The following is a 144179-nucleotide window of genomic DNA, read 5'->3' as shown; positions in this document are numbered from 1 at the left end:
ATTTGAATATCGACCTTACTGAATTTATTCATGGGTATATCGACCTTACTAGTGAATATTATTGATGGCAATGTATTTGAATATCGACCTTACTAGTGAATATTATTGATGGCAATGTATTTGAATATCGACCTTACTAGTGAATATTATTGATGGCAATGTATTTGAATATCAACCTTACTAGTGAATATTATTGATGGCAATGTATTTGAATATCGACCTTACTAGTGAATATTATTGATGGCAATGTATTTGAATATCAACCTTACTAGTGAATATTATTGATGGCAATGTATTTGAATATCGACCTTACTAGTGAATATTATTGATGGCAATGTATTTGAATATCAACCTTACTAGTGAATATTATTGATGGCAATGTATTTGAATATCGACCTTACTAGTGAATTTATTCATGGGTAAGACTCGGAGAATTTGTCTAAAGCAGGAGTGATCGATCCCATTTAGAATATGGGCATCTGCTGCTTTCACAAGTCACTTCCAGCAATCGTGTAGTAGAACAAAGTGGATGGTTGCTTTGCGAATGTGTATTTTTGTCTTTGAGGGAACATCTATTTGCCTCATAAGCCTCTTCCTCAGTTGAGAAAAGCCTAATGATGTAGAGGATGTTCTACTCAAAATGTCTGAACTGCAACTACTGGGTATTTCAACTAGAGATTCTAGATGCTTGAACTCATCGACGACTTCTAGAAAAGTGTTTTTTTCAGCTCGCGGATGGATTTTACCAACTGGAATCCGTCCCTCTACCCCGAGTTGGTGAAACGTCAAGCCCCCAACCAACTACTAATATTAAAATCAGAGACGGGGAGTGATTTAATATCCAGGGGGGTGTTCCCGGGTCCTAAAGTTTATTGCGTAGAAACACATAGCGGGGATGTAAAGTAGGCGTGTAAAGGGGTGCCTACCCCCTTGTAAAGGGGTGACGACTTCTAGAAAAGTGTTTTTTTTTTTTTTTTTTTAGTTTCTTGATTTTCAGCCCGACCAACTTTATTGTGACTGCGACGCTCCACAGCATGGCTTGCGTGAAGTCCACCGGGTTCGTCAGCGGGACAAAATCGTTTGTATAGTCAAGGTCGCTAATTGAGAAATCAAGCCTGATCTTTACGCCTCTAGCAGAAAGCAAGGCGGGATCCATTGTTCAGTCAACGACAGAATTGAACTGTTTGAGAGATAGGATATATGTTTCACCCAAAATCGGTGTTTTAGAGGGATGGCCCACTAACTAGTACGCTGGCGTGGACATGATGATAGTATCCTGTAATGAGGCGTATCTGCGTCTGGATAATTGCATTGCGACAGAGTCTTCCCGCACAGCCCATATGCCATCTCGACTGATTGGGTCGAAAGCAGTTTTAAAATGGATGGAGATAGTTAATAATAATAATAATATAATACGAAAACAGACTTGCGCCTCTATCTACAAAAATTTAAATAATCAAATGCTTTTTCACTATAATGATTGTCAATCTTGTTCTTAAATACATTGACTGAATCCGAGTTGACAGTGTCTGATGGTAGCGCGTTCCACTCGGAGACAATGCGGTTGCTGAATGCCCATCTACCAACATCTCTTATAAAACGTTCTTCGGTTAGCTTAAACTCGTGACCTCTCAAGTTATTATTCTCGAATGTTATTATCTCTTCTGGAGGGATGTTGTCGTAGTATCTGTTGCGTATTTTATGTACTTCAATAAGATCTCCTCTCAAAACTCGGTATGAGAGACCTGTAATGAGGCGTATCTGCGTCTGGATAATTGCATTGCGACAGAGTCTTCCCGCACAGCCCATATGCCATCTCGACTGATTGGGTCGAAAGCAGTTTTAAATGGATGGAGATAGTTAATAATAATAATAATATAATGCGAAAACAGTCTTGCGCCTCTATCTACAAAAATTTAAATAATCAAATGCTTTTTCACTATAATGATTGTCAATCTTGTTCTTAAATACATTGACTGAATCCGAGTTGACAGTGTCTGATGGTAGCGCGTTCCACTCGCAGACAAGGCGGTTGCTGAATGCCCATCTACCAACATCTCTTATAAAACGTTCTTCGGTTAGCTTAAACTCGTGACCTCTCAAGTTATTATTCTCGAATGTTATTATCTCTTCTGGAGGGATGTTGTCGTAGTATCTGTTGCGTATTTTATGTACTTCAATAAGATCTCCTCTCAAAAATCGGTATGAGAGACCTGGGAGCGATAATTTTTTCAAAGGGTCTTGGTATAATAAGTCTCTAAGTGATGGAACGAATTTAGTAGCCCTCCTTTGGATTTTTTCTACTTCATTGCTTTCTTTTTGAAAAAATGATGTGGTTTTTGTATGGCTGTATTCGATCATTGGTCTCACTAACGATTTCAATAGTGTAGAAAACAGTGTTGAGTCAGTAAGAGACAAATTTCTTCGAATAATTCCCAAGACTTATGATGACTTAAAGATGATTGACTCGTAGTGTTCTGATTGTTTCATGGGGGGGGGATTGGGTTTTGTTGGGGTCTGCATAGCTGCTCGAAACCCAGCCTAGTTTATATGCCTGGTCAGGATTTTGACCAAGCTAAAAAATTGAAAAGAATCATAGTGGCAGCCCTGGCAGCGATGCTTATAATAGCTATTCCTGGGTATTTGTTGTATTTAGTTTTATCCTTTATATTATATAAATGGAGGAGGCACCGAGAACGGTTGAGAAATTGTATCGATACATAACAGTAGAAGGAGGGAGAAATTTTTAGACTGTGTGGAAAGCGGCTTAAATGCTACTGATTTAGTTTTGGAAATTTAATTGCTATAGAAATTTATATTTAGAGATTAATACTGTATGAAAAACAATAATTGTCTTATAATTTAACTTAAAAGAAACTTTTAACAGCTTTTATGTTCGGTGTTTTGGCTCTTTTGTCCTATTTAAGGACAATTCACTTATCCTTGGGTACTGTCACTTATCATTGGGTACTTTATCTTTGGGTATCCCTTATCCTTATCCTTGGGCATCCTTATCTTTGGGTATACTTATCCTTATCCTTGGGTACTTTCGCTTATCCTTGGGTATCACTTATCCTTGGATATCTTTGGGTATCCCTTATTCTTATCCTTGGGCATCCTTATCCTTGGGTATACTTATCCTTATCCTTGGGTATCACTTTATCCTTATCCTTATCCTTGGGTACTTTCACTTATCCTTGGGTATCTTTGGGTATCCCTTATCCTTATCCTTGGGCATCCTTATCCCTGGGTATACTTATCCTTATCCTTGGGTATCCTTATTCTTGGGTATACTTTCACTTATCCTTGGGTATCACTTATCCTTGGGTATCTTTGGGTATCCCTTATCCTTATCCTTGGGTATACTTATCCTTATCCTTGGGTATCACTTTATCCTTATCCTTATTCTTGGGTACTTTCACTTATCCTTGGGTATCACTTATGCTTGGGTATCTTTGGGTATCCCTTATCCTTATCCTTGGGCATCCTTATCCCTGGGTATACTTATCCTTATCCTTGGGTATCACTTATTCTTGGGTACTTTCACTTATCCTTGGGTATCACTTATCCTTGGGTATCTTTGGGTATCCCTTATCCTTATCCTTGGGCATCCTTATCCTTGGGTATACTTATCCTTATAATTCGGTATCACTTATCCTTGGGTACTGTCACTTATCCTTGGGTATCACTTATTCTTGGGTATCTTTGGGTATCCCTTATCCTTATCCTTGGGCATTCTTATCCTTGGGTATACTTATCCTTATCCTTGGGTACTTTCACTTATCCTTGGGTATCTTTGGGTTTCCCTTATCCTTATCCTTGGGCATCCTTATCCCTGGGTATACTTATCCTTATCCTTGGGTATCACTTATCCTTGGGTACTTTCACTTATCCTTGGGTATCACTTATCCTTGGGTATTTTTTGGGTATCCCTTATCCTTATCCTTGGGCATCCTTATCCTTGGGTATCACTTTATCCTTATTCTTATCCTTGGGTACTTTCACTTATCCTTGGGTATCTTTGGGTATCCCTTATCCTTATCCTTGGGTATCCTTAGGTATACTTATCCTTATCCTTGGGTATCACTTATACTTGGGTACTTTCACTTATCCTTGGGTATCACTTATCCTTGTGTATCTTTGGGTATCCCTTATCCTTGGGTATCACTTTATCCTTATCCTTAGGTACTTTCGCTTATCCTTGGGTATCACTTTATCCTTATCCTTGGGTATGCTTGGGTATCCCTTATCCTTATCCTTGGGTATACTTATCCTTATCCTTGGGTATCACTTTATCCTTATCTTTGGGTATCTTTGGGTATGCCTTATCCTTTTCCTTGGGTATCCTTATCCTTGGGTATACTTATTCTTATCCTTGGGTATCACTTTATCCTTATCCTTGGGTATCTTTGGGTATCCATTATTCTTATCCTTGGGTATCCTTATTCTTGGGTATCCTTATTCTTATCCTTGGGTATCACTTTATCCTTATCCTTGGGTACTTTCACTTATCTTAGGGTATCACTTATCCTTGGGTATCTTTGGGTATCCCTTATCCTTATCCTTGGGTACTTTCACTTATCCTTGGGTATCACTTATCCTTGGGTATCTTTGGGTATCCCTTATCCTTATCCTTGGGCATCCTTATCCTTGGGCATCCTTATCCTTGGGCATCCTTATCCTTGGGTATACTTATCCTTGGGCATCCTTATCCCTGGGTATACTTATCCTTATCCTTGGGTATCACTTATCCTTGGGTACTTTCACTTATCCTTGGGTATCACTTATCCTTGGGTATCTTTGGGTATCCCTTATCCTTATCCTTGGGCATCCTTATCCTTGGGTATACTTATCCTTATCCTTGGGTATCACTTTATCCTTATCCTTGGGTACTTTCACTTATCCTTGGGTATCACTTATCCTTGGGTATCTTTGGGTCTCCCTTATCCTTATCCTTGGGCATCCTTATCCTTGGGTACTTTCACTTATCCTTGGGTATCACTTATCCTTGGGTATCTTTGGGTATCCATTATCCTTATCCTTGGGCATCTTTATCCTTATCCTTGGGCATCCTTATCCCTGGGTATACTTATCCTTATCCTTGGGTATCACTTATCCTTGGGTATCACTTATCCTTGGGTACTTTCACTTATCCTTGGGTATCACTTATCCTTGGGTATCCCTTATCCTGATCCTTGGGCATCCTTATCCGTGGGTATACTTATCCTTATCCTTGGGTATCACTTTATCCTTATCCTTGGGTACTTTCACTTATCCTTGGGTATCACTTATCCTTGGGTATCTTTGGGTATCCCTTATCCTTATCCTTGGGCATCCTTATCCTTGGGTACTTTCACTTATCCTAGGGTATCACTTATCCTTGGGTATCTTTGGGTATCCCTTATCCTTATCCTTGGGCATCCTTATCCTTATCCTTGGGCATCCTTATCCTTGGGTATACTTATCCTTATCCTTGGGTATACTTATCCTTATCCTTGGGTATACTTATCCTTATCCTTGGGTATCACTTATCCTTGGGTATCTTTGGGTATCCCTTATTCTTATCCTTGGGCATCCTTATCCATGGGTATACTTATCCTTATCCTTGGGTACTGTCACTTATCCTTGGGTACTTTATCCTTCGGTATCACTTATCCTTATCCTTGGATATCTTTGGGTATCCCTTATCCTTATCCTTGGGCATCCTTATCCTTGGGTATACTTATCCTTTTCCTTGGTTATCACTTTATCCTTATCCTCGGGTTCTTTCCCTTATCTTAGGGTATCCCTTATGCTTGGATATCTTTGGGTATCCCTTATTCTTATCCTTGGGCATCCTTATCCCTGGGTATACTTATCCTTGGGTACTTTCACTTATCCTTGGGTATCCCTTATCATTGGATATCTTTGGGTATCCCTTATTCTTATCCTTGGGCATTCTTATCCTTGGGTATACTTATCCTTATCCTTGGGTATCACTTTATCCTTATCCTTATCCTTGGGTACTTTCACTTATCATTGGGTATCACTTATCCTTGGGTATCTTTGGGTTTCCCTTATCCTTATCCTTGGGCATCCTTATCCATGGGTATACTTATCCTTATCCTTGGGTATCACTTATCCTTGGGTATCTTTGGGTATCCCTTATCCTTATCCTTGGGCATCCTTATCCTTGGGTATCACTTTATCCTTATTCTTATCCTTGGGTACTTTCACTTATCCTTGGGTATCTTTGGGTATCCCTTATCCTTATCCTTGGGCATCCTTATACTTGGGTATACTTATCCTTATCCTTGGGTATCACTTATCCTTGGGTACTTTCACTTATCCTTGGGTATCACTTATCCTTGTGTATCTTTGGGTATCCCTTATCCTTATCCTTGGGCATCATTATCCTTGGGTATACTTATCCTTGGGTATCACTTTATCCTTATCCTTAGGTACTTTCGCTTATCCTTTGGTATCATTTATCCTTGGGTATCTTTGGGTATCGCTTATCCTTATCCTTGGGTATACTTATCCTTATCCTTGGGTATCACCTTATCCTTATCCTCGGGTACTTTCCCTTATCCTTGGGTATCACTTATCCTTGGGTATCCCTTATCCTTATCCTCGGGCATCCTTATCCTTGGGTATACTTATCCTTATCCTTGGGTATCACTTTATCCTTATCCTTGGGTACTTTCACTTATCCTTGGGTATCACTTATCCTTGGGTATCTTTGGGTATCCCTTATCCTTATCCTTGGGCATCCTTATCCTTGGGTATCACTTATCCTTGGGTATCTTTGGGTATCCCTTATCCTTATCCTTGGGCATCCTTATCCTTATCCTTGGGCATCCTTATCCTTGGGTTTACTTATCCTTGGGTATCACTTTATCCTTATCCTTGGGTACTTTCACTTATCCTTGGGTATCACTTATCCTTGGGTATCTTTGGGTATCCCTTATCCTTATCCTCGGGCATCCTTATCCTTGGGTATACTTATCCTTATCCTTCGGTATCACTTATCCTTGGGTACTTTCACTTATCCTTGGGTATCACTTATCCTTGGGTATCTTTGGGTATCCCTTATCCTTATCACTGGGCATTCTTATCCTTGGGTATACTTATCCTTATCCTTGGGTATCGCTTTATCCATATCCTTATCCTTGGGTACTTTCACTTATCCTTGGGTATCTCTTATCCTTGGGTATCTTTGGGTTTCCCTTATCCTTATCCTTGGGCATCCTTATCCCTGGGTATACTTATCCTTATCCTTGGGTATCACTTATCCTTGGGTATCTTTGGGTATCCCTTATCCTTATCCTTGGGCATCCTTATCCTTGGGTATCACTTTATCCTTATTCTTATCCTTGGGCACTTTCACTTATCCTTGGGTATCTTTGGGTATCACTTATCCTTATCCTTGGGCATCCTTATCCTTGGGTATACTTATCCTTATCCTTGGGTATCACTTATCCTTGGGTACTTTCACTTATCCTTGGGTATCACTTATCCTTGTGTATCTTTGGGTATCGCTTATCCTTATCCTTGGGCATCATTATCCTTGGGTATACTTATCCTTATCCTTGGGTATCACTTTATCCTTATCCTTAGGTACTTTCGCTTATCCTTGGGTATCACTTATCCTTGGGTATCTTTGGGTATCGCTTATCCTTATCCTTGGGTATACTTATCCTTATCCTTGGGTATCACCTTATCCTTATCCTCGGGTACTTTCCCTTATCCTTGGGTATCACTTATCCTTGGGTATCTTTGGGTATCCATTATTCTTATCCTTGGGTATCCTTATTCTTGGGTATACTTATTCTTATCCTTGGGTATCACTTTATCCTTATCCTTGGGTACTTTCACTTATCCTTGGGTATCACTTATCCTTGGGTATCTTTGGGTATCCCTTATCCTTATCCTTGGGCATCCTTATCCTTGGGCATCCTTATCCTTGGGTATACTTATCCTTATCCTTGGGCATCCTTATCCCTGGGTATACTTATCCTTATCCTTGGGTATACTTATCCTTGGGTACTTTCACTTATCCTTGGGTATCACTTATCCTTGGATATCTTTGGGTATCCCTTATTCTTATCCTTGGGCATCCTTATCCTTGGGTATACTTATCCTTATCCTTGGGTATCACTTTATCCTTATCCTTGGGTACTTTCACTTATCCTTGGGTATCACTTATCCTTGGGTATCTTTGGGTATCCCTTATCCTTATCCTTGGGCATCCTTATCCTTGGGTACTTTCACTTATCCTTGGGTATCACTTATCCTTGGGTATCTTTGGGTATCCCTTATCCTTATCCTTGGGCATCCTTATCCTTATCCTTGGGCATCCTTATCCCTGGGTATACTTATCCTTATCCTTGGGTATCACTTATCCTTGGGTATCACTTATCCTTGGGTACTTTCACTTATCCTTGGGTATCACTTATCCTTGGGTATCCCTTATCCTTATCCTTGGGCATCCTTATCCTTGGGTATACTTATCCTTATCCTTGGGTATCACTTTATCCTTATCCTTGGGTACTTTCACTTATCCTTGGGTATCACTTATCCTTGGGTATCTTTGGGTATCCCTTATCCTTATCCTTGGGCATCCTTATCCTTGGGTACTTTCACTTATCCTTGGGTATCACTTATCCTTGGGTATCTTTGGGTATCCCTTATCCTTATCCTTGGGCATCCTTATCCTTATCCTTGGGCATCCTTATCCTTGGGTATACTTATCCTTATCCTTGGGTATACTTATTCTTATCCTTGGGTATACTTATTCTTATCCTTGGGTATCACTTTATCCTTATCTTTGGGTATCTTTGGGTATGTCTTATTCTTATCCTTGGGTATCCTTATCCTTGGGTATACTTATCCTTATCCTTGGGTATCACTTATCCTTGGGTACTTTCACTTATCCTTCGGTATCACTTATCCTTATCCTTGGGTATCTTTGGGTATCCCTTATTCTTATCCTTGGGCATTCTTATCCTTGGGTATACTTATCCTTATCCTTGGGTATCACTTTATCCTTATCCTTGGGTACTTTCACTTATCCTTGGGTATCACTTATCCTTGGGTATCTTTGGGTATCCCTTATCCTTATCCTTGGGCATCCTTATCTATGGGTATACTTATCCTTATCCTTGGGTATACTTATCCTTATCCTTCGGTATCACTTATCCTTGGGTACTTTCACTTATCCTTGGGTATCACTTATCCTTGGGTATCTTTGGGTATCCCTTATCCTTATCCTTGGGCATTCTTATCCTTGGGTATACTTATCCTTATCCTTGGGTATCGCTTTATCCTTATCCTTGGGTACTTTCACTTATCCTTGGGTATCACTTATCCTTGGGTATCTTTGGGTTTCCCTTATCCTTATCCTTGGGCATCCTTATCCCTGGGTATACTTATCCTTATCCTTGGGTATCACTTATCCTTGGGTATCTTTGGGTATCCCTTATCCTTATCCTTGGGCATCCTTATCCTTGGGTATCACTTTATCCTTATTCTTATCCTTGGGTACTTTCACTTATCCTTGGGTATCTTTGGGTATCCCTTATCCTTATCCTTGGGCATCCTTATCCCTGGGTATACTTATCCTTATCCTTGGGTATCACTTATCCTTGGGTACTTTCACTTATCCTTGGGTATCACTTATCCTTGTGTATCTTTGGGTATCCCTTATCCTTATCCTTGGGCATCATTATCCTTGGGTATACTTATCCTTGTGTTTCACTTTATCCTTATCCTTAGGTACTTTCGCTTATCCTTGGGTATCACTTATCCTTGGGTATCTTTGGGTATCGCTTATCCTTATCCTTGGGTATACTTATCCTTATCCTTGGGTATCACCTTATCCTTATCCTCGGGTACTTTCCCTTATCCTTAGGTATCACTTATCTTTGGGTATCCCTTATCCTTATCCTTGGGCATCCTTATCCTTGGGTATACTTATCCTTATCCTTGGGTATCACTTTATCCTTATCCTTGGGTACTTTAACTTATCCTTGGGTATCACTTATCCTTGGGTATCTTTGGGTATCCCTTATCCTTATCCTTGGGCATCCTTATCCTTGGGTATCACTTATCCTTGGGTATCTTTGGGTATCCCTTATCCTTATCCTTGGGCATCCTTATCCTTATCCTTGGGCATCCTTATCCTTGGGTATACTTATCCTTATCCTTGGGTATCACTTTATCCTTATCCTTGGGTACTTTCACTTATCCTTGGGTATCACTTATCCTTGGGTATCTTCGGGTATCCCTTATCCTTATCCTTGGGCATCCTTATCCTTGGGTATACTTATCCTTATCCTTCGGTATCACTTATCCTTGGGTACTTTCACTTATCCTTGGGTATCACTTATCCTTGGGTATCTTTGGGTATCCCTTATCCTTATCCTTGGGCATTCTTATCCTTGGGTATACTTATCCTTATCCTTGGGTATCGCTTTATCCATATCCTTATCCTTGGGTACTTTCACTTATCCTTGGGTATCACTTATCCTTGGGTATCTTTGGGTTTCCCTTATCCTTATCCTTGGGCATCCTTATCCCTGGGTATACTTATCCTTATCCTTGGGTATCACTTATCCTTGGGTATCTTTGGGTATCCCTTATCCTTATCCTTGGGTATCCTTATCCTTGGGTATCACTTTATCCTTATTCTTATCCTTGGGTACTTTCACTTATCCTTGGGTATCTTTGGGTATCCCTTATCCTTATCCTTGGGCATCCTTATCCTTGGGTATACTTATCCTTATCCTTGGGTATAACTTATCCTTGGGTACTTTCACTTATCCTTGGGTATCACTTATCCTTGTGTATCTTTGGGTATCCCTTATCCTTATCCTTGGGCATCATTATCCTTGGGTATACTTATCCTTATCCTTGGGTATCACTTTATCCTTATCCTTAGGTACTTTCGCTTATCCTTGGGTATCATTTATCCTTGGGTATCTTTGGGTATCGCTTATCCTTATCCTTGGGTATACTTATCCTTATCCTTGGGTATCACCTTATCCTTATCCTCGGGTACTTTCCCTTATCCTTGGGTATCACTTTATCCTTATCCTTGGGTATCTTTGGGTATCCCTTATTCTTATCCTTGGGCATCCTTATCCTTGGGTATGCTTATCCTTATTCTTGGGTATCACTTTATCCTTATCCTTGGGTATCTTTCGCTTATCCTTGGGTATCACTTATCCTTGGGTATCTTTGGGTATCGCTTATCCTTATCCTTGGGTATACTTATCCTTATCCTTGGGTACTTTCACTTATCCTTGGGTATCACTTATCCTTGGGTATCTTTGGGTATCCCTTATACTTATCCTTGGGTATCCTTATCCTTGGGTATCCCTTATTCTTATCCTTGGGTATACTTATTCTTATCCTTGGGTATCACTTTATCCTTATCCTTGGGTATCTTTGGGTATCCCTTATCCTTATCCTTGGGCATCCTTATACCTGGGTATACTTATCCTTATCCTTGGGTATCACTTATCCTTGGGTACTTTCACTTATCCTTGGGTATCACTTATCCTTGGGTATCTTTGGGTATCCCTTATCCTTGGGCATCTTTATCCTTGGGTATACTGATCCTTATCCTTGGGTATCACTTTATCCTTATCCTTGGGTACTTTCACTTATCCTTGGGTATCACTTATCCTTGGGTATCTTTGGGTATCCCTTATCCTTATCCTTGGGTATACTTATCCTTATCCTTCGGTATCACTTATCCTTGGGTACTTTCACTTATCCTTGGGTATCACTTATCCTTGGGTATCTTTGGGTATCCCTTATCCTTATCCTTGGGCATTCTTATCCTTGGGTATACTTATCCTTATCCTTGGGTATCGCTTTATCCTTATCCTTATCCTTGGGTACTTTCACTTATCCTTGGGTATCACTTATCCTTGGGTATCTTTGGGTTTCCCTTATCCTTATCCTTGGGCATCCTTATCACTGGGTATACTTATCCTTATCCTTGGGTATCACTTATCCTTGGGTATCTTTGGGTATCCCTTATCCTTATCCTTGGGCATCCTTATCCTTGGGTATCACTTTATCCTTATTCTTATCCTTGGGTACTTTCACTTATCCTTGGGTATCTTTGGGTATCCCTTATCCTTATCCTTGGGCATCCTTATCCCTGGGTATACTTATCCTTATCCTTGGGTATCACTTATCCTTGGGTACTTTCACTTATCCTTGGGTATCACTTATCCTTGTGTATCTTTGGGTATCCCTTATCCTTATCCTTGGACATCATTATCCTTGGGTATACTTATCCTTATCCTTGGGTATCACTTTATCCTTATCCTTAGGTACTTTCGCTTATCCTTGGGTATCATTTATCCTTGGGTATCTTTGGGTATCGCTTATTCTTATACTTGGGTATACTTATTCTTATCCTTGGGTATCACTTTATCCCTTATCTTTGGGTATGTTTTGGTATCTATTATTCTTTTCCTTGGGTATCCTTATTCTTGGGTATGCTTATCTTTATTCTTGGGTATCACTTTATCCTTATCCTTGGGTACTTTCACTTATCCTTGGGTATCACTTATCCTTGGGTATCTTTGGGTATTCCTTATCCTTGGGCATCCTTATCCTTGGGTACTTTCACTTATCCTTGGGTATCACTTATCCTTGGGTATCTTTTGGTATACCTTATCCTTATCCTTGGGCATCCTTATCCTTATCCTTGGGCATCCTTATCCTTGGGTATACTTATCCTTATCCTTGGGTATCACTTTATCCTTATCCTTGGGTTCTTTCACTTATCCTTGGGTATCACTTTATCCTTATCCTTGGGTATCTTTGGGTATCCCTTATCCTTATCCTTGGGCATCCTTATCCTTGGGTATACTTATCCTTATCCTTGGGTATCACTTTATCTTTATCACTTATCCTTTGGTACTTTTACTTATCCTTGGGTATCACTTATCCTTGGGTATCTTTGGGTATCCCTTATCCTTATCCTTGGGCATCCTTATCCTTGGGTATACTTATCCTTATCCTTGGGTATCACTTTATCCTTATCCTTATCCTTGGGTAATTTCACTTATCCTTGGGTATCTTTGTGTATCCCTTATCCTTATCCTTGGGTTTACTTATCCTTATCTTTGGGTATCACTTTATCCTTATTCTTATCCTTGGGTACTTTCACTTATCCTTGGGTATCACTTATCCTTGGGTATCTTTGGGTATCCCTTATCCTTGGGCATCGTTATCCTTGGGTATACTTATCCTTATCCTTGGGTATCACTTTATCCTTATCCTTATCCTTGGGTACTTTCACTTATCCTTGGGTATCACTTTTCCTTGGGTATCTTTGGGTATACCATATCCTTGGGCATCCTTATCCTTATCCTTGGGTATCACTTTATCCTTATCCTTGGGTACTTTCACTTATCCTTGGGTATCACTTATCCTTGGGTATCTTTGGGTATCCCTTATCTTTATCCTTGGGCATCCTTATTCTTGGGTATACTTATTCTTATCCTTGGGTATCACTTTATCCTTATCACTTATCCTTGGGTACTTTCACTTATTCTTGGGTATCCCTTATCGTTGGATATCTTTGGGTATCCCTTATTCTTATCCTTGGGCATCCTTATACTTGGGTATACTTATCCTTATCCTTGGGTATCACTTTATCCTTATCACTTATCCTTGGGTATTTTCACTTATCCTTGGGTATCACTTATCCTTGGATATATTTGGGTATCCCTTATCCTTATCCTTGGGCATCCTTATCCTTGGGTATACTTATCCTTATCCTTGGTTATCACTTTATCCTTATCACTTATCCTTGGGTACTTTCACTTATCCTTGGGTATCGCTTATCCTTGGATATCTTTGGGTATCCCTTATCCTTATCCTTGGGCATCCTTATCCTTGGGTATTACTTTATCCTTATCACTTATCCTTGGGTACTTTCACTTATTCTTGGGTATCACTTATCGTTGGATATCTTTGGGTATCCCTTATCCTTATCCTTGGGTATCTTTGGGTATCACTTATCCTTATCCTTGGGTATCACTTTATCCTTATCACTTATCCTTGGGTATTTTCACTTATCCTTGGGTACTTTGCCAAACAATTTTGTGAATAATCGGGAGTTTATCGTATAACAAGCCAATAGAGGGTTGGCTTAAAATTCTGATGATAAATTCATCGCGGTTACACTACCTTAAAACGAAACTTTCAGTTACGTAACTACACAATTCAAAACAAAGTAATCAGCAACAATAAAATAATAGTAAGCTGAGCAGCGGCTTTTTCATTTTTCTAACCCTGATACCCAAGCATAATACCCAAAAGTCCACATTTTAGGTTTTTTTTCCTTACTTCAAGGAACGGTTCTAGGTGTTGAGTGCTCATATTTTAGCCTGGATTTTAAACAGCATGGGAGGGGATAATAAAAAATATGAGGACCTGGCCACAATATGGAAAGGGGAGCTAAGAACATGCTTTGTGCGAAAACAAGCTAAGTTCTGCTCGTTGTAGAACGTTCCTAACATAAGCTTTGGAATATCGGCTGAGCCCCGCAAGAATAATCTAAATTCTGACTCAGTACAAAAACGAGCCAAGCATGATTTGTGGCATTTCGATGGATCGGGGCAAAACGAGCCTAGCCCTGACTTGCCGTTATTCTGGTTCAACCTGGTTGAAATCAGAATAACGCGCATGGAATTTCGATCTTCATTATTGATGAACCAAAGTTGAAAAAAATTTGGAAGAATAGGAAGATAAGTCTGCGAACCTTAGAATATTGGAAGCTACAGTGGTGATAGAGGTCAAGTATGGTTCTGAAGCATTTGCGCTCCGAAAAACGGAGGACATTGGATTGTTTTGGATGCCCGACTGACTGACCGTATTTCAAACGGTAGGCTTTTCGAAAATTATGGTATAATCCCGCTTTCTAGGGCTATGATGAAAGGCAGGTTTGGGATGGCTAGGACACGTTCGGTGGAGAAGGATGACAGATTGCCAAAGATTGTCCTTTTTGGCAAACCGTCAAGGGTTAAACGAAAAGCAGGTCATTCTCGGTTGGGTTGGGAGGATGTCGTAAGGAAAGATCTAAGGGAAATGTGAATTTCCTGGGAGGGTGGAAAAGGGAGGCTTTGAATAAATTAGGATGGAGAAGGAGCATCGGTAGATGTGTTGGCCTCAGGCAGCTTAGAGTTGCGGTGAGTTGTCTGTAATGTGGGCCATTGGCCCCTCCATCGTTAACCTCAGTTACAATGGGAGTAATTATTATCTTTAGAAAGAGTATTGAGTAATATTAATCTCACTTAAAATGCTTTTTGTTAAAAAAAACTATCATAGATTTTGCCAGTGTTTATAACTTATAGTCTTAAAACATTGCCTTAGAAGACGCTGGTCTCCTTTGAAAAATGTCTGGTTATCGATATAAAAAACTATCTTAGAAGATAAATTTTTTTCCAAAAAGTGAAATTGAATCTGTTTTTTCATTAGTTTGTTTTTTTAAGCGTGTTTTTCAATCTTCACTTGCTATGGGGCTAAGAGGAGATTGTATACCTCTGGTCAATCCTTGGTTATCCATGTTACGGTTTGTTTTAAGCACAAGGTGGCCCAGCAGTAATGGATGTAGGAAAATCAAAAAAAATGGTCACACAGAAACAGTTCAGGGTAGCTATTCAAGTACAAAAACTAGTGTGAGATATTTAAACCGCATGTACTGGGAATCCGGGTGTATTTACGATTTTTGTTTGGGGAGAGGGGTTAAAAACTTAAAAAAAACGTATCAAATTTGTTTTTATGTGTATTTTGTTACGTTTTACGAGTCGGAAAATTTCGGGGGGGGGGGGGGTCAAACCCAGTGACCCTCCCCCCTGGATACAGCCTTGACTGAGAGTAAATGAAGCTGAAGAGGTGATTTTTGGTAATGAGAAGATTGACCAAAGGGATCGCTTCATTTACCTGAGTAGTATTAGTAGTGAAGATGGTGGGTGCATTGAAGATGTTAAAAGTAGAATAGCCCAGGCCCAGGGTGTTTCGCATTCAAGGCCGGACCCAAAGGGGATGTTAGGTGGGTTTGACCCCCCCCCCCCGAAATTTTTTTCTGACTCGTAAAAACGTAGCAAAAATGGATATAATCAAATTTTGTATGTGTTTTTTTAGTTTTTTTTTGTGTAAACCCCCCCTCCCACCGAATTTTTTTTTAGTAAAACCCCATCCGAAAAAAAATTCCTGGTACGGCCTTGTTCGCAGTTGAAAAATGTTTTGGAAAAATAGGAAGGCAAGTCTGCAAACCAAGAATAGAGTATTAGATGCTACAGTGATTACTGTGGTCGAAATTTTTTTTGAAGCATGGGCGCTTCTAAAGACGGAGGAGGATTTGTTAGTTGTTTTTCAGAGGAATTGTCTGTTGATTCTTTTGTGTACCCCTCTGATTGACCGTATTTCAAGCAGTAAGCAGTATGAAGAATGTGGTCCTATCCCGCCTTTTAGGGCTATAATGAGAGAAACGGCGAGATGACTAGGATACGTTCTATCGACGAGGGATAACAGATATCCAAATATTGTCCTTTTTGGGTAACCGTCTAAGGCCAAAGGGAAAGCAGGTTATCTCTGAACAGGGCTGGAAAGAAATGAGGAGTGTACGCAGCTGGGGTAGCTTCAGGTGCCTTTGTGCCGTAGTGAGTTGTTAGTAGCAGTAGTAGTAGCAGTAGCTATGCCTGATTATTAACGTAATTCTTACCTTCTATTAAAACTTTATCTAGAAATGTAATCGCAGGTCTTGAGGATTAAATGTTCACGTGGATGACTATGTCCTTTGTCCTGTATTAATTGACAACTTCTGACAATTATGGTTAGCTTCCCAATTATTTGCATTGTGTGGTTCTAAAAAAGGTTTCAATTAAAATAACGGTGAATCTTTTATTTGCTTGGTTGTTTTTTTGTTTTTTTTCGACGCAGCCGTTTGTCGCATCAACAAACATATGAAATTTGACGAATGACACAGGATGAGCCAAGTGTATAGGCTTTCTACCATGGAGATTATAAGGGTGCCAATACGTAATGGCACCATCATTTTCAAGGACGCGGAATTTCGTGATGATGTTATATAGATAGATAAAAAAAAGAACACGTAGATATGAGGAAGAGCTTTTAAATGAGCCACCAATTATTTTTGTCTGATGGCTTTTAGAGACTTAACAGCCTCCATTCTGATGTCAGCCTGCCAGGCCTTACAAAAAAAAGAAAGGTGACAAAAAAAAAGATTTGACGAAAAACACATCGCTGTTATCGATGCAAAAAAGAAATTTTAATTTATTTTCAAGACGAAAGGCTAAAAACCTCTAGCCAAGGGTTTTTGACCACGGTGATTCCGATGGTAACCTTTTCATTTCGATCCTCTGCCATTTGAGTGGTTTAAAACTTCTTTAAATTTCCACAAAATTTGGTTTTGCTATGAATCCTGTATAAAACTTATCAGTCATGGACCACTTATAGAAAAATTTTTTCTTTCTAGACAGGTTTTTTAACGTGTTTTCAAACTTTCAGATACTATGTGACGCCAGATATTATGTGACCCTACTATGTAGGTAATGTCCGCACAACTATGGAGTTGTGCGTGTCAGTTTTATTTCACAGCGTTCTATATACTATCTTGCATACAGTGGCGTCGTTTGGGGGTGGCAAGGGGGGCAATTGCCCCCCCCCCCCACCTCCCCAAAAAAAAATTTGAAAAAAAGCTTTTATATAGCCAGTCCCTTGACTCTCTGGATGTGGAACTTTTTTTCCAACTCAATAAAAATGCTGGAGCTACGCCCCTGCTTACATATTCACGGCCACTGGAATTGTTGGATCTCGAAACATAAAACTTTGAAAAATAACATTGGTTTGTTCACTGTATTTTTGCGGTTATATTTCATCAGTTTCATCAGTTTACAAGGCACAAGTCTATTTGGCTCCTGAATCTTCTTTGGTATTCAATTGTCCTTTTTTGGTTTTAATATGCATATTTTTTTGCAGGTATTGCCACCGTCGCGCTCCTATGGACGTGCTAGTAAAACACCACCGGGTACTGTGAATCTCGAACGCTCGTACCAAATTTGCAAGGCCGTAATTCAGAGCAGCCCCAATTGTCGGCAACTTGAAAACCAACTCAAACCGCCGTCCATTCCTAATAAAGAAGCAAGGATGAGAGCCGCGACTAGCTCGGAAAAAGCATCCAGTGTATTGATGGTAAACTCAGCCCAGAGACCTCTTGCACCTAGGTTGCCATCTATGAATGAGCATAATGTAAGGCCAACAGCAATTGTCATGCCAACACCGACTGTACAGCCGAAACTTGGAAGCGAACAAGTAATTATATTGTTATTAATAATCAATTCTTATAATTCTAATAACCAAGTTAGTACTGTAGATATATCGCAGTATATAAATAATAGACAGTATGATCGTTCCCTATCTCACCCATTATGAAAACCTGGACCGAGGTGCGAGTGCTCCGGAGAACGTAAAAACATAAGTAACATTAGATCTTATCCCGGGTAGACGAGTCAGATTTCTCTTGAACGCGAAGCTTGGCTTCAACGTTGGAACACTAAATTTTAAAGAAACTAATTTTAAATTAATATATTTCAATGCATATATGAAAATTTGTAATTACAAGTGCAATGTTATTACTAGATGCTTTTAAGAATTACAAGTAGGTTTCGAAGTCTCGAGTTGGTTTCAAAGGCATTTTGAGAAAGTTTCTGCCAAAATACGTGTTCCAGGGTAATTGGACCGCTGACACATACTAACATTAGTAACCGGGTTACTAATGTTAGTATGTGTCAGCGGTCCAATGTTACTAATGTTACTAATTACTAATGTTACTAATGTTAGTATGTGTCAGCGGTCCTTTCATTAGCGGGTTAAACCCGCTAATGAAAGAGTATATGGGAGGAGCTGTTTGTACGCACCGAGAATGAAGAGCCAGAAATCGTCTTCGGTCTCATTCTAAGTCACCCTAAAGTGATAATTATTGGTTGCAAACGACAAGACTTAGGGTGATATCTACATCTTAGGGTTATATCCTAAGTCGTCACCCTATAGATAAACATCAACAACAAGAAGAACAATAGCGAATTCTTTTCTCAAGACAGTGGAATTCTATATTTGAATGAATATTTTGACCGTGCCCCGTCCTCAACAAAACATGAAAATACAAAGGAAAAGAGACACAATAAAGTACGACTATTAAAACTAAAATCAAGAATTTTAAAACAGTCCCAGCGAACTTACTTCAGCAAAGTCCAACCAGGAATTTTAATTCAATTATTGAATTTTACTGTTGCTCTGCTGCGTTTTACTGTTGCGAAAAGAATTCCTGTTGCTCTTGTTGTTCTTGATGCTTATGCTGGAAAGGCTGGAAAGGCTGGAAAGGCTGGAAAATGCTGGAAAGGCAGTGTCCTCTTTGTCAGGGTCATTTACCTTTCATAGATTGCTTTCAAACATCCGCTATTTGACTGATTCGGCGGGAATATCAAGTCTTCCGGGTGTACTCTGTAAGAGATAATAACAAATACTTATCTGGGAACTTGTCAACTGAAGCGCCATAGGCAACTAGGCGAATAACAACATTAGTCACGTGTACTCCACTGTCAACATTGCTTATTTACAAACCCCTGAATGTGTATCACATTTTACAATTATTGTCCCTTATTGTTATCTGTATATAATTTTACTTTTTTTTCCATTTTTGAAAAAATAAATTTTTTATTTATATATGACTTCATTTATCCTGAGTTATCCTAGGTTACTCAGTTATCCTAGGTCATAGTTATTCCTGTTAGCAGGTATAACTTATCCGACAACTAATTCAGGCCGTTTTAAGTAATAACCCTTCTATACTTCTGCGTCATTTATTATCACGTATTTATGGTATAATTCATTTGTGCTCATAACCAGTATTAATTTTTTTTTCTGTCCCTGTCACGCCCTTAGGACAGCTTGCCTGTGCAAGTTCATGGGCAGGCTAGAAGATTTAGTTGAACGATTTTGTTCTACATGTATTATATATCTTGTTAAGTTTTATTCTTATTAATAAACTTACCTTGACTAACTAAAATAACTTGCCTCTCATTACAGGCAATCTAACGGTCTTATGTCAATTTTAAATTCTTGGTCAGCATGCCTAAGACTCTGGGCAGGCATACATTTCCAAAAACTAATAAACAAGTATGTGTCCAATAAAAGAGTCATCCATACTTCCGCCATTTACCCGTGCCCCAGCCATTTAAACATTTGCCTCTCAATTAATTGGACTATCTGTCTTGGCTTTTCTCTGTCTACAATTAGCCATTTCTTGATGCAACCTATGCAACCTGCAAAATACTTGATAACTTCAATTCAAAATCAACGGAATTAGTGTTGTTATTATTGCAATTCGTCAATCGGAACAGTACAGAGAATTTTAAACTTCGCATAAGAAAGTATACTTTCTCTTTTTTTCGCTTTTTGGTCTTTTTAACAGATCTAATCATTAAAATTATATTATTATGAAGAATGCTTTTGGTTAAACAAAAAAAATAAAGCTTTGTATTCGAGGGCTATTGCTATCCTCTGTTTCTAGATGACGGGCCTTTGTGTGGCGTCAAAAACGATTGATCAGTTCATTTGCACATTGACGAGGTAGGGAAAGTAAACCCCAATTAGGAAGACTCTAGTTAATTACCTTTTTTGACCTTTTTTGACGCTGTTCCCTTCTAGAGTGCTGGAGAAAAAAAATGCACATGAGAGTTTCAAGCTCTTTTTCGTAATTCAGGGAACTGTGTCTTCAATTATTATATTGTACCGTTAATATAAACATAAATAGTTTTTATCATCATTCAAATTTTAACTTTAATCTTCTAAATATTATTTTGGTTTTCATTTACCAAGGGGGCTGGAAGGGCGTGGTGCACAAGAGGGGAGGGGGTGTAAGCCTCGGGTGAATTGTACCCTTGTTATCCTTACCAGCCTTTCAACTCTAGAAATGACACCAAAAGTACTAATTTTAATTCAACGTGGCACTTAAAGGGGTTATTAAGACAAATTAACAAAAGGCACGTAGATATGATAAAGAGCTATGAAATGAACCATTAACTATCTCTATAAGATCATGTGCTTCCAGATTTCGTTTTACTTCCTTGCACTTCCAAAAACTATCAATCAAACTATTTCCTTCGTCAAAAAAGCTATCCTAAGGATTATTTGGATTTACTTGATTTAAGACGGATAATGAGGTACTGTAGATGCCTTTATAAGTGGTGCCAATTTGCAAAAGTCTAGGAGGATTTTCGTCTTTTAAATTTCTTCATTGAAAATGCCAACAGAAAGGTTAGTTTTAATGATTATGCCCCAAGAAAGATATTTTTCAAAATCTAAGAGGGGAACAGGCCCCCTCTTTTGGTTGCAAGATTTGGTCTTCTCGGTAGTAAGCTACTGGAATTTTTCTTCCTTGTCTGACTGTAGTTTTGTCGCTTCTCATTAGTTGACCCAAAGTGTAACTTAACCCGGTTTTTAAAAAGCTGGGGCTTTTTTTTCTCGAGAAATTAAGAATGATATAATTGTCTGGCGAAAATACACCATCACAATTAACCAGTAGAATGAATGCCCGCCTTTTAACTCAGTACTTGGTGTCAGTGATCACTTTTTTTTCTCTTTGATTAAATGGTAATGATGGCAAACCTTTTAAGACAGGTCCGCATTTTGGAACACTCTTTGAGGGCCTTTTTTGCTCAACAGATTGGCGGGACAATTTTTTTCAAAAAATAAGTAGTAATGAGGTTGGTTTGGGAAAATACGTCATAACAATTTACCGATGGAATAAAAGCGCACTTTTTAACACAGGTCGAGGTGACAGTAATCTCTTTTTTTCTCTTCGATGCAATGGCCTATGGCGGACTTTTTAAGATCAGCGCACTTTGAAATTTTGAAATGTCGAAGACAGTTTATTTTTCTCTTGTTCATCCTTATTTCCTTTATTGTACTTCAGTTTAGTCATCTACTTTTGTATCTGTTTGTAGACCATTTAAAATTTTACAAAATAAAGCACTTAAAATCCTTTTTAATATTAATCGCTCAGCTTCAGTAAGACATCTATACGAGTCTTCCGGTATATTTTCTGTAAATCTGATGTCTATTTCCCGTATTTGCCATGATTTAACTTTTGATCAACTCCCGTCAAAATTTTCTTTTTTTATGATAAATTCATTTTTCATCGGATTTAAGACTTCCATCTCTAAAACTCACTCATTTAAATTTTAGAATACAGCCTTTTTTTGCTCAACAGATTTTTTTTTTTTTATTATTATTATTATTATTTATACTTACGGAGTTGTATATTTTTTTCTATCAGTATTTGTTACTCAAGATGAACTCTTGTGTTTTAAGTTTACCATCAAAGCCATATGGTGAAAGAGCAGAAATTGAATATTTTGTCCAACTTCACTCTAGTCAAAAAAACTATATTATGCTAAACATAACAACAATAGAGAGAGGAGGGGAACACGCAAAGAGCCTAGTCAGTTCCAAAAGGCTTGTAGAGATTGCGCCAATTTGGAGAAAACGTCTCCAAAATTGAGGAACACAACAGAAACTGATGTATTATCAGAAGAAGTGAGTTATAGGAAATCAGAGGAGGTCATGTGGAGCTTATAAAACAAAATTCGCAAGCGAAAATGGGCAAACCAAAACCAAACGATAAACAACTACGAGCGTAGACAAATACCACAAAATGAAAACAAAAAAATAAGCAAAGTGGTAAAAAAAATTACAGTATGTAGACGGTGAGAGGCGCCATTTACCCCCCCCCCCCACCCCACCCGCAAAAAACATCGCTTAAGGAAAATACACCGCGAAACAAAAAGGGCAAGCGAAAATTCACAAAACATGTCATGAGCACTATTCAATGGAGGCTTCTCTTTTAAGGATTTTAGAGGATTTGGCGTTCAATCTGACATACAAGCCGGAATTCACATTGCCATGTCGCTTTATCATTTTTGCTTGACAATAATTGCTGATTATTGGCAGAACTTTGCATTATTCCTGTAGTTATTGCCGGAATTGAGTTGATAGATATTTTCTTCTTTAGTATTAATAAATCCTACAAGCCATAAGAAGTGCTGAATTCAGCTATTTCTATGCATTTTATTTATATTTCTGCAATTAGAGGGTAACTAGGGGGAGGGGATATATGATGATGTAACTGACTCTATTATTTAAATTTAATGTGTTGTTGAATAAATTTATATCTTTCTGTGAATCTATCTATCTATTCAACTGTCAAACCTCAACACATATTGCAAACTTTTTCTAAATATTTTCATCAAAACGACAAGAGGATAAAATTCCCTCCCTCCCCGATACCTCAGTATTTATCCCCAGGACCTCATGCTGAAAGTTAAAAAATTTTGGTTCAAAAATGTAATTTTTGAACCAGCACATTTTATAGCGTATTGGAAGTTCTTAATCTTTGTGTGTAAACTGCTCTTGGGATGAAGGAGGAGCGTGCATAACTGAACTGGCCTCGGGCGGCGTGGTGCTGCTTTGAGTTGTTAGTAGTAGTAGTAGTAATAATAGTAACTGCTCTTGATTTTACTTATATATGCTTACTTTTCGTATAAATCAGCCAAGGCAGCGTGCTATAACAGCAGAAGTTTCTATATCATCTTCACTGCCACAATCTGCCGCCACACCAGTCATTGTTGGCCCTGGTGGTGTTTTAGTCCAGCAAAGTCAAACCCCCATAGTCCTCTCTCTGCCACCTAGAAGTGAGTCTCAGCCTCAAATTACGTCTCAAGTAACTGTCGTCAATCAGTCCCCGAGGGATTTAGCACCAACGCCAGTCCAGCAACAACCAAGGCTATTGCAAGTAAGTTTATGTTATTAGCAAGCTTTCAACGGGGGGGGGGGGTCAAAGAGGCGCATAAAGCGTCCGTAAAAAGTTGAATAACTCCTTTTCAGTGACATTCAAATTGTGCAAATAAATGTAAAATATATAAATAAATGTGGTCTTTTTATAAAACTTGATTATGTCATTTGTATATATGTTTAAGTCTTATTATAATTTATTAAATGTCTTATTATACAATCTACATATTTTATAAATATTATATTTTATAAATATATTTTTTATTTTACTATATTTATTTATATTAAAATTTTTTTTATAAATTTATATACATATATATTTATAAGTTTATTGATTGCTAACGAGCCGCTTGTTTTTTTTTTGTACACAAGTCTGCTTTTTCATCTTAGAACTGGGGGTTTGAAGTCAATATTTCTTACGAAAGTTGAAATATTTACTGTAAAAATATGTTTATTTTCAAATTGTGATAGTTAAGATACAGTTTGGAAATGTCTTCTTGAAACGAATTCATAAAGCATGTAACTCATTTGTAAATTTCTGAAACTAATTTTCAATTTCTGGGTTAATTAGATATAGAAAATATTGTAAATAAAAACCTATTAACAAAGCTACATTAATTATGCTTTTAAATAAACAAAGCTAAACAGGAATTTTGTTTTTATTATTAATACTTTTTTTGTAACCTTCGGGTCTCCCTAATATTTAAAACATTTTCCACTGTAAAAAAAATTGTCAGTTCAAAATCTGGATTTTAAATATGCAGGTCTGCATAGAATCTAGCTCATGAAAAATGCTGTTCCATTACAATTGGGATAATTTATTATCCCATAATTAATTTATTTTATTATAATTTATAATAGGATAATTAATTAGGATATTATTAGGATATAGGATATTAATTAGGATATAGGATTATTAGGATATATAGGATATTAATTAGGATTAATTACGATATAGGATATTAATTAGGATATAGGATATTAAGGATAGGATAATTAATTTATTTATAATTGGGATAGTTTATTATCTAGATTGTGAATTTAACAACGGTGCTCAAAAGGAAAATCGCAATTTTGGATTTTGCGATTTCAAGAGTCAGGGTCATTGATTTCATGGGTCGGGGATTGGGGGTTTGTAAATTTCGATGATCCGCAGTCTACAGTTCTACAATCCAGTTTTATAAACCGTGTTTCTAACTTCTTTGTTTCATTGATAATCCTGAATTTTTTAACAATTTTGATCTATCTGTGGGAAATATTTCGAATCAGATATAAATGAATTCAGTTCCTTGTCATAAGTTTAAGTTCGTTTGGTTTTTTTTATTCTTTCTTTTTTGTTCTTTTTTTCTATTATTCTCAAGCCATATACTATGTCATGGCAATTGCAATTCACAAGCCTTATGAGGCATGTGAATTGGAGCACGCTCCCGCTTTACTTCATCCTGTTCGTGATATCTTTTTATTCCCTCCCTGTTTTTCCTATTTTGTTTTGCCGCAGCTGTATTGCAAAAAAGCACTAATTTTTGAATCTACGACAGGCATTATTGTTGTGATAAATAAGTCTGTTTCATGACTATTGTGACAATGATGAAAGGCTTTAAAGATTAAAGGCTTTAAATTTTCCCTAATATATTGAAATATAAATACTTAGGGAAATAATCTAATAAAAATGAAAAGAAACCCCTGTCATTGGAGACACTCATTTTTGACAGTTTCATTTAAAAGACTCTAAGAAACGCCATTACCTGTCATATAAACCCTAGTTTGATTTGAGAGGCCTTTAGATATGATGGAGAAGTTTTGCGATTGATTGTTAATTTATTCAGTTTATTAGCGCTTATTACCGTTTGTTATTATATTTATTTCAGTTTATTACCGTTTATTATTATATTTATTTCAGTTTATTAGCGTTTATTACCGTTTATTAGCGTTTATTACCGTTTCTTATTATATTTATTTTAGTTTATTAGCGTTTATTACCTTTTATTAGCGTTTATTACCGCTTATTAGCGTTTATTACCGTTTATTATTATATTTATTTCAGTTTATTAGCGTTTATTACGTTTATTTCAGTTTAATACCGTACCCTGATATCTATGACAGACCGACAAATTCTAATTATAAATCAGAGGGGATTTTAAAAAGAAGTAAAAAAAGTAGAAAATATTTAAAATTTTTGAATGAAAAATTGAAAATAATGCTTAATAATCGTATCTAATAAAGCTTCCATTATCTTTCGAAATGTTGTTTCATTTAGTTTTCTTAAATTTTTCTGGATTTTTTGATTTGCATTCTACTATTATTTAATTTTCTAAAAGAAACTGGCTAAAATGAGAATTTGTGGAACTGTGAGAATTTTTGGATTTTGTGCAAAGCGTGGATATTGGCGAATGACTCACTTTATGGTTGTTAGGTATTTGATTTTAATTCTTATAATTTTGTCTTTTATTGAATTTTATTTATCTTTTAATTTTTTTTGCTACTTTCTTCATTGGTTTAATTGGTTTTGTTGACTTTCTGCGTTTGTTTTTGGTTTTTTGTTCGGCAATTTCCTTATTATTTTGTTCGCGCTGAAGAGGCGGTTATTCTCTCGAAATATTCGCTTTGTATGTTTCTTCAGTATTTTCGTTTGGCCTATAAAAACCCCATTTTTGATCGTTTTTTTTTTCTTTATTTCTATGTGAAAAAAAAGGGTGCTACACTGGATTGCACATTCTAAACCGGCGCTGCCCTTCTGTTACTAGCCCTTGATTCAGGAAGTGCAATGGCGGGTTGGGGCCTGCCATCGTGAGTTTTCCCACACCCATTCTGTTTACATACCCTAAATTTCCCCTGGTAAATTTCCCCTAAATATCCAAATTTTAATTATTAGAATTAAAATTTGGAACTGGGTCGACCCTGACTGAGCTTATAAAGTCACGCCGCTGATTTCCACTGTGGATTAAACTTTTCTTCAACAAGTTAATATCTTTCAATTCAACTCAATCCAAACTTTTTATTTCCTCCGAATACGAAGAGTAAAACTAATAATAATAAAAAAGATAAATAAATAACCGATAATCAACAGGCCATAAAATTCTTTTAAACTATAAGTACGCTATAAGTACGTAAGTACTATAAGTACTATAAGTAAACTATAAGTACGCTATAACTATAAGACAAAAAGTACGCAAAGGCCTTCAATCAAGCTTACCACACAGATTAACACTTCATTCAATAAATATTAAATTAACACTTAAAATTAACACTTCATTCACTAATTAATAAAAAAAATAAATAAAATAAAATTAATTAAGCTTCGATGGCAGCTTTATATAAATTATGAGAAAAAACAGGTAATTTGGATAAAAACTTCTTTTGCTTTTTCTCCAAAACATCAACAGGGTTTTTTATTTTATATGTATTCATTAAAAAAGTAGTTGATTCAGATTTAGAAAAGCGGCAAAGGAACTTAGCAAAATAAAAAAAAAATGTGGTTTTTACATGCACAATATTACTAATTCTAAAAAACGGGAGAAGCGATGAAAAAACTAAAATCTGAGGCAAAGCGAATGTATTATATACCCGAGCCAGTGATTTCCGAGAAAGAAGATCGCTCATTTCAGTATAAATGAGCAACAAATAGAGCAAAATCTGTACCAAAAATGCGAAGCGCAACAAAATCTGTACCAAAAATGCGAAGCGCAACAAAATCTGTACCAAAATGCGAAGAGCAACAAAATCTGTACCACAACTAAGAGGCCTCTCCTACTGTGAACGATTGGAAAAGCTGTCAGTTTCTTATATCTCCTATCGACTCTTCCGAGGTGATCTTATTGAATGTTCAAAGCTATGTCACAAGTACTACCCTAACCAGATTGAACCAGAGGAAATACTCTTCTTCAACAAAAACAATCTGCTTTGAGGACTTTAAGCTAAAACACTTTCAATAAAGAAGTTGGAAGGTGGGCCCTCTCAAACCAAGTAGTCAAGGAATGGAACAACATCTCTCAAGAAGTGGTTATGGCTGACTCTACCAACTCTTTCAAGAGAGTATTGACAAGTTTTTTAGCGAAAGTAATTTTAATAAAGGCTAAAGTCTTCTATTGCAGTATATTATTATTATTGTATAAAACTACCCTATTACAGATCCAGACGTCAATGCCATCTACCAGTGAAGCTCAGTCTACCGATAAAGTAAATATAATTGTATTAAATTCCGTCCCACAAGCTGAGTCCAGTGTTGTTCAAATACTCGGTGCTCCCTCCGGCTCAACTTTGGTTCATGGAACTTCTGCACCTTTATTAATTCCTAACCAGACGCGACCTATGTTTACTTCTGCACCTCTGGTTGGGGTTATGCAAGATGGAGCCCTTAAAATTTTGCAGGTAAATCTCTTCTTTTCTTGAGTCTATAGCTACTGACATCACTATGTAATAAACTTTCCGGTTTGTGATACTGCTGTTTGTCCGGGGTTATCTTAGCGTTCTTCAGGTTGAGATTTGAAGTCGTTGCTAATTTTAGATATTCGAAAAAAATTAGGAAGACATGGGATTCAGTAACGTAGCATTTGCTACGTTACTAAACTACGTTACGTTGCTACGTACGCAACGGCTACGTGGTTCTATCGTCGTGATATTTTTTTTTGTACGCAGTTGCCCTCCCGTATGTTCTCTATCCTCCCCTTCTTTTTAAAGACAAATCTCCGATTTGTATTGAGTTCGCATTTTCTTTTTAACATATTGCAAATTTTTGCTTTTTTTCCTATTTTTTTTTTTTTTTAGTATCATTGAATTAGTTTCGACATTTTAAATTAAAGAGCCGTTCGAATTAGCTAAGATTAAGCTGGATATTTTTTACTATACATCTGAAAGTGTTCTCTATGCATAACCTTTTTTTCCAGAATATAAATACTTGGTGTTATTTTTTTACGTATTTATTCAGTTATATTTTTAATCCTATTGTAAATCGTTGCTCTGTTTCATTTGTTGAAGTATTTTTGCAATTTTATTTGTTTATTTTCCATGGTCCTTGATTCTTAGGAAAATAAACAAATCAAGTCATGCACATAGTTTCCACGTTATAAATATTGGTATCAATTATTTAAATGGCTCCCTTTTTTCTTTCTTCGTTCTTTCTTTCTTTTTTTCTTTTTTCTTTCTCATATTTACTGAAAATAATATTACTGACAAAAAAAGGCATCTCAGAGAACTGATTTTAAAACTTGAGTTTTCCGGGGCGTTTCTTAGGGCGTATCACCTAAAATGTTACAAAATTGTGATATAATCTGCATTTGATACCTCCCCCTCCCCCTAAAAATTATCTCCCTCCCCTCAAAATTACCCCCCCCCCCCCATAAAAAATTACCTCCCCCTCCCCATAAGAAAATTACCTCCCCCTCATCCTAAAAATTTGCATATTGGGTAATATTTTGCCCAATGCAACGTTTCGCCCAATTTGGGCAATATTGTCCCAATTTCGCCCAGGGTAATAGTTGAATTAAGTTTTGATTTCTCAGGTTGAGATTCGAAAGAAGGGCTATAATATAACGGGAGAACTATATAAAGGGGCAAGGTCTGGTGGTCTCTCCCCGACCCTCGCTAATTAATGCAGGATTGTCAAGCTTATTGTCACCTATGGCTCTTTTTTTTCTTCTTTCGTATCCCTAATCCCCAGAGAGTAAATTTCTCTCACCTATAAAAAAAAATCAGTTAATATTTTTTTTGATGAAAATCGGGATATATATATATATATATATATATATATATATATATATATATATATATATATATATATATATATATATATATATATATATATTTTTTTTTTTTTTTTTTTTTTTTTTTATACAGGAAAACGAAAAATACCGAATTCACGCATTCCAGTATATAAAAATGAACTACAAAAAAGTCACTTAAAAACTCAAGCTACCGGACGAAAAACATAGTTGAAGATCATTTTTAAACCAGTGGTGGTTCTGGGCTCTCTTGCGCCCAGGGCAAATTCATGATTAGCCTCCGCCCCCTCTTTCCTCTCACGAAACTTTTTAGAACATATTTTACCAAAATTTTTCTTTATTGATAAATTATTTTTTTTAGTTTATTATCTAAATTATTTAATTATTATTTTTTATTTTATTAGTTAATGATCTATTAATTGTTTCCATCTATTGATAAATTTCAAAATAACAAAATTATTATTTCCGTTAGATTATTCGTTCGAAATTTTGCGCCCCCTAAAACTTGGGTGCAAGGGGCAAATTCTCTCTGTACCTCCCTTAAAACCACCTCTGGGTAAACGAAGGCCGGTCATCCCCGAATGTGGTGGAAAGAGGTTATAACTTGGTATCACATTAAGTGATGATCTCTCGTTTGGAGATCACATCAGCCAGATCACAGCAAAGCCATCTGGTTTTCTAAAATTCTTTGCAAATCTAAGAAGGTTTCGAATGACAGAGCAACTCCTTCTTTCGTGCTATAAAACTTATGTAATGCCCGTAATGATGTACGGCTGTCCTGCCTGGCACCCGTCGCTTACAGAGAAGCACAGAGTCGAATTGGAAACACATCAGAAGAGAGCCTGCAAAATACTTCTTGGGCCGAATTATAAAAACTATGAACAAAGCCTTAGCCAACTCCTTAGCTCCCAAGCCAACTCCAAAGCCTTAGCTCTCAACCCTGGAGGAAAGGAGGCATGAAATACTGATGAAGTTTGGAGCTGACATCCTCAACACACCGAGATATCCTTCCTCCGTTTACTTCAGAGACCCACGCACACAAAACAAGGTTGGCAACTCTGAAAGAGTGAAAAAAAACTGCTGGAATGCCCGCCTACCCACTCGACGACAAGATATCTAAAATCGTTTGTCTACGTTTTAAACTACGTCAGATGTTATAACAATAGTGTCCTGAAGTAGAGGTGATGGTTCATCATTTGTGTTTTTCTTGGTGCTCTGTCTTTTTGTGTTTTTTTTATTTTTGTGCTTAAATTGACGATACCCATGTTATTGCAGTGTAATAAAGGGAACGAATAAAGATTATTATTATTATTATAAGAAAGGCTTTAAAAGAAACTGGAACTAATTGAAAGGGGTTAAAGAGTGAAGCTTTGAATAGATGGGGGGGGGGGGTTGAGCAGAAGCGTGCGTAGCTGCATTGCCTCTGGTCGTTTGATGCTCCAGTTAGCTGTTAGTAGTAATAATGGCAGTGTTTGTAAATCTAATTTAATGCAAATTCTTCATTGTACAGGTGAACACAAGTATTGGCACAGAGCAAGTTATAACACAGTCAAAGCAAGACTCTAATCAGGCTGTAATTTTGACTTCTCCAATGCATCAAACATCACAATTTATCATACAAAATACTTCACAGATGAACAACCAACCACTGATCATTAGGATGCAAGGGCCTCCAACTAGTCAACCAGTAAGTTTTCATAACTTACCCCTTTAACGCTTTAAATTTAGCCCTTTCAGCTTGCCCCATAACTAACCCCTCTTAACGATTAAGTCACTGTCGCTATAGCTACTAGTAAGTAAGATCAGTTGGGGCTGACCGTAAGACTGTAGTCAATGGACTTTTATTATTATTATAACTATTATTATTATTATTATTATATTTTTTATTATAGTTTTTTGATTACAGTCATACGGCTGACCGTTTGACTGTAATCAATGGACTTGTTTTATTATTCTTTCGTTGGTTATGATTTGAAGTGCTTTTGACCTTTCAAAGAAACTAAATAATAAGAGCAATAATAATCTTTCAAGAGATTCATTACTTTTTGCTCTTATTAGCAACAAATATATTTATGTATATAGCCTATATATAGGTAGGCTATACATAGCCTATATATAGGTAGGCTATACATTTTTAGAAAATAAGAAGAAAAAATACAATTTTTATAAATAAATTAAAATAAACGGCAAATGAACCTCTAATCTTTACTTACAGAAGACCCCCCCCCCAAAAAAAAAAAAAATTATATATATATATATTCTTATCAAAGAAGATAATTAGAGCTTACATTAAAGTTAATTAATAATAACATAAACGGCCGTTCTGGAACTTTACAGTAAGATCTAACCGGAGTTGAACTTCAGTTTATATAAGCTCCCTTATATTTATATGCTATTAGCTATGGAGATTAAGGCTATATGATGTGAATTACAAGGAATAATTTCTATTCGACCTTTACTCGTCATGCTTGTTGAATTTGAATATTGCGCCATCCAGATAGAAGAAAATAAACTGAACTGAAATTACTAGTAAAACTAAAAACACTAAGTAGCCTGCCTCTAAGCATGAAGTTAAAAATATATAAGTAATTAATATTTATTATAATAATATGATAATTAATAAAATAATACAGAATACTATAATAAATAATTAATATAAGTAAAATATATATAAGTAATATAATATAAGTAAAATATAAGGAATTGTATATTATATATTTTAGGTTAGTCTATTTTAGTATATATATATATATATATATATATATATATATATATATATATATATATATATATATATATATATATATATATATATATATATATATAATTTTTTAGTTTTGTTGCTTTTTTTCTACGCTGAAGACGCCTTGTTAGATACGAGCGAAATATTCGTTTGATATTTGTTGCTTTTTCTTCGTTCATTTACTGGCCATAGACTCGTTTGTCGTCTTTATATCCATTTCTTTGTGTTTTTTGCCATGGCTGGCCAGTTCGGCTTTAGATCTTTTAAGCATGAAGTTGTTAAGCCTTAGTGGTTTTGTTGTATTTTATAAGTGATTAAATGGGAATTTTAGATTTTAAAGCAGGAACTAAGTTTCTGCTTCGTTTAAGTTTCTTAAGTTTCCGGTAAGTTTCTGCTTGATACATATTCTAGTCTTATGCCGTACCTGACTCACGATTCAAGCTATCAATCATTCTGCATTATTACTGCAATAACTTTGGTCTATTATAGTCGAGTATTGGGACACCAAAATTATAATAAATAAATTTTATTTATTATATAAATAAAAATAAATAAATTTTGTTTATATTATAATATATTATATATTTTTTTTAATATATATATATTATATATATACATTATATATATCATATTATATATATTGTTTTATATTATATATTATATTATATATATATTATATTATATATTATATATATATATATATATATATATATATATATATATATATATATATATATATATATATATATATATATATTTATATATTTATATATTTATATATATATATATATATATATATATATATATATATATATATATATATATATATAATCTATAATATATTATAATATTTTTATATTATAAAAATAAATAAATTTTCACCTATTTGACTGTAACTCGAAAAAAAAAAAAATATCCTCGAAACTACTTCAGTTCAACTTCTCGAGTTTTCGGGTCTTTTTCGAAATAGTACCCCGAGTCAACTTAGTTACTTCTAAGTCAATTAACACAAAAAAAATATTGTCTATACACTTAATACATAAGGGGATTCGATACCTTGAAAATTGTTTTGTGGGTTCCAGCGTCGGCAGACCGTCTCAGAGACGAAGGAGCTATTAGCGAATTTTACCAGCACCACAAGGAACTCCCAAATAAATATGAGTATTTTTTAATTGGGGCAATAAATGGGTGAACAGTTCGAAAATCAAACGAGACAAATCAAAATTTAAAATCAAAAATACGTATAATCTCTTGCTAATTGCTAAGCAAAGTGCTGTCTATTCAATGTAAATATAGCATAAATAATACACATCACGTGTTGGTAACATTTAGAATCAAGACAGATAGCATAACAGAGCCCCCGCCCCCCCTCCAAAACTTTTAAATTATTTAAGTGATACCTCCTTTGAGCTGATTTTTAATGTTTTCTAGGCAGATCTGCTAAAGTATTTTTAGTGACCGCCATTTTTTTATCTTTAAAAAGAAACTTCTGCTCCGTTCAGTGGAAATACAGAATTCTTACTTAGAAGTTAAATGCTTTTTTTGAAATTTTTGGAAAAATAGGTGTTATTTTTCTGTCATTTATTCCGACCTCCTTTCCAAGTTCTACAAGTTATGACAAGACCGTCCAATCAATTCTAAACAGTTAGGCCACATAAACTACAAAAGTTTATGTTTGACGAGGTGGGTGGTCCTTTAGGGTATCGATTTCCCTTAAATAAACTTGTTCTTTGTCAGTAAATCTTAGTGTCCCAGCCAGGATCGTATCCGGAGGGATACTGGGTCTATCCTCTCCCCACAGTTCTTCGATTCGTAAAAATGTAAAACCTGACCCAAAACTTGAAAAAGTTGAAATTTGCTCAGATAGCTGGACGGAGCTGGGGCAATTAATATTACTATTTGGCAAGTGATTGGACACGGTGGGCATCCATGAACAAGTGCTAAATTGAGAGAGAAATTTGGGACTATATTTGGGGACGCCCGTCTGCCCAGAGTCTCGGGCAAGTGACCCAAAAATTTGAAACATTTGTTAGAAATTGAAATTTTCTCAGAATGTGGGGCTGAGCTTAGGCAACAAATGGTACTATTTGGAAGATGAAGATGGCTTTAAACGATTGTTTGCCTGTTATTTGAAGCAAAATAATGGTCCCATGTCAATTCTAAATTCTTGGTCAGCCTTCTTAAGACCATTGGCGGGCGTGCCTTGTTTGCCTCTCATTCTAGGCAATCTAACGGTCTTATGTCAATTTTAAATTCTTGGTCAACATGACTGAGACTCTAGGCAGGCGTGCTTTTCCAAAAACTAACAAACAAGTATGTTTCCAATAAGAGAGTCATACTTACTCCCGTCATTTACCCGTGCCGCAGCCATTTAAACATTTGCCTCTGAATTACTGGGACTACCTGTCTTGGCTTTTCTCTTTCTACAATTAGCCATGTCTTGATGTAACCTATTGCAAAATACTTGATAACTTCAATTCAATTGTGTTTAAGTTTTTTTGTAAACAACCCACTATCACCTCTTAAAAAACAAATCCTGGGTACACCCTTGTTCCCTGTAAAATTAATTTTTGTCAACGCTGTGACCTGGAGTATGCCAGTATTAGTTTTGGAACGTTCATAGCCGCTTCTTTGGGGAGTCGTGATCTAAGAGGGACAGAGGGAGGGAATAAATTCTTTTAGATTGGATGGATGGGGAGGGTTGGGCCAAATTTCTGGCTCAGTTTCTAATGACGCACATTTCAAATTTCTGGTACATTTTTAACCGTCATTCTTATGACGGTTAAAAATACGGTCAGTTTCAAATACTTATAGATAAAAGGAGCAAGGCAACTTTAAGCCCGAAAATTCCATCTAAGACCCTAAAACTCCCTCTTCCACATCAAGGCTATGAATATTTTGTCACTTTCTAATTACTAAATTGGATTTTTCATTGCAACAGTGCTTTTTTTTAAGTGTCTCCGTTTTTGTAAATTGCAAATTCGCATAAAACGCTAGGTTGTGGCACAAATAAAAAAGTGGCATAATAAAAAATATGGCATAACAAAAACAATGATATTCATTTTTTTTTTCTAAGTATCAAGGACATCAAGATAAAAATAATTCTGTTCCTATGCCTATTTCTGGTTTATTCATAACTGAAAACCACACTTTTCTAAGATTTTTCTTTTGAATATTTCAAAATTAGGAAGTTTTTAAGGCAGTATCACATTTGTCAGTGTTGCCATATTCAACCGCGAAATATTTATTTAAAACTGTTTAATTTAACTAATCAGCTAAAAGTCATCAGGTAAAATTAACAGGGGTTTTTATCTGCAAATTTGAAACATTAACGATCTCTTACTTGCTGAAGACAAACCACATCTTCAAAGGAAATTTTTCAAAGGCTCATTTTTACTGATTTTTCACCCACTTTTCTTTTTTCTGAGTCGGCACCCTATCAAAAACTGCGTAACTGCAGATAGGGGTTTTTCATTAAAAATTCGATTCGTGATATATATGCGCCTGTGTAAGCTTATGCTTAACCTATTAAGATTTCATTTCATTTTTAAAAACCATTTAAGATTCCATTTCATTTTTAAAAAGCAGTTATGATTTCATTTCATTTTAAATACCAATCAAGATTTCATTTCATTTTTAAAAACCAATTAAGATTTCATTTCATTGTTAAAAACCAATTAATATTTCATTTCATTTTTAAAAAGCAATTAAGATTTCATTTCATTGTTAAAAACCAATTAAGATTTCATTTCATTTTTAAAAACCAATTAAGATTTCATTTCATTTTTAAAAACCAATTAAGATTTCATTTCATTGTTAAAAACCAATTAAGATTTCATTTCATTTTTAAAAACCAATTAAGATTTCATTTCATTTTTAAAAACCAATTAAGATTTCATTTCATTTTTAAAAACCAATTAAGATTTCATTTCATTGTTAAAAACCAATTAAGATTTCATTTCATTTTTAAAAACCAATTAAGATTTCATTTCATTTTTAAAAACCAATTAAGATTTCATTTCATTTTTAAAAAGCAGTTAAGATTTCATTTCATTTTTAAAAACCAATTAAGATTTCATTTCATTGTTAAAAATCAATTAAGATTTCATTTCATTTTTAAAAACCAATTAAGATTTCATTTCATTGTTAAAAACCAATTAAGATTTCATTTCATTTTTAAAAACCAATTAAGATTTCATTTCATTGTTAAAAACCAATTAAGATTTCATTTCATTTCTAAAAACCAATTAAGATTTCATTTCATTTCTAAAAACCAATTAAGATTTTATTTCATTCTTAAAAACCAATTAATATTTCATTTCATTTTTGAAAAGCAGTTAAGATTTCATTTCATTGTTAAAAACCAATTAAGATTTCATTTCATTTTTAAAAACCAATTAAGATTTCATTTCATTTTTAAAAACCAATTAAGATTTCATTTCATTGTTAAAAACCAATTAAGATTTCATTTCATTTTTAAAAAGCAGTTAAGATTTCATTTCATTTTTAAAAACCAATTAAGATTTCATTTCATTGTTAAAAACCAATTAATATTTCATTTCATTTTTAAAAAGCAATTAAGATTTCATTTCATTGTTAAAAACCAATTAAGATTTCATTTCATTTTTAAAAACCAATTAAGATTTCATTTCATTTTTAAAAACCAATTAAGATTTCATTTCATTTTTAAAAAGCAGTTATGATTTCATTTCATTTTAAATACCAATCAAGATTTCATTTCATTTCTAAAAACCAATTAAGATTTCATTTCATTGTTAAAAACCAATTAAGATTTCATTTCATTTTTAAAAACCAATTAAGATTTCATTTCATTGTTAAAAACCAATTAAGATTTCATTTCATTTTTAAAAACCAATTAAGATTTCATTTCATTCTTAAAAAGCAGTTATGATTTCATTTCATTTTAAATACCAATCAAGATTTCATTTCATTTCTAAAAAACAATTAAGATTTCATTTCATTGTTAAAAACCAATTAAGATTTCATTTCATTTTTAAAAACCAATTAAGATTTCATTTCATTGTTAAAAACCAATTAAGATTTCATTTCATTTTTAAAAACCAATTAAGATTTCATTTCATTGTTAAAAACCAATTAAGATTTCATTTCATTTAAAAAAGCAGTTGAGATCTCATTTCATTTTTAAAAACCAATTAAGATTTCATTTCATTTCTAAAAACCAATTAAGATTTCATTTCATTTCTAAAAACCAATTAAGATTTCATTTCATTGTTAAAAACCAATTAATATTTCATTTCATATTTAAAAAGCAGTTAAGATTTAATTTCATTGTTAAAAACCAATTAAGATTTCATTTCATTTTTAAAAACCAATTAAGATTTCATTTCATTTTTAAAAAGCAGTTAAGATTTCATTTCATTGTTAAAAACCAATTAAGATTTCATTTCATTTTTAAAAACCAATTAAGATTTCATTTCATTGTTAAAAACCAATTAAGATTTCATTTCATTGTTAAAAACCAATTAAGATTTCATTTAATTTTTAAAAAGCAGTTAAGATTTCATTTCATTGTTAAAAACCAATTAAGATTTCATTTCATTTCTAAAAACCAATTAAGATTTTATTTCATTGTTAAAAACCAATTAAGATTTCATTTCATTTTTAAAAAGCAGTTAAGATTTCATTTCATTTTTAAAAACCAATTAAGATTTCATTTCATTGTTAAAAACCAATTAAGATTTCATTTCATTTTTAAAAACCAATTAAGATTTCATTGTATTTTTACTGTCCTTGGTTTTTTAAGAATGAGATTTTTAGAAATACAGAAGAAACAAATGACTTTTTTTGTTCTAGGGTCGGTTTCAGGCTCCTCAGGCTCATAGCTTGATCCGTTTAGCCACACCAGGGCCACGTCAAGTTAATCCCAAAGATGCAATAAGACATGCTGAACGCTTCCGTTTTGAAGAGCCAAGATGGACGCCACGAAGCATGCAGGGTCAACTTCCACAACCTCTACGGGTGGCATCAGCTCCTCTTCCACCAAATGTTCGTCTTGTGCAGCCAAGTGTTCAGAATGAGCAGCCATCACGCGCTGCAAGTGTTCCGGACCAGCAGAATTATAGACTTCGACAAGCTGACAGAGTTAAATTTGATGGATACAACTCTGATTACCAGCAGATTGATACTCGATATTATCAGAGAAATAATTTGTATGAAAACCAGTTTAGTAATTATGAACAGAATATAGAAATCAAATGTGAATGTCGCGTTACTGCGTGGGCGATGTGTATCAAATGTGGCGCGTTTAGTCATGGTGATTGCATGACTGCAAGTCAAATATGCAGCTCTTGTCTTGTAAAGTAGCTGCGTTAAATATGGTATAATAGTCAAATTTTATGTGGCATATGCACCATGACTAAACGTCATGGCATATGCACCATGACTAAACGTCATGGCATATGCACCATGACTAAACGTCATGGTATGTGCACCATGACTGAACGTCATGACATATGCACCATGACTAAACGTCATGACATATGCACCATAACTAAACGTCATGGCATATGCACCATGACTAAAATATCATATGCCGCTTTTTATGTGGCATATGATATTTAAATGGTGCGTGTTTGGTCATGGTGGCTTCATAACTCCAAGTCACAGTCTTTTCTTGTAATATAGTGTGTTATAAACGTATCAAAATTAACAAACATTACGTGGCACATATGCTGCACATTTGGTTTGCATAAGTGGCATATAGGGCATATTTAGACATGGTAACACTTGGCTCTTGTCTTGCAAAATAGTTAATGTTTGTTGAAAGTTGTCTATTTAGATGTGGTGACTGCATAGCTGGAAGATAGATATACAGAGTTTGTCTCGAACAATAGTTAATTTGTGTTAAATCTGGCAAAACTACATACATACACATTATGTGGCATATATACATGATATGTGGTATAATATGTGGCGCGTTTAATCATTGTACCTTGACTCCAAATATGACGGAAAATATGCAGTTCTTGTAATATAAAATATTTCAGTGTACAGTTTTCATAAATAAATCAGACATTCAGCATGTGTGTGCTGACAATTTATCCCCGCCTATTGGCATATATTTTGTGTTGGAGTGCGATTTAAAAAATGAAATTGTGATTCCTAGCCAAATTATAAAATAATTATGAAAGAGTTCACCTAATTCTATATTCTATGACCTAATTCTATCTGAGCATGAATGAATTTATCGCGAACTACATATTTAACCGAGGGGAGGGGGTCCTGTTTTCTTTTACATGTAATTGAGTCTTTCTCTTTTACAGGTGCACACAAATTGTCAAAATTACAAATTACACCTAGAATTTAAGCCTATGACATTATCTGGCTAAAATATGATTGTCAAAGTTCTATATTTCTACTAAGTAAAACAAACAAAAAAATGAAAAAGAAAAAGGAAAGTGAAACTCAGATAATTTACCAAATCGTCGCTGCTACACCTACGGTGGTATCTGACATTTTCAAACCTCAGAAACAATAACAAAACCGTTTGCTGAGCTGCAGTCAAGAACAGGGTCAGTAGGGCAGTGCATGTTCATTCACACTTCTTCCTCCTCATTACCCTGTACATATTATGTCGTTGCTGTTACGCCTAAAGCTCGTATCTGACATTTTCAAACCTCTGAAACAATAACAACACCGTTTGTTGAGCTACATTCAAGGACAGAGTCAGTAGGGCAGTGCATGTTCATTCACACTTCTTCCTCCTCATTACCCTGTACATATTATGTCGTTGCTGTTACGCCTAAAGCTCGTATCTGACATTTTCAAACCTCTGAAACAATAACAACACCGTTTGTTGAGCTACATTCAAGGACAGAGTCAGTAGGGCAGTGCATGTTCATTCACACTTCTTCCTCCTCATTACCCTGTACATATTATGTCGTTGCTGTTACGCCTAAAGCTCGTATCTGACATTTTCAAACCTCAGAAACAATAACAACACCGTTTGTTGAGCTACATTCAAGGACAGAGTCAGTAGGGCAGTGCATGTTCATTCACACTTCTTCCTCCTCATTACCCTGTACATATTATGTCGTTGCTGTTACGCCTAAAGCTCGTATCTGACATTTTCAAACCTCTGAAACAATAACAACACCGTTTGTTGAGCTACATTCAAGGACAGAGTCAGTAGGGCAGTGCATGTTCATTCACACTTCTTCCTCCTCATTACCCTGTACATATTATGTCGTTGCTGTTACGCCTAAAGCTCGTATCTGACATTTTCAAACCTCTGAAACAATAACAACACCGTTTCTTGAGCTACATTCAAGGACAGAGTCAGTAGGGCAGTGCATGTTCATTCACACTTCTTCCTCCTCATTACCCTGTACATATTATGTCGTTGCTGTTACGCCTAAAGCTCGTATCTGACATTTTCAAACCTCTGAAACAATAACAACACCGTTTGTTGAGCTACATTCAAGGACAGAGTCAGTAGGGCAGTGCATGTTCATTCACACTTCTTCCTCCTCATTACCCTGTACATATTATGTCGTTGCTGTTACGCCTAAAGCTCGTATCTGACATTTTCAAACCTCTGAAACAATAACAACACCGTTTGTTGAGCTACATTCAAGGACAGAGTCAGTAGGGCAGTGCATGTTCATTCACACTTCTTCCTCCTCATTACCCTGTACATATTATGTCGTTGCTGTTACGCCTAAAGCTCGTATCTGACATTTTCAAACCTCTGAAACAATAACAACACCGTTTGTTGAGCTACATTCAAGGACAGAGTCAGTAGGGCAGTGCATGTTCATTCACACTTCTTCCTCCTCATTACCCTGTACATATTATGTCGTTGCTGTTACGCCTAAAGGCCGTATCTGACATTTTCAAACCTCAGAAACAATAACAACACCGTCAGAAGTCAGAAGGGCAGTGTAAGTTCATTCACGCTTCTTTCTCCTCATTACCCTGTACAAATTATCTCGTTGCTGTTACGCCTAAGGCTGTATCTGACATTTTCAAACCTCCAAAATAATTGTCAAAACTGTTTGCTCAGCTGGATTCAAGGGGAGGGTCAGCAGTTCAATGGATGTTCAGTCACACTTCCATCCTCCTCATATACATTATGTTACTGATCTGCACTTTGAGAACAACCTAACGAATGGTTTCGGGCAATAACTTTAGACGTGTGAAAGTGTCGGATACGACCTTTAGCGTAACAGCGACGATATCATTATGACTGCTAAATATAGTCAGGGCTACCACCCCTGTGGATTTACCCTGGAAATTTAAGTTTTTAGTCTTTAACTTGGATCGTTGAGGAGTATATATTAAACAATATTGTCCCATTTGTATTATTTATTTAACACCCGGACATTTTCTTTCACACTTCGGGAATATTTTGCAATTAAATTTTGAGGTATTGATAAACTTTAAGTGACAGTCCTCGGAAAGGTTATTCATTCATTCGCATAGCCCAAAAATATTCGCAACCTGAGAATAAAATTGTTCTACTGCTCGGAAACTCTTTCCGAAAAGCGCTATTGAAGGTTTTGACCGTTCCTTTTTCAACGCTCCACAGGGCAGCAAAATTGATGCTCTCTGCACATAAAAAAATATTGATAATTTTGCTCGTAGGATGGTTTTGCCCTCAAAAAAAAAAAAAAAAAAAAAAAGAATTGAGTCGATTGAGATAGAACAGAATTTTCAAAGGCAACAGAGGATCGTACAGAACCGGTTCTTTCTTTTGCACCCGGGGCAAAATCATGATTACCGCCCCCTTCACCCGTCTTCCAAAATTTTCAGTTCAAATTTTAACAAAATTTTTATTTCTTAAAAAATTGATTTACAATTAATTAATAATTTATTTTTTATTTATTATTGTTTTGATTACGCTATTATTATTAATTATTTTTTAATTTGTTTTTAGTAATTACTTAATAATTTATTAATTAATTTCTTTTATTGTTTCTTTTTATTATTCATTTATTATTAATTACTTCATTTCAAAATGATTAAAATTTCAAAAATTACAAAATGATTAAAACCGTTAGATTATTTATTTGAAATTTTGCATCCACAAAATTTCTACGCTCGGTGCCCCCCCCCCCCCCTAAAAAACCGACTCCGTCAGAACCCCGACATGACCATCTTAAAGAGCGCGAAAAAATTGCCCTGAATGACAGAAGACCGAAATTTTGGTTTCTCACGGAATAGGAGAATTTGGCTCTCAGGTCGGGCTTTGCTGAACATGACCCAAGTTCCAAACGTTTTAATTTTTTCATCACATATGTGTGTATAATGCACTATATGCACTATAATGCACTAATCGTGCACTATATGTATTATAATAAGATGGTAGAGTTTGGTAGTAGTTAAGAGGATCAGTCAAAATAATACCTCAAAATATGCACATTCGTTCATGTTTTCATTCATTTATTAAATATGTTTATTAGATATTTACTATGATAAAATTTGAAATTTGGTAATATTCAAGAGGATGAGTCAAATCTTCGAAACATGTACAGTCAGGTTTACATTCAATTCTTTTTTAAAATATTTTATTCGTGTGATATTTAGTATAACAAGATGTTAAGTTTTGTAGTACGTTAAGAGGATTGAGTCAAATTAATATCTTTAAAGTATGTATTCTATAAAATATATCTTTAAAAAATGAAATAGTACCTTTAAAATATAGTAAAAATCTGATGAAGAGTATTATGAATGCCTTCTGTAAGATTTTGAACCAAAGGCTTTTTGAACTCCCGTCCTTCCGAAACAAAAACAGTCAGCCCCCCCCCCTCCCTCCCCGATTTAAATAATTGCAGCGGAGATGCTTCATATTGTTGGCTAAATTATATTCGATGTACCTTTTCATGCTTGTGATATCGATGATGCCAAATTTTAATGTAGAAAGAGTGACAAAGCGCAGATAAAAGAAACACAGAAAGCCAAATTTTAACGTAACAAGATTGACGAAACGTAGCTGAATGAAACATAAAAAGTAAAATTTTAACGTAGAAAGATTGACAAAATGTAGATGAAAGAAACGTAGAAAGTAAAGTTTTAACGTAGAAAGAAACGTAGCAACATTGCCGAAAATCTTATAAACATAAGTATTTGCATCCTTCTCTCTGAGTTGTCAGCCCTGAGGCATATTATAATAATATTTAGCGGCCATAGGGCTGTTTTTATCGTTAGAATTGATTATTAACAAGTTTTTGTGAACCCATGGTAACTGATCGGTTAACCAATAAAAAGTACAACAATTTCTGGAAACCTGTTTATTGGGCAAAAACATGTATATTATGACCTTAATATCCAAACCTAGATTTAAAATAGTATTTCCAACTTTAAATAACTAAAAAATATAATATAAAATTATAAAACATGGTAGAATTCAAAATGTAAAACAATGAATGTAAGTTTAAAATACCGTCGTTTATGTTCTGTTATATAATTATTCTAATTTGTATGTATATCTTAAATGAAAAATTATATTTTAAATGAATAAATAATTTTCTCCTTTAACATTTAGAACTCATGAAATTTCACGAACAACTATCTGTTAGATTGCAGAAACGTTGTTTTATGATGGCTAAAACCGGCTTTATATGACACAGCTTTGTCAGGAAATACTTATCTGTATACATTCGGGTTGACTACAGCTGTCTCAAAGATATAATGGCATTGGACAATATAAAAAAAACTGTAAAAATATATATATATTTTTCTGTTTTATATCGTTTTTGTATTTTTCTCTTCTGTGCTTTCGTCATTCTACGTTTTCTTGTTTGTCATTTGTAGCCAGTGTGGTCTCAGAAATTATCTTTCTCCGCTTTATGCTACGATACATAATTTTTTTTTTAATAGGTTAAACTAGTTTTATTTGCATTGTTAATTGATGGAGTATGTATTTATTGGTATGTTTAACATACATATGTATGACAATATATATTTAAGATGTAGTATTCGAAATTGCATATGTTTAATTATTCTCGATCTGTTTCAGTATTGTTGTTTATCGGAAACGTCAAATTTTTCTTTTGCCTTTGTAATTTCAAAATCAAATAATTTTTGGATCTGGACTTTATTTCGGCCCCTGCTTAAAGTTTTTATTTTTATTTTATGGTTCGAACTTCAATAATTTTTTTATTGGCTTTTTTTCACTTAAACTTTATTATATCTTTATTGTAAAATCAACCCATGTCAGACTCAAATTCAAAAACTTGACGTGAGAGTCAATATTCCTCAATTGCATCATTGAGCAATATAAGTTGTCGTTGTAATCACATAGGAATTTATGTGACAGCACTTACGCCATCTAATTTGTTCAGGGATGATCAACTTCACTCGTCACCCCTGGATGCTGGTTAGAAAAAGTGGCTAGTTGTCCAATAAGTTTTTTTTGCTCTCATTTTGAGTTGAAAGATTTTATTTTTTGAAATGTAACTTTCCTTGAATTTGAGAAAAACGTCATGTAAATAGTTAAAGAAGAAGTTTTAGTTGCGTCATAAAAAATACGATACAAATTTTTAAAAGAACAAAATTACCATAAAATGACAAAGAAAAGTTGAAAAGTCGAACTGGTGTCAAACAAAAGAAAAGAAGAAATATGATCCACGGAACCAAGGGATATTAAAGGGAGGAAGGGGTGTAGTCATGAGGTATTATGTTTCTGTTAAATCTGGTCGTGCTAACATAGGCTGGAAAGAGCTTTTATAAGGCTTTGGGTTGATTCTTGGAAGGAGTCCAAGAATCAAGAAGGTTTGATTCTAGGTTGAATATTTGAGGGGTTCTGCCACCACAAGGCCCACTATTCTTGAGTATGACTGATGAGTTGAAGCTCGAATTCAAGTCAAGTTTACTAATTTCTTCTCCCATCTTATTTCAGGCTGAAGTTTATCATCCCCCTTCTATTTACTCTGAAAAACAAATTGAAAAAAAAAACAACAAAAAAGCTGTGGGGCTCTAAAACTAAAGTTTTACAATTCTGTGTTTTACAAAACACTAAGGTGATGCATGAAGAGTGATTCTGGTGCTTGGAAGTGTTCTTTTTTTTTAATCCCAAATATCTTAATTCTTGCACATTTTATGGTTTTCCAAGCCCAAATATCTTTATTTTTGCATATTTTATGGTTTTACAAGCCCAAATATTCTGATTGTTATGCTTTTTCAAGCCCAAAAATCTTGATTTTTGCACATTTTAAGCTTTTTCAAGCGCAAATATCCTAATTTTAACACATTTCAATCCTAGATTATTACATACTTTCTTGGCTAAAGGTGGTGACTCATGGAGCGACCCTTGAAGGGGAAGTGCCAGTGAATGGATTGCTCCACTTGAATTCGAAGCTCGATGGAAACTACGAAGTAAACTCCTGCGTATGTTCTAAACAGCCCTCTCAACCCCAAAGCAAAAAACTCAGTACCTTTTTTATCTTGGCCCCGTTGTTTCTATCATAGAAATGTGTTGTATTTTTTGTCATTGTTCTTTCTTCTTCTTTAAATCCTTAGAATTGATTGTTGCATACCTTCTTGGCACCCTGGAAGGGCAGGTGCCAGTAACTGGATTGTTCGGCTTCTTCTTCTTTAAATCCTTAGAATTGATTGTTGCATACCTTCTTGGCACCCTGGAAGGGCAGGTGCCAGTAACTGGATTGTTCGGCTACTTCTTCTTTAAATCCTTAGAATTGATTGTTGCATACCTTCTTGGCACCCTGGAAGGGCAGGTGCCAGTAACTGGATTGTTCGGCTTTGAATTCGAAACTTCGAAGTGAATTCCTGAGTATGTTGTATACAGCCCTCCTAACCCCAAAGCAAATAACTCAGTTTTCCCTATTTTTATCTTAGATTCGTTGTTTTCATCATAGAGATGTTTCTTCTTTTTCTTCTATTTAACAGCAGGCGGGCAGCAGCAGGATGTTTAGTTTGCAGCATTTAACAGCATTTAACAATTTAACAGCAGCAGGATGTTTAGTTTGCAGCATTTAACAATTTAACAGCAGCAGGATGTTTAGTTTGCAGCATTTAACAATTTAACAGCAGCAGGATGTTTAGTTTTTGTCATTGCTCGTTCTTCTTCTTTAGATCCTTAGAAGGGTTGTACCCATCTGGGAAACGCTGAGGAGTTCCTTACATATATTCCGGTATAGCGAAGCCATTCCTCACTCAGAATGACAGGAAAGAACTAGAATGGCCTTTTTTTTATATATATATTTGATTTGTATTAATATTGCTGCGAATTTAATTAAACCTTTATATGTATATGTTTGTTTAAAAGTATTCTCTTTTTTTAGCTCTGCTAAAAATTTAACAGCAATCAAAGAATAATAGAGCAAATTTGGGAAACGAAAATAATGACTTGCTAGAACGAGTCATAATGTAACACGTACTTTATGCTTCCCAACATTTCAACTAAAGAAATAGCACAAAAACGTGCCAAATGGCACTTTTGATGGTGTTGTCAAGGCAAATCTACAAAAAGCACGTTCAAAGGAAAGAGCAGGCAAATTTGTTGTGTTAAACAAATTTCAGTGATTATACCAAAATGGGTGTTTTTCAATTAAAATCATCCCAAAAATGTAGATTAAAATTTACTGGGGGACCTAGGAGGGGGAAATAATTCAATCAACAATTACACATGGGAGAGGGATCCACCTCCCTGTAACGTTTATATTTTTGTGGCTTACTGAATTTTTTTCATTTCATTTCCTCTTTTCTTTTTTTTTAACTATGAGGGTCTTTTTTATAGTTTATATTGCTTATAAAAATATATAAAGTAAATAGAATCGAATAATAATAATTTATTTATAACCCACAAATGAAAATTTGAATGACACTGCGGAGTAAAAATACCGTAATGTTACGGTAGCATACAAAAGTAACGTTCAACACTCTTAAGATTATTGCTGTTTGGTGACAGATATTTTCATTGCAGTGTAAATCTGTCTGGAGCCTTTATGTAAAAGCCGCAGAAATACAGAACTTCTAAATCGGAGTTTTGAGGAGAAAAGTCCTTAAAAAAAATAATTCTTAACTAAAAAACGCATGGCGATTCACGAACTTGACAAGTATCGTTAATTATTTTTAAATTAGTAGCATTTATAACAAAAACTTGCGATGAGAGTCAGGCACGTACACAGGAATTTGTTTCGGGGGGGGGGGGGCAAATCCTTCAAACCCCTTATTCTGTGAGAAAAATCAGAAAATTGTGGTTTTTGTAGATTTTGTAGTGTTGCTATTAAATACAATTTAATAAAAACCAATTCAGTATCGGTATGAATTATTTTATGCAATTTCCTCTTTTTTCTCATTATCATCAAAGTTAAAGATTATGTTTAAAAAGTCCAATATTAATTGTTCTGCATAAAAAAAAATCTTTCCACTGGTTGCTGTAAGATGTACTAATGTTTTACGAATGTTCTGTAATTTCTGCTTTGATAATTTCTAAGAAATATGCTAAAAGCGTTGAACTCGTCTTGTGTGGATTAGGAAAATAACGTTGTCATTTTCTTTATTTTAAAGCCTTTTAGTTAAAAGTAATTGTAAGACAATTTAAATGTAAAGGCAGGCTAACGTTTTACCGAAACTCTCTCAATGGCAGCTATAAGTCAATTTTCGTCATTTTTTAGCTAGTTTTGTATTAATTCATCGACTTGTGTGTTTTGTTTGTTTGCCAATTTATAAACACGAATGACGTCATATATGAAGACAGTTTAAAGTAAAGATAGTGAAGTGGATCGACTTGTTTTGTGATTTTTAGTAGATCGCTGAAAACATCAATTCAATAATTATATCTGTTAATCAATCAATTCAATAACTATATCTGGTAATCAATCAATTCAATAATTATATCTGGTAATATATCTGTTAATAACCAGTTACCATTTTACCATAAATGTATTATTGGAATTTTTATTGATAAATTGTTTACTGGTTTTGGTTTTTTCTTTTGTGCAAGATATTTTTAAGGTACACGAATCGATATCTAATTCGAAACAAGTACAAATTAGATGGCAGTATTTATTGTTTAGAAATTAAAAATTTTAAAGAATTTCAAGTGCATTTATTTTACAAAGGTATTATTATTAAATTTTGCTTTCTTTTGATTGTATTTATTTTTCTTTTATTTTTGCTAATTGTATTTTGTATCTTCAATTTATCTCTTTTTATACCTGTTAAAGGACAGAACGTCGTCCCTGTTAATGAGAATATCGAGAGAGAAAACATCGTTATATCAACGATAACATCTGCTTTGGAACAATTAAAATTTAAAGGGCAATAAGATTTTAAGTTTTTTTAATATATTTTTTCCATTAAGCTATTTACCACAAATAACATGAATGTTATTTTGTAAATTGTAAGTATCATTTTATGAATTTGGATCGTCATATAAATAACATTTATATATAAAAGCATATTTGCACATAAAAGTTTCTTTGTTTTTTTTTTCTTCTGAAATCTCTGGCACTTCCATTAAAAGAAAAAATGAATAAAATATATTTCTATAAAATATATAAAATATATATTTTTATAGATATAAATTATATATATATATTATATTATATATATATTATATATATATATATTTTTATAAAAAAAAATATTTTTTTTTTTTCTGAAATCTCTGGCCCTTCCATTAAAAGAAAAAATGAATTTTCTTCTCATCATTTTCTATAAAATATATAATTCTACTGCCAGCATTTTTCAGTTTCTGGTGTTGGTGACGGACCCAGGGATGGAGGGACAGTACCCAATCTGTTTGTCATGGGGAGCTTGTTTTGGGTTAATTAATCATTTGCTTATCAATGGAAAGTAAATTGTTTTCAATCCCATTCTCTATAGATAAGCTACTGTATCTTTCGTCAATATATTAAAATTAAATTATTACTCTTTATTATGTCAAATTAAAATTTTTGCTCTTTTACTGTCACTTTTTATCCATGATTCTACATAATGTGTTTTGATTTTAGAGAGCCCAGTTAAGGGTTGGTAAACCTATAATTTTTTTTCATTTTAAAAGTAGATAGCATTATTTTTTAATTTTGCATTTTCTTTTTGTAATATGATTGTCTAAGTCTCGTTTGAGCCGAAACTGGGGTTAAAAGTTTGCTTATGCTTTGGGGTTGTACTCAGGGACAGCCTGTAAGGGTTGGTAAACCTATAATTTTTTTCATTCTAAAAGTAGATGGCACTATTTGTTTATTTTGTATTTTCTTTTTGTAATATGATTGTCTAAGTCTCGTTTGAGCCGAAACTGGGGTTAAAAGTTTGCTTATGCTTTAAGGCTGTACTCAGGGACTGAACCTTTGTTTCATCTACAGAAATGTTATATCACTTTTAACCATTATATAACAAGGCGACACCAATTTAGTAGGGGTGTATTGGCCCCCCTCCTAGATTTTGAAAATTGTATTTTGTCCCCCCCCCCCACTACTATTCTCGTGAATTAGTACCACTGCAAGGGTATATTTGAAGGTTATTTTTAAATTTGGAGGGAGGGGGTACAAACTCCCCTTTCCACGGTCGGTACGGGCTTGTATGCTTGCTTGCTTGTGAACCTTTGTTTCATCTACAGAAACGGTATATCACTTTTAACCATTATATAACAAGACGACACCAATTTAGGAGGCGTGTATTGGCCCCTCTCCTAGATTTTGAAAATTATCATCCCCCCCAGTACTATTCTCATTAATTAACCATTGCAAGGGTGTATTTGAAGGTTATTTTTACATTTTGAGGGAAGGAGGTACAAACTCCCCTTTCCACGGTCGGATATATTTGAAGGTTGTTTTTACATCTTGAGGGAGGAGGGTACAAACTCCCCTTTCCACGGTCGGGTATACTTGTTTACGATTCTTATAAGCTTCATCTGTATAGTAATCATCTTTTAGCAATAGCAGTGAAATTGCATCGTTAATTTATCCCAATAAAGCCGAAATCTAGGCGTAACGTTATTTTGCGTGCAAGTTGCCTATGAGTTATGTGTATATTACTTCCTCGGTTTAAAATAGTCTGTACAGGGGCGTCTATTTACGAATATGTAGGACGGGGGGGGGGATTTTCCAAAACTCAGTGGAGGGCCAATTTTGGTGTTTTCAAGTTTATTCAGTGAAAATACCAAAAAGTATTTTCCAGAACCTAGGAATACCCTAGTTTGACGCCCCTGGCCTTTATATGTGTTTAATGCTATTATTGTTGTATTTATGTTGTTATATTTAAGGAGATTTTAATTTTATATATTTGTACTTTATTTTCTTTTAACTTTAATTGCTCAGAGAGTCGTGAGGGAGTTGAGACGAAAGTTTTTGAGGTCCGAGCAAGGACGTTGCAGAATATTTTCTGGGGGCTTTAGGTCACCTATTGCTGCAGACCCGACAAACAAATTTATGATTAACTTACTGTTTAAGCCCCCCCCCCTTTCCCACTGTAGCTTAAACTACTTTGTTTGGCGTTTTTAATTTCTTAAAAGTTCTTTTTTTTGGAAATAGACGAAGAAAACTAAATCAAGAAGCCAAGATATCCCATTTTGATAGCAAGCATATAACTGTTGGGAAGGAATATCAGACTTCAATAAAACTTGGATGGAAAAAATATAGGCTTTTAGTTTTATTTAGGCTGTTTCAAAAAGATACTTCAAAAATGTTTGGGAGGGTAAACAGGGAGCTTTTTCGGTAAAAACACTGACTGTCTTTTCCAATTCTCAAAACTGCTAAATAAAAATTAGATTTTTGTTCCAAGATCAAGATTTGGACTGAAGTTACGGGGGAATTCAGATGCGGCTATTTAGCAAAAGCTTAAATTTTAAGAGAATTCTTTAATATAACCTTGAACGAATTAAACCATGATGTTTATATATTAATGAATTAAGAATTACCTCATTCAATTAAAGAATTAGTTATCAGTTTTAAAAGAATATTTGTTCAAATGTTTTTTTATTCATTGACATGACCTTAAACTAAATTTAATTTAGGACTTACAACCTTTTGACAGGATACGGTGATTTTGAGCCCCTAAGAAATTCACTTGATTCGGTTCTTCTTCCTCAGAGCATCTCTGTCTGTCGATATAACCCACAACCGTGATTTTATAGCCTTAGTTGTCTTGTCAGGTTGGTATCGATTTAATGTTAGCCGACCATTTTTTCCCAAGTTTTATTTCAGTTTGACTAGTCCTTTTTCTTTTTAGCATAAATAAATTGCAATTTGCGAGTCAGTTTGTTTTGTTTACAATTTTTAATTTTTAGATTATGCTTCTAATTGTAACAAGAACTCTTGAATTACCAAATTAAGTGGCGGTGACTCTTTTTTGGCTAAACTGCAACTAAATAGGGGGACGTTTGAAACGAGTCAATAAAGTTACAAAAGCAGTATATGCATCAAGTGAAACATCCTTAGATAGAGTATTAGAAATGAATTTATGAAATTATTGAAAGTAGTAACTAACCTTTAACATTAAATGTATTTTTAAATAGAAAAATATAGAATAAGAGTCTCTAAATATAGAATACAGACGAATAGTCTCTATCATATTTGAAATGGTTAAGCATAGTTATTTCATTTATTGAAACTCAAAAACACCACTTAAGCTTCACAGTAAAAAAACAAAGCAGGAGGGGCGTGCTCCTTGTATCCTCTGCTGCTGGCCCGTGCGCTTTTCTATTCTTACTCAAACGAACAGTTCGTGGTAACAAACTGTAAACAAGGAGCGACGAGGCTCAATAGTAACCGAAACTCTAAAAAAAACGAAATTTTTATAGAAAAAGATATATCAACAGAATTGGCTTATTATGCTGATTCCAAATATAGAAGATTCATTAAGTTTAGTGTTACCCATCAAAGGCTACGATCAGGGACGTACGCAGGTGGGGCCTCCGGGCCCGGCCCCCCCCCCGAAATCTCATGATTTTTTTCATTTTCCCATAATTTTCTGATTTTTGTCACAGAATAATGGGTTTGAAGGATTTGGCCCCCCCCCCCCGAAACAAATTCCTGCGTACGTGCCTGGCTACGATCCTGGAAAAATCATCCCCTAAAAATCAAAGAACCTTAATGAAAGTCACACCATCAGATTCAGCATATAAGAGAACACTACTGTCGTGGTTTCAAGCTCCTATCTGCAAAAATATGGAATTTGTTTGTTTTTTTTCCAGAAAAAAGATCGCGGATGCGTTTTTTTTTTTTTTTTTTTTTTTTTCTCCGGAGGTGATCATATCGACCCAATGGTCGTATAATATCAGGGGATGGCTAATTCGAACAGTAATTAAAAGCTCTAGTGCCCTTTATAAGTGATCGGAATGATTGAAGGGCAGCTAGGCCCCCTCCCACGCCCCTTTTTTCCCAAAATCGTCCGATCAAAATTTTGAGATAGCCATTTGTTTCAGCATAGTTAAAAGGCCCAATAACTTGGATATGCCTTTGGAGATAGCATGACCCCCCACATCCTCTGGGGAAAGGTCTTAAGCTATAAAATTTGTCCATTTTTTACGTATAGTATTTATTATTGTGAAATATGCATACATTTATCGGGTGGGAGGGGGGGTATTTCCCATCGGGTGAAATTTTTAGGGAAAATTTTATACAAATAGCGACGAAGACCACACTGCCTTTCCATAATAAACAAATAAGTAGAACAACAGGGAAATTTTTATATAAGACAGTAGAACGCAACCTTAAATGAATATTTCAACCCTATGTTCAAGGGCCGTCCTCAGCAAAACAAACGAAGAGAATAAAAAACAATTTAAAAGAAACTAACACTAAAATTCAATCGTTAAAAATGAAAGGTTTTTTTTTTTTTAATGTTTTAAAACAGCCCTAATATCATTACTTCAAGGAAGTTCAACCCGGACTGGTACACCAAACGAAGTGGACAGAAAACAATTCATTCAGATGGAATTAAAATACTCACCGACAAGATTTTAAAGCTAATTTCGCCTTTTGGCAGCTAACCTTGATGATCTATTTGTAATAGGTTGACTGGAGTTGTTTACTGGTTTTTTAATATAAATAGATAAATCATTTCTAATTAGATTTGTGTATAGAGTATTAAGTGAATATTCCCCCAAATCTCTATTTAAAGAAATATTACTATTAATTTTGATTTTAATTTCAATTGCCTCACGAACAACCTGTTTTATGCCTAAATCATTGCTAATAAGGCAAGTTTCTTCAAAAAGCATTTTATGACTAGGGTTATCATATATGTTACTGCTTAATGTCGAATCGAGGGAAATATTTGTACTATTAGAATTTAAAGCTTTAGTTATGTCATCTTTGTGTTGTTGCAGGCGTTTTTCTAAATTTTGATGGGTTCTACCAACATAAAAAAAGAACATTTATGTAGAACATCTTGAAAATTGGGCCTTAAATTCATATTTTTTCAAAACATGGATATTAGGGGCGTTATATGGATGATGTAATATCGCTCTGGAATTATGGGGAAAATGAACTTAGGGGCTTTCTAGATCACCTTAATACTTATGACCGAAATTTACAATTTACCTTAGAAATTTAAAATGGAAATAAATTACCGTTTCTGGATGTTTTAATTATTCGCGACATTGATAAACTGAATTTTACAATTTACAGAAAACCTACACAAAATAACAGATATCTACATTTTAAATCCAATCACCCCCCACAAGTTAAAAGAGGTGTTGTTACATCTCTTGTTGACCGTGCCTTAAACATTTGCTCTGAATCTTACATCACAGATTAACTAAATTTTATTAGAGACATACTTTTTGGAAACGGTTATCCTATTGTCTTTATTAACAATACAATTAGCCGAAGATTGGTAAGACACTCCCGTAAAGTTAAGGGTCTTTTGCAGAGTGAAGTTCCCTTCAAGCCCTCAAATATAATTTAACTTCGATATATTCCAAAAGTCACTACAAGTTTAAAAAAAGTTTACACACAAAATAATTTTTATGTCGTATTTACAAATAATTTTAAAATCATGAATTTCTTAAATTCTGGTAAAGATATAACCCCAGTTACTCGCCAAAGAGGGGTTTATCAAATTCCTTTAACGAATGAACTTGTGAAGAATTGGCCTTATTAGCAATGATTTAGGCATAAAACAGGTTGTTCGTGAGGCAATTGAAATTGAAATAAAAATAAATAGTAATATTTCTTTAAATAGAGATTTGGGGGAATATTCACTTAATGCCCTATACACAAATCTAATTAAAAATGATTTATCTAATTATATTAAAAAACCAGTAACTAACTTCAGTCAACCTATTACAGATAGACGATCAAGGTTAGCTGCTAAAAGGCGAGATTAGCTTCAAAATCTTGTCTGTGAGCATTTTAATTCCATCTGAATGAATTTTTCTCTGCCCATTTCGTTTGGTGTACCAGTCCGAGTTGAACTTCCTTGAAGTAATGATATTAGGGCTGTTTTAAAACATTTTAAAAAAACTTTTAGTTTTAATGAGTGAATTTTAATATAAGTTTCTTTCATATTGTTTTTTATTCTCTTCGTCTGTTTTGCTGAGGACGGCCCTTGGATATAGGGTCGAAATATTCATTTAAAGTTGCGTTCCACTGTCTTATATAAAAATTTCCCTGTTGTTCTACTTATTTGAAAATTTTATACTGGGGGAATTTGCCAGAATTCCTATACGAAATTATTTTTGTCTTACTTTCTTTTTGCCGACTAAATTTTCACCGGGATTGAATTGTCTAGAGGATATTTGCATGGGGAGTGGGGATTTTTCCATGGAGGTGGAGCCATATTTCCTTGTTATTATTTAAAAAACGACCAGAAATTAAATTAAAAAAACAAGTTTTCGAACTGAAAGTAAGGAGCAACATTAAAGCTTAAAACGAATAGAACTTATTGCGTATATGATGGGGGTTGCCCCTCCTCAACACCTCGCTATTTACGCTAAAGTTTGAATTTTGTTCCAATTTTTTGAGAACAACTCCTGAAAGACAAGAGACGTGTAATTGGAACATAATGAAGCTTTTTCAAAAGTACTACAAAACTTAAGCGTAAAGAGCGATGTGTTGAGGGGGGGGACCCACCTCGTGTACGTAATAATTTATGTTCGTTTTAAATTTTGATATTGCTCCAAAATTCAGGTTCTTAACGATTTTTCTCAGACTTCTGACCTATCTAGATCGTTTTTTATGCGAAAATATCCCTAGATACCAATTTTCCCAAAAAAATATGGAGCAATTTTTGAGAAATAGAATATATAGATATATACATACACAATTATTACTCAAACATATGTTTATATATAGATATATATATTTATACATATGTATATAAATATATATATATTACCAGGAGCCCGGTGGCTTCGCCGCCTAAATGGATTGTCATTGTCGCTTGTCTTCTAACCGCAGACAATTTGAAACAATTTACAGTCTTTTCAAAGATATTTGATTATTGAAGCAAGTCCGATTTCTAACAACGATATTTACTTAGCTTCATACTTTTGGTTTTCTTATTTGAGGTTTTTGAATCGTTGTAATCACTAGTTAAAATATATACAAATATTTTTGCAACTCCCAGTTTTTTACTCTTTGCACAATTTAATGTCTTTTCATTCAGTAGTCTTTTCAAAGATATTTGATAATAAAAGCATGTTGCTTTATTTATAACGTTTTTATAACACACTCCCCCTCCTCGTAAGGTAAAATATTACGCTATAGGACGGAAAAAGGACAATTCTGTTGACTGTAGTACAGTTGTATTAACCCTTCTCCTGTACGAAAGCCTATAGCACTATATTATAAATCTAAAATTTGAAATAGACTTTTAAATACTATCCAAAAGGGTATTGGTAACTTCTATGAATGAAATTGGCGCTAGTGTCGAAAGAAAAAACTATAAACAACATCTATCTATTGGCGACACTTGGTATTTTTTCAGTGTAATAATAAGCATCATTAATTTAATGAATGCAATTGGTAAAATTAGGGTAGTAGTAAGTTTTTGATCTCAGTTTTTCACAGAAAAATAATTCAAGAGCTTAAAAAAAAAACTAGTGTCGCCACATGCTAGATGACGTTGGCAGTTTTTATTTGATGGCACTAGTACAAGTTTTCATCCTTGATAGTTGCCCATACTCTTTGTACTATCCTTGAAAAAGATTATATTAATTGAAGTTCCTATTTAATTACTGATTCTATTCTAATTAGAATCTATTCTGTTCTAATTAGAAATTATTCTGATTCTACTGATAATTTTCAGCAAGACTATGGTAATAATCAAGGCATTCAGGATTGGAGACAGATGAGGTGTTCTTCACAGGCAAATGACTTAAAATATTTTTCACTATCGTTTCCATCTTCTTTCCACTGGATGTATACTGAAATAAACTGAATAATGTAAAAAACTGAATACTTAAATACTTAATAAACCGAATGCAGAAATAAACCGAATAAATTAAATGTACACTGAAATATATTGAAATTGATAGTTAGTTGAAAAAAAATTGAAAAATTGAAAAAATAATTTAGGTGATAACTCTAAGGTCTGACAGGAATTTTTCGCTACCACTCTCATTTTCTCGCATCTCTAATGTGCCCCATTTCTCCAACCACTATTTTATCTGTGTTCTAACTGCCACTGGCAGGCTAATGGCCTTTTTACAATCAGAACTTGATTGATCTTAGTAAATCGATTTCCAAATCATATTTATTATAAAAAATATATATATATATATATATACATATAATAAAAATATAATATATAATATAATAAAAAATATAATATATATAAAAATATATATGAAAAAAAAACTAGAATGCACAGTTATATTGCAGTGAGTGATTTAGATAGTTGTCAGATACAGAGTCCAACAAGAAACGCAAAAATTTTAAATTTAAAAAACATGAATTAATACAATAAACAAGTAAATGTATAGAATTTGGAATAGAATAGAATATGGTTTATTTGGCTAAAATAGCACAAAAGCTAGCATAAGTACGTCAGAATTACAATAACAAAACAGAAGTTAGGGGATAAACATAAAACAAAAATTGAATCAATAATAAAACAGATGTTAGGGGATAAACATAAAACAAAAGTTATATCAATTATTAAAATGGGAAACAAAATAGGGGACAAAAGAGTTTTTGTACCTCATGGTCAACATTTGGGGACACAGGTTCAGTTGGGTATTTGGAGCTCTACGAGCATTGAGTCTTGTATTAGGAAGGATTGGGGGATTTTCTTTAAAGGGCGGGAGAAAACGTCGATGATCGCCAGAACTAAGGCACTTGTGACCAAACTTCATGGTAAGGATGTGACGTCGTGATTCCAATATAATAAGTTTAAGTCTAGCCAAACCTTCATCGTATGTAGTATAAACCGTCCCCAGAATAATTGTTATTGCTCTTTTTTGAATACTTTCAATTTTAGAACATTGGTCTTTGGTCAACCCAGGGCAAGCATATTCCAGACAGGGTCTTATATAAGAACAATAAATTATTTTAAGGTTTTGGATTGATGTGGAGAACCGTTCTAGAAGGGATAAATTTTTAAGGAGAACAACTACCTGACTTAAATAAGTGGGAAATGTGGGAGTTCCATTTAAGGTCGTTGTCCAACTGCGCACCAAGCAGTTTAACAGTATTTAAATTTGGTATGCAACGGTAAATATTGATAGGGGGTATATTTAAAATAAAATAAAATAACATGAAACTGCTTTTGGGTATGCTTAAGTTGAGTTTAGCATTGTCAAGCTAATTCTTTAAATTGTTAATGAGTGAATCGAGTGTAACATTCAAAGTATTAGATGTTTGACAAAGGTTCCGTAATGTCAAATCATCCGCAAATTTAAAAGTTGCCAAAAATTGGTAAAACATTATTAAAAACAATTAAAAATGCTAAAGGACCTAACTTAGTCTTTTGAGGTGCTCCACAGGAAATCCAGGAAAAACCTGATGAATCCCAATTAGGGAGGCCTTTAAATTGTTCATGGCCTGACAAAGCGCTAGGTAACATTTGTAAAATAAAATTTCTTGAACCTAAAGCCTTTGCATTATCTATAAATGTATGATGATCCAAATTGTGGAAGGCTTTGCTAATATCAGCAGAAACAGCCTCAATATAGGAACTATTCAACTCAAGATGTTTGAAAATACTATCAAGTATACAAATTAAGTAATGCATCTTGATTTGATTTGGCCTTAGGGCAAACTCAATTGGGTTGATTTTATCATGAATATTGTTAATAGGGAAAAGGTAAAAAACTCTCAAAGATTTTACAGAAAACGGAGGTTTTTGACATTGGCCTCAAGTCAGAGGGAACTTTTGGGGTGTTAGTTTTCGGTATAGAAGATATAATAGCTCGTTTAAAACACACTGGAAAAATACCATCTACAAAACACTGGTTATAAATAGCAGTTAGAGGTACACTTAAATACTGGGCACATTCCACAATCAATTTGGTAGGGATATCACCTGGGTATATTGACTTATTTGTGTCAAGAGCTTCGAGTTTAAGTTGATTTAGACCAGATTAAGAGACCAGAGCTCGATGTGTTTGCTTAATGCGTATGTAATTGGAAAGGAACACAAACAATTAAGAACATCTTCAGACAAGTGAAGAAAACAAAGCAAAAAAAGGCAAAAAGAGAAGAAGATAGAGCAAAGCCATCTATTAAAACACTAACCAGTGCAATATCCCTGATCTGTTTTGTAGTTTGTACGGAACACAACTAATAGGTTCCGATGTGACCAGATTAAGAGACCAGAGCTCGATGTGTTTGCTTAATGCGTATGTAATTGGAAAGGAACACAAACAACTAAGAACATCTTCAGACAAGTGAAGAAAACAAACAAAAAAGGCAAAAAGAGAAAAGATGGAGCAGAGCCATCTATTAAAACACTAACCAGTGCAATATCCCTGATCCGTTTTGCAGTTTGTGCGAAATACAATCAAGAGGTTCCGTTGTGACCAGAATAACAGACCTGAGCTCGATGTGTTTGCTTAATGCGTCTGTATTTGGAAAGGAACACAAACAACTAAGAACGTTTTCAGACAATTGAAGAAAAACAAGCAAAAGAAGGCAAAAAGGGAAGAAGATAGAGCAGAGCCATCTATTAAAACACTAACCAGTGAAATATCCCTGATCTGTTTTCCAGTTTGTACAGAACACAACTAATAGGTTCCGATGTGACCAGATTAAGAGAGCAGAGCTCGATGTGTTTGCTTAATGCGTATGTAAATGGAAAGGAACACAAAAAACTAAGAACATCTTCAGACAAGTGAAGAAAACAAACAAAAAAGGCAAAAAGAGAAGAAGAGAGGGCAGAGCTATCTATTAAAACACTAACCAGTGCAATATCTCTGATCCGTTTTGCAGTTTGTGCGAGACACAATCAAGAGGTTCCGTTATGACCAGATTAAGAGACTAGAGCTCGATGTGTTTGCTTAATGCGTATGTAATTGGAAAGGAACACAAACAATTAAGAACATCTTCAGACAAGTGAAGAAAACAAACAAAAAAGGCAAAAAGAGAAGAAGATAGAGCAAAGCCATCTATTAAAACACTAACCAGTGCAATATCCCTGATCTGTTTTGCAGTTCGTACGGAACACAACTAAGAAGTTCCGTTGTGACCAGATTAGAGAGACCAGATTAAGAGACCAGAGCTCGATGTGTTTGCTTAATGCGTATGTAAATGGAAAGGAACACAAACAACTAAGAACATCTTCAGACAAGTGAAGAAAACAAACAAAAAAGGCAAAAAGAGAAGAAGAGAGGGCAGAGCTATCTATTAAAACACTAACCAGTGCAATATCTCTGATCCGTTTTGCAGTTTGTGCGAGACACAATCAAGAGGTTCCGTTATGACCAGATTAAGAGACTAGAGCTCGATGTGTTTGCTTAATGCGTATGTAATTGGAAAGGAACACAAACAACTAAGAACATCTTTAGACAAGTGAAGAAAAAAAAAGCAAAAAAGGCAAAAAGAGAAGAAGATAGAGCAGAGCCATCTATTCAAACACTAACCAGTGCAATATCCCTGATCTGTTTTCCAGTTTGTACAGAACACAACTAAGAAGTTCCGTTGTGACCAGATTAGAGAGACCCGGTTAAGAGACCAGAGCTCGATGTGTTTACTTAATGCGTATGTAATTGGAAAGGAACATAAACAACTAAGAACATCTTTAGACAAGTGAAGAAAAAAAAGCAAAAAAAGGCAAAAAGAGAAGAAGATAGAGCAGAGCCATCTATTCAAACACTAACCAGTGCAATATCCCTGATCTGTTTTCCAGTTTGTACAGAACACAACTAAGAGGTTCCGTTGTGACCAGATTAAGAGACCAGAGCTCGATGTGTTTGCTTAATGCGTATGTAAATGGAAAGGAACACAAACAACTAAGAACATCTTCAGACAAGTGAAGAAAACAAACAAAAAAGGCAAAAAGAGAAGAAGATAGAGCAAAGCCATCTATTAAAACACTAACCAGTGCAATATCCCTGATCTGTTTTGCAGTTCGTACGGAACACAACTAAGAAGTTCCGTTGTGACCAGATTAGAGAGACCAGATTAAGAGACCAGAGCTCGATGTGTTTGCTTAATGCGTATGTAAATGGAAAGGAACACAAACAACTAAGAACATCTTCAGACAAGTGAAGAAAACAAACAAAAAAGGCAAAAAGAGAAGAAGAGAGGGCAGAGCTATCTATTAAAACACTAACCAGTGCAATATCTCTGATCCGTTTTGCAGTTTGTGCGAGACACAATCAAGAGGTTCCGTTATGACCAGATTAAGAGACTAGAGCTCGATGTGTTTGCTTAATGCGTATGTAATTGGAAAGGAACACAAACAACTAAGAACATCTTTAGACAAGTGAAGAAAAAAAAAGCAAAAAAGGCAAAAGAGAAGAAGATAGAGCAGAGCCATCTATTCAAACACTAACCAGTGCAATATCCCTGATCTGTTTTCCAGTTTGTACAGAACACAACTAAGAAGTTCCGTTGTGACCAGATTAGAGAGACCCGGTTAAGAGACCAGAGCTCGATGTGTTTACTTAATGCGTATGTAATTGGAAAGGAACATAAACAACTAAGAACATCTTTAGACAAGTGAAGAAAAAAAAGCAAAAAAAGGCAAAAAGAGAAGAAGATAGAGCAGAGCCATCTATTCAAACACTAACCAGTGCAATATCCCTGATCTGTTTTCCAGTTTGTACAGAACACAACTAAGAGGTTCCGTTGTGACCAGATTAAGAGACCAGAGCTCGATGTGTTTGCTTAATGCGTATGTAATTGGTAAGGAACACAAACAACTAAGAACATCTTTAGACAAGTGAAGAAAACAAAGCAAAAAAAGGCAAAAAGAGAAGAAGATAGAGCAAAGCCATCTATTAAAACACTAACCAGTGCAATATCCCTGATCCGTTTTGCAATTTTGCGAAACACAACCAAGAGGTTCGGTTGTGACCAGATTAGAGACCAGAGCTCGATGTGTTTGCTTAATACGTATGTAATTGAAAAGGAACACAAACAACTAAGAACATCTTTAGACAAGTGAAGAAAAAAAAAGCAAAAAAAGGCAAAAAGAGAAGAAGATATAGCAGAGCCATCTATTCAAACACTAACCAGTGCAATATCCCTGATCTGTTTTCCAGTTTGTACAGAACACAACTAAGAAGTTCCGTTGTGACCAGATTAGAGAGACCAGATTAAGAGACCAGAGCTCGATGTGTTTGCTTAATGCGTATGTAATTGGAAAGTAACACAAACAACTAAGAACATCTTTAGACAAGTGAAGAAAAAAAAGCAAAAAAAGGCAAAAACAGAAGAAGATAGAGCAGAGCCATCTATTCAAACACTAACCAGTGCAATATCCCTGATCCGTTTTCCAGTTTGTACAGAACACAACTAAGAAGTTCCGTTGTGACCAGATTAAGAGACCAGAGCTCGAAGTGTTTGCTTAATGCGTATGTAATTGGTAAGGAACACAAACAACTAAGAACATCTTTAGACAAGTGAAGAAAAAAAAGCAAAAAAAGGCAAAAAGAGAAGAAGATAGAGCAGAGCCATCTATTCAAACACTAACCAGTGCAATATCCCTGATCTGTTTTCCAGTTTGTACAGAACACAACTAAGAGGTTCCGTTGTGACCAGATTAAGAGACCAGAGCTCGATGTGTTTGCTTAATGCGTATGTAATTGGAAAGGAACACAAACAACTAAGAACATCTTTAGACAAGTGAAGAAAATAAAAGCAAAAAAAGGCAAAAAGAGAAGAAGATAGAGCAGAGCCATCTATTCAAACACTAACCAGTGCAATATCCCTGATCTGTTTTCCAGTTTGTACAGAACACAACTAAGAGGTTCCGTTGTGACCAGAGCTCGATGTGTTTGCTTAATGCGTATGTAATTGGAAAGGAACACAAACAACTAAGAACATCTTTAGACAAGTGAAGAAAAAAAAAGAAAAAAAAGGCAAAAAGAGAAGAAGATAGAGCAGAGCCATCTATTCAAACACTAACCAGTGCAATATCCCTGATCTGTTTTCCAGTTTGTACAGAACACAACTAAGAGGTTCCGTTGTGACCAGATTAGAGAGACCAGATTAAGAGACCAGAGCTCGATGTGTTTGCTTAATGCGTATGTAATTGGAAAGGAACACAAACAATTAAGAATATCTTCAGACAAGTGAAGAAAAAAAAAGGCAAAGAGAAGAAGATAGAGCAGAGCCATCTATTAAAACACTAACCAGTGCAATATCCCTGATCCGTTTTGCAGTTTGTGCAAAACACAACCAAGAGGTTCTGTTGTGACCAGATTAAAGAGACCATATTAAGAGACCAGAGCCTTTTGTGTTTGCTTAATGCGTATGTAATTGGAAAGGAACACAAACAACTAAGAACATCTTCAGACAAGTGAAGAAAAAAAAGCAAAAAAAGGCAAAAAGAGAAGAAGATTGAGCAGAACCATCTATTAAAACACTAACCAGTGCAATATCCCTGATCCGTTTTGCAATTTTGCGAAACACAACCAAGAGGTTCGGTTGTGACCAGATTAGAGACCAGAGCTCGATGTGTTTGCTTAATGCGTATGTAATTGGAAAGGAACACAAACAACTAAGAACATCTTTAGACAAGTGAAGAAAAAAAAAAGAAAAAAAAGGCAAAAACAGAAGAAGATAGAGCAGAGCCATCTATTCAAATACTAACCAGTGCAATATCCCTGATCTGTTTTCCAGTTTGTACAGAACACAACTAAGAAGTTCCGTTGTGACCAGATTAAGAGACCAGAGCTCGATGTGTTTGCTTAATGCGTATGTAATTTGAAAGGAACACAAACAACTAAGAACATCTTTAGACAAGTGAAGAAAAAAAAAATCAAAAAAGGCAAAAACAGAAGAAGATAGAGCAGAGCCATCTATTCAAATACTAACCAGTGCAATATCCCTGATCTGTTTTCCAGTTTGTACAGAACACAACTAAGAGGTTCCGTTGTGACCAGATTAGAGAGACCAGAGCTCGATGTGTTTGCTTAATGCGTATCTAATTGGAAAGGAACACAAACAACTAAGAACATCTTCAGACAAGTGAAGAAAAAAAAGCAAAAAAGGCAAAAAGAGAAGAAGATAGAGCAGAACCATATATTAAAACACTGACCAGTGCAATATCCCTGATCCGTTTTGCAGTTTGTGCGAAACACAATCAAGAGGTTCCGTTGTGACCAGATTAGAGAGACCAGATTAAGAGACCAGAGCTCGATAAGTTTGCTTAATGCGTATGTAATTGGAAATGAACACAAACAACTAAGAACATCTTCAGACAAGTGAAGAAAACAAAGCAATAAAAGGCAAAAAGAGAAGAAGATAGAGCAAAGCCATCTATTAAAACACTAACCAGTGCAATATCCCTGATCTGTTTTGCAGTTTGTACGGAACACAACTAAGAGGTTCCGTTGTGACCAGATTAGAGAGACCAGATTAAGAGACCAGAGCTCGATGTGTTTGCTTAATGCGTATGTAATTGGAAAGGACCACAAACAATTAAGAATATCTTCAGACAAGTGAAGAAAAAAAGGCAAAGAGAAGAAGATAGAGCAGAGCCATCTATTAAAACACTAACCAGTGCAATATCCCTGATCCGTTTTGCAGTTTGTGCAAAACACAACCAAGAGGTTCTGTTGTGACCAGATTAAAGAGACCATATTAAGAGACCAGAGCCTTTTGTGTTTGCTTAATGCGTATGTAATTGGAAAGGAACACAAACAACTAAGAACATCTTCAGACAAGTGAAGAAAAAAAAGCAAAAAAAGGCAAAAAGAGAAGAAGATTGAGCAGAACCATCTATTAAAACACTAACCAGTGCAATATCCCTGATCTGTTTTGCAGTTTGTACGGAACACAACTAAGAGGTTCCGTTGTGACCAGATTAGAGAGACCAGATTAAGAGACCAGAGCTCGATGTGCTTGCTTAATACGTATGTAATTGGAAAGGAACAAAAACAACTAAGAACGTCTTCAGACAAGTGAAGAAAAAAAAGCAAAAAAAGGCAAAGATAAGAAGATAGAGCAGAGACATCTATTAAAACACTAACCAGTGCAATATCCCTGATCCGTTTTGCAGTTTGCGCAAAACACAACCAAGAGGTTCCATTGTGACCAGATTAGAGAGACCAGATTAAGAGACCAGAGCTCGATGTGTTTGCTTAATGCATATTTAATTGGAAAGGAATTTATTATATTTATTTTAAAGGAATATATTTATTTTATTATATTTTTATATTTTATTATATTTTATTATATAAAAAATATTTATTATATTCCTCGAGATTGAAATACAACGTAAGGCACACAAACTTACCAGATTCACGAATTATGAATAGCTTCATAAAGTAAGGCGAACTTGAAAGTCACTTGAAGTTTTTGAAACTACAGAAACGAGAATATTACGAAGAGCAGAAGAAGAGGAAGAAATAAAATACTTACGGGTATCCCCCGGGTTTCAAGCACTATATGAGGCACATGTCTGGCGGATAAGGCTGATCTAATTCTGGACTTTATTTCTATTGCAACACTGTCAGTAAATGCATGACCGTCCATCATTTTGACAAATAAAAATACCTTTTCATCTGTTGTTTTACTCAACTTGCTTACACATAAGCTATCAACTATTCCAGAGATGGTTTCAACTAGAAAAAAAAATTATAAATTTTTATACAATTTTGATGATTGTCATGATCAAGTTTACCAACTATGGATACCCACAGACATCTTTTCAGAAGGGAAAGGGAAAATGTTCGAAAAAACACAAAAAAAAATTCCCCTTCTATCCGAAAATATACAGCACCGATGAAAAAAGTAAGCTCACTTGTCAGCCCGACAGCCCAAAATTAGGAGGGAGAGCATATTTCTAAGAAACAACATACGAGAAATATAGGACATGTTATTTAGATTTTGTGTTTAGTTGCTTTAAGGTAAAAAGTAATAAGGTAGGGTAAATTTAAAGTAATAGCCTGGCAGGCATATACTTTTGCTTACCCCTTTACCCTTTTTTCATAACAATGTAACAAGTCGAATTAAGTTATTTCTAAACATTTAAAATCCAAATTAGGAAATATAAATCCTGCATCCCGTATATGGGACATCCCGTGTAAAGTCTTACAAATTATTGCCTCCACAATCAAGCATTGGACAAAAAAAGATCATACAACGACTAAAGTGCCGATGAAGTAGGTAAGAATACTTTTCAGATGGCATCAACAGATATAGCCTAAGATATGACGATTTTCAATGGTCTATATATGGAGATCCACTGCGAAGTGTTGTAAATCATTACCTAAGCAACCAAGCATTGGAAAAAAAGGATATTACAAGGACTACATTGCCGATTTACCTACAGTTCTCATGAATTTTTTTTTTTTTTACTACTTCATGTGCTTTTATCTGATTCCGCTTTAACAATTAACTCTTCTTCTATAGCATAATTATCTTCCTGTTTTTTTTGTAGCCTGTTTTCCTGTTTCCTGTTTTCTTGTAATTATTTTCCTGTTTTCTTTATCATATCCTCCACCATGGACTTCTTTCCCTAGTAATGAGAAAAAAATTAAAATTTGTTGCTCCTCAAGAACTGAAATATACATTTGAGAAACTCTAACAATGATTTCGAAAGTACAATCATTTTGACCACAAACTGTATTTCATGAACAGTTCCTGAACTTTTTTTTGGCAAATTTGGACGCTTCGGATAATTTTTTTTAACAATTTAAGAAATTCTAAGAATGTGCCCTTCTGCACTGTATTAAAATTTGTAAAAATTTACTTTTATTCATTATTGAGTTCATATTTACAATTTGAGCTATGCTTTCCAGTTTGAAACACAATCATTGCAATGGAATTAAATGGAATGAATATATGGTTATCCATAATTTTGAGAAATAAAAATACCTTTTCATCCGTTGTTTTACTCAACTTGCTTACACATAGGCTGTCAACTATTCCAGGAATGGTTTTAACTAGAAAAAAAAAATATAAGTTTTGATAAAGCCATGGCCAGACTTATTACCAAAAATTAGTTTACCCACTATGGCTACTCACAGAAATCTTTTCAGCGGGGACAGAGAAAATGTTTAAAAAAAACATAAAAAAACCTTCCCTTATATTCAAAAATATATCGTACCGATGAAAAAAATAAACTTATCCGCCCGACAGCCTGAAATTGGGAGGGAGAGCAAATTCTGGAAAAAAATTGTGAGATACGTAAGAAAACAGAAAAGTTATTTAGATTTTATGTTTAGTTCCTATTGCTTCATCCTTTTATACCCTTTACCTCTTATACCCTTCGCTCTTTTTATACCTTATTTATTACCCTTTTAGAGATTTTGTCATCCTTTTTTTATCACAACGTTCAGATGAACTGTTCTGAAAAATTTTAAATACAAATTGGGAAACATAAAATTCTGCATAGCTTGTTGGAATTCTACTCCGAAGGTCGCAGGTTCAGTTCCTTCCGAAGGCAATTTTTAAGCGCGTTGGGCATTTTCCACGGAGATGGATTGATCGAAACCTCATCGAATCTCGCTGGACTTAAAACCAAGCACTCTTTGGTTAGACTTCGATGCAATAACCTCTGAAGCAGCTTTTGATAATACACTCTGCATATGTGGACTTCTAAGACTTGGCTGCGAAATTTAGTCTTCTTTGTGTTAAGGCGCTGGGGATGTGAGTAAGCACACTTCTCACATTTTAATAAGCAATATAACAGGCCCAATGAATATACATGGTGTATCACCCTTCAACAAAAGCTTGTATAGCCTAAAATGTGCTGACCGGAATAGCCTATATATGGGGTATCCTCTGTAAAGAGTTACAAATTAATACCTACGCAACCAAGCATTGGGAATAAAGGATCATACAAGTACTACATTGCAGATGAGGTAAGTTTAGAGCATTTCTCGGATGACACCAATCAATATAACATCTGATGTGCTGCCACTTCACGGTCTATATTCACTGTATAGTGTTGCAACTAAAAGGTTTTTCCGCCGTCAAAATAAAAACTGTTAGCTAACATTCTTAGAGAATATCTTTAACAAATCGAATACTTGTAAGAGAAATTGTTGGAGAATTTATTTCTCTTAGATAACAATTGTGTTTGGACCAATAGTGCCGATGAGGTAATTAAGAATACCTCTCAGGTGGCACCTCTCAGATAAAAAGCCTAAAATGTTATATGAAACTAAGAGAGGAAAGGAAATAATAAAATGAAAAATAAAACCAAAAAAAGGGGTAGAAAACGAGGATTTTGTCAGCCAGTGGCAAAACATGAAGATGAAGAACAAGCAAATATTCCAACAGAGACCTCCACCAAGTCGTCTTCAGTGCTAAACAAAAAGAAAACAAAAAGAAAAAAAAAAACAACAAAGTCAGGTAAACTTCGAAAGGTTAGATTTTTTTTTTTTTTCTTTTTGTTTAGCACTTTGTATCTTTGAAGATAAAAAATCCCCCCAGCCCTCAGGGCCAGGGTTTTAAGTTATACCCTGGGGGAACGTAAGGTTTTTATAGAAAGGCTGGTCATATAAACTTTGGATGGGGCTCATTGGATTGTAAATCAGAAGTTCTAGTGCTCTTTTTAAGAGTCAAAGTAATCAGAGGGCCGTTAATATATGCTATGCTTTACCCCCACCCCCTAATGTGCAAATGTATAACCCAAATTTGTTTCTAAACTATTATATATTCATCCTATTATTTTAAGTTATATTAGGATTCTTTTTTTAATTTAAGACGTATTTTTCAAATTCTTTAAAATTTCAAGGCTAAATTACGATTTAGCCCAGTAAACTCTCATGGGTTGATAGGGCTGGATTTAAAGCTTTGACTTTTTTTGCAGTTTCTTCTTTTGGGCATTCTTTCTTTACTGCTCTCAGGCGGGTGGTCGTTTTCTTGACCGATGCTGGCAAAAACGTACTTGTAGTATGTCACATATAGGGGAGACATAAACCTGTACATGATCCTGACTGCATATCTTGATCGTGACTGCCGATTCACTTACAGTGCTGGTGAATGTTTATTAATTCAAACATTCGGACTTAATTTCCACTGACCTTGCTACTATAATATGCAGAAGAGAGACATATATTGTTTCTACTTCACCATTTTAAAAAATCAGGCTTGATTTTCACTATCCTTGGTATTCCTAGTATAATATTTTCAGTATAATACTAAGATATTACCTTAAATTGTCTTAAAAATTTTAACAGGGACCTCCGCCAAGTCGTCCTCAGCGTAAAAAAAAAAAAAAAAAAAAAAAAGTCAGGTAAAATTCGAAAGGTTAGATTTTTTTTTGTTTTTTTTTTTTGTTTTTTGTTTAGCACTGAGGACGACTTGGCGGAGGTCCCTGTTGAAATATTTGCTTGTTCTTCGTCTTCATGTTTTGCCACTGGCTGACAAAATCCTCGTTTTCTCACCCTTTTTGGTTTTATTTTTCATTTTATTATTTCCTTTCATACCCAGTGTGGTCTTAGAATGCATTTAAGCCTAAAATGTGCTAACCTTGGATTGTGTATGGATTCGGTAATCCAATACGATGTTGCAAATCATCACCTAGGAAACCAAGCTATGGAGAGCAGAACTTCCAAGGACTACAGTGCCGATTCACCTACAGTGCTGGTGAATTTTTTTATTTGTTACTTTATGTGCTTTTATTTGATTTTGCTTTAGGATTGAACTTCACTGAAAAAATATAAATGTTTTTACTTTTATAACTTTAATAAATCAAATAATATTACGATTTTTATTACTAAATATCAGTATGTGTATATTAAACTGACAATGCACATTCATTAGTATTTTTTCCGTAAAGTGCAAATTATTTTTTGGCCTTGGGAAGGTATATGGGTTTTGAGTCCTATTGATGTTAGTTTCTGCTCGTTTTGAGTTGGACTCCGGTTATTTATTGTAATTTCTAATCGTTTTGAGTTTCATTTATTTATCGATGCTGATTTGTGGTAGTTTCACGCTTGGCAGATTATTTGATTTTATTTTGGCTCATTTTTGGTTTAATGGAGTTCTTTACTTTTTTTTGAAAATCTTATTTTGTGGAAAAAGTTTTTTTAATTAATTTCTGTTCGTTTTATATTGACATAATCTTTTCACAGGAAATGAAGATAATGCTTTAAATCTTTTAGTGTTTTTAAAAGATTTATACTTTTGCCTGCTATTTGTACAATGGAGAAAAAATTTCACCAATTTTTAACACAATAATCGCCCTTAAAAATGTGTACTCAAATAGAAGTGTTTAACTTAGTTTCATACCTCGTCTAGTTGACCTGAAATGGAAAACGTGATACCATTCGCAAAAAAATCTGTTTACTTTCTTTGATAGCTTAGATATACTTACGCTATTTTGATTTGGTTAAATTTTAAGAGCAGAAGCAGCCCCAAAAGTTTGAACATAAAACCCTCAGTCATTCTTGGGATACTGCTGAGATGCCTTATTGGGAATTAGCATTAACAGAGTGCATTTTGATTTAATCTTATGGCAACATTAAGTTTTTAAACAAAAAGTCAAATGGCAGGGTGGGCGTGGGAGGGGGATTAGTTTTCCTCCAATCACTTTCGACTATTAAAAAGGGCATCAGCCCTTCTATTTTCAATCGAATGAGCCCTTTTCGAAGTTCCTTCGACAACTCCTTCGATACAAAGTGCCCTGGTCCAAACAACAACAACAACAACAAAAAAATAATACATTATACCCACATCGATCTTTACTATAAAAATGTCAAGCCTTCCAATCACTTTCGACTATTAAAAAGGGCACTAGGCCTTTCGATTTTCAATCAAATGGGCCCTTTTTGAGTTTCTACGACAACACTTCCTATAAACGCCTTATATGCCACCAGGGCATAAATTACAACTATTACCCTAAGGGCTGTGAGGATGGTTGTCATCCTCTTAAGACCTTATTGCCAGAACTTTCAACCACGTTAAGCAAAATGGCTATCTCAAAATTTTGATTGGATGTGTCTGGGAAATGGTGGGCGTGAGAGGGGTGTTAGTCTTTCTCCAATCACTTTGAACTATTAAAAAATGCACTAGCCCTTTCAATTTTCAATCAAATGAGCCCTTTTGAAGTTTCTACGACAACGCTTTCAATAAAAGCCTTATATGCCCCCAGGGGATAACTTACAACCGTCGCCCTGAGGACTGGGGAGGGGGAGTGTCATCCTCACAGACCTAATTTCCAAAACTTTCCACTACGGTGAAAAAAACGGCTATCTTATAATTTTGACCGGATGTGTTTGGGGGAAGGGTGGGAGTGAGAGGGAGGTTAGTTACACTCCAATCACTTTCAACTATTAAAAAGGGCACTAACCCTCTCAATTTTCAATTGGATGAGCCCCATTTGAAGTTTTTACGACAGCTCTGTTGTTAAAAACCTTATATGCCCCCAGGGCATAACTTACAACCTTTGCCCTGGGGACTCTGGGGGGGTTTCTCATCCTTAAATACATAATTTACAGAACTTTTAACTACGTTGAACAAAATGGCTATCTCTAAACTTTGATTGAATGTGTTTGGGGAAATGGAGGGTGTAAGAGGGGGGGTTAATTAATCTCAACTCACTTTCGACTATTAAAAAGGGCAATTTCAATTTCCAATCGAATGAGCCCCTTTTAAAATTTATACAACAACTTTCTTTATAAACCTTATATGCCCCCAGGGCATAACTTACAACCCTTGCACTGAAAGCTCTGATGGCGTTATCATCCTAAAAGACCTAATTTCCACAACCTTCGAATACGTTGAACAAAATGGATATCTCAAAATTTTGATTGAATGTGTTTGGGGAAATGGTGGGCGTGAGAGGGGGGGTTAGTTAGCCTTCTATCACATTCGACTATTAAAAAGACTAGAGACCTTTGAGTTTCCGATTGAGTGAGTGCACTTTGATGTTTTTCAACATCAATTTCAATAAAAAACCTTACAGACTACCAGGGTATCGCTTAAAGCTCTTGTCCGGAGGGTTGTGGGGGGATGGGTTGTCATCTTTAAAGACCTAATTTCCAAAACTTTCAACTGCGTTGAATAAAATGGCTATCTAAAAATTTTGATTGGATGTGTTTGGGGAAAAGGTGGGCGTGAGAGGGGGGTTATATGCCCACAAATCACTTTCGACTATTAAAAAGTGCACTAGCCCTTTGAATTTCTAATCGAATGAGCCCTTTTTCAAGTTCCTACGACAAACATTTCAATAGAAACCTTATATTCCCCCGGGGCATAACTTATAACCCTTGCCCTGAAGACTGTGGAGGGAATTTCCTCCTCAAGCGTATAATTTCCTGAACTTTAAATAACGTGGAACAAAATGGATATCTCAAAACTTAGAGTGGATATGTTTCGGGAAATGGGAGGCTTGGAAGGGGTGTTAGTTGCCTTCCAATCACTTTCGAATATTAAAAAGGGCACTAGCCATTTCAATTCCCAATCGAATGAGCCCTTTTTGAAGATTCTACAACGACGCGCTCAGTAAAAACCTTATATGCCCCCAGGGCATAACTTACAACCCTTGCCCTGAGGGCTGTGGGGGAGTGTCCTTCTCAAAAACATAATTTCTATCTGGAAATCAACAACACTGAACAAAATGGCTATCTAAAAATTTTGACTGGATGTGTTTGAGGAAAAGATGGGCGAGAGAGGGGTGCTAGTTGCCCTCAAATCACTTTTAACTATTAAAGAGGGCGCTACCGCTTTGAATTTCCAATCGAAAGAGCCCTTTTCCAAGTTTCTGCGACAACGATTTCAATAAAAACTCCTATGCCCACATGGCATATCTTATAACCATTGCCCTTAAGACATTGGGGGGAGTATCCTGCTCAAACGCATAATATCATCGAATTTTAGTACTTGGAACAAACTCGCTACTTTAAAATTTTGTTTGGATGTTTTGGGACATGGTGGCAATAGAAGGGGTGTTAGTTGCCTTCTAATTACTTTCGACTATTAGAAAGCGCACAAGCTAACTTCTAATCGAATGAGCCCTTTTTGAAGTTTCTACTACAACGCTTTCTATAAAAAACTTTATATGCCCCCAGGGCATAAATTACAATCCTTGTCCTGAGGGCTGTGAGGGGGTTATCATCCTCAAAGACCTAATTTCCAGAACTTTAAACTGTGTTGAATAAATTGGCTATCCCAAAATTTTGATTGGGTGTTTTTGGGGAAAGGGTGGGCCTGAGAGAGGGGTTAGTTGCCCTCCAATCACTTTCAAATATCAAAAAGGGCACTAGCCCTTTAAATTTTCAATCAAATGAGTCCTTTTTCAAGTTTTTGCGAAAAGGATTTTACTAAAAACCTTCTCTGGACCGAGGGAATAACTTATTATTTCAGCTCTGAGGCCTGTGGGGGAGAGTCATCCTGAAAAATATGTTCCCTATCTGGAAATCAACTCCTCTGAACAAAATGGCCATTTCAAATTGTTTATTGGATGTGTTTGGGGGAACGATGGGTGTGGGGGGGGGGGCTATTTGCCCTCCAATCACTTTCGACAATTAAAAAGGGCACTAGCCCTTTGAATTTCCAGTCGATTGAGCTTTTATTGAAGTTTGCTACGACAACGCCTTCTTAAAAAACCTTATATACCCCCAGGGCATAACTTAAAACCCTTGCCCTGAGGGATGTGGGGGAGTGTCCTCAAAAACACATTTTCTATCTGGAAATCAACTACGCTGAACAAAATGGCTATCTCAAAATTTTGATTGGATGTGTTTGCGGGAATGATGGGCGTGGCGGGGGGGGGCTAGATGCCCTCCAATCACTTTCGACTATTAAAAAGGGTACTAGCCCTTTGAATTTCCCACCGAATGAGCCTGTTTTGAAGTTTCTACGACAACGCCTTCTATAAAAACCTTAAAGCCCCCAGGGCATAACTTAAAACCCTTTCCCCGAGGGTTGTGGGGGAGTGTCTTCCTCAAAAAAATATTTTCTATCAGGAAATCAACTACGCTGAACAAAATGGCTGTCTCAAATTGTTGATTGGAGGGTTTTGGGGGACTAATGGGCGTGGGGGGGGGGGCTAGTTGCCCACCAATCACTTTCAACTACTGAAGTGGGTACTATCTCTCCGAATTTCCAATCGAAAGAGGTTGTTTTGAAGTTTCTAGGACAATGCCTTTTATAAAAGCCTTATATATCCCCTGGGCATAGTTTAACACCCGTGCCCTTTGACGTGTTTATCCTCTCCAACAATATTTTACAGATCTGTAAATAAACAACCCTCAAAAAAATGGCTATCTCAAATTGGTGCTTGGATCTTTTGATGAGATTGATGGGCGTGGGGGGGGGCTAGTTGCCCTTCAATCACTTTCGACTATTAAAAAGGGCAGTAGCCACTCCAATTTCCAATCGAATGAGCCCTTTTTAAGTTTCTACAACAACTCCTTCGATACGAAGTGCCCGGGTAGGGAAAAAACACTCTGTGCCCACATCGTTCTTTACTTAGGCAGCGCTAGCGCGCTGCCTATGATAACAACCAGAAACAAAGTTGAAGTATTTTGCGGTACAAGAATTGAAATATATATTCGAGAAAACTTTACAATGATTTCGAAAATACAAACATTTTGACCACAAACTATATCCAAAGAAAAGTTTCTAAACCTTTTTTTTTTTTTAGAACATTTGGGCGTGTTGGATAACAAAAACATTAACTTTTTAAGAAAATTTAACAATGTGCCCTTCTGTACTGAATAAGATTAAAAAAAAAATAAAAAAAGGTGTGTATTCCTGATTAAGCTCATATTTCTGATTTGATTTGTGTTTTCAAGTTTGAAACACAATCATCCCAACAGAATTAAAGAACAAAAAATGATGTATAAGTATAGGCTAGTTAGCCCAAAATGCGTTCTCTATATGTATCGCTAAAGCAAAAGGCGAACGTGCTCGTGCTCGTTCGAAACACAAAAGTACATTTCCCAGAATAATGTGATCGTTAAAATTTTGGGAAGGGTTTAGTTGAACCCGTTTACCTTTTCCATCAGCTTTTGAATTCACATGCGCTTCAATAAAACCATAAGCCATGCCATTCTCAAATAAAAATCAGCATTCCCAAGTAATTCAATTTAATCAAGTGTCAATCACAGAAGAAGAAAACTAGACACCACATTGACAACCCCAAGCATTCCGTCGTAGAAGTATACCCAGAAATATCCACAGACCGACCTTTCACAACAATTTGCAAAACCTCCATGCAAGGGTGCATCCAGGATTAATGTTCAATGGGTGTATTTTCTTTGGAAGGGGGGGGGGGGTTACACAAAAAAACTATAAAAGACGCATCAAAAATTTGTGTATATGCATTCTTGTTACGTTTTTATGAGTCAGATAAAATGTTAGGGGGAGGGAGCTCAAACACTGTAACGCCTCCCCCTGAAAACAGCCTTGCCAGCAAACCACCTTCCAGCCATAATGGGAGGACATTGTCGCAGAATCAAATTGGATGATTGATTGGGAGCTGCTTCTATATAACCTGGGGACTTCTAGAGATAAGGATGTGACCAAGAAAATGTAGGGAGGATTTTTTTTCGATTTTTTGAAAGAAGAATCAATTGCTAGTTATTTTTCAAAATAAAAAAGTTTTTGATTTAATTTTTTTCAATGAAGAGAAAAAAAATTCTCAGAATTTTTGAACTGAAACTTCAAACCGAAACTTATCGTAAAGATATTACATTTTTACATTGTTATATTTAGTTATTATTTGAAAAAAACTACGTTTTCTAAAGAGTTACAGAGGCTGAGTTACAAGGTCGAACCTTAAAACGTACAGGGATTAGGAGGCACAGTTGGGGGGCTGCCGCCCCCCAAACTCCCCGCTTTTGCAGCCTTTAAATATAAAAAAAATTATTTAAACTGAAAGTAAGGAGCGACATTAAAACTTAAAACGAACAGAAATTATTCCGTATATGAAAGGGGCTGTCCCCTCCTCAACGCCTCGCTCTTTACGCTAAAGTTTGAATTTCTAACAACTATTTTTTTTAAACAATAAAAAATTTAGCGTAAAGAGCGAGTCGTTGAGGAGGGCACAGCCCCTTTCATATACGGAATAATTTCTGTTCGTTTTAAGTTTTAATGTCGCTCCTTACTTTCAGTTTAAAGACATTTTTTTTATATTTAAAGGGTGCGAAAGCGGGGGGTTTGGGGGGCGGCAGCCTCCCAACTGTGCCTCCTAATCCCTGTACGTTTTAAGGTTCGAACTTGTGACTCAGCCTCTTTAACAGCCCCCCAACTGTGCCTCCTAATCCCTGTACGTTTTAAGGGTCGACCTTGTAACTCAGTCTCTTTAACTTTTTAGAAAACGTAATTTTTTTCAAATAATTTAAAAAAAGAAACTGATTTTCTTTTTTAAAGTTTAAATTCAGTATTTAAAGAATTGGCTCTAACGGTGATTCGAATCCGGGTTTTCCGCCTGACAGTCTGGAGTATCAAGCGCTGGACTAAACAGACACACTCGTAATTATTTTAGTAAATGGAAGCTATTTTCGACGCAAGCAAATTCCCACGAAACTTGATATTTGGTTTTTGGAAAACAGAGAAGGAGTGATCAGATTGAGCTGAAATTCCGAGGATAAGCTCCCAGGCCCCAGGAAAGCTTATCCTCTAGATTTCAGTCCGATCAGACAACATTAAAGGGAGGTTGTGGTGGGAAAAATTAATATGGACGATTACAGGAAAATAAGGTTTTCGTAAATCTAAATTCTGGGGATAATTTTTCGGTCTGAAAATATCAAAAGGCCCTAAAATGTCGAATTCCGGTTCGAATGAGTCCTGATTCACCCGGATCGGATCCGTTGCCAACTGTGGCCTGTAGGCGTGGCTGATAAAAAAAAAAGAGAAATGAACATTGTGTGGCTATATTTGTTTTTTGGAAAACAGGGAAGGAGTGATCGGATTGAGCTGAAATTTCGAGGATAAGCTCCCGGGCCCTAGGAAAGCTTAACCTCTAAATTTCAGCCCAATCAAACAACGTTAAAGGGGGGCTGTGGTGGGAGGGTCGAAACTTCCGGCCCAGTTTACCCCATGAAGATAAAGTCGGAAAAGGATGAAATTTTGCAAGTTTCTTAGTTTGAGCTTGGGCTACAAAATGCGATTACCGCCGTCTCTCTGCGACCTCTAGGACCTGAAATCGCTTAACATTGTGGTGGGTCACCTCTTTATAGAGGCACAAGTGTGCCTCCTTGATATCAGTCATATTATATTAGTCATATAGTATATTCCGTTATGCTAGTTATGCTAGTTATTATACCATAAAAGTGTTATAACTAATTTTTGATTGTGAATTGATTTTTCTTTTCCATTTTTTTAAAATAAGATACAATTGAAAGGGATTTTTTAAAATTCAAGGCTTTTAAATTTATAACGAAAAGAAAAGATCAGACTCTTCCTTTAGTTCTTGTCTTTTCTGCGCACTTGATTGTCATGTCATACTAATACTATTATTAACAAACCGTTTCAGCATAAAACGCCTGAAAAAAAACCAACCCGTGACAGTTTTCTGACTTTCTCCACCTAAAGGGGTGCCACTCCTCAAGGGAGAAGGGTTTGCGAAAGAAGGAGTCAATTAACCTTCCCAGAATTTCCAGGGGGGTGGGGTATTCATCCATTACGCTTTCATATACAGTGGTAGTTCACGTCTTTTAGCATTCATAAATGCATAAAAGAAATCAAGTTATCAACTATTTTGCAGTAGGTTACATCAGGACATGGCTAATTGTAGAAAGAGAAAAGCCAAGACAGATAGTCCAAGTAATTGAGAGGCAAATGTTTAAATGGCTGTGGCACGGGTAAATGGCGGGAGCTTGAAACTGAACATTAGACGATCAGAAATAATTCGACAGAAGATGGGGACTCAGCCCTGGCCTACCAGGAGCGCCAATTTACGATAATGAAGGGAGGGACATGTTTGAATTTTTTTTTCTAATGAGGATACAAAACAGAGTATTTCGCAAATGCAGGGGTGGGGTGTACTTTTGTTTCGACCATCTTCAATAAAAAAAAAAACAAAAACAAAAAAGTTTCACTTCAAAATCTAAGGGGAACAATTACCCCCCCCCCCGCCCAATAAAAAAACTACCCTGTCACCCATCATCTTGCAGCAAATCCATCAGTGCAATTTGCAGTTTCCTGAAAACAGAAGGTGCTAGCATAATATTTGTTTCAATCTTTCGAGATAACGAATATTTTTTATTTTAGGTAAAACTGTTAACTTAATAATAGTTACTTCTAGCTAACGACTAAAACGTGAGTTGGACTTAGCTTTTTAGGTTAAAGATCAAAATCTATTAAAATTAACATTAAAATCCCCTCCTTGTTGAATATTGAAAATTGGCCTATAGAGTAGCTTGCAGTTTAGTGGAAACAATAGGTGCTTGAACGATTCAGGTGATTGGAACAATAATTTTGTCATTTGTATTAGATTTATAATTTCTTAAACTTTCAGCGTTTCAGATAAAAAAAATGTTATTGTTATATTACTGAATAAAAACCAGTTTTATTAGCATTTGTCCGAGAACAGCGTACATATCCATGCACCCTGTTTTTACAGTTATTGTTGTATAACAATGTTGTATAGCAAACTGTTTTACAACAATTATTTTCACTTTTGAAAGATTCTTCTTGTATAACAACAGTCGTATAACATTGTTATATGACAATAACATTGTATGACATTGTTATTGTTATATTATTATATTGTTATATTACATTGTATTGTTATATGACAATAACAATATCATATAACAACATGTTGTATAACAATTATTCAATTCCGCCTTTGTCAGATTATTGTTGTAGCCTAAGCAACAAATTAAAGTACTCTTGACAGCACGTATTCACGACTTGATATTTTTTAACCTGTATTAACAAAATGAGTCTATTAATAAACTGTATTAACTGTAATTATTTTATAGTTGCTGTATTGTTATAACTGTATTAATCGTAATAAACTATAATTATAAGTGTTGTAATTATTTCTGTTGCCGTATTTTAATTATAAAAATATTAACTGTAACAAACTGTAATTATAACTATTGTGTTTATCAAAGTAATGTATCACTTTACTGTAATTATAGTTGTATCGCCTGTGTTAATTGTAATAAACTGTAATTATTACTGTACTTACTTAAGACGAGACATAGGCTATTCAGCCCAACGCGGCATCAAGAAGCTACTGGAGCACAAGCTGATGGAGCAAATGGGTTCTGTCTTCTGTGAGTAGTCGAATAAACTCCAGCCACGACTTGTCTTCCACGTTTTCTTCCATGAGGAAGCGGGGGCTGCTAGTAGTACCTGGCGCGTCAGCGTCTCTTCCTGGCGCCTCATTACGTGACCTAGCGTCTTGAATCGTCTTTTCTTGATCATGGTGGAAACGTCACGCTTTTGTCTGCACACTTTCATCAGCCGTTGGTTGCTGATTATTTTCGGCAGCCGTATGTTGCTAATGGCCCGTAGACATTTTCAGTCAAAGGTGTCAAGCTGACGCTCTTCCTGCGCCTTGAGGGACACATCCATATAACAAAATCACACATCCATATAACAAAATTGAACTCACACATGCTGAGTGGATCCTGAACTTCGTCACAAGGTTGATTTCCCTTCTAGTCCAAAGTAGATTGCGGAGCTGGCCAAAGACGGACAAAGCTTTGCTAATCCTGCCTTGAATCTCACTAGTGGCTCCACCTTTTGTATTTATCGAGGATCCTAGGTATTTGAACTCTTCCACCCTCTCAAAAGGTTCTCCACATAGGTATATAGAAGTGTTCTCTTTGGTTGAAAGATACGTCATTTTGGGGATACTGATCGCGAGTCCTGTCTCACTAGCCGTATTCGCTACTCTTTCTATCATATTTTGTACTTTCTGAGCGGAGTCTGTCAGTAAAGTACCATCGTCTGCATATTCAATGACAACAATTCTTTCTTGTGCTGAAAATGTGACACCATCATCTTCTTTCAGTGCGGTTTTCATAATTCAATCTATAATATAGTTAAAAAGAATTGACGATGCCAGATATCCTTGATGGACCCCATATTACTGCACTGTATTTTAATTATAGCAACAGTTTTAATTATAATAAATTTTCGACATAACAGCTCAAATTAGGTATTCTTTTCTTAGACCACACTGCCGTTCTATGACAAACAAAAAAAAATTCTCAAATGAGGATAAATCCATTTATTTTAACAGTAAAAAAAAAAAAAACAGGTAGAAAAGTCCAGATATTTCGATCACATGTACAGCGACCGTCATCAGTAGAATTACTCATGACGTAGAAATCTACTGATGACGGTCTCTGTATATGTGATCGAAATATCTGGACTTTTCTACCTGTTTTTTACTGTTTAAATAAATAGATTTATCCCCATTTGAGAATTTATTTTTCATTATAATAAACAACAATTATAACAAATATTAATAAAATGAACAAGATACAAATACCGATGCTGTAGATTTCAGAAGCTCCGTAGCGCACTCCACTCGGATTCAGCACCGCATCACTTCGACCGAGGATCTTGATACCATGCTCCCCAACTAAACAATGATCCCCATGCGACCAAACACCAGGCTGATTTTTAAAGTAGGCGGAGCGATATATGGACCAATCATCGTCGTGAAGGAACTTGACGGGTAAGCTAGGAATTGGCTTAGTCAATACAAGCTCTCCGCTCTCCCCTAATTTGCACCTTGGACCTGAAATTCAAGAATCATGCTAATAATACGCTTAAAGTACTCCGTAAATTAAAAAAAATGTAGGGGGTAGAGCGCGGGGGGGGGTTGTCGATTTTACTGTTTTTCTACTTTGCACCGAAAATATCTCCCTATAGCTCGTATTTTAAAAATCGATGAGATAGGGGGAAAGAATCTACGAGGCGAGAAAATCCTGCCCTTCCCCCCATTGATGCTACTATTAAAAGGACTAAGAACAATTAAAATGAAACGTGATCGAATATTGTTGAAATATTGCGAATAAAAATTTTTAATAAAAAAAAAACTCTATATGCATTTAAGCAGCTTGTGGTAGTAGCGTGCGCCAAATGAGGTGAAACGGCTCAGCGCAATTACTGCCGAAGATCCCTTCCTCCCTGACTTCAAGTATTCAAAAAACAATTAAAATATGAAGCGTGGTCACTTTTGTGAGTTTGCATATTTCCTCACAAAAAACTTATACTTTTTAATTTTTTTAAAAAGTTAATATTAAACAAAAAAACCTAAAGGAGGAATATTGCTTATATAATTTCAGTTATATTCAATGAAAAACTAGCATTTTGCTGGTTTTCACAGAAAAAAAGGGAGAAAAAAATCATTTCAATTTTGATGAAATTATTGCTGAACAAACAATATAGAGCAATGATGCTACAAAATATCGCCCTCGCAAGACTCCATGGCAAGGGAATATTGCAGGACCCGATAAAAAGCAAAACAAAACTTTAAAAAAAGAAAAAAAATACCATTTTTTGGAAGTGACAAACGAATGAGCCTTCGACCCATGATAAATACTAATTAGAGTTTTAGATATATTATAATTAGTTTTAGATCATAATTACAGTTTTAGATAAAAAGATAAATTACAAGTTTTTGGTAACCACACTTTAAGGCTTATTAGATAAGTTTTTGCTGAACAAAATTTTGCGTCAAAATGTTGTTTTTTAAACTCATTAAATATAAATTGTTAATTATGTACTTTTACTTTCGACTACATAACGATAGGTTAAAATAAATTCGCAGATTTTTATAGGGATAAGTATTTACCATCTGGGGTCCTAACTTCAATCGAACAGCCAAGGTATGGCTTCATAAAACCGTAGTTATTGGGATGTTGGTAATCAAAACCCATAAACACACCAATAATGTCAGTTCCACCTAAAAACAAAATATGAAGTTATTCAAATAAAGAAAAGTAAGAGAGAGAGAGAGAGAGAGAGAGAGAGAGAGAGAGAGAGAGAGAGAGAGAGAGAGAGAGAGAGAGAGAGAGAGAGAGAGAGAGAGAGAGAGAGAGAGAGAGAGAGACAGAAAAAGAGAGAGGGAGATGGAGAGAAAGAGAGAGAGAGATAGAGAGAGACAGACAGAGATATGTCAAGATTGTGATAGATAGAGACATATAGTGAACGAGAAAATGAGAAATAGAGATAGAAAGAAAGAGAGAGAGAGAGAGAGAGACAGAGAGAGAGAGACAGAGAGAGAGACAGAGAGAGAGAGAGAGAGAGAGAGAGAGAGAGAGAGAGCGAGAGAGCGAGAGAGAGAGAGAGAGAGAGAGAGAGAGCTAGATACAGTGAGGGAGAGTGGGAGGAATAGGAAGAAGGAAAGAGAGAGCTAGATACAGTGAGGGAGAGTGGGAGGAATAGGAAGAAGGAAAGAGAGAGCTAGATACAGTGAGGGAGAGTGGGAGGAATAGGAAGAAGGGGGAAGGCAGAGAGAGAGAGAGAGAGGAGGAGATTAGGAGAGAGAGGGGAAGAGGACGGGATATCATTGAAAGAAAAAATAGAACAAAAAAACTTAATATTAAGAGACAGAGGATGGCTTTAATGAAATTGGCATAAATACTATATGTAGCTTATAGTATCAGAGAAGAAAAAAGAAAAAAAAAGATAAATAGTTTTATAAGAAAAATTACTCGCTAACTTTGTAACTTATACAGTGTCCGTGAACTAGCAGTTACATTAAGTGCGTTGCAGGGTCATTTCTACTGGATACAGTGTTTTGACCAGGGAGGTGCTGAGGAGGAACATTTCAAAACCCGCCCTCAAACATTTCCCCTGATCTCTTGGCACTTCTTATTCAAATTACTAAAACAAAATTTATTTTTGTACTCCCCCCCCCAAAAAAATCATGCAATATATATATATATATATATATATATATATATATATATATATATATATATATATATATATATATATATATATATATATATATATATATATATATATATATATATATATATATATATATATATATATATATATATATATATATATATATATATATATATATATATATATATATATATATATATATATATATATATATATATATATATATTCCTTTTTCTCTACTTGGATTCATTTAGCTTTGCGAGTCAGCTATTTCATTGTTACGCAACCTATGATGGTAAAAGTTACAGTTAGGTTAGATTCTGTCAGTTTATGTTAGATTAGGTTAAATTTGGTTATAAATATCAGAAATGAGTCAAAAACCTAACCTAAACTGTCATCATCAAACCTTGCAAAAAACTGAAAAAGTTGACTGGCAACGCCGACTAAATCCAAGGAGAAAAAACGTATTTCGGACGTTCACCGGTGAATGTCGACATTCAACTGTATTTGGGCCGACACTCTTTTTAATTCATGGTAATAACGTTAATAATGCCGTTAAAAATTAAAACTTACGATTTGATGACGCCTTTTTCAAGAATTATCTGCCACTAACTGTGACAAGAGTTCCTCTTTACAGGATGCAGCTTTTTTTTTGCTGATGACAATACTCTTGGCACAGACGGTACAACTGAGTCTGATGTTTGTTCAAAGATGACATCCCTTTTTAAACGACTGATCCAGTGGTCTGATGTAAGTAAATTATTTTTCTTTAGATGCTGGAAAGACATACTCTTTTTCTCAAGAGTCTCAAAGGCTTACAGTGACTTAGGTGAAATATACTTATCAATAAGTTATCGAAGTGGAACTTAGGAGCATTATGTTCGATTCCAAGGCATCTTATCTGATGAAAATCTTTGTTTAAGTATCATATTGACCTGATTAAAATGAAAGTCTTTAGGAGTCTCGGAATCCTTAGATCTAAAAGACATATTTCTAGGGTCAATTCTTAATTTTTTTTTCTGCAGCCCAAGTATCATATTGCCTGAATAGAATAAAAGTCTCCGGGAGCCTCGTAATCCTTAGAAAGCTTAAAGACATATTTAAAGGGTCAATTCTTAAAATTAATTTCTGCAACCCAGATCATAGCCCAATCAGCCCAGATCTGCAGCCCAAGTATTATTTAACCTGATTAAAATGAAAGTATCTGAGAGTCTCAGAATCCTTAGAAAACTAAAGACATATTTAGGAAGTCGATTCATAAAATTAATTTCTGCAGCCCAGATCAGTCGGGGCTGCAGAAATTCCAGAGAATTCGTATTGTCCTGTTATAGTGATGTCAAACTTTCTCTCGTCACTTATGCCACTTTCAAAATTTTATGATAAAGCAAGGACTATTAATCAGGAAACTGTTCTTCATTTAAACCATTGCTTGATTTGGAATCTCTTCATTTTCTGTCGTGTGCTTCTTTCACTTTTCCACAGTTGTTGGCAACCTTCCTGCTGCCCCATGTAATAATATATCTTTTATTGTAGATCAATTGGCTTATTCTTTCCACAATTCCAACAAAAGATTCATCATATTCCATCATTGGGGTCTGTCTTTACCTCCAGATAGCTTGCAACATGATCTAGAACACGCTCTCAGAATCTGTACGAAGTTGACACTCGCTCGGTATCTTTAAAAAGAATGTTAGAGATTTTATATCTAATAAATGAGTTTTTTTCTTTTTTTTTGTTTCTTTTTCCGTTTTCCCCCTGAGTTGATGTATCTGGATAGGGTTTAAATGTTTATTCTATTTGGCGAGATCAGGCGCGAGTCCCCTGCCTAGATTGTAATTTTGGGAATGTTTGAGGTGGACGACAAGTTTGGCTTTTTTCCGCCTTTTTCGTTGGTATTTTTGTCTCCCCTGTTCTTTGTCAGCCATGGAGTCTTACGGGGGAGACCATGTTGAAGTTGTATCCTTTTTTTGTAAATCATTGTTAAACGAAAGAACTCAACCTAACAACTCTGAGCAATAGAATTTACAGTAATGTAAAAAGCGTGGCCGAGGGTGCCACGTGGGACGGAGCAAAGGACTATTTCACGTCTGTTTTCAGCCTTGATTCTGGAGCAAAAATATGTTACTGAAAACGAAGTGATACTTATTAAGATCAATGCAAGTTAAAAACTACACACCTGCATACAAATTTCAATGGCAAGAAAAAGGGAGGGGGCAGACCTCCTGAACCCCTGCCATCTGGCTATGGCGGGCATGCACGCACAAAAAATTGTTATGGGGAGAAGGGGGAGGGCAGTAGGTTCATTAATCACAAAATAGAAGCTACATGGAAGGTAAGAAATAATACTGAGCAGGATTCTAATAATATGGGAGGGATGAGCCTAGGCCCTTCTTCGTATTTACCTGGGCTTTGCCACAACAGGTGTCAGCCTAGCTTAGATAACAAATGTATTTAGAATAAACAATTTGGACAATAATGAGAAAAAGCTTCTATAGCAAATTTTTACCTGAGATTGAGGCTATTTCTACCCCAGATTTTATACATCTATGAATGTATTTGTAACTATCGTCACAGAGTGGTGCACCGGTGGACATTACCCTCCTTAGAGATTTCAATGAATGCGTCTTAATTGGCTCTATGCCACTTTCTTCAAGAAAAGCCAACCACCGAGGAGAGGTGCCAAGAATCGAAATACCTAAAAAGAAAATATTACAAGTTCAAATATTTTGAAACCGTATATTGAACCGTTCAAAACGGGGAGGGGGGGGGGGAACCAGGGCAACCACCCTGGGTACCACAGCTGGGGAGGGGCGTCGCGGTGGGGGATTACCCGCTTTGATCAATTTTTTTGGCTTTTCTTGCTTATATCTGAGTCGGGAGGCACTGTAATTAAGTTTTGTCCGGGTTCCACCAACCCTAGGAACGGCTCGGATTAACCAACTATTAAAAAGTTGAAATACTGAAATAAACATTTCTCATTGCTATCACTGCTAAGAGATAAATACATTTAATTAAAACCAAATATATTTGGACTTACACAGTCCAAATGGCCATTAAAATAGAAATTTCCGTCTACAATTCAATATTCAAAAATCATGGTCAACGAAAACTATATTCTGGAAAAGTTTCAAGTTAAAAAGTTTTTATACTTTATACTTTAAAAACTTTATACTTTATACTTTTTTATACTTTAAAAACATTTTATTAACGATTACATTTATCTTGACATATCCAAAATCCTTCAAGTACTAAAGACAGTGATTCAGTGACATCTACTAAAGACAGTGACATCTGATTATTTGATTCGGTTAAGTAAATAATTCCTAAGACAACGCTGGCTATACATGACAAAATGAAGCAGATTGTGAATAAGAAAAAACGAGGGTGCACCCAGCCAGTGAAAAAAAGGAAGACTAAATCTAGAGATATTTCAGTCGAGATCCCCATTCGACCTTCCTCACTGCTTAAAAGTAAATAAAGAGATAAAGAGTAAAATAAAGATGAAGTCCTAAGGATGAAATAAAACAAGATAAACCTTAAAAACAAACACTAACACGAATCTCCAACACAAAATAAACCTCAAAAACGTGGGTGAAAATTCAGTAAAAATACGTTAAAGATAAAAAACAGCCTAAAAATGCGTTGCTTTCCTTTAAAGCAACACATTGTTAATATTTGAATTTTTACGGGCAAAGAGCGTGGTCAAATTTAGCCATTAGTTTCGCTTGTTTATTTTCCCAGTTAAACGTGGCATCCCTGTCGAAAATATGATACTCCCTGAAAGATCATAATTTTGAAACAACTAATAGAAATATCTTAGAAAGCTGCGGTTTTTAGGTATGAATGGATCAAGGAATGGGATTATGACGCCTCTAGGGGACAAAAAACGTTTTTATTTTGATGTCCTTGGTAGCTACAACTGCTAAAAACATCTACCTTATCGCTAAATAACCGTCTCATTTTCTTTATATTTTAAGTCTATAATAATGTGTTTTTTCCACTGGCGGTAGCATTCATAGTAGCACTCTAGCCACCATCACAAAGCTAAGCTTTTCTTAACAAAAATTTAAATCTTCAACTGGGTTTGGGATTGGCCATGAGTGGTTTCAATGATGGCATCTAGTTTTCTAAATAGGAATTGTTTTCAGAAATAGCATACCATATTTATCCACAAGGTCCCATAGGTGGTTCTTCGAAGGCATTAACGGAGATCCATCGTATACAACCAACGTGCAGCGCTGCGCCAGAGCAGTTATCATCCAGTTCCACATCATCCAACCCGTCTAAGAATAAAAACAAAATCTTTAAAATATGCAAAGATATTTGAGAATAAAATAGGTTACTGCTACTACTAACAACTCACTGCAGCACCAAGACGCCTGAGGCCAACACAGCTACACACGCTCCTCCTCCATCCCAATCTATTCAAAGCCTCCCTCTTTGCAACTTCTCCAGAAGTTCCCAGGGTGTTAGCAACTGAGTAAAAGCTATTGATTACGATTCTCATTGAATACTAGCCTTCTTTTGCCAATCTGGGATTATTTTTGAAAGTTCCTCTTGTTTTTCCCTTCTCTTGCATATTGATTCAATTAGTTATATTATTTTACTAATTATTCATCCTTAATTATTTTTATTTTATAATATTCAATTGTAGTAGCACGCATTAACTAATTTTCAGTTTTATTTAAAGCTATATTTCTTTATATTATTATTATTTTTTTATTATTTCTTTCCTTGTCTAGAGGAATAATATCAAACCATAGTTATTTAATACTACATTTTAATATAATACAACTATTTAATACAACACCAATAATAGCATAAATGCGTATTTTCGATGTTTTTTTCTTATATGAAAAATACAATACTAGATAGGCTTGGTTACACCTTCAAAGCTATTTTACATAATTTCAATAAGTTTAAACTTTTTGTCAAAACTATATTTATAAAAAAAAAAAAAATTCAAGCACCAGACACCTACAGGGAATTCGAGGGGCGCCTATCTTCAGGGGCGTCGTTTGGGGGTGGCAAGGGGGGCAGTCGCCCACTCCCATAATGTGAAGAAAAAATTATTATACATCCCATGCCCTTTGACTCTCCGGATATGGACACATCTTCCCCCCCCCAATAAAAGTGCTGGAGATTCGCCCCTGCCTATCTTCAATGTATTTAACTACATAATAAATAATATAAATGTCATTAGTTGCATAAATGTATAATCATGTTTGTTTCCTTTTTTTTATCTCGAGCTTTCAATTTCCTTTATTTTAACAAATAGCGTGGTTGTAACTTCTTCCAATATTTTCGTAATTTTGAATAAATCCAAAAATTTCCATCATCTATAAACATAAACACCAAAAAAAATTCAAGGACAATTTTATTTTCTACCTAGTTTAAAGTTTAATTCAAGCTCAGCTATATTCTGTAAGCGACCTTTGTTTACAAGAAATTAAAGTTGCGAAATTATTTTTTGAATGCCAGAGATCCAGCGAGGATTTGAGAGGCATCTCTCTTGAAAATGTTTCCTTAATATGAAAGTTTCAATCACTCCTAATTTAATATTTAGCTTGGCCGCAACTTCTTACATTACATCCAGTTTCAAATAAATCCATTAATCTAAAAACAAAATGCTAAAAAGCACTGAAAGGACAATTCAGTTCCTCCCAAATTTCAAATTTATTTTCAGCCCTTCCTTTTTTCAGTAAGACTTATTCACAAAGAGATTTAAAATTAAAAGCTGAAAAATTAATTTTTATTGTGAGAAGTAACAGACGCCTTAAAAGGCGCCTCTCTTGGGCAGTAGCGTCCCGATGCTCATTTAATTGGGAGCGAAGGGGGCGATCTTCGTAAATTTTACCGAATCGCTACCTGATTTTTGCCGAATTTTCTGCAGAAATCAAGAATTTTGCTAAATTTCGGCCGATTTTGCAAAATTTTACCGAATACCAACAAATTTGGGGGTTGGCGCGCCCCTCCCCCCCCCCTCGGGACACCCCTGCTCTTGGGTAGATTTGAACTACACGTCTTTATTTGAAAAAGATAATTTTCCTTATTTTAGTAGATGGCGATTTTCAAAATACTTTTATAATTTTTTTGAAAATTCTTAAAATTTGCCTTCATCTAAAAAAAAAAAATTTTTTTTAGTTCAGCCTTTCTTTCAGCAAGAGACCTTAAAACTTACTTACTAAACTAAGAGACCCAAAATTACGAAGAGAACTCTTAAAATTATCGGTCTATTTCCAAGTTCTGTTTTTTTGTTTTTTTTTGTCTCTTGTTTTTCAGCTACAAGACCCAAATTACTTACTGAAGTTTAAAACATGTCAGTTAATTCCTTGTTCCTTTTTTCACACTGTTGAATAAAAAAATTGAACTTTGCAGAGGCTTTTCATTGACCCCAAGTTTCATTAATTTGTAAGAACAAATTTATAAGTACATTGTTACATTATAAATAGCGTTATATTATAATTAAATTAGTTTACAAGTATTCATTAGTTTACTGCTTATATTATACGTACAAATACTACTCTGCTTATAAGTGTATGTACTTAAAAGTACATACAATGCTGCTTAAAGAGTAGAGGGACAGTGGCAGATCCAGAGGGGGGCGAGGGGGCGCGCGCCCCCCGAAAAAGGACTAAGTAGTGTAATTTACTTAATTAACGCAAGTTTGCGTTAATTAAACTTCCTCCTAACGCACGTTTATTGGATTACCTATTTTGCACACACCCCCCCCCCTCTAAAAAAATCCTGGATCCGCCCCTGTAGAGGGATATCAACCAGAAATATTAATATAAATATTACTTATATTATAATATTACATAATATATATCATATTGTAATGTTAATAGAAATTGCAAGATTAATTCTATTAATTATAGTATCTTGGGTTGTTACGTCAAATTGGTAGAATCTCATCTTCGGAATTTCACAGTAGATCTATACTACTACTACTACTAGCAACTCGATGCATTAGCAAGCCGCCTGAAGCCATCACAGCTATGCACGCTCCTCCTACATCCCAATCTACTCAATGAATTAACAAGCCGCCTGAAGCCAATACAGCTATGCACGCTCCTCCTCCATCCCAATCTACTCGATGCATTAACAAGCCAACTGAAGCCATCACAGCAATACACGCTCTTCCTCCATCCCAATCTACTCGATGCATTAACAAGCTGTCTGAAGCCAATACAGCTATGCACGCTCCTCCTCCATCCCAATCCACTCGATGCATTAACAAGCTGTCTGAAGCCAACACAGCTATGCACGCTCCTCCTCCATCCCAATCCACTCGATGCATTAACAAGCTGTCTGAAGCCAATACAGCTATGCACGCTCCTCCTCCATCCCAATTCACTCGATGCATTAACAAGCTGTCTGAAGCCAATACAGCTATGCACGCTCCTCCTCCATCCCAATCCACTCGATGCATTAACAAGCTGTCTGAAGCCAATACAGCTATGCACGCTCCTCCTCCATCCCAATCTACTCGATGCATTAACAAGCTGTCTGAAGCCAATACAGCTATGCACGCTCCTCCTCCATCCCAATCAACTCGATGCAGTAACAAGCTGTCTGAAGCCAACACAGCTATGCACGCTCCTCCTCCATCCCAATCCACTCGATGCATTAACAAGCTGTCTGAAGCCAACACAGCTATGCACGCTCCTCCTCCATCCCAATCCACTCGATGCATTAACAAGCTGTCTGAAGCCAATACAGCTATGCACGCTCCTCCTCCATCCCAATCCACTCGATGCATTAACAAGCTGTCTGAAGCCAATACAGCTATGCACGCTCCTCCTCCATCCCAATCTACTCGATGCATTAACAAGCTGTCTGAAGCCAATACAGCTATGCACGCTCCTCCTCCATCCCAATCTACTCGATGCATTAACAAGCTGTCTGAAGCCAATACAGCTATGCACGCTCCTCCTCCATCCCAATCCACTCGATGCATTAACAAGCTGTCTGAAGCCAACACAGCTATGCACGCTCCTCCTCCATCCCAATCAACTCGATGCATTAACAAGCTGTCTGAAGCCAATACAGCTATGCACGCTCCTCCTCCATCCCAATCCACTCGATGCATTAACAAGCTGTCTGAAGCCAAAACAGCTATGCACGCTCCTCCTCCATCCCAATCCACTCGATGCATTAACAAGCTGTCTGAAGCCAATACAGCTATGCACGCTCCTCCTCCATCCCAATCTACTCGATGCATTAACAAGCCAACTGAAGCCATCACAGCTATACACGCTCTTCCTCCATCCCAATCTACTCGATGCATTAACAAGCTGTCTGAAGCCAATACAGCTATGCACGCTCCTCCTCCATCCCAATCAACTCGATGCATTAACAAGCTGTCTGAAGCCAATACAGCTATTCACGCTCCTCCTCCATCCCAATCCACTCGACGCATTAACAAGCTGTCTGAAGCCAATACAGCTATGCACGCTCCTCCTCCATCCCAATCTACTCGATGCATTAACAAGCCAACTGAAGCCATCACAGCTATACACGCTCTTCCTCCATCCCAATCTACTCGATGCATTAACAAGCTGTCTGAAGCCAATACAGCTATGCACGCTCCTCCTCCATCCCAATCCACTCGATGCATTAACAAGCTGTCTGAAGCCAACACAGCTATGCACGCTCCTCCTCCATCCCAATCTATTCAAACCGCCTTTATTTACAACCTCCCAATAAGCTTCAGTTTCCCTTCAATCTTTCCGTACGACCTCCTCCCACCCTGTTCAAGGACGATCTGCTTCACGTTTGGCACTAGAACGTCATCTTGATACATTGCCAAAATATTTTTGTTTTTACTTTCGGATAGTTTTAGCTTATTTCCCTCTCTTGAGAATTGAAAAAAAAATGCAAAATAAAAACAGAAACGAGGAAATATTACAAATAATTCGGCATTTATCCAAACAAAGGCTCCATGACCTGGAAAGGAGGGGGGCGGAGTAAACGGACTATCAAAACACTAACTCGCAAACAATGGAAAGAGAGGGGAGGGGAAAGCAGAGAGAAAACACGAAGGATTTCAACTATTTATAAGAATTTATTCTGGTTACTAAGCCAACTCTAATGGAACCCAAACAGTTAATAAGTAAGTAAAAGTGAGTATGACCTCACTAGACCATTAAGGTCCAAATCGGTAGTACTAATATCTGTTACATGGCCCTTCAGCCAGGAAAGGCAATGGGGGGCTGGGGACCAGTCATCCTGTGCCTTCCCACACCCTTCCTGCTTACATTCCCCAGATTTCTCGTGGAAACTATTTAGAGGTGGGTCGACTCTGGCTATGCTTACTGAGTTACACCACTGACCCGCGTCACAAACCAAATAACTGGCAACTCCAGGGATCGAACCTGTGCTCCTTGGACAAACAATTTTCAACCCAGCGCACGTCCACTTAGCCAGGGCAGCTTTTATATTTAATAATAATAATAGAGAAGAACTTATAAAAATCAAAAATAACACAAACATATGGATACCATTTTTTTCGAGTTCTGCAATGGTTGGCTTCTTCGGCTTTAGATCTTTGATTATTATTATGATAAAATTAAATTAGTCAGAGGTAATTCTGTATCGACCAAACTGCTGAAACAGTGTCTAGGTCATTTATGTGAGTACAAGGTCTCCTCGACTAAAGGATGATAAGACTTACAGTAGTATAAAACAGCATAACATCTTTATCCGTTAAACCACCTTGGATTTTGTGCTCTTGTGAATGTTTTAAAAGCGTGCCCTAAAAAAAAGTAATCAGATTCAAGAAAGCCGTGCAGCTTTTTCAAGCTATACATTGAAAAAAAAACACTTCTCAGCTGCTAGCCTGTATTCCCATCAGTTGTTATTTTTGTTTGTACATATTTTCTTTGAAATGTCAGGTCACAATTTTTCAAATTTTCAGGTGGACTAGGTCAACTGGGATATTAATTTAGTTTCTTCTTCCACCTAAAAGTATGTAAACCCGATATCCTTTCAGATATTTGTATGAAAATATAGAAAAACGGGTACAGTATTTTAGTATAATAATATTTATATAATAATTATAATACTTTAACTAAGATAGTTGAAAAAACAACATTTAATAATAAGAATTGCATTATAATAATAATCTTAATTGCATAATAATAATTATTAATTATATTAATTATAATATAATTATATTTAATATGTTATATATGAATTATACTGAATAATTGAATATAACACAATAAGTTGGATTAAGAAAAACTTCCTTTATATTCAGCAAAAGATTCAAATTAAAAAGCTTATATTTCGCCAAAACTGTGTTTAGTTGAGAAATTATAATTGAATTTGCGCAGTGTTGTCAATAATGTGAGCAGGACCTTGTCTTTACTTACTAAAATGCCCCTTGTTTTCATTTAAGAGAAAAACTGTTTATATATATTAAAATAAATTTCTCATCAAACTAGTTCACTTCAAAACTGCATTGAAGACATTTTTTGAAAACTGTGTGACTGCGAGATTATAATGCATCTTCAGATTCACCACAAAAATACTAATTGACACAAAAGTAAATTTTAACTTGATGCAGTGTTGTCAACAATTTTAGCAACAAAACTAATTCTTACTTACTGAAACACCTTTACAAAAAATACTCTCTTTTCCCTCAAGAAAGTAACCGTTCACACTACGAAAGGTTTCTCGTTGAATCATTTCACTTTAACAGTGCATTGAACACAGGTTAGAAAATCGAGCAAGATTTTCATCAGCAGAATAATCTGCGATATGTGAATAAAAATCGATATAAAAACTGAGATATGTGAACAAAAATCGATATAAAAACTGCGATATGTGAACAAAAATCAAGCACAGTACAAAAAAGGCAGAACCCTACAGAGCAATACACCGACCGAAACCCAAAGCAAAAGAAGCTTATAAGTGGAGTTAATCTATATATAACTATAACAGCAAACTAGAGAAGAGAAAAAAGAATTGGCAAACAGCCAAAGGAAGAGAAGTGTGAACTCTCCTCTCTCAGGCTCCATATAAGATAGAAACTGGTTCTTCAAGTAGATAACAAAAGTTATATATATATATATTTTTTATCGTTTCCTATGAAATGAATGGTGGCAAATTCAAAAGTATAGTTAAAAAACTGATTTTACGTAGTCAAGCACCTGATCTTACCTAAAACAGTTTTGAAAATTGACCTATATGAACTAGTTATTTTAATCATTTTTGGTCGATTCGCCATTTCACCATATCATGAACACTCCAAAGCCCCGTAGTTACCCAATTCCATAGATTTTTTTTCCCCTTTTGTAGGTCATTTTCAGTTTTTAAATCTAGTGGGACAAAGAATGAAGAAACACTCCATAGTTGCCAAACCCCTGGGTTTTTGATGATTTTTAGAAGTCATTTTTAGCTAAATCCAATAGGACAAAGAATAAAGAACTACATCATAGTTGTCCAATCCTTGATTTATTTTTTCTTTTTGAAAGGATTGGATTGTGCCTGGATTAACTGAACAAACAAGTGCTATAAATTAAGAAGTTACTTTTTTCTAAGAACCATCAATGAAGAGAACATGGTCTGCCCGATATGCCAAAGCAGCATCAAACCCGGTGAAAACACAGTCATATTATCTGAGAAAGGACCGATGGCGTTAATAACGCAAGTAAAGAAAGAGGTAGTAGAATTGCTGTGACGACCGGAAATGAAGTCCAAACCGCGTGTTTTCGTAACTTCTGTGACAGACATCGAATCGACCAAGAAAAAACCCCTAAAAGGAAACTGCAACCCCCTGAATGGGGGTTGCAGCCCCCTCGACTTCAGCTCTACGCTTTAATTTTTCGAAAAACTGCCTGTTCTGTGGTCAAGCTGTGAAATTATGCAAGCTCACAAGTCGTTAATTCGCTGAAGCTTGTGCAGTACGGACTAATAGCTTCCACCACTCAATTAGTGAAATATGTAAGAGCAGGAATGATCAGTGGGCCATGACAGTGCTTGGTCGGATAAATTCAAAGACTTCTGAACTCCATGCAGAGGATGTCGTTTATCATCAAATATGCTCAGTGAAATTCAGGACAGGAAAAGCGATTCCACAAAAATTTTGTGGTCAAGAAGAAGCTAGTCACATGCCTCCGCCAAAGAAACGGAAGGGGATACCGTGCGATAATGCAATGAAAGCCGGTCTCGAAGAAGCGCTTCAGTTTTATAACAATAGTAAAAAGCCAGTAGCTCTGACGATCGTTTTAACGAAGATGGTTCATATTCTCTCTGAAACTGATTGTGAAAGTTTGGCCTACAGCTTTCGTCAAGCCAAGGATTTTCTAGTCAATGAGTACGGCGAACACGTAGTTGTGTCCGATTCAAACGGGAGAGACACTCGTAGCATTTAGAGATACTGTACAGGATATAACGAGAATTTCACAAAAAGGTGAAAACAGATAGTGAAAACAGAGAAAGCGATCAGATCATCAAAGTTGTTGGAAGGATAATAAGAAGTGAAATCAAATCCACAACGACAAGAAACAATTCATACGAACTTCTTAACAAATTATCGTCAGTAGAGATGTGTTTGAACTTCGTGTGCCCATCTCTTTGTCTACTGCTTTCATCAGTAGGGGAAGGCTCGCCTCTTCTAATATATTCTATTGAACTGGCTATAATGCAGGCAGTCAGACCACGGGGTTTCATGTCTCCTGTACAAATAGAACTGGCTTCGCAGCTGCATCACCATTTTTCGTCCAGGTTTTTTAATTGACACACTGCACAATCTCGGCTTATGCACTTCGTACTCAGAAGTAAAAAAAATTTGAAAGATATGAAGCAGTAAATCAAACGTTGTTGGAAGAGCCCGAAGAGAAAGCACATTTTTATAAGCATGTAGGAAACAACGTCGATCATGATATTGCTACTATCAACGGCCTGTATACCTTTCATGGAATGGGACTTATTGAAGTGCCTACACCTAAGTTGTCGGCAACGGAGCTTTTAGTACCGAGAAAAGAAGTAAGTGAAGATGAGTAGAGTCTTCCACAAGTTCTTTTAAGAAATGCTATTCTTGTCCAAGGTGGATTTAACACCCGCATCAGTTTCCTAGGAGCCATTGGCTTCCTATTTCGGACTCGGGGCTTTTGGAAATCATTAGTCAAGTATACGCGCCTACACTGGGCGAAGTATGTTACAAGGCAAAGCTGTCTCTCGTGCTCTGCGAGGCCATGGAATGTTGGAGATAGCCCTTTATGCGAACCTTTTATCATCAGAACTGGATAGCAGAGTTTTTGATGGCAATGACGTGCTACCAGAACCCCTTGAAAAGCAAAACAGGCGTACGAGTACATCCTTCAGGGGGATACCATTGACGAAGCGCAAGTGTCGGAAGCAGTAGAGCTTATCCATAAAATATTTCATAGTGTAAAAGAACGATTGTCCAAGTCCAGAACTGCCCGTCTTTGGTTTCAGTATATGGACCTGCTTAGAATCTTGAGAAAGAACCCGGGAGCTGAACGAAGTGGCAACCTAGAGCTTTATCTACGGTCTTTGTTGGAAATGCTTCCTTACTTTGCTACTTCCGGCCACAATTTTTAAACGAAGTCTACTTGGCTGTTCGTGCAGTCGATTTTTCAGTTGAGGGAAGACAACCCTCAACTGAAAAATCAACTGAAAGACGATTTTTCAATTGAGGAAAGACAACCCAGAGCATTACAGAACGTTACAAGAATACCTGCTCATCCGAAGAACTGACAACTACTGAGTGGCACTTTTTCTTGATTTGGTGATCAAACAAACGTTAATGATAAATATGACAAGAAGTGGTGTTCTGACAAGAGATAGAGGCATGACTGAATTACAACAGACAATTAGGACATCTGCCATGCATACTTTGGTTCTCGTTAATGAACACATGCAGAACCTGACTGGCCTTGCAGAGTTGACTATTGAAAATCACGCAGAATCGATATCTTCGAGGAAAGCTAGAGATCTGGTGGATATAGAAAATATAGTTCGACAAATTGAGCCCCTAGAACCCTTCAGGCAGGATCCACAGCTATTGAATGTGGCTACTGGTGTCCGGGCTTCATCATCTGTAAACGTAGACGACCCCAAATCCGTGGGAGAAAAGATCATGTAAGACATGGAAGCAAAAGCAAATGAAAAATATGTTTTCAGGAGAATGGAGAAAGTTGTAGAACTCATCGGTGGTGACATATAGCGAGAGACAAATTGTCGAACCAGCTCTAATCTTTCAACGTTTAGCCGCAGTGGCTAGCACCAGTGGTTCTGACTTTAATGAGATTCTGTCGTTCGAGCTCTCTATTTTTTCACCATCGCTCTTTAGTTGGTTCTAGGTGATGAGGACAGCCGACAGCTTTTGGTTGTGCTTTATAATCTTTAAAAAATTTTAAAATTTAAAATTACAAAAAAAAATGTTTTTGTAATTAATTTACCTGAGTTCTAAACGTTCCTTTTTATAGCTGTTTGATCTGAACTTTCGACCTTAAAAAATTGTTTTTCAAGAACTTATATTTATCAACCCCTCATATTACAGGGCCCTGAGAGGTGGAAATCAGGTAAATAGTAAAAAAAACTGCTTTTTGACCTCATATTTGACATTACATCACTTTATTTGATATAAAATGATCCTTTAGTCGCAAGAATCCGTCAAATAATTATATGCGTGCTTTAGCCAACCCCTTCCCCCATTCCATGAAGATGAAAACTGACGTCGTATTCGGATTAGCCATGCTTGATTTGATAGGTAACGACTATTTAAACTCCACAACATTTATAAACACAAAAATCGATTTCCCCCCTTCAAGGGCAAAACTAGGACACTTCTGCGAGAAGGATTTTGGTAGATTTCTTTTTGCAATTCAGCTGATTTTTCTGAACATTTTGGTGTAGAAAAAAGATCTGTTGCAGTTTCCCCGAGGTCAAACCGCATTTTCACTCCACTATTACGGCCTTAGTTTCCTGTCCTCTTCCAAACTCCCTGGGAGTTTCACTGTAATATCCTAAAATCAGCAGAAAATAAGTTATCTCATTTCACTTAAAATTGCGTAAACAGGAAACTTTTACAAGCGAAAAAATCGTCAAATTTTAGAAACTATTCCCGTTTACGTTTGTTTTGTTTCATGGTTCAGCATGGCAACACTGTCCGCAAAAACTTTGCGCAGAGCTTTTTATCTAAATGTTTTTGTAACAACCAAAAGAAAGCCCTGGTTTTCTAACACTAATAGGCCTAAGATAGCAGGGGACCAAAGATCTTTTCGTTAAGTCGGTCTGAATCACTTATCGAAGTACTTTTAGCAACCGAGTTCTGCTAAATTCTTTTAATACATTAAGATGTTAATACCCAGTGAGCTGTGCGAAAAATGAAGTTCGATCCCTGTTTCTAAGGCTTCAATGAAAAAAGGGTTAAGATGACTAGGCCATATTTTACGAATAAAGGGTAACATGTAGCCGAACATAGTTCTTCGCGACCATCCATCGGGGGCCAAAGAAATGCGGGAAGTCCCCGATTGTAGTGGGAGGAGATCATGAGAAAGGATTCAAAGAAAAATGAAAAGAACATAGGAGGAAGTAATGATTGAAGTTTTGAATAAAACAGATGGAAGGAGGAGCAAACCCAGCTGTTTTCAAGGTTCCTCAAGGACCTTGAAGCTCCTGTGATTTAGCAGTGCTATTTTGAAAGGAAATGTGCCGCTTATTTTGAAGCAAGCGTTAAAAAATATGGTTGTATCCAGCCAGATTCTATCCAGGATGGGGGTTACCAAAATAGCATCTTTCCAGAGACTATCGTCAACTGTTTTAAAAAACAAACTTAAAATTGTAACATAATTTCCAGGGGGAGAGGGTGGTCATACCATATAACCCTACAAGGACACCGAGGCACATATCCTCAAGGAATCTCGAGGGAAAAAAAATAGTCAGACCCTGCTTCAGCAGCTAAGAAAGTGTCCTTGAGTTCTTGAACTTGCCCACTTTATTCGCTCGAAGATCCGATTTAATAATGAGATTTGGGGAACGCATTTAGCAAATGAGATCAGCACCGATTTATTTTTCCACCATCTGTACATATAAATAGAACTACTAGGCATAACAATAAATAACAATCCGCTACGTGTCGTTGAACAGATTTGCAAATTCCTTCGTGCCGTATTTTGCAACCGTATTTGTCAGGTGACCTTTTTTTTCTCTTTTTCTGTTTTCTTAGTGATTGTAAAAATAGCATAATTTAGCGTCCATTTTTGAGTGCTACAATATGTATTTAATTAACAAGTATGAATATGAAGTTCTAGTGCGCAATTGCATCAGCTGGTAACCTCTACTTCTACATAAATAAGAAACCAAAATTTAAAATACAATAAACGCAAATAAAACCACTCATAAGTTTAGGAGCACTGCTTGGTCACCTTTTTTAATTCGCAAATTTAATTCCCAAATATGGTCCTAATGTTTAAGATATACTGACTGAATGTGTCAAAAATACTTCTAGTCTTCCTACTTGAACAGAAAGGAAGTTAAGTTTTATTTTTTGTAAAGTTTTTGAAAAGGCATCAAAAATTTGTTGACATGCATTTTGGTTACGTTTTTACAAACCGGGAAAAAATTTCGGAGGGGGGGGGGTGTCAAACCCCGTTCTCAATTAAAACGACCTTGTGAGTAACCCACTTAGTGTTTCTCCCAGCATTTCCTTCTATGGAGCATTGCGAGGAGAATTTGATGTCTTGGGAGGTGTTTGTTGTTGTTGTTATTTTCATGCATGTATGTATGTGTTTGCTGTTAATGAGCTCCAGTATTTAAAACCAGATATGTTCCTTTTTTTTTACTCCCAATTCGTCAATCCTTTTCTTGTTCGGTTTTTAGTTCTTTTTGTTGTAATAAGATATAAGATGTGAAAATAAATTATATCAAGATTTCATTATCCTCGTTAATCAAATCTCCAGTGTTGTGAATAATTAATTATGAGTGTGTCAAACACGAATCTCACTTGCCTTTTCAAGCTTCACTACCTTTCCTCACAGGCAAAATGTGAATACAGGAGTCTTTGTACTGTTAATAGCTCCATATGACTAAAAAGGAAAAAAACTGTTTTGATATTCATTAAAAGATTATCTTTTCCGAATTAGCCATCTTAGAATTTAAACATTCATTTAAATACTGTTCACCTTTACTTGTGTTTATAAATGTTTATTAATATATATAAAAAAAATTTAGAAACTTTAAGATCGGCAAAAGTTTCCAAAAAAGAAACAGAGACACCATTTACGAGCTGAGGCCTTCTCATAAGGTTTATGAGACGCTCGGAGAGTCAAACAAATCTAAAGAATGAACAGACAACATGCAGTTTTCAGGCCATTGGACACATTGTCCACTGCCGATTTTTGTTAAATGGCATCCCTGTGGCGACAGAGAGGCACGAGGCAAAGAAGACCTACCCCGACACCATGAACCATACACTTTGGAGGTCCAGTAGTACCTGAGGAATACATGATGAATAATGGATGGCCAAAAGGGACATGTACATACTCAGTGTTCACTTCCTTACAAAGATCCAGAAAATCTTCCAGTAGAGCTCTGAAAAATATGGGCAGTCATTTTTTTATAAGAATAATTCATTTTATTTAAATAGTTATAATAAATTAATTAAAATATAAAACTATTATATTTAATTAAAATTCATTTTAATTAAAGACAAATATTCATATTAGGTCATATCTAACATACCTAATACTACTAACAAATCACTACAGCTTCAAGCCGCCTGAGGCGAACACAAACGAAAAATTGAACGAAAAAGAAGAAAACTGCAATTTTTATTAATTAACAAAAATTAAACCTCACATGAACCTAAAACCGATACTTAGGGAAGACACCCCCTCCCCTCACTTATCCTTACTCATTAAGACATTATTCATCTTATTTTTAAAAGAAGATACACTCTTGGCCATCCTAGTGCTACCAGGAAGACTATTCCAAACCAAGACACCTACTTACGTAAATACTAAAGTAGACCTAGCAGTAAGTTGCGGAATCCGTTGTACCATAGGAATGGTAGGTAGAAATCGCATACAATCACAAAACAATAATCACAAAATAATTAGTAACAAAATAATTAAGCGCTAATTAATTTTAATACCGATACTTTAAATAATTATAGCCCAATTTTGATTAATTGTTAGTTATCTTTCTGCCAAATCTCTTCCTAATGTGCTGAACTTATAACTGGAGGTCTAAAAGCTATCTGTTATATAAAAATACTCGGAAACACTTATGCAATAACATAAAAGCTTAGCAAGCTTTGATAGAACTAGGGCCGATTTTGGGATACTGCCAATTTTGGGAGTTTTGAAAGCCAGAGCGATTCCTAAGATTTGGCTTGTTATTACTTCCCCTATTCCAAAGAGGTTGCAAATATTCTAGGCGGCTCTTAAATTTTTGCACTTATAATAGCCTACATAGTTTTCCAAATAAGAAGCTAGACTTGAAAGTAACATTTTTACTGTTTCTAAAATAATTTGTTCTTGTACATTATTTCCCGTGGTATAAATGTGGATTGATGCTCTGCTTGGGGGACCAAGGGATCTCCACTGCCACAATGTTAGGCAACAGGCCGGCTACAAGTCCCAGTAAAAAGACTCAGCAACTGAAATGTCGATTCGACGCCCTAAGCAGCAGCAACAGCTCTGGAGGATTCTTAGCCTTTTGTTTTATTTTGTATAAAAAAAGGATAAGACAAACACAACTATGCAAAACTTGATAGGCAGCGATAAGCACCCTTGCCTATGACTGTGGTAACTTAGGTTCAAATCTTATTTAAGGCAAATTTTTTGTCTTTGAAAAGACAAAATCATTTTAGTTTTGGAGATGAATAAAAAGTCGACACTGATGAATATAAAAATTTCGCTTTTATTCAAAACTCATTTGTTTCAGAATTTTTTTTCTCTCCAGAATCTATAAGAGAAAACGAAGGGCACAGCAGCGATTGAGCTTTACACAATTTGATCTTCTTAACCCGTTTCTTCTAACCCGTCCCTACCCGTTTCCCTTAACTACCTGACTTTTTTCAACTATACATTCATAATTCAAATCAATTTGATACCTATGTTATGCAAAGCATAGTCCGTTCTGCCCTTCGTTTTCACTTATATTCATAGATTATCGACAAAAATAATTCTACCTTTTACTATATATTAATCAAAAAAATTTTTTGCACAAAATAAGCTTTTCAAAAAAAAGTAAAGAACTCCATTAAACCAAAAATGAACAAAAATAAAATCAAATAATCTACCAAGTCTACAATTACCGCAAATCAGTATCAGTAAATAAATGAATCCCAAAAAAACAGAAATTTAAATAAGTCAAACTCAAAACGAGCAGAAATTAATCTGAGTAAGGTTCTAAACCCTACGCTTTCTAAAAGCCAGAATATAGTTTTGGACTTTACTTAAAAAAATTCAAATGAATTTACTGAAAAAATGTGCATTGGCAGTTTAATCTACATAATGCTGATATTTATTCCTTAAAATCTTAATTAATTTTTGATATCTTAAAGTTATAAAAGTGAAAACATTTAAAAGAATTTTGTTAAGTAAAGAAGAAGTTACATTCTGGCTTTTAGCAAGCATAGGGTTTATTATTTTCAAGTTTTAATCTTCTCCAAGATTCAAAAATGTCTTTATAGTCTTCCCTGAGTCAAAAATATTCATCTTTATGCTGAAAAAAATTTGGAACTAACTGAAGATTCGGAAGTGGTTGAAAAATGGCTCATTAATTTAACAAGTGTATTCTGACAAACACAGCAACAAGCAAAATATCAATTATTACTGTCATTTTCCTACCACAACGCAAAGCAATTATAGCAACATATCGTATTTTACTTGTGGTTTATTATCAGTCTGATGCTTTATTTAAATCTAGCAGCAAAACACGTCAAGTCACGAATTTTTAAATCCTGCTACTTGTAATCAGGGCTTTTAAGCTGCAGGGTCTATAGTTTTGGTCAGTAGACAATTTATAAAAATAATATGGGGGCTAGGAGGGTGATAATACAAAAGGGAGGGAGGGATTTTGATGTTGTTTCTTTGCATTGTCATGGGAAGAGCAGATACTGACAAATTTGGGAGTAATTGAAAATTCGGAAGTGGTTTAAAAAATGGCTCAGAAAATTCACAAATTAAAAAAAGAGTTGATCAAAAGGGCCTCGAAAGCATACTTTCTTCTGTGAAAAAAAAAAATATGCTTAGTATTTTATATAGCTCCAGAGAGTTTGCCAAAAAGCACAACTTTTCGTAATCTACAACCTTTCATCCGTAAAATATGAATTAAGCCTTTTAATCTGCCCTACAGATTAAATCCCTATAGCCCGACATAAACCTACATGTACCCTCTCATAGCCCTACAACGTATCAACCATTATAGATCTTATATAGTTTCCTTTTTCTTCTACAATATTGGCTTCTTCATGAGCATTTTTTTGTTACTGACCATACACTTTTTCTCATTTCAACATAATTGTTGTGGTTAAGCTGTAAGGTGTTCGGGTTAATTTAAAAAAATCCAAAAATCTGCTGTTGTTTACACAATATTAGTCAAGAATTATCTCTCGTCTTGTATTATGCTTAAATCATCCTATCCGGTTTGTTTAAAATACATTTTGATGTACTTTTTTTTAAAATTGTAAAACAAATCCGATTTGTTTAAAAAAAAAACACAAGGAATCAAAAATACTCGTATATGTAGCTATTTATCTTTTATATTTTTTATATTTATCGATATTCACTATATTTAGATTTTTGACATTATTATATTTATATGTATATTGATATTTATTCCTTTTTGATTTGTTTAAAAACAACAAATCCAATTTATTAGATCTGAGTTTCTTTTCGTTTTTCTCTTTTTTTGCAAAGCGCTTGTAGTTTTTTTCGTCGTTTTATGTTATTTTTATTACCTATTCACTCTTTAATCTAGTTTTCCCCTTTCTCTTCTTCTCGTTAATAAAGGCTTCCGGATGTCGTAACAAAGTCAAGCTGAAAGTGTGCCACAACTTAAAACCCGTATTAAAAATCATTTCTTTTCAGGAATTTGGTAGTGTTAATGGCTCGAGAGAAGTCTTTATATATATATATATATATATATATATATATATATATATATATATATATATATATATATATATATATATATATATATATATATATATATATATATATATATATATATATATATATATATATACATATATATATATATATATATATATATATATATATATATATATATATATATATATATATATATATATATATATATATATATATATATATATATATATATATATATATATATATATATATATATATATATATATATTGCCATTATTTTTTTTTACCATTAATCTCAATTATTATTCTTGTTATCCCCCTTTTTCATTTGGGTTGGTAAGATGAATTAGCATGCATGATATCCAACCGGTCGCTTTTTAAAGCATCTTTTTGCTTTGGTGCGACACGTTGTCATATTTGTATTAATAAAGACGTCTGAAATTGAACTTTAGCTTTTTATAAGTATTCACATAAAAAAAAAACTAAACGCCCAGTGTATCAATTACAGTATTACCCATTATTTATCAGTGGCACCAATTCGCAAAAATGTAAAGGGGGAGGGAAATTGTTCAGATTTTGTTTAATAAAAACATGAAGTTTTTTTTTAATTATCTATTGGAGGGGAGCATTTTTGTCTTTTGTTATGAAACTACAAAGATGTATTTTCCAAGTTTTAGGAGGTAACTACCCCTGTCCCCCACCCAATTCGTGGCTCTGGATTTTCATTTCATGTTAATTTCCATAATTTTACTTTAATAAACACTACTCATAGTAAGTATTTCATTTTTAAAGAAAAATAACAAAATTCACTAGTGATGTCCCCGTAAGGTCCAAGGACACCTGTAGGGTCCAAAATCGTTTTGCAATTTTATATTCAAGAGAGTAGAATAAGAGTACTACCTAAGTGATGCAGAACACAATATTTTAAGTATTATATTTCTTCTTTTTTAAAATAAAAAGAATGGAATGCTATATTTTTATGGATTGTTTGAATTTTTCAGTCACTTGGGTATTTCTTTTTCTTTGTCTATTATTTCTTTTTCTTTGATTTATTATTTCATTTTCTTTTTCTTTGATTTATTATTTCTAAGCTCTTTTGATCTGCAACGACTAATCTTAGATACAAATACCAAAGTGGATTTGTAACCCTGTTCAGTTTCTCCTTTGACAGTTTTGATACCTTATTCTGGAGAGACTACGAGACAGAAGGAAAAAAGAGAAAAAGAGAGAAAGCTAGGGAGAGAGGAAAAGAGAGAGATACCCATTTTTAATAGCTGATACATCAACTTTTTCATCCACATGGTGTGAAATGACCACTGCCTCCAAAGATCTAAGTTTGTGACTCAATTCGGCAACCTTTCTCAGATTATCATGTTTTTTTCCATTATACAGTGAACTATCCACGGAGATCATTATTTTTGGCAGTGCTTGCGAGAACCGTTCATAAACACCCTGAAATACAGAACAACTTGTCGTATTGAAGGTTTCTCCTGGGTCGAAACTTCAGGTATAAAATGTATCACATACGATGGTCATTTCAAAGGCTCAAGGCTACTAGTGTTAAGGCATTTTAGTTCTGGCCTTCATATGGCCTATGCAAATTTGGTATTCAGGGTGTAACTTCGTCAAAACCCTGGGGAGGGGGCTACGTTGGAGCCAATTTTCCTACGTCAAGTGAAAATGACCCAGTGAAAAATAAAAAATGAGCAATAATGCACCATAAAGGCAAAGGTATACTATGATCTGCTTATTGGATGCTTGAATGATGTAAGCAGTAGTAAGGCCATAATACATTTAAAGACATGCCCTCCTCTTTTCCGTAATATTTTAAAGACAAGCCCTCCCAGGATTTCCACGGCAACCCTGTTAAATAAAGAGAACCCTGGCAAGATTCCGCGGTTTGGATATGATTTTGGTTTGGAAATGAGTGGCTATTATGAGTGGTTTGGATATGATTGTTGGTTTGGATATGATTGCTGGTTTGGGTATGAGTGGTTTGGATATGATTGTTAGTTTAGATGTGATAGTTAGTTTGGATATGATTGTTGGTTTTGATATGATTTTTGGTTTGGATATGACTTGGAATAATAAGAGTCTCGTTTTTATGACATCACTGTGAAGATACTGGCTACTTTGATTGTAAATCTACAGACTTTTACTTGGCTGTTATAGAAAGTGATTCTTCATATGAGAATATCGCGTGATGTTGCATCAAATAAGCAAATTGAAATATGTGAATTTTATAATATGAATTGGAATAGTATTATTAACTTTACAAAGAAATTCAATAAAAATGAAGTTACACTATGTTGTAGAAAATGTTACCCTGACTTTGCATGCCAAGATGAGTAAAATGATGAGAAAAGTTAAATCCTGACGAGCTGCTGCCACTTATCGTTCCTAATGATTACCTAAACGTAGAAAAAGAAATCTAAAAAAACACAGTGTTTGGTATATACAAATTTTATTAATAAAAACATTTACATACATTTTTAAAGCATTTCAATCTTGGGGCACCGAAATCAATATTATAGAGATAGGTCACCGTCAAAGATAACAAATTTCTCTTAGAAGTAACAATTTTTGTTTACGATAACAAGTTTTCTGTTAGTGGTGGCATGTTCTCTCTTAACACTAATAAATTTTCTCTTCGAAATAACAAGTTTTAATAACACTAACAAACTTTTACTTAATACTATAAAGTTTGTCATGAAAGTAACAGGTTTTTTCTTAGTAGTAACAGATTTTTTCTAATAACAGCAAGTTTTCAATCAAAGATAACAAGTTTTTCTTAGAAGTAACATTTTTTTTTGTTTACAATAAAAAGTTTCTGTTAGAAGTAGCAAGTTTTAACAATAACAAATTTTCTGTTCGAAGTAATAATTTTCTCCTGAATATTAAAAAAGTTTTACTTAATACTATCAAATGTCTTTGGAAGTAACAGGGTTTTCTAATAGTAACACATTTTTTCAAATAACAGCAAGTTTTCCGTCACAGATAGCAAATTTCCCTTAGAAGTAACCATTTTTTTTTTATGATAACAAGTTTTCTGTTAGAAGTAGTAAGTTTTTCTGAACACTAACAAATTTTCTCTTCGAAGTAACAACTTTTTTTCTTAATAGTAACAAACTTTGACTTAATATTATCAAATTTCTCTTGGGAGTAACAGGTTTCTCTTAATAGTAACAAAATTTTTCTAATAACAGCAAGTTTTCCGTCAAAGATAAGATAATTCTCTTATAGCAATAATAGATATTTTTCGGATTCTCTTAAAAACAATTTATCACGATTTTGAATTATTTCCGTTAAAAGTGTTGGTTTACCAGACATGGACGGTCCGCAAAGAAAGGATCTGAATGGCGTTTTAAATTAATACATACTCCTCCAATGTCAAAATACAACTAACCGGACCTAACCTCAATCTTTTGAACATGAGCTCAAAGGAAATAGAATAAATGTTTTTTTTAATTAACATATATAAATATATATAAAACAGCAGTGAAAATGCATAAAAAATAAACACTTGAACATTTAAATAGACGGTTAAACATGCCGCTCAGAGGGCCAGACACTCCTCCGGAGGACACAGCGGCCGGTACCGCGACGGGCAGCAGGCGGTACCGTGGCGACCAGCAGACGGAAGGTGTCCGCGGCGGGGACAGCAACAATTAAAAATAAAACACTTTAAAATTAACGCAAAGCGTTAATTTTAATGTATTTATTTTTACCGGCCGCTACGTCCTCCGAACGAGCGTCCGGGCCTCCAAGCGGCATGTTTAACTGTATATTTAAATGTTCAAGTGCTTATTTTTTATGAATTTCCACTGCCGTTGTATATATATTTATATATGTGAATTAAAGAAACCATGTATCCTTTTTCCTTTGAGTATTTATTCAACAGATTGAGGTTAGGTCTGGTTAGTTGTATTTTGACATTGGAGGAGTATGTATCAATTCAAAACACTATTCAGATCATTTCTTCGCAGACCATATATTCTGGCAAAACACCACTTTTAACGAAAATAATTCAAAATCGTGATAAATTGTTTTTAGAGAATCCAAGAAATATCTATTATTGCTATTAGAGAAATATATTATCTTTGACGGCAAACTTGCTGTATTAGAAAAAAAAATGTTACAATTAAGAAAAAGCAGTTACTTCCAAGAGAAATTTGATAATATTAAGTAAAAGTTTGTTAGTATTAAGGAAGAAAGTATTTACTTCGAAGATAAAACTTGTTAGTGTTAAGAAAAACTTGCTACTTCTCACAGAAAACTTACTATCATAAACAAAAAATTGTTACTTCTAAGAGAAATTTGTTATCTTTGACGGAAAATTTGCTGCTACTAGAAAAAATTTGTTACTATTAATAAAAAACCTGTTACTTTCAAAGATATTTAATAGTATTAAGTAATACTTTGTTATTATTAAGGAGAAATTTGCTACTTCAAATAGGAAATTTGTTAGTGTTGAGCAAAAACTTACTACTTCTAACAGAAAACTCTTTATCATAAACAAAAAAATTGTTGCGTCTAAGAGATATTTGGTAGTGTTAAGAAAAACTTTCCACTTCTAGCGGAAAACTTGTTAGCGTAAGCAGAAAGTTGTCACTTCTAAGAGAAATACCTATTCTTTGACAAAAACTTGCTGCTAATAGAAAAAAATTGTTACTATTAAGAAGAAACCTTGTAGTTCCAAGAGATATTTGATAATATTAAGTAAAACTTTGCTAGTATTAAGAAAAAGTTACTTCTTCTAACAGAAAACGTGTTATCATAAACAAAAAATTGTTACTTCTAAGAGAAATTGTTATCATTGACGGTACACTTGCTGCTTAGAGAAAAAATTTATTACTATTAAGAAAAACCAGTTACTTCCAAAAGAAATTTGATAATATTAAGTAGAAGTTTGTTAGTACTAAGGAAGAAGTTATTTCGAAGTGAAAATTTGTTTGTGCTAAGAAAAGCTTGCTACTACTAACAAAAAACTTGTTATCATAAACAAAAAATGTTACTTCTAAGAGAAATTTGTTATCTTTGACGGTAAACTTGCTGCTATTAGAAAAAAATTGCTACTATAAAGAACAACCTGTTACTTCCAAGAGACATTTGATAGTATTAAGTAAAATTTTATTAGTATTAAGGAGAAAAGTAGTTACTTCGAAGAGAAAACTTGTTAGTGTTAAGAAAAACTTAAAACTAACAAATTTTCTAAGAGAAATTTGTTATCTTTGATAAAAGAACTTGCTGTTATTAGAAAAAATCTGTTACTATTAAGAAAAAACCTGTTACTTCCAAGACAAGTTTGATAGTATTAAGTACAAGTTTGTTAGTATTAAGGAAAAAGTTGTTACTTCAAAGAGACAATTTTTTAGTGTTAAGAAAAAACTTGCCCCTTCTAAAAGAGAACTTGTAATCGTAAACAAAAATTGTTGATTCTAAGAGACATTTGTTATCTTTGACGGTGACCTATCTCTATTATATTGATTTCGGTGCTCCAAGAGTGAAAAGCTTTAAAAATGTATGTAAATTTGTTTATTAATAAAATTTGTATGTAAAAACACTGAGTTTACTTAGATTTCTTCTTCTTCTACGTATAGGAAATCATCAGAAACGATAAGTGGCAGCAGCTTGTCAGGATTTAACTTGTACTCATCTTGGCATGCAAAGTTAGAGTAACATTTTCTACAAAATAGTGTAACTTCATTTTTATTAAATCTCTTTGTAAAGTCAATAATACTATTCGTATTCAAATTATAAAATTCATATGTTTCAATTTGCTTATCTGAAGCAATGTCACACACGATATTCTCATATGAAGAATCACTTTCTGTAAACGCCAAATAAAAGTCTGTAGGTTTATAATCAAAGTGGCCAGTACCTTCAAAGCGATGTTGTAAAAATAAGACTTTCATCATTCCAGCAATTGAGGTGTAGACCAGGTTCTTCTTCCCAAAACATTTTAAAGCCATGCCAATACCAGTCTCTTAAAAATAAACTCAATTTACGTTTAGGGTTTTTTACAATCATGCCAGGATAAGTTTTTTTCCCATTGATCATATTTGTCTTAGTGACAATTGGAGCATAAGAATCCTCTAGTAAGAGAGTCACAAATCTCTTACAGTCTTTCATTTGCACGGCATATCCTTTATGCGATTTACATGGATTGCATAATCTACACCTTTCATTATATTCATCCGAAAAAGTAAAATTCTCACAAGACGACCAGCTTCACGAAGTAAACAAACATAATGGGCATGTGTAAAACATTTTTCTATGTTGACTGTCTCGCTTCTAAAAAGAAATTTACTCACGATCAATAAAATGTCTTCTAGGAGAAGTGACGTCACAAACATGTTTAGACATGATTTCTTACAAAATGTCCGTCTAAGTAGTGGTTAAGAGCAAATCACAATATCATTTTGTTTTTTCTCAATTAATATATCTATAAATTGAGTAAAATCATCCGAACCACGACAACAAAGTTTCATGCAATAGTTCAAAGTTGGGGAATCAGTTCCCATTATATCGTTAAGCATTTCTCGAGAAAATATTTTTTTTTGAAGAGATAATTCCAGAAAGTCATCATCTAAAATTAAGTATTTTTAAAATTTTACTAGATTACGTAAGATTCTCTGGTTCTCAAATCTAGCCATTTTAACACTCTCACTACCAAATACACACTAAGAGAATCTCACTAGTAACAAGCCGTTTTTTTTTTGTTTTTTAGATTGTTCATTTCAATATGTTTTGCTAACGCATTTAATCCGTTTTGTAGTCTCTGTATATACTCTATATTCACTTTAGCCGCAAAACATGATTGTTCTTTCGACTTGATTTTGCTTAATGATATAACATATCTTGCATACATCTTGTCCCATTCTAGGGTTAGTCGGCAACCCCTTGTAATTTCCACTGCTACTTTGGGCACTCTAGGCTGCATCTCGCTAACACTTCCAGTATCCAATAATATGCAAGTATCCATTTTGATGTTGACACGCTGAACTCTCTTTTAATACTGAAGAAATAATGGAACACCTGGGCAGCTTACAGGGAAATCAATAGATAGCTATATGGAGCTTCTATTTTTCGAGAAAAACAATGACGTTACGTGGAATACCTGGGCATCGTACAGGAAAACGGAGCTTCTATTTTTCGAGGAATCGATCAAAATGGCGCTTGCTAAGGGGAACAACTGGGAGTGTCATGGGAAATCGATAGACACCTGAAAGGGGGCTTTTAAGGGAAATACCTGGGATTGTCATGGGAAATAAATAGACTCCTATATGGAGGCTTGTTAGGGGGGAACCTGGGCGTCTTCCAGGGAAATCAATAGACAACAATAGGGGGCTTGTTAGGGGTATCCCTGGCTGTCTTACAGGGAAATCAATAGACAATTATATGGGGCTTGTATGTTTCGAGGGAAAACAATGGCGCTTGCTAGGGAGAACACCTGGAATCCGGGGAAATCAATCCTTCCCACTTTGAATAGAATTAACCCACTAGAAGTCTTAGTTTCACGAAAAAAATAAATATAGAAGAGAAACTATAGCCATTTAAAGAACACCACTCATATCCAAACCAACAATCACATCCAAACCATTCGTAAAGGCAACTCATATCCAAACCAGTAATCATATCGAAACCACTCATAAAAGCCACTCATATCCAAAGCAACAATCATATCCAAACCAAAAATCAAATCTAAACCATTCATAAAAGCCACTCATATCCAACCCAACAATCATACCCAAACCACTCATAAAAGCCATGCATATACAAACCAACAATTATAACCAAACCGCTTATATCCAAACCAACAATCATATCCGAACCAACAATCATGTCCAAACCACTCATAAAATCCACTCATGTTCAAACCAACAATCATAACCACACCACTCATAATGGGCACTCATATCCAAACCAACAAGCATATCCAAACCAACAACCATATCCAAACCATTCATAATAGCCACTCATATCCTAACCAATAATCATATCCAAACTACGGAATCTTGGCAGGGCCGTCGTGACGTAACAGGACTGTTGTGGAAATCCTGGTAGGGCATGTCTTTAAAATCCTATGGGAAAAGTGAGGGCATGTCTTTAAAATCCTATGGAAAAAGGGGGGGGGGGCACGTCTCTAATGTATTATGGCCTCACTACTGTCGTATATCCAAACCACTCATAAAAGCCACTCAGATCCAAAGCAACAATCATATCCAAACCACTCATAAAAGCAACTCATATCCAAACCAAAAATCATATCCAAACCAACAATCATATCCAAACCAACAATAATATCGAAACCACTCATAAAAGCCATTCAAATCCAAACTAACAATCATATTTAAAGCAACAATCATATCCAAACCACTCATAATAGCCACTCGTGTCAGAACCATCAACCATATCCAAACCACTCATAAAAGCCTTTCATATCCAAACGAACAATCATATACAAACCACTCATAAAAGCCACTCATATCGAAACCACCAATCACATCCAAACCACGGAATCTTTCCAGGGCTGTCGTGACGTAAAGGGACTGTCGTGGAAATCCTGGGAGGGCATGTCTTTAAAATCCAAAGGGAAAAGGGAGAACAGGTCTTTAAAATCCTATGGAAAAAGGGAGTGCATGTTTTTAAATGTATTATAGCCTCACTATTGAGTTTAAGGAGGTCGAAGGATGCCCTAAGAAAAACTGGGGACTAATAAAAGAAGTGATTTGATTAAAAATAAATAGTATACCTGATGAATTAGTTAGTGTAATGGGAAAGACTTTGAATTCTGAAAAGGACATATGCAATGAATTTCACAGTTATTTTTCGAATATTGGTCTGAATTTAGCTATGTCAGTTGTACCTGATAGTGGTGATCCAACGTTCGAGTCCTTACTGAGGGACCCGATTGATGTATCTCTTCACCTTAGACTTCTGACAGTTGATGAAATTAAAAAAAATATTAATGGGTTGCGTAGCAACTCATCTGGTAGCGATCATATTACTCTAAAAACACTTAAATGTATTTTTCCTGTTATAGCTGAAGTTTTATGTGGGTTAATTAATGAGTGTTTTCGTCAAGGAAAATTCCCAGACTGTTTTAAAGTTGCCCGTATAACCCCATTTCATAAGGGTGGTATTCAAAATGACCCAGGAAACTATAGACCGATATCTGTTTTACCCATCATTTCCCGTGTTTTAGAGAAGTGTTTTAGTATTAGAATGATGAGTTTTTTGGAGGATCATAAGTTATTGGTAGAGACACAATTTGGGTTCCGTAGAAAAAGGACAACGGAACAGGCGATGATTTATTTGACAACTATTATTAATGAGGTATTAGATAAAGGTTTTAAAATAGTTGCTATATTTTTAGATCTGATGAAAGCTTTTGACACTGTGGATCATGAACTTCTACTTAAGAATTGTTAGGTGTATGGTTTGAGGTGTAAATAATTAAATTTTTTAAGAAGTTTTGTTAGTAATCGTTATCATTATGTACAACTAAATAATTCTTATTCCGAAAAAAAGTGTATTGAAATAGGTGTTCCGCAAGGATCAGTTCTCGGTCCTATATTATTCTTGATATTTATTAAATAACAAAAACAAGTTTTTTAAACTGAAAGTAAGGAGCGACATTAAAACTTAAAACGAACAGAAATTATTCTGTATATGAAAGGGGCTGTCCCCTCCTCAACGCTTCGCTCTTTACGCTAAAGTTTTTTTATTGTTTTAAAAAATAGATTAGTGAGACATAGTAAAACTTTAGCGTAAAGAGCGAGGCGTTGAGGAGGGACAGCCCCTTTCATATACGGAATAATTTCTGTTCGTTTTAAGTTTTAATGTCGCTCCTTACTTTCAGTTTAATAAACTTGTTTTTTTCATTTAATTTCTGATCGTTTTTTAGTTAATGCAGCTTTTATTTTGGCTCACCGTCATAGAATAAGTAAAAAAAAATTGCATAAAAATTTTACTTTTCTTTTGTTAAATGGATGTCACTAAATTTGGTTATGACGTAATTTACAAATTAACTTACGTAACTAACTTCTATATTCGTATTTCTTTCTTCTGGCAAAAAATACAAAGTTGCAGATTTTTGCAGATATGAGCTTGAAACCTATGTAATAGGGTTTACTGATCCGCTGGATCTGACGGTGTGATTTTCATTAAAATTCTTTCACTTGTAGGGGATGCTTCCCCCCTCTTTGAAAAATCGGGAAAATTTTCTCAGGCTCGTAGCCTTTAATGAGTAATACTAAACTTAATAAAATTTATATATTTAGAATCAGCATTATAAACCCATTCTTTTGATAGATTTATTGACATAAAAATTTTTAAAAGTTTTGATTACTATTGAGCCGCATCGCTTGTTTTTTTATTACGTATATGTTATGACGTATATGAGGAGGTTCTCCCCTTAGTAAATACCACGCTCTTTACGTTAAAAGTAAAAAAAAAATTTAATTCACAAACCCCTGAATCACAAAGGCCGTTTAACTAGAATAGATAGCTCTTTTGAAAGCACTAAAAAAAACTGTAGCGGAAAGAGCGAGGTATTGATTTGGGGGAGAACCCCCTCATATACGTTATAATTTCTGTTCGTTTTAAGTTCTAATGTTGCTTCTTATTTTCAGTTGAAAAAACTTGTTTTTTTTATTTAATTTCTGATCATTTTTTAAATAATGCTTGGAAATCCGGCGCCCCCTTCATAGAAATTTCCCTTACCCCAAATAAACATCCTCCACGTAAAGATTCTCCCGAGTAACCCCCTCCTCCATCCCCCCCCTCCAGAAAAAAATCCTTCCTGAAAACGTCTGTATACTTCCCAATAACCAATAAATAATGCTGGCAAGTCCGGCGCCCCCTTCATGGCAATTTCCCTTCCCCCATGAAAACTTCCTTCATGGACAGATCCTCCAACACAACCAACTACCCACCCACCCACCCCCCACTACCAGAAAAAAACCCTCCTCAAAACGTCTGTATGCTTCCCAATAACCTATACTATATGTTAACACAGGGTAAAGATCATAACTTTTAGCCGTCCCCCCGGGGACTTCGGGGTATTAAGTCATCCTAAAAGACATAGTTATCATATTTTCGACCATACTGAACAAAATGGCTATCTCAAAATTTTGATCGGGTGACTTTGGGGAAAAAATGAGCGTGGGAGGGGCCTAGTTGCCCTCCATTTTTTTTGGTCACTTAAAAAGGGCACTAGAACTTCTAATTTCCGTTCCAATGAGCCCTCCCACGATATTCTAGGACCACTGGGTCGATACGATCACCCCTAGGGAAAAAAAAACAACAAACAAACAAATAAACACGCATCCGTGATCTTTCTTCTGGCAAAAAATGTAAAATTCCACATTTTTGTAGATAGGAGCTTGAAACCTCTACAGTAGGGTTCTCTGATGCACTGAATATGATGGTGTAATTTTCATTAAGGTTCTATAAACTTTAGGGGGTCTTTCCCCCTTTTTTGAAAATCAGCCAAATATTCTCAGGCGCGTAACTTTTTATGGGTAGCCTTAAACTTGATGAAAGTTATATATTTGAAATCAGCATTGAAATCTGATTCTTTTGATATATCTATTGGTATCAAAAACCCGTTTTCTAGAGTTTCGGTTACCATTGAGCCGGGTCACTCCTTACTTACAGTTCGTTACCACGAACTGTTTGATAGAGCTTCATCTATTACAATCCCAAGGTATTTAAAAGACGCAGTCCGTTTTATAACGCTATTGGGCATATCTAATTCCTTGGCCCATGGGTAAAAGTTTGATGATCGCGAGAAAATAATAAAGTTAGACTTAGCCATGTTAATCCTTAATTTATTTACCCTCAGTCATGCTATAGTTCTATTAACTGATTCCTTCATGGAAATCTGCAGCAGCTCCGCTGTCTTAGCTGTGCTAATGGCTGTTGTGTCATCAGCAAAAACTGAAACTGTTACCGTTAGTTCATTTATTCTAGAGCAAAAATTATTCAGACAATTTGGTAAATCATTAATCAAACAGTTCGTGGTAACGAACTGTAAGTAAGGAGCGACCCGGCTCAATGGCAACCGAAACTCTAGAAAACGGGTTTTTGATACCAATAGATACATCAAAAGAATCAGATTTCAATGCTGATTTCAAATATTTAACTTTTATCAACTTTAGTGCTACCCATCAAAAGTTAGGCGCCTGAGAAAATTTGGCTGATTTTCAAAAAAGGGGGAAAGAACCCCTAAAAGTTATAGAACCTTAATGAAAATCACACAATCATATTCAGCGTATCAGAGAACCCTCAGTAGAGGTTTCAAGCTCCTATCTACAAAAATGTGGAATTTTGCATTTTTTGCCAGAAGAAAGATCACGGATGCGTGTTTATTTGTTTTTTTTTGTTTTTTTTCAGGGGTGATCGTATCGAGCCAGTGGTCCTAGAATATCGTGGGAGGGCTCATTGGAATGGAAATTATAAGTTGGAACGGAAATTAAAAGTTCTAGTGCCCTTTTTAAGTGACCAAAAAAATGGAGGGCAACTAGGCCCCTCCCACGCTTATTTTTTTCCCAAAGTCACCCGATCAAAATTTTGAGATAGCCATTTTGTTCAGCATGGTCGAAAATATGATAAATATGTCTTTTAGGATGACTTAATCCCCCGAAGTTCCCTGAGGGAGGGCTAAAAGTTATGAACTTTACCCAATGTTAACATATAGTATTGGTTATTGGGAAGTATACAGATGTTTTCTGGAGGTTTTTTTTCTGGTAGTGGGTGGGATGGGTGGGTCAGTGGTTATGTTGGAGGATCTGTTCATGAAGGAAGTTTCATGAGGGAAGGGAAATTGCCATGAAGGGGGCGCCGGACTTGCCAGCATTATTTATTGGTTATTGGAAAGTATACAACCATTTTCAGGAAGAATTTTTTCTGGAGGGGGGGCTAGAGGAGGGGGTTACTCTGGAGAATATTTCGGTGGAGGATGTTTCTTTGGGGTAAGGGACATTTCTATGAAGGGGACGCCGGATTTCCATGCATTATTTAAAAAACGATCAGAAATTAAATAAAAAAACAAGTTTTTTCAACTGAAATGTAAGAAGGAATATTAGAACTTAAAACGAACAGAAATTATAACGTATGAGAGGGGGTTCTCCCCCAAGTCAATACCTCGCTCTTTACGCTACATTTTTTTTTTAGTGCTTACAAAAGAGCCCACTATTCTAATTAAACGGCCTTTGTGATTCAGGGGTTTATGAATCAAAATTTTTTTTAACTTTTAACGTAAAGAGCGTGGTATTGACTAAGGGGAGAACCCCCTCAAATACGTAATAACATATACGAAATAAAAAAAAAACAATAAAAAAACAAGCGATACGGCTCAATAGTAATCGAAACTTTTAAAAACGGAATTTTGATGTCAATAAATGTATCAAAAGAATGTGTTTATAATGCTGATTCTAAATATTTGAATTTTATTAAGTTTAGTATTACTCATCAAAGGCTACGAGCCTCAGAAAATTTACTCGATTTTTTAAAGAGGGGGGAAACATCCCCTACAAGTGAAAAGAATTTTAATGAAAATCACACCGTCGGATTCAGCGTATCAGAAAACCCTATTACAAAGGTTTCAAGCTCATATCTACAAAAATCTGCAACTTCGTATTTTTTGCCAGAAGAAAAATATACGAATATAGAAGTTAGTTACGTAAGTTAATTTGTAAAGCAAAAGAAAAGTAAAATTTTTATGCAAATAAAAGCTGCATTAACTAAAAAACGATCAGAAATTAAATTAAAAAAAAACTTATTAAACTGAAAGTAAGGAGTGACATTAAAACTTAAAACGAACAGAAATTATTCCGTATATGAAAGGGGCTGTCCCCTCCTCAACGCCTCGCTCTTTACGCTAAAGTTTGACCCTGTCTCACTGCTTTATTTTCTAAAACAATAAAAAACTTCGGTGTAAAGAGCGAGGCGTTGAGGAGGGGACAGCTCCTTTCATATACGGAATAATTTCAGTTCGTGTTAAGTTTTAATGTCGCTCCTTACTTTCAGTTTAAAAAACTTGTTTCTTTTTATTTAATCTTTTAAGGAACATGTAACTTTAACTAGCAAAGTTATTGCAAGAAATCTCGGTATAATGAAGAAACTCCAACATTTTTTTCCCAAGTCTGTCCTTCGCTATCTTTATTTTTCTTTAATACACCCGTATATACTTTATTGTTCGAGTATTTGGCTCTCTACTTTTTCTTCTGTCCTAAAACCAATAAGAGTTCTACAAAATCATGCCGTAAGAATTTTAGTCGGTATATCTCCACGTATGTCTGTTCGAGAAATTTACCCAACTTTAAAAATTTTGCTGGCTGCAGGCCTTCGTGAATTCTATATATTGCGGTTTATTTTTGGACTGCAGCAGGATGTTCAGCCTCGTTCTTTTGATTATTTATTGTCCATTAGGTCTACTGTTCATTCTCATGATAGAAGGGGTAGCGCGGACTTCTGTGTACCTAGAGGTATATCTTCCCGTTCATGTTTTTCTGTTTTTTATAGAGGTACACGGAAATGGAATAGTTTGAATAGTGATATTAAGACTATTGGTGATCCCAATATTTTTAGAAAAATCATTAAGGAACTGTTTTTTGCTGAATATGAGTTTTGATTGATTTATTGATTTATTTATTGTGGGGTTTTTGTTGATATGATATTCCCAGAGAAAGTATAATATATGATATTATTTTGTATTTATTGTTCAGTGTGATGGTATTAGTGGTATCGGTGGCCAAGTGTTCTTTGTTTTAAGGATTTTTTTTCTCTACCTCGCCCATGGACAAGCTTTGTTTTTTAGGGGAGGAAGTAATAATTTTTTGTTGATATGTTTTTTTTTTCAATAAATCTTTCTTTCTTCTTTCTTATTGTCGCCTATCTTAGTTTTGACAAGACTTTTGAAGACCCTAAATTTCAGCTGAGGGGGCAATCAGAGGTCTGGGGGCAGGTGACCCCTGCCCCATAGTAAATTAAACCCCTTTGCTATCCCCCAATTCAAAAATATATTTTGGGTCGTCTGTGCGTCATTGCACTTTTGATTGTCTTCTATGTTTTGATTGTCTACTCTAGTAAAGCCCTGACGTTCAAATGCGGAAAAACTACGTATTCATTCAAGCATGTGAAAATACCTTAAAAGTTTTGCTGGGTCTGCCATGGTATCTAAAAAGTACATTTATTTTGGAAAAACGCCATGACTTACTGCTACTAACAACACACTGCAGCACCAAGTCACATGAGGCAAACACAGCTACACACGCTCCTCCTCCATCCCAATCTAATTTCCCTTAAGTCTTTCCTTAAGAAATCCTCCCGCCCCAACCAAGGACGACCTGCTTTTCGTTTAGCCCTAGACGGTTGGTTGACAAGGACAATCATTGGCAATATGTCATCCTTCATTCGCAGAACTTGCCCTAGCCATCTCAAACTTTCTCTGAATATAGCCCTAGAGAGTGGGATTGAACCACACTTTTAGTAAGGCCTACTGACTGAAATACGGTCAGTTGGTCGGGTATCCAAAACAGTCCGTAGGCAGTTTCTCTCGAAAACATCTAGCAAATCCTGCTCCGTTTCTAGGAGTAAAACCTTTCGAAATAGAAGGCTATATGAAGAAATCTCAAATACCCTCAGTTAATCTGAAAATATTACCAATGGTAAAATAGTTTACTCTAGTTCTAAGTGACCTGACAGGCTCCAATGTGCTGGGGCACTTCTTTCCTGGTATGTTTGGAGTCCATTCAAAAAATTTGATTTTTATAGATAACTGAAAATAAAACACATTCACAACAAAAACAAAAATCAGATGGCCTGTATTGCATCGTAGCGTGGAATTGGTTGAACTGAAACAATAAAAAAAAGTCCGCCTCTTTTTTTTAATATGGATCAAGAGAAATTACCACCAGCTTTTATTACAAGGCTGTTCACTGTTCAGCAGGTTTTATTAAATTTTTACTGGCTTTTTGGTACACCTTTTATTTACCAGTTTGCTTTTTAACGACAAATTAGTAAAAGAAAGTAAAGGGTAAAGGGCGATAAAGCGAAATCTGAGAATTTTTGAGGCTTAAAAGCAGCAACAATGTATAATAATAAAGGGTAATAAATCATAAAAAGTAATTTTTGTTCAAATTAGCTACTATTTGGATACTATTATTTGGTCGAAAGAGACAATTTCATGACCAATTTTGAAGTAGTCTCAAAACTTTCTTCCAGAAATACACTCTGTGATGAACTTATGTCGGTTCCCTATTAAGAGAAGGGATGATTGGTCAAAACCTGTTATTTATTTTAATATCTTGGTTTTGTTATAGTATATAAACTATTTATACTTAGTTAGATTATAACATGCAATTGCTAAATGTAGAAAGGAAATTCAACTGGGAGGGTACACCCCCGCCCCACCCCACCATTCGGGTTCCTATACCCTCCCCGGTGGGGCGGGTTCATATTAGAGTACACTAGAAGGCCTCAACTCCGCTATTGTTTAACGTTGTTTCAATAATTCACACAACGATATATTATTTAAAACAATATATCATTCAAAAAGTAATACATATAGAAAATATTATCGAAATGATTCAATTAAATTTGCATTACTAGAGAACACGGAAATTTGTTCAGTGAACTTAGAAAAAATTAACTATTATGTTTTATATCATAAGCTTGGTACTATTTTACTTGGTCCTCTATATTGTATTATAAATATTATATTACATGTTTAAAGTGACTTATGCTTGGTTACCAACAGGCGTAAGATTTATATGCCAACCGAGCCGCGATAATTCCTTTATCATTGCGGAATTTAGCACGCTGCAAGTTTTCGTGCTTGATCAAAATGAAGTTTTTTCAGCTCTTTGTAGCGATATTTTACTGGACACGAAATCAAAGACTTACTTCCGCAAAATTATGATAATTCCTACCTTATTTTAAACTGATGAAGTTAATACCAAACTAAACGGAGTAACACGAATCTTTGGTGTTTTCATATGGGCGTAATAAGAATTATTGATGCTACTAGTACTAACAACCCACTGTAGCACCAAGCCGCCTGTGGCCAGTAAAATTACGCAAGCCAAGAAATACGGTTAGTCAGACGGGTACCCAAAATAATTCGTTCTAATTTCGCTAAAACCTCTCCTTACGACATACTCCCATCCCATTCGGGGGACCTGCTTTTCGTTTGGCCGTAGATGGTTGGCAAACAAGGCCGATCTTTGGCAATCTGCGATCCTTCAGCAGCAGAACATGTCCAAGCCATATCAACCTTTCTTTTATTATATCCCTAGAAAGTTGGATTGAACCACATTTTTCGCACAGTTTACGAAGTTTTGCCAGGCGGATAACCAAAACAATCCGTAGACAGGAGTTATTCAGGCACTATTAGACGGGTTAGGGTGTCCGATCCGTCATAGGCTCCTTCCTCCGTCCAAATCCCCAAAAACGGAATCCTGCTTGCTTGGACACATAGTGCCGTTAGGGTGGGCCTTTCACGAGTTTGCCAACCCAGAACCGTGTAAAAAAATTATTTATAGGCAGAATATGTTTAAGGTCACAAGGCACAGTACGCTGAAAGTGGAATATGCAGGTGCGAAATATGCATCATCTGCACTGAGATGTCCATTGAATCTGGCCAAAAACCAGCGTTTTACCATGTCGTATATCATTATTCCCTCGAGATACTTAGAAAAGTCCCTGGTGTTGCCTAATTTGTAAATAACTATTCCTGTTCTGAGTTATTCTGTTTTCTTAGACTTTAGGTCTTCCCACCCCCTGAGGCCCATAAGGCATCAACAGCTGTCTTCTAAGCTGCAAGATCCTGAGTCAGCAACTAAATCTCCTTCTTTAATCTCTTTACCATAGCAGCCTCCTTTTCAAGGGAATAAACTAGTGTGATCTTCTGCCTACCCCTCCTTCACAGGAGGGTCTTGGCTAGAGATATCCAAATTCAGGCTTTCAAACCCTGAGTAAACCTTTCAACGTCTTCTACGAATGTAACAGGTTACCAAAGATTGTTTTGCTAGCTCCAATCTCTGTATTCTGTACTCCCCCAAACTATTGAACTACGACTGCTGAGTCATTGCGAATGTCATTCAGCCACATAGCGTGTGAGTCATCCTGCGCTCAAAGTGAGTCATCCTGAGGATATTGCAGTTATTTAGTGTGCGTAGTTGAGTATATGCAGCTATTTTATTACAGTTTTCTACAGTTGAATCTGTCTATTACCGTATTATTACTGTGAAATATGTTCACGCTGCGTTAGTAACATAAGTTTAAGATGTTTTTCTTTGTTTACTTTATTCGGGAATTCTTTGTTGCTAGTTCATGCATCTTTGAAATACTTGGCTGACACACAACTGGCTGAGAGAGCTTCCTTTCAATCGGGAGTCCCATCTAAATACTTCTCATGCAAAGTGTTTCTATTTGACAGTTTTTTTTTAAGAAAGAAAAATTTTTAAAGTTGTGTAAATTTCCCGAACAGACATACGTGGAGATATACCGGCTAAAATTCTTACTGCATGATTTTGTAGAACTCTTATTGGTTTTAGGATAGAAGAAAAAGTAGAGAGCAAAATACTCGAACAATAAAGTATATACGGGTGAATTAAAGAAAAATAAAGATGGCGAAGGACAGACTTGGGAAAACAATGTTGGAGTTTCTTCATTATACCGAGATTTCTTGCCAAAATTTTGCTAGTTAAAGTTACATGTTCCTTAAAAGATAGAGTTTCATCTATTACAATCCCAAGGTTTTTAAAAGACACAGTCCGTTTTATAACGCTATTGGGCATATCTAATTCCTTGGCCCATGGGTAAAAGTTTGATGATCGCGAGAAAATAATAAAGTTAGACTTAGCCATGTTAATCTTTAATTTATTTACCCTCAGCCATGCTGTAATTCTATTAACTGATTCCTTCATGGAAATCTGCAGCAGCTCCGCTGTCTTAGCTGTGCTAATGGTTGTTGTGTCATCAGCAAAAAGTGAAACTGTTTCATTAGTCGGGTTTACCGTTAGTTCATTTATTCTAGAGCAAAAATTATTTAGACAATTTGGTAAATCATTAATAAATATCAAGAATAATATAGGACCGAGAAACTACATTTTTAACTGTAGTTTATTAAAAATACTTTTTTTCCAAAAAAGGGCCAACTTTTAACAATACTTTCCTACACTTTGGGTTTCTTCGTTTATTATGCGCTTTTTTTTTAACTTTATTTTGAGTTTTCCTCTTTTTTAGTTTATGTATTCTGTTAAAAAAGGGTCCTTGAAGCAATCCAAAAAAATATAAATTTATTTGTTCTCAATGTCAATATAAAATACTATCTCATTTTTGTTTACTTTTTTACTCTTATTTCAGAAAAAATTTAAAATTCTTTCAAAATTACAACAAGAAAGAATTATGTCATTGTGCATGTAGTGTAGATTTTCAAGTTTTTGTCTGAGTCTGTCAATCAAATCCAGAGCTGCTGTATGTAACACAAATCCTCATCTGCGTTACAAAGTAGGAGGTAGAGGGGGAGGTCAAAGACATTCTACATGGACAACTCACATGGAAACTTGAATGACCCCTAAATCTAAAAAGAGATTTAAGAAGGGTTTTAATTGAGCAGACTGTCCTAATTAGAGCCACAAGTAAGGCGTAAATAAAAAGTCAGAGACCAGCTAAGATTGTTAACTACATAACCTGGACACAAGGACGAGAAAGAGGGAATCTTCTGGAAACATCAGTTCAAAGGACCTCTCCAAAACTGTAGCCAATGAATTCCCTTTTTTTGCGGTTTAACCCCCCCCCCAAACAAAAGACACAAAAAACTCGATTCTTCTCTAAAAATCAGATCTGTCTACACTTAAGATAAAATTAGTAGTTTTTTTTCAGCATAGTTCTTGATGTGATATAGCGGCCGCACCCTCTGGTGTAAACGAGCTTGCTTTATCATGACTAGCCCAGGGCCTCAAAAAGTGCATTTTATGCCAAAATCTCCTGACTCAAAAATTTTTCTAAAGATTTCCTAAATCCCTTCCTCCTTTTCCAAAAAATGGGTGAAACCTGACACAATACTTTCCTACACTTTGGGTTTCTTTATTTTTTATGATCTTTTTTGTTACTTCATTTTGTTTTTCCTCTTTTCTAGTTTATGTATTGTATTAGAAAAAGGTCCTTGAAATGATCCAAAATATGGATTTTAATTTTGTTTTCATTTTAAAAATATAATATTGTCTCATTTTTTACCTTTATCCTTTAAACTTAAATTGCAGAGAAAATTTAAATTCATCCTAAATCAGAACAAGAAAGAATTATGTCACAGTGCATGGAATGTAGATTTTCAAATATTTTATGAGTATGTAAATCAAATCTAGAACTCCTGTGTGTGACGCAAACCCTCAATTGCGTTACAATCAGTAGGGAGGAGAGGGGGGTTGAATACACCGACCTATTGGAAAATAGTGCATTACTGTCAAAATTACTGCAAATAGTACATTATTTAACTTTCCTAAGCTTCATTTCTCTTTATCTCTTTTTAAGATGAACAAACAACAATTCATGATATCATGATTGATTCGATTTACCTGGACACCGAAATCGGGTGAAGCAGAGGTCCAGCAACATCCAATAATAGCTGCACCAAGCATTGCTGTAACTGCCAAATCATTGTTTGGCAGATAACCAGCAACAACGTCCCCTTTGCGAAGACCCATCTTTGTGAAGCACTTAGCAAAACTGAAAGCTTGACTCTTGAGTCCACCATACGATATTTCTTTAACTATCTGGGCTTCCCCTGAAACAAATATGCAATTTTTCGCACTTAATTCGAAGGAGACTAATTAGAAATTGCACTTAAAGAACCTAACTACAGACGGAGGAGGGGAGTTAGCCCCCCCCCCCTAGAGGTAACCCAAGAATTCTATCATATAATATTTTGCGGGGAAACACGCAATTTACTGACAATGAAATACACGCAAACACAAACTTTGTACATATGATCTCTAGAAAGAGATTAAAGAGTCATTTGGATTAAAGATTAAAGAGCTCAATGACTTTAATTGAGCTCTGATTAAATAGATTAAATTGTAATTGAGCAGACATGTAAAACATAGAGCAACATTTAAGGCATAAATAAAAGGTCGGAGACCAGCTAAGATTGTTAACTATCTTACCTTCACACAAGAAAGGGAACGGGGGGAATCCCCCTGCAACATCGGTCCAAAGGACCTCTTCCAAAACTGTAGCCAATACATTACTTTTTTTTTAGGGTTGATCCCTTCCCCAAACAAAAAAAAATACTTCGATTCTTCATTTTATTCGACATAGCTCTTGAGATTAGTCAGGGGCCTCAAAAAGTGCATTTTATGCCAAAATTTCCGAAAATCTCCATGGTCATTCAGGTAAATATTGAAGGGTGTTTTATTTCGGGGGGGGGGAGGGGGTCAAATTTATTGGCTGTGCCCTTTTACGATTATATATTTAGTTACTTACTTAGTAAGAAATTAGTTTGTTCAAAAGAAATTTATAAGGAATTTCAAGTTATCAGTCAGAGGTTTAGGGAGGCAGATACCCCTTGGAGTACATGCCAGTTATGTTAACGAATATCAGTTATAAAAGATTTGAATACAGCTAATCGTCATCATTGCTTGTGCGGGTAAGACAGTAAAAAATGTCAAGTTTCGAGGAAAAAAGAAGAAAGAATGGCTTGTCATGATATCAAACAAGCAAGTGAACAAATTTTTAAACATGTATATCTGTCTTGAAATAAATATAGAACATGTCTGTTAGCCTGTAAGCATTTTGAAATTCTGGTAATTCTTTGGAGCCTGGCAATAAAAAACTGATAGATAATCCATCTCTAAAATTATCAAATATCGTTGCGACCAAAGAGGGCGTAGTTGTTCATAATTTTGTGTCAGACTTTTTGATTTCGCATTGTAATGATTTAAGTTCATTGTTTTGTGCTATATTTTCGTGTTACCTTCATAACTTATAACGTAAAAAGATTTTGGAAATCGAAATATTCTATTTTCTTCATGATATATTCCTTTTTTATTCTTCGTCTTCCATTATGGTGCTGAATTAGGAGAGTATATATATAAGCATGCAAAGTTGGTACTACTTATCACTATTCCCTGGAGACACAGCCACAGACAAGATGTACGTAATACACATGTCCAACTGAAATAATTTTATCTCCATCCTTTAACTTGCAAAACTTCAAGACTCCTACACCAACACTATAAACGTTTGCCTCTTTGTTAGCAACCGCAAAAGATTATATGAAGTACCCTGGCAATGATGCCAGTTCATCTGCCAGCAATCTAATGTTTTTGCCTCATTTGGTTGCATTGGATAAGCTTACAGTTGTGATGAAGACACCGGCTCGTCATGTATTGTAAGGGTCAAGGTTGTACCTTCCTTTGTGCTGGATGGTTATGGCCTCCTATTATAAATAGATTCAAGCAGCATGTGTCGCCTCAGACCAATTAGTAGTCGGAAATTTTGCTTCTTTATTTCTTCAACCATGTCTACGCCAATGATTAAGAGAGTATATTGCAAACTTTCCCTGTCATAAGACCTGGTTATACTTATTTTTTACCCCACTTGGAACCCGGTGCGGGGCCCATTAAGGTCAACTAGTCTTTCTGGCACATCACAACAAAGTCTCTTATGCGAGAATACTCCTTGGGAGTTGCAATTCCTGATGCTAGGACCAGGTACCCCAGTACCATTTACCACCCCCTTTACCCATGTGGCATTTTTGTATTATACTCTGACCCTGATTGAGTTCTCTTCCTGTCTCATAGAAAAACATTTTGGACAAAAATCAAACTCACTCAAGAATTTGTTGTACAGTGTATCAATAATGCACTCTTTGTCTTTTTTTTCAATCCTTTTCTACGTTTGCTTATCACCTTGATTGGTGGTAAGTTTTGCAACTGTACCGGGAGCAAAATGCGATATATTTAAAATACAAGATTCTTTCCTTATAAATATTATTCAGGCAGAAATTAAACGTCCAATAATTGAGTTCAAATACCGCTACCAATAGTCTAAATTCTTAATCAGCAAAAATATAATTTGAATTCTAGCTTCAGTCAAACAACGACTCTAGCCGTTAAAATTTTGCTAAGATAATTAGTAACAAAAAAAATTCTACGCTCAATATTTCTAAGGAAGTTTAAATGGCAAGAACCGTGTGAACGCTTGAATCTTCAGAAAAATTTAAAAGAAATTATTGGACGAAAGGTTCGCATCCTTGGGGCCACTCGGGCCAATTGTGAGCCAGTTCTTACAGCGCAGGACTGAAGAGCTACGTTTGATAGTGGGGTAAAAATGCCTTTTGAAAAGATTCGTAATGTAGAAGCAGGACCATTCAGATAGAAGTCTTAAATTCTTTCAAGTTGTATCTCGGTCACCATTATTGTCATTTGGAGTGACCCACTGCTGTTCACCTAAATAAGTAAGTTACAATAAACCTATTGCTTTTTTATCTGTGTTTATTTCATCTTATATGTCTGGATCTAGTCTAATAATAGGTAATTAGTTCGCATGTCTCCAAGGTAACGCTCCCAGGGGAATCTGATCTCCAGATAGCTCGAGAAAAAAGAGGCGACGTTTATATGTCTACATTTTCTATTTCCCCCCATTAATCGAGGGCGGCCCTAGCCTAGTTGACAAAATCTTTAGCCCTATAAGCGGTGCTATCGGGAAGTTACAAGGTGTAAGTTCACGACCTTTGGGCGTAATATTGCCTTTAACACGTTCAATATTTAGTACCATACTTAGTATAAACAGCCAAAATTCTTCATCGCCACAAATACCAATTTTTCCATCGCTACACAACCTCAGCAAAACGTGTCTTCTTTTGTCCCAGCCGACTAAATAGGCTTTTTCTTATTCCTTGCCCTTTTTCTTCGCTTGTCAACAGGTACTGGTAACAACACTAAGAATAATCCTCTTTTTAGAGTAGAATTTAATTTAAGCATATCTTTTTAGAATTTTAGAATTTTATTTAAACATATCACAGTATGCTTGCCGAATTTGAATTTTACGTCACAAATGGCACTAGCATATATATATATATATATATATATATATATATATATATATATATATATATATTATATATATATATATATATATATATATATATATATATATATATATATATATATATATATATATATATATATATATATATATATATATATATATATATATATATATATATATATATATATATATATATATATATATATATATATATATATATATATATATATATATATATATATATATATATATATATATATATATATATATATATATATATATATATATTATATATATATATATATATATATTATGTTTAAGAGGTTGGTAAATTATGTTTATTATGTTTAATTACTTGGCAAAAAAAAAAAAAAAAAAAAAAAAAAAAAAAAAAAAAAAAAAAAAAAATTGTCGTCCTAATCCAGCAATTGAGACAAATGTGCACTTCAACGAGGCTTTTACCTTACCCATCTATCCAACTACCTAGGACCAAACTGTATACCCGAACCGTCAACCAAATAGAAAAGTCCAAATCCATGCAAAGTTGTCATCAATAAATGTAAGTCGTTGTAAATTGATCGTTGTAAAGTCGTTGTAAGTCGTTGTAGCAAAAGCACCTTAAATCTAGAAAAATATTTCCAAGTAGAACCTTCCATTTAGGGCTCATCAGAAGAAATACCACCTGCCTTAACGGGTTTCGAGGCTTTACATTCTTTACCCGGCACGGTGGAGCCTCTACCATAAGATCTATATGGTAACCCTATGTCAGGTCAAACTTGTGAAATACATGCATACTAGTCAAGCTATTAAAAATTACATACAAAACGTGTTTCAATGTTTCCATAATAAAATCCCAGAGGTCACTGAAAGAGACCATTCTGGAACAAATGAAGACATGTCCAGATGTATCTTTTATTGTATCTTATACCAATTTAAAGATCCTCAAGCTTGTTTGAAACCCAGTACAAACTCAAACTTCCAAAAATGAAAAGCGCAAGAGAAATTATATTAAAATATCATTCAGTATTTCTTTATAATTTTTTGTACATTTACTTAAAAGTTCATGATACATGAAACTAAATTTTTTGAATTGCCAACTAATTTTTTTGGCAGAAAACCTCTTAAGATCAGTTTTTCGCTCAGCTTTTTACATCTATTTTTAAAATCTGTATAATTACTGCATATTTTTGCATACCTAAATAATTGGGAATAATAAGCTGAATAAGTAATATTTGAATGTATATTACTTTCAAGAAATGGAAAATTAATTACTTCAAAATTAAAATCATCCGTTTTATTATATAATTTAAAAACTAATTTATTATTATTTGAAATAATATATATATATATATATATATATATATATATATATATATATATATATATATATATATATATATATATATATATATATATATATATATATATATATATATATATATATATATATATATATATATATATATATATATATATATATATATATATATATATATATATATATATATATATATAGTTTGTGTGTTTGTCTGTTTTTGTTTTTGTTTTTGTTTTGTTTTGTTTTTTTTTTTTTTTTTGTTGTTGTTTTTTTGTTTTTTTGTTGTTGTTGGTGTTTTGTTTTTTAGTTTTTGAGTGTGTGTTTGTGTATATATATATATATATATATATATATATATATATATATTGACCTTCACATCAAATATGTACCACTGTACAAAATACATAAATAAGGTGAGTCAAAACTTAGTTAAAAAGTCAAAAAGAAAAAATAATAGTTAACAATAAAATTAACGTCTATTTTTCTTGGCTTTAACAGAACTCTTGCAATATTTTTCATGTTTAGCGGGAATGGGAGTCAGTTTGGGGACTTTTTGGGATTTTATACGGGATGGTCTGTTTCGGACGGGAAGGTAGGGTTCGGGGATGATGGAACGTAATCGGGAAACCAGGATCTTGGTACCGAAACGAAGGCACAGGAGGTTCCTTCTCTCGGCCAACGTGGTAACCTTGAACATACCTAGTAGATAATGATATGGAACCTTCCCTTCGCCATTTATTATTCTAAGTGCTCGTTTTGGACATTTTCAATCTTATAAAATGCTTATCATCAAAACATAGTCGCTTCAACAATTGGTACGTTCTCAGGCATCGTAATTTTAGAGAGGATGTGTCTATCTCTTATTGTCCCATTTTTAGTGCAGCCTTTCAAGCTGGGGTCCATACACTCAGACTATCTGGTCACTTCATTGTGCGAACTTACCTCATTGCAATGGAGTTAAAGAGCAATGAAAAATATTACGATATGTCAAATACAATAAGTACGTAATCTTCCCCCTGAATGAGGTCACCTCTGTTTTACCGACGGAAATCAAGGGTTAGGGGCAATCTCAAGCTTGACAAAGTTCCCCGTTACTTTGTCCCATCGGCAACGCGATTCAGTTGACCTTGAACGGTCTAATTAAAAGACTTTTAACTTCCCGTTCCGTTAAGTTACGTCGATAGTTAATAGTTTTTATATTAGAACTATAATAAATATAACTATAATATAACTATAATAATTAGTTTCTAAATTTAAATAGCTATGGCAACACTGACGAAGATGTGATACTGCCATAAAAACCTCATAATTTTGAAACAAAAAAGAAAAATCTTAGAAAATCACAGTTTTCAGGTACGATTAGACCTAAAATGTATCCAGTAGGCACACTAATCTTTATTTTGATGTCCTTGGTACTTTAAATAGTCTGCAAATTCAAACGATTGGATATTATTTTCACTGTCCTTGGTACTTTTAAAAATTCAGTAGGCCTAAGTGCAAAAATATATAGCGTTTAAGAAGTATCATGGCTTGCATTCGCTGCCGTTTAAGATGGGGAACATTTTTTATATATATATATAAAAGTACCTTTTTTGGTGCGCCATATTTAATTTACAATTATGTTTTATGGCAACACAGATCTTTCTATTCTTTTTTTAACTTTTTATCTGCTTAATATTAACATGTTTTAGCTCAGCAATGTCAACTATAATAATTACGTCTATGGGGTTAGATATTACTTCATATTTTGCCAGCACATTAACTCGACAATATTTTCATTTCACTCTTATGCTACGTTCTCATATAATTTATAGCATAACATACTATATTTATTTTTCAAAAACTTATGGAAATACGGCATTGGAGTATTGACATAATAATGACAAGTAAAAGAAAAACACATCCACAATGCATGAACAACTGAAAAAAAAAATTCAGCTACTCAACAATGTTTGAAATTAGGGGGGGGGGTATGAATAGAGTTAACTATTAAGAATCCTCCACTTCGCTTTTTGGTGTCCTGTCCTTCCACCCACACAGAATTTTGTAACACTTAATTAAATAGAACTGTTTGAATTGGTGGGTAGAAACTTACTCATTCATATATCTTTAAAAATTAGTAAAAATCAGGGATTGAATTTTTTCAGTCTATGCACTTTGAACTTCTAAAAATCAGTCTATGCACTATGCACTTTCTGACTAAAGCGGGCTCTAAATAAAAAAAAAAAAAAAAAAAAAAAAAAAAAAAAAAAAAAAAAAAATGCGAGGGAAAAAATCGGCAAAAATTATGATGTGCAAGGCCGTATCTAGGGGGTAAATTTAAACTGGTACTTTAAATAGCCTAGTACTGAATTAAGTTTTGTGACCATGAAACTCTACCAATAAAAACGTCAACTACAGCCCTTTTTAACTCCAATAACTGCTCTCCAAGGCAAAAAGCATAAATTTAAGTTTGCGGGTCATTCAATTACCCAATTCTTTTTCTAAACACAATCTCTCCAGAACTTGAAATATTTGTAATTGTCCCCTTTCCTAGTTTTTGAAGAATACCATTTTGGGTATTTTCACGAGGAAAAATCTAAAAACACAGTTTGTCCCTATATAAGTTTGGAAGTTAATACATCTTGGGGAATGAAAGTATATAAAGAAATTATAATTTAAGTTTGTTTACCACTATTTTAATGTCACTAAAAACTTTCTATAGACTAGCAGTTTGACTAGCAGTTGACTAGCAGTTTGACTAGCATAGTAGTTTGACTAGCAGTAGACTAGCAGTTTGACTAGCAGGGTAGACTAGCATTTGACTAGCAGTTTGACTAGCAGTTGACTAGTAGTTTGACTAGCAGTTGACTAGCAGTTTGACTAGCAGGGTAGACTAGCAGTTTGACTAGCAGTTTGACTAGCAGGGTAGACTAGCAGTTTGACTAGCAGTTGACTATCAGTTTAACTAGGAGGGTAGACTAGCAGTTGACTAGTAGTTTGACTAGCAGGGTAGACTAGAAGTTGACTAGCAGTTTGACTAGCAGGGTAGACTAGCAGTTGACTAGCAGTTTGACTAGCAGGGTAGAACAGCAGTTGACTGGCAGTTTGACTAGCAGGTTTGAATAGAAGTTGACTGGCAGTTTGATTAGCAGGGTAGACTAGCAGTTGACTGGCAGTTTAACTAAAAGGGTGGAATAGCAGTTGACTACTGGAAAGTAGTCATTTGAGTACTGAAATATGTTTTGTCCAAATCCCAGCGGGTCCCCTTAGCTTACCATCACTGTGGATGCAAATAATAGATAGAGGCCCCTAGGGAAACTTTAATCAAATAAGTGTGAGATATACACTCTAAATTTGGAAACAGCAATACAAGGTACACATGCAGCACACCAATGGGGGATATATATTTTTAAAAAGGAAAACTGACCAGTACAAATCAACGCCATCCTATTATCTTCTTCGCCAATGTGTTTGAATATATTTTCTGCGTAGTTTAATTTTGATCCTTCAAACCATTTAGGAGGTGGGGTACCCATTCTGTCATGTTCCACTACTTTTTTGAATTGGTCTTTCAGTATAATATGACAATAGTCCACAACTGCAGACCAGTGCAGCTCTATATTCTGTAAGGTCCATTTATGAAAATCATCATAGGAAACTGGAAAAAAACGTCAAATTTTAGATACTGCAAAAAAAAATAATCAAAGAATATATTATGCGCAACAGCAATCATTAAAAACTAGAACGAACATAAGGTGCATTTGTTAATTTTGACAATGCTATGTTTTTTTTTTGGGGGGGGGGACAATGTAAAATTGAATTCAAAAATTCGTATATGAAAAACATTAAATTGTTTTCTTGACCTATGAAGAGCATTGTCAGGGTCAGAAAACAATACAACCATGTATCATCAAATTTAGCTAAATAGTTTTGCTTATTTACTTCCAGGATTCAGCATGGCAAGACTTGAAAAAATCTGATAATGTTCCAAGAGCTGCATTCGTAATTTCTAAACAACCAAAAGAATCTTGGAAAATTACAGTTTTCAGGTATGAATAGACTTAAAATGAGTTCAAGGGTAAAAATGTTTTTATTTTGTTGTCTATGGTAGGCTTTAATATCCATTATACTAAATTAGCTACTACTACTACTACTGACATCTTACCACAACATCAAACCACCTTAAGCCAAGACATCTATGCAAGCTCCTCCTCCATCCCAATCTATTCAAAGCCTCCCTCCCAGGAAGTTCCTCAAATTAGCACCATCTGCAAAATATTATTACATAGAAAAAAAAACAAAAAACAAGATAGCTTTGGGATTTTGGTAGATAACGTTAAATGGTATTCTTTTTTTAGACCGACTTGAGGGCACACACATCAGTTGTAACACCATATACTGAACAGCATTGCCCAGCAGATTGAAAATAAAGGGGAGAGAATAAAAGAGTAACATGGGCAGTAGTTTTGCACTTGGTGGAGGTAAATTTTAAAAGAAGCATGGAAATCTTTGGGATTTTCCTAGATAACATGAGATGCCGTTATTTTTTTCATAAAGACCAAATTCAGCCACCCCATATATCAGTTTATTGTACTCTTTGATTGAAAGTACTTTCTAAAACAATCAAACTGTTGACAAAAATGCAAACTGAACAAAAGTGAGATCTTAATGCTTTAATAGCAGTTAAAGAGTACTAACAACTCACACATGACAGAACTACCCAAGATCTTAAGTCATGGGTAATTCGCTGCCTATTAATTGGTTCGCTGCCTAAGTAAGTCGAAAGTGATTGGAGGGCGACTAACCCCCCTTCCCACGCCCACCATTTCCACAAACACATTCAATCAAAATTTTGAGATAGCCATTGTGTTCAACATAGTTGAAAGATCCGGAAATTATGTCTTTGAGGATGACAACCCCCCCACAACCCTCAGGGGCGAGGGTTGTAAGTTATGCCATGGGGCCATTAAAGGTTTCTATAGAAACGATGATTGTATAAACTTTGGAGGGGGCTCATTGGATTGATAATCAGAAGTTTTAGCGGCTTTTTTGAGATTCAGATTGATCAAACAGTGGATACCCCCCAGACACACAAACACCTTGTTTTTTCCCAAAATGCAACTGACAGAAATCTTGAGATGGCCATTTGTTGTCACAGAAAATTCAAAAAGAGCTCATTTGATCGAAAATAGAAAATATTAGTGCCCTTTTTAATAGTCAAAAGTGATTGGTGGACAACTAACCCCCTTCCCACACCCATCATTTCCCAAACACAATCAACATTTTGAAAAAGCCATTTTGTTCAACGTAATTGAAAGGTCCGGAAATTATGCCTTTGAGGATGACAACCCCTAACAGCCCTCAGTGTTATAAGTTATGCCCTGGGGGCATATAAGGTATGTGTAGAAAGGATGATCGTAAAAACTTTCGAAATGGGCTCATTTGATTGAAAATCAGATGTTCCAGTGCCCTTTTTATTATTCAGAGTGATCAGAGGGTGGATACCCCCCCCCCACACCGTATATTTTCCCTAAATGCATGTGATGAGAGTTTTGAGATGGCCATTTGTTGTCGTAGAAACTTCGAAAAGAGCTCATTCAATTGGAAATTGAAAGGACTAGTGAAAGGACCCTTTTTAACAGTCAAAAGTGATTGGACGGCAGCTAATCTCCCTCCCATGCTTTCCATTTCCCCAAACCTATCCAATCCAAATTTTTAGATAGCAATTTTGTTCAATGTAATTGAAAGGTCTGGAAATTATTTATTTGAAGATGAAATACCCCCTCCCCCAGAGCCCTCAGGGCAATGATGGTAAGTTATGCCCTGGGGCATAAAAGGTATATATAGAAAGGATGATTGTATAAACTTTGGAGAGGGTGCTCATGGGATTGGCAATCAGAAGTTCTGGTGCCCATTTTAAGACTCAAAGTGATCAGAGGGTGGATATTTCTTTGTTAACATAATTGAAAGTTTCGGAAATTATGTCTTTTAGGATGAAAACCCCCCAATAGCCCTCAGGGTTATAAGTTATGCCCTGGGGGCATATAAGGTATATATATAGAAAGGATGATTGTAAAAACTCCAGAATGGGCTCATTTTGTTATAATGCCCCCAACGCCTCAGATTTTCCCAAAATGCATCTGAAAAAAAAAATTGAGATGGCCATTTGTTGTCTTAGAAACACCGAAAAGAGCTCATTCAATTGGAAATTGGAGTGGCTTGTGCCCTTTTTAATAGTCAAGAGTGATTGGAGAGCAACTAACCCCCCTCCCACGCCCACCATTTCCTCAAACTCATCCAATCAAAAGATTGAGATAGCCATTTTGTTCAACGTATTTGAAAGGTCTGGAAATTATGTCTTTGAGGATGAGGAAGTTATGCCCTGGGAGCATATAAGTTATATAGTAAGGATGATCGTAAAAACTCCGGAATGGGCTCATTTGATTGAAAATCAGAAGCTCTAGTGCAATTTTCAAGATTGCCACTAGAACTTCCAAGACAGCTCATTTGATTGGAAATAGAAAGATAGAAATGTTTGTCATATTTATCTTTTTTGTGTGTTTTCTGCAATTTGTTGCTGTAGAAACTTCAAAAAGAGCTCATTCAATAGGACATTGAAAGGGCTAGTGCTCTTTTTCATAGTTGAAAGTGATTGGAGGGCAACTAACCCCCCTCCTTTCCCAAACACATCCAATAGAAATTTTGAAATAGCAATTTTGTTCAACATAATTGAAAGGTCTGGAAATTATGTCTTTGAGGAGGGCAAACCCCTCCCCAACTGCCCTCAGGCCAAGAGTTATAAGTTATGCCCTGGGGGCATATAAAGTATATATATAAAGGATGATCATATACACTTTGGAGGGGGCTCATTGGATTCGTTATCCAAAGTTCTAGTGCCCTTTTTAAGACTCAGCGTGATTGGAGGGTGGATAACCCTCATCAAATTTTGTATTTTCCCAAAATGCATCTGATAGAAATTTTGAGATTGTCATCTGTTGTTGTAGAAACTTCGAAAACAGCTCATTTGATTGGAAATTGAAGGGGCTAGTGTCCTTTTTATTAGTAGAAAGTGATTGGAGGGAAAAACCCCATTCTCTTGCTCACCATTTCCCAAAACACATCCAATCAAAATTTTAAGAAAGCCATTTTGTTCAAAGTAATTGAAAGGACTGGAAATTATATCTTGAAGGATGACTACCTCCCCACAGCCCTCAGGACAAGGTAAGTTATGCCCTGGGGACATATAAAATATATATAGAAAGGGTGATTGCATAAATTTTGGAGGAGGCTCTTTGGATTGGCAATCATAAGTTCTAGTGCCGTTTTTAAGATTCAGAGTTATCTGAGGGTAGATAATCCCTACCCCTCAAAACCTTATATTTTCCCATAATGTAATAGAAATTTTGAGATGGTCATTTTTGTTGTAGAAGCTTTGAAAAAGGCTCATTTGATTGGAAATTGAAAGGGCTAGTGCCCTTTTTATTATTCAAAAGTGATTGGTGGGAAACAAGCCCCCCTCCCCATGCCCATCAATTCCCAAAACATATCTAATAAAAATTTTTAGATCTGAAAACAATCAAATCAAAACTGAGAACAAAATCTGTTTGAAATTTTTTCACCTTTATTACTTTCATAAATGAAGTATTACCAAACTTTGACAAAGAAATGTCAATATATGTCAATTTAACTGACAATCTATGGTCACTTGTTTGTTTGTTTTTTAACAGTAAATTGCAAATTGTGTTCTGGTCTACAGAAGGCATAGGGGTTACCAACCCTACTCATGTTAATTTTTGCTTGTTTTGAGTTTGACTTGGCAATCTATTCCAATTTCTGTTTGTTTTGAGTTTCATTTATTTATTGATAGTGATTTGTAATAGTTTAATGCTTGGAAGATTATTTGACTTTATTTTTTCTCATATTTTGGTAAATGGAGCTTTTTACTTTTCTTTGAAAAATTTGTGTTGTGGAAAGTTATTTAAATTAAAAATAAAAAAAGCCCTAGAGGCAGCAGCTCTGCCATTCGTAAAATTACAATAAAAAATACAGAAATCCTAAAATCCTTAGTATGTTTGTAACATTAGATGTCATTGACATTTTTTAGAGACCAACTTTGTTTTTGAACATACTTGGAATCTCCAAATGTTTATATCTATCTTGAACAAACTTAATGAATCTTGAAGGTCCATCTGCTGCTGATTGTCTTTCATCTTCTCTGTTGACTTGCATAGTCATACTCTTTCTTATAGCTAAAAGAAAATAAATGTTAGTATGTTATGATGATTTCACACAGCCAACTTATCACTTAGACTACAGAGCTGAAGTAAATAATTTTCACCTTGAAATATTGTCTACCAAACTGATGTTTCTATAAGCTATGTAACACAAGTTTTTCTATACATTATTTACTCTTAGAAATAAATTTGAAGAAACATTTTCTATAATATAATTGATCAAACCAAAGGGAAGACTTGGGAGAAAAAAAGGAACTATTTTGTATTATTTTGACTCCAGCAATGATAAAGACATTGCTCTGTTTTCCTGGATATAAGGGAGAAAAAATTGAAAAAGTCAAGCAGCCTATGCTTGTAATAGCCTAGATAATCTAGCCTGGATGAGCAATATCTTCACATTCAAACAGGTCATAGAACTGTTTCTCTCTTTTATCCAAGTACACTGACAACATCTTGTTTTGGGCAGCTAAAAATTATTAAATTGCAATTAAAATATCAAAGTTGTAAATTTTCAAAGGCACTAATGTAGGGGTTAACCTCCTCAGACATAAACACTATAAGCTTCTGAAAACTACTGCATAAAATTCTCAAATATTTTCTAACATCATTCCTTATAGCACTTCACTGTACCTTATCCCCCCCTCCCCTAACTCTCTACGAATTTTTCATATGTGACTCTTTTTTTAAAACTACTTCAGCAGCAAACAAGCAACATGAAACAATTAACTAGTCATCATTCTGGAGCTCTACAAGGAGTAATCCTTAGATTGGCCCTAGCTGCAATATAAGGTATGAAAACTCATGGAGAATATGTATTTTTACAGAGAGAGAGAAATTTTTATAGCCTAACAAACAAACAACAACCATAGTTTATCAGCAGCCCTGAGAATTAAAAAACTTGTCAAACTGTATAGAAAAATATTCACTACAACAAAAAACTAACAGCCAGTTTACAAGGAAATTTGGAATTGGCATCACAGACCTCAGGCTATATAGTTTATCATTAGGAAGGGGGTGGGGTCAAGTAAGCAAAGTGCTTTTAGCAACAATATAAGTAAGTATTTTAGTGTTCTCAAATTTTAGTGTTTTCATAATTTTATATAATTTCCTTCTGATGTATTCTCTAAAAAATCTTAGAAGAGTAGGCTATGGTAAGCAGTATAAGCCTAGAATTGTGGCTATTGAGAAGGAAACAAGTTAAGAAAACATTCTTACTACATAATATGCTGAAAAATTGTAGTTAACACATCTTAAGACACTTCTACTATATTTACCCTGCCCCCTCCCCCAATAATGTGCAAATATATAACTCAGAGTATATATTTCCTATTTCTTGATTTTGTCCAAATTAATTTAATTTACAGGTATACTACATGGGTTGAAACAAGAATTATGAATGACAAAATTCAGGTGAAGTTTATAACTTGGGCTATCTATATTTGCATATTAGGAAGGGGGCATAAAGTATAGTGGAAGGGCCTTAAAAAAGATGGGTAAAATTCCACTTTAGCTACCATTGGCTATCTTGGAAAGGGGTTAGGTTAGCAAAATGAAATTTTCAGGGATGGGTCTACAAACTAAAGTATGTCCTGGGACAGTATTTTCAAGTACCTACCTCAACTTCTTCTCCTCTAGAGAGTCTTGACCTTTGATGACCTTTAAAATCTGTGTGTTATAAAGTTTTTCTGCTGTCAAACAGAAAACTGTTAGCTAACATTTTCCCCAGAAATTGTTTTTCTGCTGTACAACTTAAAATTGTTTGCTTACATTGTTAAAGGATTTCTCTGACAAATCAAATACTTGTTGAAGGAAATTGTTGGGGAATTTAAAGCAAAATATTCAAAAATAAGCAGGACGGGTACTTTTTATGTTTACAATATTGATAGAGAATCAAAAACTGCTACTGTTTCTTATTTTTCTTTCTATCCCCTTTTAGTTATATCTTTTCTGGTAATCTTATTGAAAAAAAAAATCAATTCTTCTGTTGAAAAAACAAGGAAAACAACAAAATTGCCATGTAGTCATAGCAATTTGATATGACCAAAAATATAACAATTTCACTTGTAATCAAATTATATTTTTTACTAGGTTGATCCACATCCTCCATACATGGGATAATTTATGTAAATGCACTAAACAGTTACACACTGGTGTTTTCCCCATGCCAATGCCATCTACCCAAAGAGATATGAAAAATAGCTATCAAGCTAAATAAAACGTAAGCCTGCTAAGCCTGCTATGCCTGCTAAGCCTGCTAAAAGGCTCAAACCTTTTCAAGTTATTTTCAAGAGGAATTAATTTATTTTCAAGTTATTTTCAAGATCTAGAAAAAAAGTTTTTATAATTTATTTATAACCTCTAAAGCATACAAGTAGAAGTGGAGTATAGAAATACAGATAGCAAACTGAAAAACAATACAACACATACAATCTGATTGAGAGGGAGGGAAGGGCTTGACTATAGCCCTTACATTTTAAACTTAAGTATTAGCCAAACAAAAGGTTTTCACCTAAAGGTCTAATGCTAGAGCTTTCATGCATTCTGGATAAAATCAAGATTAGAACAGCTTTTTTTTTAGAAAGAAAGAATTACCATTTCAATTTTATTTTTAAGAAGATGGTTTTTACTCTTTTTTATTAAAGGGTATTATTAAAAGGTATTATTGCTACTGGAAATCTTGAGCACTGATGTCTTAATTTTTGCCTAAATTTAAATGTACTTTGCCAATCAATAAAATGTTCTGTGCCTTTGTTTCAGTTGCTGGCATTAATAGTTATATTTTTTTTCTATAAGATATGAACACTTTGAAATATTCTATTACTTGAATTTCAAAGCTTAGGTGTCAGGTATTATCAAGTTGAGACAAACTCACAGCAACACTATCTTGGTCAGAATTTTTCTTTAAATTTCCTGCCCAATATCATGTTTTGGTGAATTGTGAGCTAACTATTTCTGTTAACTATCAATTCTGTCTCTGCTTTCCAAACAAATTTTTTTTAGCTAACATTGTTAGGTAACAATTGGGCAGCAGAAAAACTCCAATAGGCCTAATAGTGAAACCTTGCAAAATAAGCTAGATCTTTGGCTTAAATGATGTACAACAAAATTGTTTTCAGCTTCATAACTTTGCTCAATCCCAATTTATTAGGTTTTAAAGATATGCAAATACATTTCCTAATTTTTGAGAAAATAAAACATTGATATGGCTTAAAATTCTACTCAAACAACAGGAATTGCATTTTCAGAATTAAAGCCAGAGATAAAGAAACTGATAACTGAAAATTAAGGTAAAATGTTGTTTTGTCAAAATTCCAATTGTCTACCTGTCATGTAAGTAAATTTCAGGACCCTCTAGAGGGGGAAGGAGTGGAGGTAGGTACTCCAAAATACCTTCCCAGGACATATTTTAGCCTGTAGACCCATCCCTGAAAGTTTAATTTTCCTATCCTAACCCCATTCCAAGATAGCCAAAAGTAGCTAAAGTAGAATTTTACCTAGAATTTTACCAAAAGGTGTTAGACCTAACTACACTTTTTCTGCAAGTAAATTCTACAAGTAAGAACTAGGCTATTTTCTTAACATGTTTCCTTCTCAAAAGCCCTAATTCTAGGCTTAGACCTAGTTGAAATTGAGCTAAATACATAGGCCCAATATTATCTACTGGGCAGCATTTGCGAAAATAGTTACCGGTTACTGAAACACAGTTTTGGCGTTAAATGAAATAAGAAATAGGCAGTGCACGCAGTATGTATTTTGAAAATGCGCAACTTACAATAGTAACACATTAATAGTGCGCCGCAATTAATTCTTATGCCAAATTTAGGCTATTTGTAAAAGAGCCAGAAACTGCCCAGACTTGCCGATAGTTTGGGAAAAATTAATACAAAACATGCATCAACGATTATTTTTTCAGAACCAAAAAATATACCAAAAAAGCACATAAAATCCAGAACACATTCACAATTATATATATTTACTTGTCCAAATCTTATTTTTTGGCCTTTTCGGTACATTTCATGTTTGACTTTATTATTCATTTGAATTTGTGCCCATTTTAGGTTTCATTTACTATTTTAAAGTAAAATCAATTCTTAACCCTTTGATGCCTGAATATTGAAAAAAGAGAGGTTAAAATTCCGCGCATGTTTCTGTGCTTTATTTAAGGTTATTCCGCGATGAAAATGCAAAGAAAAAAAATTATTGATGAAAGTGAAGAAATTACAGAATGGTTCCCACAGGCAACATCCGGAAGTAACAGCACATAGTCACACATCGCTTAGCTAGTGTCGTAAGATAGGAAACAGTTTCTGTTTGGCGTGAAACACAAAGCCACTTCGCACTTCATACACTTCACCTTGGAGTGGGCTTGAACACAAGCTCGGCACCTCTGTTTGCTGTCTATCCAATTTGGAAAGGGCTCCTGGCCGTCAAGTCTCGTTAAGTCTGGTGAGCGGCAACTATACTTTCTTTTCTTTTGGGATAGATCTTCGTTGAATGGTTTACCTCTCTTAGGTGTCGCTGAGGATGCGCCAGACAGTAAGGTGCATGCAACGTCCGTTTTGAACTGCAGCAAGTTCATGGGTTTTTGTCCAGTAGGAAGACACCTGCGATCTAGGATCCACTCATTTACAATGGAAAGGTCAAACAAGAAAAAGAAAATTCGCATGTACCACTTGTTTCAAGACTTGAAGTCAAATATGTACAGCTCTATCAGCTAATCGGCAAGATCAACGCCAAGCATAAAGCGATTGTATTCCTTCACGCAGTGTGGTCTCTTCACTTCTATATATTCTTTTCGCTTGCTATCCCACCTCTCACAGGTATCTTCGGGATTAACAGCTGCATAGGTTGATATCAAGTGAACCAGCCTATTATCATACCACTTCACCACTACAACATTCGACTGCGTTTCCACCCGCCAGTCATACGAGCCTCTTCCTTGCAATTTCATTTTGCTATCTAGTTCCAAAGCACAGCCTTTAAACCTGTTTACTCTTGCTGTAGCCAGTGGAAGTATACCCTGATCATTTAGGGTCTGGGCCAGGTCTAGTGACAAAAACCAGTTGTCGTAAAAGAGCTTGTAGTTCATTTGGTTTGGGATTCCCCTCGCAAGTCGGAGGACAAAATCACCACCAACTCCCAAATCGCTTGTATCAGCTGATCCCTTGCCAGTGTACATTTCTAAATCATAAAAAAATCCACTTATTCCCGCTCTGGAGATGGACTTGCATACCCACTTATGTGGTTTTTTCGGATTGTACTGCTTCAGCGATATTCGCTGCTTCGTTGGAACTATTTGCTCATCAATGACCTGGTGTTCTTCGGGGTGTATCTTCATGAAGTTGGCTCGAAACTTTTCTATCAAGGGACGAATTTTATGAATCTTGTCATAATCAGGGTCTCCCTGAGGCTTGTGCGATACATTGTCATTGAAATGCAAATACTTCTCTATCAGTTCAAATCTGTCACGTGACATAGCATCGGCTATCACGGAGTAACGAGCTTCGTTTGACCAGTAGCTGCGATAGGAGAGCATTTTCACTATTCCTGTAAACGCAAGGACTCACAGAAAACGCTCAATGTCAGCCGAAGAAACGCCTAACTGCCTTCCATCTTTCTGAATTGCAAATATATTCGTCTGATCGCGTATGTGGCTTACTACTTCTTTATCGAAAAACTACCTGACATATTCGAATGGGGTCTTGCCACTCATTTCTTGGTCGACTCGAAGCTGATCTTTCCACAGAGTGTTTGGTGGGATAAAATCTACTTTCCTCCAAGCAATGTCTCGTCGTCTCATTGGTTTGGAAGTAGGAATACTTGAGGCTTGTTGTGGTTGGGTTTCTTCACCTCCATTAGCTTGAGACTCATCCTGACTGTCACAGTCGTTGGCCTCAAATCGGCCGGTTTCTAATTCAGCTTTGAGCAGTTCTTCTAAAACTTGGTCAGGAGGAACATACTGCGGATCAGATGGGTTATTATCTTCACTTGGCAGGTCTTCCAGGTCAGAAGTATCATCTGGACAAAGAACAAAATTCACAGCTTGTGCCAATGAAATTGGGCGTAAACATAGTTTCTTCATAATTGTAGAGTACTCATCTTCCACTGTTTTTGGTGCAGTGGATGTAGATTCGTCCATTGCAACTCTAGAAAAGACATATTGGTTGAGAAACTTAGTCAATCTTACTAATTGTATCTACAGGAAATTTCGTAATTTAGCTAAAGAAAGTTCAGTATTTTACTACTGACAATGGCAACCCCAAGCTCAAGCTGTTCGGGATGGTTCCTCAAAGTTACAGATCCTATTTAGGATTGTCAAACCATCCGAAATTATAAGATAGTGCCGTAAAAGCAGTGGTTACAGGATATCTTTGCATATCATACTCTATATATGTTCAGTTGCCTGAAAAGTTCCCATTTCTGACGGATGGTTCCTCAAAGAACCACGATTCTTAGGACCCTTCCCTTCCCTTAATTTTCACTCTATCGATGCAAACCACACTTCATTAGAACTGTCAGACCTTCCTCTCTGCCAGGCTGGGGAAATAAAAACTCTAGAACAAATCACTACGTTATCAATTACAAAAATACATGCCCACCTTTCTGAAAAATCCAAGGAGGCAAAAAGTACTTACTTCGACCGTGATTATCTCACCCAAAGGTGGACGATCATAAACTGAGAAAAATACCGGGAATAGAACTCGTTGACTATCACACAATGGTAGCAACCCCAATGGGCTAGCTTTTGTAGTTTTGATAATAAAAACTTTTGAAATTTGTGGTTCCTGAGGGAACCATCAGGCATCAAAGGGTTAAGAAAGCCCAGAGCAAAAGAGTTACCAGAGTAGAA

General features: G+C 35.2%; 2 protein-coding genes across 4 annotated transcripts in view; one reads left to right on the top strand and one right to left on the bottom strand.

The window, feature by feature from the left end:
- The window catches only part of Asx (transcriptional regulator additional sex combs), an 89095-nt gene extending 46666 nt beyond the window's left edge, over positions 1 to 42429 (top strand). For both annotated transcript variants that reach the window (XM_089095708.1, XM_089095707.1), the window contains exons 6-10: positions 18013 to 18345; positions 23642 to 23884; positions 28012 to 28251; positions 31111 to 31287; positions 38179 to 42429. In XM_089095708.1, coding sequence (XP_088951834.1) covers positions 18013 to 18345; positions 23642 to 23884; positions 28012 to 28251; positions 31111 to 31287; positions 38179 to 38688 — 1503 coding nt within the window. In that variant the 3' untranslated portion in view covers positions 38689 to 42429. The remainder of the gene's footprint in view (positions 1 to 18012; positions 18346 to 23641; positions 23885 to 28011; positions 28252 to 31110; positions 31288 to 38178) is intronic.
- A 9479-nt stretch (positions 42430 to 51908) lies between these two features.
- Positions 51909 to 141072, bottom strand: LOC148948144 (acetoacetyl-CoA synthetase-like). 2 transcript variants are annotated; one of them, XM_089095706.1, is made up of 13 exons: positions 141017 to 141072; positions 137225 to 137344; positions 132523 to 132753; positions 124321 to 124529; positions 104994 to 105184; positions 100064 to 100202; positions 92314 to 92394; positions 86797 to 86920; positions 85144 to 85332; positions 81574 to 81684; positions 80263 to 80514; positions 65268 to 65470; positions 51909 to 52066 (listed from the first exon to the last, which is right to left on the bottom strand). In XM_089095706.1, exons 2-13 carry the CDS (start codon positions 137328 to 137330, stop codon positions 52049 to 52051), a joined length of 1854 nt encoding a protein of 617 aa, XP_088951832.1. In that variant the 5' UTR covers positions 137331 to 137344; positions 141017 to 141072; the 3' UTR covers positions 51909 to 52048. The 2 variants fall into 2 exon arrangements, with proteins under 2 accessions (XP_088951832.1, XP_088951830.1); XM_089095704.1 differs by lacking the exon at positions 51909 to 52066 and adding an exon at positions 55376 to 56662.
- Between the last annotated feature and the right edge of the window lie 3107 nt (positions 141073 to 144179).

This window comes from Artemia sp. Qi Xiang Cuo, chromosome 10, assembly GCF_049724085.1.
Source record: "Artemia sp. Qi Xiang Cuo chromosome 10, ASM4972408v1, whole genome shotgun sequence".
Taxonomy (NCBI): Eukaryota; Metazoa; Arthropoda; class Branchiopoda; order Anostraca; family Artemiidae; genus Artemia; species Artemia sp. Qi Xiang Cuo.
Note: the sequence above shows the minus strand (reverse complement) of the source record. Positions and strands in the feature narration are given on the sequence as shown.

What these genes read in the sequence shown, in the direction of transcription:
- LOC148948144 (XM_089095704.1), bottom strand. Translation starts at nt 137,330, where the DNA reads ATGACTATGCAAGTCAACAGAGAAGATGAAAGACAATCAGCAGCAGAT. An exon ending in GATGGCGTTGATTTGTACTG is followed by an intron (nt 124,530 to 132,522) that starts GTCAGTTTTCCT and finishes TATTTGTTTCAG; the next exon opens with GGGAAGCCCAGATAGTTAAA. An exon ending in TTCTGAAATCTACAGCATCG is followed by an intron (nt 65,471 to 80,262) that starts GTATTTGTATCT and finishes TTTTTTTTCTAG; the next exon opens with TTGAAACCATCTCTGGAATA.